General features: G+C 39.8%; 5 protein-coding genes across 7 annotated transcripts; 3 read left to right on the top strand and 2 right to left on the bottom strand.

Annotated features, from left to right (window-relative positions):
- Positions 1-6,039: 6,039 nt before the first annotated feature.
- Positions 6,040-9,458, top strand: lrit1b (leucine-rich repeat, immunoglobulin-like and transmembrane domains 1b). The gene is made up of 4 exons (XM_033610949.2): positions 6,040-6,281; positions 6,639-7,099; positions 7,368-7,673; positions 7,793-9,458. Exons 1-4 carry the CDS (start codon positions 6,160-6,162, stop codon positions 8,854-8,856), a joined length of 1,953 nt encoding a protein of 650 aa, XP_033466840.2. The 5' UTR covers positions 6,040-6,159; the 3' UTR covers positions 8,857-9,458.
- Positions 9,459-11,672: 2,214 nt separating this feature from the next.
- On the top strand, positions 11,673-14,913 carry LOC117247402 (leucine-rich repeat, immunoglobulin-like domain and transmembrane domain-containing protein 2). Its single transcript, XM_033611946.1, has 3 exons — positions 11,673-11,783; positions 11,991-12,772; positions 12,966-14,913. The coding sequence occupies exons 1-3, from the start codon at positions 11,674-11,676 to the stop codon at positions 13,751-13,753; spliced, it is 1,680 nt and encodes a 559-aa protein (XP_033467837.1). The 5' UTR covers position 11,673; the 3' UTR covers positions 13,754-14,913.
- Positions 14,914-19,486: 4,573 nt separating this feature from the next.
- LOC117247686 (cadherin-related family member 1a) lies at positions 19,487-39,161 on the bottom strand. 3 transcript variants are annotated; one of them, XM_078163431.1, is made up of 17 exons: positions 38,910-39,161; positions 38,451-38,546; positions 37,969-38,114; positions 37,834-37,884; positions 37,053-37,142; positions 36,832-36,918; positions 35,210-35,326; positions 31,619-31,762; positions 31,446-31,524; positions 31,250-31,350; positions 30,944-31,147; positions 30,594-30,746; positions 28,058-28,222; positions 27,349-27,416; positions 25,878-26,106; positions 23,780-24,034; positions 19,487-21,208 (listed from the first exon to the last, which is right to left on the bottom strand). In XM_078163431.1, the coding sequence occupies exons 1-17, from the start codon at positions 38,968-38,970 to the stop codon at positions 20,654-20,656; spliced, it is 2,601 nt and encodes an 866-aa protein (XP_078019557.1). In that variant the 5' UTR covers positions 38,971-39,161; the 3' UTR covers positions 19,487-20,653. The 3 variants fall into 3 exon arrangements, with proteins under 3 accessions (XP_078019557.1, XP_078019556.1, XP_033468188.2); XM_078163430.1 differs by lacking the exon at positions 38,910-39,161 and having other exon boundaries at positions 38,451-38,548; XM_033612297.2 differs by lacking the exon at positions 38,910-39,161 and having other exon boundaries at positions 21,075-22,029; positions 38,451-38,548.
- Positions 39,162-45,747: 6,586 nt separating this feature from the next.
- On the bottom strand, positions 45,748-54,269 carry ghitm (growth hormone inducible transmembrane protein). Its single transcript, XM_033610559.2, has 9 exons — positions 54,183-54,269; positions 53,635-53,793; positions 50,725-50,827; positions 50,376-50,487; positions 49,421-49,562; positions 49,161-49,269; positions 48,776-48,964; positions 46,536-46,707; positions 45,748-46,422 (listed from the first exon to the last, which is right to left on the bottom strand). The coding sequence occupies exons 2-9, from the start codon at positions 53,764-53,766 to the stop codon at positions 46,335-46,337; spliced, it is 1,047 nt and encodes a 348-aa protein (XP_033466450.2). The 5' UTR covers positions 53,767-53,793; positions 54,183-54,269; the 3' UTR covers positions 45,748-46,334.
- Positions 54,270-55,432: 1,163 nt separating this feature from the next.
- On the top strand, positions 55,433-66,622 carry chst3b (carbohydrate (chondroitin 6) sulfotransferase 3b). The gene is made up of 3 exons (XM_033611027.2): positions 55,433-55,830; positions 63,945-64,160; positions 64,365-66,622. Exons 2-3 carry the CDS (start codon positions 64,081-64,083, stop codon positions 65,590-65,592), a joined length of 1,308 nt encoding a protein of 435 aa, XP_033466918.1. The 5' UTR covers positions 55,433-55,830; positions 63,945-64,080; the 3' UTR covers positions 65,593-66,622.
- Positions 66,623-110,364: the final 43,742 nt, after the last annotated feature.

Below are 110,364 nucleotides of genomic sequence, written 5' to 3'. Positions count from 1 at the left end.
AATAATAATTAAAATAAGTACAACCCCTGGAAATGGCAAAAAAAAATGGGCACCAAAATTGCACAGTAAATTCAAAATGGCAGACTTCCTGTTGAGTTTAGAGTATGGCTCCAAGAGGCTTTTTTGTACGTCTTAGAGTGTCACATGTGTCTACCGAGTTTCTTACATGTAGGCTAGGTGAAACCAGCTTTAGGGGCTGGTCCGTAGAAAATGTGTAGCGGGTGCTACTGGGACATTTCTTGACAGTCATTTACCAAACCTATATCAGATGTAGATTTTCGCTAGTTAACGTATTCGTGCCAAAATTGGTGAGTTTTCGAGTATGTTTAGGACCTCAAAAATATGACTAATTTCCAAAATAATAATAATAATAATAATAGTACTAATAATAATAATTTGAATAGTGCATGCCTCTACTTCCTGGAAACAGTCTTCCTCCTCTCATGCTCTTCCTGATGTTTTCTCCATTTTCCCCCCTTCAGATGTTTTTTTTTGGGGGGGGGAGTTTTTCTCATTCAAATCAGAATCAGAATCAGAATCAGAGTCAGCTTTATTTGGCAAGTACGTATGTACACACAAGGAATAGGTGGCCCCTCTAACCATTTTCTGATTCACAATGAAAATAAGTTGATTCACTTGGGTTTCTTTTTTCACTTTTAATGTAAATAAAGTGCCAGGGTGCACAAAAAGCATCAAACTAGAGCTTGCTTATAAAAAAAATGCCAGAGGAGGGTCCCCCAGACAGAAGTCCTGGCTAAGCCCTGAATTTTCTCAAATCCAAGAAACACCCCTGTGTTCTCCTAAACTGCGCAGAGCTTTTACAACTGGCCCACGGCCACCTGTCATTTGGCCCCAGGGCAAAGCAAGCCGAGTGTCCCTGCTGCACAGATCGTAAAGCAAAAGGCAAATATATGATTTATTAAACTGACTTGACTTGATTTAAAAACACTGCTCAAGTTAGGAAATATTTTGTCGAATCATGTTATATTGTTGGACTGGCTCGTCCTGACTGAATCCATTAGTTAAAAATTTGACATTGAATTAAGTGGGTTTTTTTTTTTTTTTATGAATGCCTCTTTTTCAAATGTAAAAATTGTGCTAGAAGCCCCAGCTGTGCAAAACAAAAATAAGCCTGCATATTTTCTTCTTACCTGTAGTGCTATTTATCAGAAGATTTGTTTTGGTGTGAGTCGCTGAGTGTTGGAGGTATCGGCCGTAGAGATGTCCGCCTTCTCTCCAATATAATGAAACTAGATGGCACTCAGCTTGTGGTGCTCAAAGTGTCAAAAGAAAATATATTTGAAAAACTCAACAGCAATGTCTCTTTCCAGAAATCATGATCTGCTCACTCAAGATAATCCACAGACCTTGTTGTGAGCATTCATTCATTCATTTTCTGTAACTACTTATCCTGTTAGGGTTCACAGGGCTGCTGGAGCCTATCCCAGCTGACATTGGGTGAGAGGCAGGGTACACCCTGGACAGGTCGCCAGATTATCACAGGGCTGACACATAGAGACAGACAACCATTCACACTCACATTCACACCTATGAGTAATTTAAAGTCACCAATTAACCTGCATGTCTTTGGACTGTGGGAGGAAGCTGGAGTACCTGGAGAAAAGCCACGCAGTGAGCAGTTGCATTCGCCATATCACCATGCAGAGGGAACCGTGCATCCACTATTAGCTCACCTAGCACCACTGAGCTAGCTAACATTACAGCTTGGATTTTGGGTTGAACTGTCCCTTTAACCTCAAGGGCGACAGTTTTTCAACATTACATCCTTGTACAGCATTCCTTCTGTCAAAAACAAACCAAAAACTGATAAATGACTACATAATATCTTCTTTTATTTGACTCAAACTCAAACTGCTCCTCTCTTAGTAGCCACATTAAGTGTAAAAGGTCAAATAAAAACTTTGTGAAACCATCACAACCTAATTCATTTACTCATTTATATTCGTGGATCAAAATATCTCTAAAAATGGAGGGCAGCAGAAAGTGACCTTTGGCACTCGCAGCAGCATGAACATTTAAAAATGTAACATTTGGGCAGAGTCTGATTGCACCACTAATCTGCCCACAGATTACCACAAACTCATTAACTATGAAGTAATGATGTGTCCCAATAGACTTATAATACCCCTTTTCTCCAACAGCCCATATTGTCCTAACTGAGGGCTGCGTCCAGTTACAGACTCCCACACATTCAGCTGCAGTGTTGATGCTCATCATCTGCTGCTCCGACACAGCTTAGTGACACAAATGTGTTGATATCTCACAGACAAATTAGACAACGTGGAGAATGGAGACAGAATGTTTTTATTGCTGCTAAATCCATACAGGAGGCCAGGCAGGAACATAAAGCAGCAGAGGGCTGATTTCACAATGCAATAAAACAATCTGTTAATCTACCGCAGCTGAGTGTGAGGAAATAAGAGCCGGTCTGAGCCAACTGAGAACACGACTGTAGTGGATTGATCAACTGGTATAAATAGCAATCTTTGTTTAGCAGGTTTGTGTCGTGTTTTAATGAACTCTGCACCATCTGGTTTATTCACATATCATTGTCACAGTGTTTGTTTTAGCCTAACAGCATGTGCAAGTTAAAGCACCGTGCAACAGTCTCCCACTTTCTGTCTGTATATTGACAGACACTGGACAAAAATATCCTGTTGCTAACAAAAGTTAGCACAAAAGTTTAGGGATAAAGCCCATGACTGTAACTGACCTGAATACCCTGTCTGTGGTATTTTTTTTGTGCCAAAGTGCTTCCTTGCAGTGGTTACACATTAATGCATTAGCTAACAGTTAATTACACCGTCATAATCTGCTGGTTTTGCAATGAAACAAAGGTTTCACTGTAGAAATTGCTTTCGTACCAACACACTCTGAAGCTCAGGAGCGAGATAAATGTTTTCATTTTGAAAGTATCAAGTGATACCATCAGAAATGAGAAGTACTTAAGTAGCTTTATATCTTTTCACAAACATGACAGTAGCAGAGGACTTTAATTTTGACAAAATATTGTACATTTATACCATAAATTGATGCAGAAAAGGCACAAGTTGGTGCATAAAAATCCACCAAATTTGCAGGAAATGAAATGTTTGATGCTCAGAATTTCCTGGCAGATGTCAAGGCTATTCAAAGAAGGCTGGGTCACACTCTTTGACCCCATTGGAGCTACAGGGTATGACACATGCACAATGTAACTGGAGCTGCAGTGCTGTCGAGTTACAGGAGACAGCGCTAAAAAATAAAGGGACACTACCTGCTCAGGTGCTCTTCAGATGCTCTTTTGAGCCTCCTTGGGTGCACTCAGCCTGACAGAACTTCTGGGTACACTCAAATGGATTGCGGCTGATATGTAATAGAAGGTTTGGATATAGAGAGCAGTTGTTTACGGTCTTTTATTACAGAACTTTTCAATAATTACAGAATTGTAATTCTTACTCACATCTTTATTTTAGGTACAAAAACATTCCAACCCAAGACCGACTGCAGACTTTTTAACCTCCTTGGTAGCTGTTCCCCAAACCTGCCCATTACGTATGAGTCCCCCCCCAAATCTGTAATGTAATATTCGCACCTGCTAAAGTATTTCTATTTGATGCTACTTCATTCTCGCTACATTTCAAATGGAATAGTATTGTACTTTTTACTCTACGACATTTATCTGAAGTGTATAAAGTACATAAAATTGGCTTACATTGACTAATTGCAGCATTAAAGGTTCTGTATGTGACCCTCAGAGCACACTTGCTATGTAAAGATACAGTGGGGTAATGGCTAACTGAGCCTTTGCCTTTGTTAGCGCTGTTCTTTAGTAAGCACCGTTAGCTGCTAGGTGCCAGCTTAGCTTCCATGTTGACAGCCGTGTACAGACAATCCTGCCCCTGACTCTGAGTCATATATCATCTTAATATCATATACAGCTCCTTTAAGTAATAATATTCAATGATGCAGTAAATTATTACAAAAATAACAGTACAGGCAGTGTGGTTGCACTGGGGCCCATGGGGTGGGGGATCGACCTCTCAAGAGCAGAGAACGGACTCTTGTGAGTGATTCAACTTGCCACCTCAGAAATATGTCTGTGTTCAAATAAGAACACACATTAAAATACAAATGCTGCCATCTGCTATATATACACCCTTGAGAAAGCAAACCATCTTGTCAATGTTTCTTTTTTTTTCTTTTGGCACTGGGGCCCATCCTAACTACCATACGCCACTGATTTTGCTGATTATACTTTTTTATTTTTGCATTTGCTTTGCTACATTTGCTACATGTAAAGAATTATATATTTTTTGTTTTTCTACCTTTACTTAGGATGTGAGTACTTCTTACTCCACTGCAGAAACTGTTAAGCATTTTTGACATAACACAAAGTGTTCAACAGATGACAATGTCTTCGATTAGAAATGCACATTTTGGTAGTTCATTTTTTTTTCATTCCAGGTTTGTCACATTACATCTCCCCTCCTTCAAACAGCAATACTCGTACACAGACAGGGGCCATTCTTTTTTAATCGAACATTTATTCTTGCAACTGCATTTTTTTTCTGCTTGGGGACAACCCTTCTGAAGAAAATAGACCAAACATGTATTAATAAGAGACAGCGAGATGACTGGATTAAAGGATTTGAAATCCCGCTGGATAGCTGTGTCTTTAAACCTCTGCACCTGTGAAAAAATCCCAGAGATGGTGACATCACGTCTGTCATCCACAAAGTGTGTCACACACACAGAAGGTGAACGTGCTCTGCAGTATACTACTGAAAATTATACATAATACAGTGTACAGTAGCAACAGCACCAAAAAATAGAGATTATTCTTACACTATTATATGACTTATTTTTAGTAGTGTAAAAATGATCCTTTATTTGATATTCAAACTACATGATCAGCTGCATGCGTTAACTCAGTGTTGTCATTTATGTGGTTTGAAGTTTGATCTAATAACAAGAAGCTGTGTGATACCATACAGTTAATACATGTGGTAACTCTCCACTGCCATCTAGTGGTCATGTGTTGCAACCTTTTTAGCCAGCATGTAAACTACAGCCTATTTAACACTTATAGACTTTAAAGTAATACATAATTTTCGGGCAGGTTAACACAATGAGAGCAGATTGATTGATTTTTGTTTGTGTCATGCACACTTACATGTACCCAAACCTCGTGGGTTTACAAGACACTTTTACAATGGCATTGCAGTAACAATCCGAAGAAATTAAAAAAAAAAAAGAAATTCAGCCACAAAAAACGTTCCCAACCTGAAACAAAACTCAAATTTTTCCTGATCATCCAGCCAAAAGAAATCAACATAGACAGAGGTCATCTTACTTAAAAGTACACTCCTTATGTCTTCATACACAGGACAGTGAAACAAGAAGTGAAACTCATTCTCAATTTCACCTAAATTATACAGCAAACAAATTCTGTCCTCCTCTGGGGTGGCGTTAAACCTTCCAGTCTCTAAGGCCGATGGCAACAAGAGCAGGTATTTATGAAAATGTTCTGAAACTGTAGCTCATCGCTGAGTCTTCATATCAAGCTTTGTCATCTTTTTTTTTTGGTGAATAAATGTCTGTATAATGTAAGATAGGAGGGCCATCACTCTTACAGTGTTTACTCCAGTATCTGACAGTGTGTATATATGACTGGAGAGAAAAATATTAAGACAGTGAAAAAAAAAATCCTCATTTTAAAAATAATTCTACATGTAAAAAGTTTAATGTTTTAGTTTTTCATGATGATTCATGATACATGAACTACATGTATTGTTGATAGATTTTGTTTACCTGCAGCCTCCACTTCATTTAGGCGCTTGGTTGTGTCCATAATTAACCATCCAATCAACTACTGGAAAGTGTTTCCCTGAGAATAAAAGTAAAAACGATGCAGCCTATCAGCTTCCAGGAAGCAATAGCCTAATCGTGTGAATGAAAATAACCCAAGTCCTTCACTAATCCCTGCCTATCCTTTTTATCTCAGGATTCAGACCAGTCGGTGCAGTATGGAGCTGTGAGCCTGCACACCACCACCATGCATCCGAAGCCTCAGTAACAAGAGCTGTAGCACCTATTTTTTTTTTTTTTTTAATTGTAGTTTAGCTGCATAGCATCTAGTAGCTTGCAGGAGGAAAAATGAGTCGACATTTTGCTGCTGCTTTTTGTTTGGCTTTAGTTTTTCTTCCTCTGCTGAGCAGCTCGTGTCCTGCACAATGCAGCTGCTTCTTCCACAAGCTGAGCGACGGATCAAAAGCAAGGTAAATATTGTGATACATTAAATGTCATGGTTTGAATTTTATTCTCAGTACATGTGTTGTATTTGTTCTTGCGTGCAGAAGTGATTTTCACTGCAGCTTTCTTCTGTTCAGTCACTCTGTATAGTGAAGGATTAACTTGGAGTTGCCCTTTAATCTCCTTTGCTTGTTACTGAACAATAGGTTACTACGTTTTTCCTCAAATAAATGCTTAACTAGATTATTTTTTGTGTAAAATAGAGGCAGAACATACAAGTTGTTTGCTACTGAATCAACTCCACCAACCTCCTACAATTTGAAAGTAGCTTTAGTCTTGTTCCTTTAACTGTCACATTATAAATGTTGGCATTTTTCTTGCAGGAGCGTGCTTTGCAACGATCCAGAGATCACTGTGGTACCTCCAAATTTTCCCATCGACACCTCGAAGCTGCGCATCGAGAAGACAGCGATCACACGGATCGCAAGCGACAACTTCCACTACCTCAACAACCTGGAGTTCCTGTGGATGTCTTTCAATTCGCTGAATTCACTGAGCGTCGACAGTTTCCGAGGTCTTTACAACCTGGACGAGCTCCGGCTGGATGGCAACTCCCTCACCTCCTTTCCCTGGGACTCTCTGACAGACATGCCAAACCTGAGGCTCCTCGACTTACACAACAACAAGATCTCCACCATCCCTGCGGACGCCACCATGTACATAAAGAATCTCACCTATCTGGATTTATCCAGCAACACTCTGACGACCGTCCCTGCTGATGTTCTCACAGTGTGGCTGAGTGTGAAGCCATCTCAGGACGCAGATTCTTCCAAACTAATTCTGGGTGAGGATCAAGCTGTGATGTATTTATTCTTTGTAAGCTGCCTTGCATGATAACCACTTCTTTGACACCAGAAGTATTTAAAGCTGAGTTGGGGATTAGTCTAATTATAGATAATGTGTGCAGTGTGTCAAGTTGTCAGACTAGTTCTATTTATTTTAACTACCTTACAACTCATTAAGGAAAATGTACTGGAAGGTGGTGACTGTGTGCAGATGCTGAGATTTTCATCTCACTGACAGCCCTTTGTCACACTTGATTTCCTCTGCAGGTCTCCATGACAACCCCTGGCTGTGTGACTGCCGATTGTACGATCTGGTCCAGTTTCAGAAATCCCCATCATCATCCGTGGCTCTCATCGACACCCGGCTGCGGTGTGCTGATCCGGAGAGCTTGTCAGGGGTTCTTTTCACTGAGGCGGAGCTGCAGAGGTGCCAGGGCCCTCGGGTGCACACGGCCGTGGCTCGTGTGCGCAGCTCGCTGGGCAACAACGTCTTGCTGCGCTGTGGCACAGTTGGAGTCCCCATCCCTGAGTTGTCCTGGAGCCGTGCTGATGGCAAGAAAATGAACGGCACAGGTGAGTTTGCCAAGATTAGAAGAGTATCTATTTCCGTCCAAGTCAACATGTCAGTGAGATTAAAGTTTTTCTTTTTGTGCTAATCTGTTTAACTAATCTCTAATTTTATTATTTTTCAGTTCAAGAAGAGATTTCAAAGGAGGGCATCATCTGGTCGATTCTGAGCGTGCCTGCAGTTGCTTACAAAGATTCCGGCAAATATATATGCAAAGCGACCAACTTTGTGGGCACTGCGGACGCCATCATCTCGTTGGTGATCACAGATTCCTTTCGGTCAGAGGAAGCAGGTGGTGGCGTGTCGAAGAGAAACAGAGGGAAGAAACCTGGCGGCATCGGAAGAGCAGCATACCAGGAGAAACTTATTGCCAGATATGTTCCTCCACCAACCAAAACGGCTGCCCAGCCCATCATTGAACCTCTCAATGGCAAAGGCGTGACTGGGAAGTACGAGATTGAGAGCTACAGCGTCTCTGATGGCGCTTCTGAGGGACGGGGCAAAGCACCAGAAGCTGAGAAGCCAGTGGAGCTGGATGCCTTGAGTAATTTAGCTGCCAATGCCTCGTCCTTACAGCAAGCTCCTGAGAAAAGGATAGTGCGTTCGGTGAAGGTGATTGGCGACACCGACCATACCGTCTCTCTGAACTGGCGAGCCCCCACAGCCACAAACACCACAGAGTTCAGTGTCCTATATGCTGTATTTGGTGAAAGGGACATGCGTCGGGTGAACGTAGGTGCTGGAAAGAACCGGATCACCATTGACGGCCTTGTGCCAAAGACAAAGTACATTGCTTGTGTTTGCGTCAAAGGCCTGATCCCGAAAAAGGAGCAGTGTGTAATCTTCTCAACAGATGAGGCGGCCAGTGCCAGTGGCACTCAGAAGCTCATTAATGTGGTGGTGATAACGGTGGCGTGCGTGATTGCTGTCCCCCTGACACTGATTGTGTGCTGCGGGGCGCTAAAGAAGCGTTGTCAAAAGCTGCTGGGACGGCAGTCCAAGGAAATTCAGGACTCGTATGTCACGTTTGAGACCCTGGGCCCCGGGGGCAAAGCTAAAGGGATGGAGGGTGAGTACCTGACCAGGCTGAATCCTGACGAATCAAACAGGCTGCTCTCAGCAAGGTCCAGTGTTGACTCAGAGGCCACAGCCAGGACTGAAGGGCCACCTAGCGAGTATTTCTGCTAAAACCAAACGAATGCCTCAACCTCCAGAGGATGCACTTTGTTTTTTTGTTTTTTTAAACAGCCTGGGATGTGAATAGATAAAACTGCTGTGCTCAGAGACTCAAAAGACTGAGAACACTGACGGCTCAGTCAGCTGTGGATACATGAAGTTGTTTTACAGCCTTGTGGGACTAAAACCCACCATTCATTTGGTGGACTGCAAAAAAGGGAAAATACACACAATGACATGGTTTCCATATTCACATATGGTGTACAGTAAATGTGTAAAAATAACTTTTTTTAAATACATCATGCATTTTTTAAGGTGATGTTTTGCAAAGGAAGATGTTGCCCTAAATGATCTAAAACCCAATCTTTTTCTTTCCCGAGATGTAACCTCTGCAATGTGTTAAAATCTTTATTTAAAACATATTTAGAGAGATCATGAACCAGCAGTTATTAGTCTATTTTGTATGTCAGTATGATGTTAACGTGCCAGGCTCACTGTTGGGCCAAGAACCCTAAATACAGTAGCCTACATTTTATAATGTGTAAATATCCATGACCTGAAATGTATGTGTATGTCTGAATGTACTGTATAAAAATAAATATTTTTTATATTTATCTACACGCTCAAGCTTTTTTCTTATGTCTCAGAATATTGGGTCTTTGAATAGATCAATATTCATCTTGACTGAAGCAGATTAAAAAGTACGCTATTAAAAAGTAGCATTTAAAGGGCTAACGTGCAGGATTTAGTGGCATTTGACGATGAGGTTACAAAACTTTTCCTACTACAACTACTGTGGCCGATGTGAAAACAAGACTGGCTCTATCTAGAGTCAAAGTTTAGTTTGTTCGTTCTGAGCTACTGTAGAAACAACATGGCTGACTCCGTGGATGAGGACCCCTCCATATGTATTTATAAACAGCTCTTCTAAGGTAACAAAAACACAAAAAAAATTTCAGGTGATTATAAACTAATAAAAATCTCGTCATTAATATCATACAACTGACCATTTCTGCCAATAGACACCCTTAAATCCTCCACACTGGACCTTTAATGAATGTAAACATCCGTGTATTATGCAGACTGCTAATTCACTGATGCAGGTAAACATGCAGCTAATCTCAGTCAGGTCACTTTGCATTCAAAACCAGGGCTGTAAATATAGACAGTGGAGGTAGTGCGGTTACACTGAGGCCTTTTTTCTTTAGTTGTAAAACAGTCAGTAGCATCTATATTCTAAAATGTTATGTTTATTCTATGAATATAAATCAACTATTCTATATATCAAATACTCCATAACTATAAATCAACTATTACTTTTGTTGTTTTGTTAAATTAATTAATTTCTTTCTTTTCTTTTTTGTTTTGTATTTTGTTGTTGATGTTATCCAATGTTCAGAAAAGCAGCAGATTTTTCTTTTCTCAGGTGAACGCATAACACTTCTTTAGATGTGTAATCTGGAATGAGATAAATTACATGTAAGCGTTTTTCCTTTAAATCACTAATTGGTTTTTATGCCTAAGTGGCAAATGTTAGCATGCTAACACACTAAACTAGGATGGTGAACATGGTAAACGTTATCCCTGCTAGATGTGCATGTTAGCATGCTAACGTTAGCATTTAGCTCAGAGTACCTTTGTTCTGAGCCAAAGTACAGCCTCACAAGAGCAGCTAGCATCTTGTCTTGCTCTTGTGAACACAATACTGTAAAGTGCTGCATTGACAAATACGGCGTTCTGTGATAAAAATTTTGATTTAATAAATTGAACTCGAGAGCTTAGAATGTACAGATGTGTGAACTAATTCATCCATAAATATTTTAGTTAATGAAATCACTAAATCAACTTCAGGGCAGTTTGTTTTGTCCCTTTAGTAAAACAAGTATCTAGATACACGAAACTTACCTTATTAAAAAGTATTTTTCAAAGAAATTTGGCGAACAAATATGCAAATATGTACTACCTTGCAGTGGTGTAGTTGATCAGGTGGATGTACATCTGGGTAGATGGGTAGGTTATTGAGGAGGAAGTGGGTATACTCTCCTTTATATTCCAATGGTGTTTTGGCTGATAGGTGGGTACACTAAACGTCCAGAGAAAGAGGTGGGTATGACTCGTATACCTGCATATACCCTCCACTGCATCATTACTACCATGCAAGCAAACTGACAATGAGGGATCATCGATATCTATATCTTTAACTTGCATGATGACTCTTTACCTGTTAAACTAGCATGTACGCTGATAAAAAGCTGGGACATTGAAGGAGAAATGTCTGTTACAGATTGAATATAAAGTATTGTAGATGTTGTCTGTTTTCACACTTGCTTTATATGCTGATTTAACAACCTGAGAGACAACCAGTGTTCAGATTATTGAGGTCAGATTACAGCCCTCTCCAGACATCTGTCTCTGTCTCTGTGCAGCCCTCCCTCTCTGCGCTGCTAAGCCCAATGGGCTCCGGCCCACTTAATACAGATGGCCCTCCTGTCATGTTGATGCCTGTGCTTTGGCGGGGGACAAATAAATGAAATTAGACTGATGTAAAGCAGTTTGGGGTCATACCTGAGAGCAGAACTATAATACAATCAAACACAACTCACTGAATTGGGATTGAATTTGAAATGAATTTGTGGGTATGAGTGTTTGAAGAGATCTGACGATGTTTTCTAGACAAAGTGGACCATTGCTATAAATACACCTTTCTTATGTGTCTCATGTCACTTGGTGTCTTAAGTGTTACGTCAAGGAGGATTAAGGTAATAGGCTTTCGTTCACGCAGTCCATGTCCTGCCCTCTCAGGCCTATTTCACATGCTCCTCCAGGAATATGGACGCCTTTCATGTCGCGTTACGTATCGCTTTGTTATTTTATCTAATCACCCCTGGATCATCAACTTGTGTGACCGGTTGCTCCTGTACAGATGACAACTTGGGCAGGTAAGTAACCACTCAAACTATACAAACTCTTAAATTAGTCAATGTTTAACCCTGTTTAAACAACACAGGTCTTTGTAACCTGCTGACCAAATTGTTTGAAAAACCTTCAAATACTATCCCATAAATGTGGGCAAATGGTGCACATGGGTAGCTGTGAAGATAAAATATACAAGTCTTGCATCTGAACATTTTGACTTCCCATTCTAGGACTTTACTATGTATGGAAACCACCATGGGACGAATCCCAGACGACATCCCACAGGATTTCACCAAAATCCGAATAGAAAACTGCCACCTGACCGAGTTACCGCGAGGGTCTTTCTCTAAAGTTAGTGCCTTGGAGTTCCTCTGGTTGAATTTTAACGAGATCACCCTGATGAACATCAAAAGCCTGGAAGGGCTGGCCAACCTGACTGAGCTCAGGCTGCAAGGGAACAAGCTGACTTCAGTAACATGGACGGCATTTCAGGACACGCCAAAACTGAAGATTTTGGACCTGAAACACAATCGACTGGATGTTCTGCCTGAACACGCTCTGAGATACTTACCTGCCCTGACCTACTTAGATTTATCCTTCAATCAGCTTACTGTCATATCAAAAGATGTCTTCACTAATTGGCCTCTTTATCAAATGGCAGCCAAAGCGTGGGGGAAAGAAGGGCTGGTGTCCAATGTGGTTCTTGCGCTGCACGACAACCCCTGGTTGTGCGATTGCCGCCTCAAAGGCTTTGTTGAATTCATCAGGGCGGTCAGCCCTCCCATCATTCTCATGAACTCTTATCTGATGTGTTCGGGCCCTGCCTCCAAAGCGGACAAGTTTTTCCATGAGGTTCAGTTAAAAACATGCATGAAGCCGGTGGCCTCTGCCCCAGAGACCAACATCACTTTACCTCTCAGAGCAAATGCAACACTCACATGCTTAGTAAAGGCCAGGCCAGGTCCGACCATCCGGTGGATGTACAGTCTGAAGATTATAAGAGGATTTGCTGGTAAGATTTTTTTTTTTCCATCACTATCATCCATTAAACTGTTGTAAACCTGCCCCAGGAGCACTTAGTGTGGTGTGTGTTGTACTTGTGCCTCATCTGTGTCATGAAAAGATGCAGGAACAGTGTCGTTTCTAGGGTTACGTTACTACATCTTTTTCAGACGTAAACAAGCCTCTCTAATATCTCCTCACAGCTACAGAGACTCACATAGACGAGGAGACCGTCACCTCCAAGCTGGTCATCCCCTCTCTTCACCTGGCAGACCGAGGACTCTACACCTGCATGGCCAACAACTTCATTGGCAACTCCTCTGTCAGCATCACAGTTAACATCAGCTCCTCAAATTCCTCTGCTCCTCTCCCTCCACCTGTTTCCATGTTGTCGTCCGATGAGAACGCCTACATCGACATCCGCATCGCCAAACAGACGGTCTACGGTATCACCCTGGAGTGGTACGCAGTAACGGACAACCCAGCAGAGACCTGGTTCACCATCCACTTTGGCAAATACGATTCACCCAAAAAGGAGATGATCTACATCGGCCCTGGCATCAACAGCTACACCGTCAGCGACCTGCTTCCTGTCACCAAATACGAGGTGTGCGTGAGCTTGAAGAACCATCCACCCAAGGAGGGCCAGTGCATCGTGTTTGTGACAGGAAGTGACATCAGTGAGCTGGAGCAAAGAGAGAGGCTCATCCACATCATCGTAATCGTGTGCGCCATGGTGCTGGCAGTGCCGGCTGGCATGTACGCCTGCACCACGGAGGCCCGGTTCAGCTGCGTGGATCGCTGTGTGAATCTGTGGAAGACGCGCAGGCTGCACGGAGAGGACATGCAGGGGACGGAGAGGCAGGGCACCTTCGATAGCCTGCAAGCGGGCAGCGAGGAAGGCCTGTGCAGGGACTCGAAGGAAAAGCCGAAAAAGAGGCGGAAGTCTGAGGACAGGTGCAAAGGAGGAAGTGCAGCTCACCTGTACTAGTTCAAAGTTTAAAAATGTACATACATGTGTATTTGTAAATAATGAGTGTAGCCCCAGTTTGCACTTTTACATTTGAATCATAGTGCCAAGCATCTGATTTTCAGAAAAATAATTACCTGTGATCTTTAAAAAGAACCTTTTCGCTGAAGGTATTTCCAGAATTCTCAAAGACTCTTCCATCCAAAAAGCTCTAAAAAATATTTCAATATTTCAACAGCTGCACAATTTTTAACCCATTTCCCAAGTTGTTTACCATCTAGGAAGCTAGACATGACATCTCCTTGCTCTTTTTGCATTAGAAGAAATGTCAACCTTTCATTTTGTTTGATGGAAGGTAGAGTCAGTACAGACAAATATAATTGATAGTAACCATTTTTAATTTTTGTTCTCATCAAGCAAGAACATTTGTCAATTCCGGCCGCCATCTTTGTTTGGATTAGGAAAGAGTTCAACTGAAGAGTCTGTCAGGATTCTGTAAATAATTTAAAGTACACTTTGTTAAATGACTTTCTAGGTTTTTCAAAGATTGCAGGGACTCATTTTTGGGGAAATTTCATGTTTATTGTATTGCTGTAACTTAAATGTAGGACTAATATGCGCAAGAAAAAAATGGAGGTTATTCCAAGTATATAGTCATCCTGTAAATATATTTTTCAAGCTGTCAGCTCAAAGTGGAGATGCCTTCCTTTCTTACTTTAAAGACAATTTGTTATTATCTTTGTTAATATACATCTACAAAAATAAGTTTGTAATAAAATGCTTTTGATGTGTGCTTGGTTTCAGCTATTTTTCGTAATGTTTTGATACTAAATGCAAAAAAAAATCCTGAACTTAAAAATGTAAATTATTAATACTTTGTATAAATGTTCACTGTAAACTTCAAACGAAATTGTAATCGTGCATGCTGGTTCAGGACATTTTAATCCACTTTATGTTGAAAATGTATTTTTTATTGTTTTTCTTTTCACGGACTAAAGATTTGCCGTCTAGTTATGGAATGACATGATGTTTGACATGGATTAAAGGGAAGTCAGAGACGAATGCTGAGACATACTCAGATTTTTTAGCACAATCACTCAGAGGATTTGTTACATAAGCTGTGTTTTCCCGTGCATTTATACATACACTGCTAAGCAGATTAAAGTGATTTTCTAGCTGAATCCTAGTCAGCAGGACATGATATTTCCATTTAATGACAGCTCCACGCTCTCTGTGTGTCCTTCTATCAATTGAAAGAAAATAGAGGGTATGTGTTCATTTCAGTTAGTTTTTTCAGTCTTATTATAAATACTAATTATCTTCTTTCTTTTTGAGATAAACCTTAAACAGATCTATCAAACTATGATAAGAAAAAGGGATTTTTAGTTACTTCACATCTACAGTGAAATCAGTGCATCAATTGAACACACACACAAATATGTATATATTGTGAGTTTTTTTCAACATACTATACTATGACTTTTTTTCAACATACACTACGATGAGTGTTTTTGGGCATACTATATTATGTTTTTGTTCGACGTACTATACTATGACTTTTTTTCACATACTGTGACTTATTTTGAAATACCATATGACTTTTTTGACATACTATACATGACTTTTTTCATCATGCTATACTATGACTGTTTTTTCAAAATACCATACTATGACCTTTTTTCAACATACCATAATATGACTGTTTTTCGACATAATATACTATGACTTGTTATGGCATACTTTACTATAAGTTTTCCAAGATACTATACTATGACTTTTTTGAAAAAATGTACCATGACTTTTTTCGATAAACTATATTGTTTTTTTGACATACTACACTTTGACTTTTATCAACATACTATACTATGACTTTTTTGAGATACTCTAGAAATACTGAGAATACTATACAGACCTTTTTGAAATATTATACAATGACTTTTTATGACATACCATACTACGACTTTTTTCGACATACTATACTGTGGCTTTTTTCAACATGCTATACTATGACTTTTTATTCAATTTTGAACGACATGCTATACTATGACTTTTTCATGACATTTTGAACGACATGCTATACTATGACTTTTTTTATGATATTTTGAACGACATGCTATACTATGACTTTTTTTAATGACATTTTGAACCACATGCCATGCTATGACTTTTTTATATTTTGAACAACATGCTATACTATAACTATTTTATGACATTTTGATCGACATACGATACTATGACTTTTTATAACATTTTGAACGACATACTATACTATGACTTTTTTATGATATTTTGATCGACATACTACACTATGACTTTTTTAAAATATTTTGAACAACATGCTATAGTATGAATTTTTAATGACATTTTGATCGACATGCTATACTATGACTATTTTATAATATTTTGAACAACATGCTATACTATGACTTTTTTATGACATTTTGATCGACATACTTTACTATGACTTTTTTATGATATTTTGATCCACATGCTATGCTATGACTTTTTTATGGTATTTTGAACAACATGCAATACTATGACTTTTTTTATGACATTTTGATCAACATACTATACTAAGAATTTTTTGTGATATTTTGAATGACATGCTATACTATGACTTTTTTTATGATATTTTTAACCACATGCTATACTACGAATTTTTTATGATATTTTGAACAACATGCTATGATATGATGTTTTTAAGGTATTTTGAATGACATGCAATACTATGACTTTTTTATGATATTTTGAATGACATGCTATACTATGACTTTTTTATATTTTGAACGACATGCTATACTATGACTTCTTTATGACATTTTGATCCACATACTATACTATGATTTTTTTATGATATTTTGAATGACATGCTATATTATGACTTTTTTTATGATATTTTGAATAACATACTATACTATGACTTTTTATGATATTTTGAATGACATGCTATACTATGACTTTTTTGTGTCATTTTGAACCACATATTATAGAATGATTTTTTTATGACATTTTGATCGACATACTATGCTATGAAGTTTTTTATGATATTTTGAACAACATGCTATACTACGACTTTTTTATGATATTTTGAACGACATGCTATACTATGACTTTTTTACGATATTTTGAACCACATACTATACTACGACTTTTTTTTATAACATTTTGAACAACATACTATACTATGACTGTTTTTTTAATATTTTGAACAACATGCTATACTATGACGTTTTTTTTATGATATTTTGGATGACATGCTATACTATGACTTTTTTATGATATTTTTAACCACATGCTATACTACGACTTTTTTATGATATTTTGGATGACATGCTATACTATGACTTTTTTTTATAATATTTTGAACCACATGCTATACTACGACTTTTTTATGATATTTTTAACCACATGCTATACTATGACTTTTTTATATTTTTAACCATGTGCTATACTACAACTTTTTTATAACATTTTGAACGACATGCTATACTATGACTTTTTTATGATATTTTTAACCACATGCTACACTACAACTTTTTTATATTTTGAACAACATACTATACCATGACTTTTTTTTAATAACATTTTGAACAACATGCTATACTATGACGTTTTTTTATGATATTTTGATCGACATGCTATACTATGACTTTTTTATGACATTTTGATCGACATACTATACTATGACTTTTTTTATAACATTTTGAGCAACATACTATACTATGACTATTTTATGATATTTTGAATGACATACTTTACTATGACTTTTTTATGATATTTTGAACGACATGCTATAGTATGACTTTTTTATGACATTTTGATCGACATGCTATACTATGACTTTTTTATAATATTTTGAACAACATGCTATACTATGACTATTTTATAACATTTTGATCGACATACTTTACTATGACTTTTTTATGATACTTTGATCGACGTACTTTACTATGACTTTTTTTTAGCATATTTTGAACGACATGCTATAGTATGACTTTTTTATGATATTTTGAACAACATGCTATACTATGACTATTTTATGACATTTTGATCCACATGCTATGCTATGACTTTTTTATGGTATTTTGAATGACATACAATGCTATGACTTTTTTTATGATATTCTGAATGACATGCTATACTATGACTATTTTATAACATTTTGATCGACATGCTATACTATGACTATTTATGATATTTTGAACAATATGCTATACTATGACTTTTTTATGATATTTTGAATGACATGCTATACTATGACTTTTTTATGACATTTTCATCGACATATTATACTATGACTTTTTTAGGATATTCTGAACAACATGCTATACTATGACTTTTTTATGACATTTTCATCGACATACTATACTATGACTTTTTTATGACATTTTCATCGACATATTATACTATGACTTTTTTTGTGATATTTTGAATAACATGCTATATTATGACTTTTTTTTATGACATTTTGATCGACATACTATACTATGACTTTTTTTATGATATTTTGAATAACACGCTATACTATGACTTTTTATGACATTTTGATCGACATACTATACTATGGCTTTTTATGATATTTTTAACCACATGCTATACTACGACTTTTTTATGATATTTTGGACGACATGCTATGCTATGACTTTTTTATGACATTTTGATCGACAGACTATGACTTTTTTATGATATTTTGAATAACGCGCTATACTATGACTTTTTTATGACATTTTGGTCGACATACTATAATATGACTTTTTATGATATTTTGGACAACATGCTATACTATGACTTTTTTATGACATTCTGAACCACATATTATACTATGACTTTTTTATATTTTGAACGACATGCTATACTATGACTCTTTTATGACATTTTGAACGACATATTATACTATGACTTTTTTATGACATTTTTAACCACATGCTATACTATGACTTTTTTATGACTTTTTTAACCACATTCTATACCATGACTTTTTTTATAATATTTTGAACAACATGCTATACCATGCCTTTTTTCGACACTTTGATCGACAGGCTATAGTATGACTTATGATATTTTGAACAACATGCTATATTATGACTGTCTTGACATTTTGAACGACATGGTATAGTATGACTTTATCACATCTTGAGCATCATAGTATAGTAAGTAAAAAGAAAAGTCATAGTACAGTATGTCAAAAAAGTAGTATAAAATGTTGAAATAGTCATCGTATAGTACGTTGAAAAAAGTCATAGTATATAGTATGTTGAAAAAACCTCACAGTAAAGTATGTCATAAAAGTCATAATATAGTATGACTAAAGAATCTCATTTTATAGTATGTTAAAAACGTTACAGTATGGTCTGTTGAAAAAAATTATAGTATAGTACGTCGAGAAAAACGTATAGTATAGTATTTTGAAAAAAAATTATCGTATAGTATGTCATAAAAAGTCACAGTATAGTATGTCGAGAAAAAATCATAGTATAGAATGTCGAAATATAGTCATAGTATAGTATGTTGGACAAAATCAGATACTAGAGTATTAATAAATGTTGGCTTTGACTTACCATGTTGTTTCCATCCATGGAATACATTGTACATCTTTCTGACTTTAGTGTGTCACTCATGTTTCAGATTGCTTCCTTGTCGTAAATTAATCAAAGTAAGCTAAGAAGGAAAAAAAAGAAAAACTAAAATGCTCTCGTCTGAAATAACCTAATCTAAAATCGCTCAGGGACAAAATGGCACACAGACCAAATTATTTTCAAATATTTATTCAAAATCAAGACAGTACAAAGACGGTACAAATATGTTACTTCAAAGGACCAGGCAAGTGTAATTTATAGTTAAGATATATAGTTTCTCTCGACTTATTTAAGATAAATGTAAGTTGAGATATAGTCAGATACAAGGGTTACAGCAATTAAATGAATTTTCTTTGCCTACATTTGAAGGCATTAAAGAGTAACATGGAAAGAAACTGTGAATGGAACCTAAATGTTCAACACAGACTTTATATATTCAATATCTATATCTATAAAGGAAATGTCTAAGCAGGTTATATACATTGTGATTTGTGCTTGAAAACCTTAAGTGGTGTCAGCTGATTTCATTTGTACCGTATGTTATTTACTGCTGCAAGATACAACTGGGAAACATTCACATCTTGCCATATATGCATATATATACATTTATAATGGACCCATGTTATTTATATAAAAGCATTTTTTCTAGAATTACACACTCAAATGAATAAAGCATCTCTGTTATAGCTTGTGTTGCTGTGAAAACCTACAGTGGCACATTGTAATTATACAAAACAGCAACTTCTCAGCTTTAAAGCGGCTGATGTAACACAGTAAAAATATCAACACACAGGTCCTTTAGCACTTTATAAGAAGCAGTGTCGTTTTGTATGACCATGTCATTCAGCTGCACACTCCAGAGAGCAAGAAGAAATGTTTTTCTTGTAGGATTAATTGGGTGAAATCCTAGTTCTGTGTCAAAAAAACATTACATTTACACTTTTCAGGAAGTTATGCAACTTATGTATACACAGTAAGTCTTGGTAATCCTCTCTCTGGGTAATTTACACTGGTGCTTCTTACTGTTAAGATGATGTAATCTTCCTCAAGATGGCAGTGTGGTGAATAATCTCCCACTGCAGTAAAGACAAACGCGAGTTCTCTCCTGTCTTAACCTAAGCCAGGTCAACTGAGGAAGCCCACTGGGTTATATCTTGTCTTCGGACTTAAGTATCTGTAAACCTTCCTGTTACACCCCTCTCATCATTTACTCATGACTAATCTACAGGTAGGCCCACCCTGCCAGATCACCACATGACGTTCAGGTGAAAACCCTCAGACAGTAGATGAGCTAATAGCAGTAGAGTCATCGAAGAACCTTAAACAAGATGTTTGTATGACAGAATTAATAATAACCTTGGTTGCTCTCAATGATTTTCTGCTCCAGCTTCTTTTTAAGCTCTGACACCAGAGCAGAGCTGACATTCCCCTCTTTGCGGCGATTGGATTTAGCTTTCTTTGAGCCTTTGGAAGCCAGCGCACCAGATATTGTTGGGACCAGGGTACCAGATATTGTTGGGACCGCCCGGGGCCTCTCATTAGCCCGGGTGTTTGAAGGAGGCGGAGGAGCGCTAGGGGGCGGAGGCTTCGGCCTGGGGCTGCTGGGGCGCTGCTGTTGGTTGCTCTCTTGGTCATCGATAAGGAACTTATCTGCCGGGTTGTTGTATTTGACGGCAGGCATCTTGAAGTTCCAGGGCTGCTGGTCCCTGGGTCGCCTCTTGATGATGCGACGTGCCGGCATGATCCTGTTTGACTTTGAGTTGCGCATGTACAGAGCCGTAGAGATCAAGACAGTCACCCCTACCAACAAGCTTATGATAACAGTGACCATGCCTAGAGCTTTCAAAGGATTGTCCCTACTTTTCATTAAAAAGGCCGCCATAGGCCCCTTGAGAGGAGTCTGTGAAAGAGCACAAATAAAATAGTTTAAATCAAGTCCAAGGGACTGAATCCAAGCGTTAACGCAACATTTGTCCGAAGCATGCAAGCATGAGATGGATGCGCAAAGCACTGACAGAGGAGGCCCAAACAACATGTCTAGAAACAAAGTGACACTCCCACACTCTCACTCAGTCATCCATCATTCTCTGTCCTACAGTACAGGACTGCAAAGCTATGAACTATGCACAACACTAGTTGTTAGGAATGCATCTGGCAGTGCGGTGCATGAGGACTTCTTTTTGGCATGTGACTGATGAGGGCTGAACAAGAACAATGACAGTTCATCACACCGAAATGGAGTGAAGAGCATGTTTGTGTCAGAGTCATGCTCTAGAAAAAAAAGTATTTTAGATTATCAAAGATGGGGTTTGTTGTTATGATAAAAATACCAAATTTTCCAATCAAAGATTTAAACAAATTTAAAAATAAGAAAAAAAGAAAATATAAAAAGATTCCTCTTTTATTGTTATATAAATATTCCTTCAAATGTGCGTCAGTACTCTTTTACAGACAGTAGCAAACCAGTAAAAAATAAATATCTTTTTAAAGGTTACAAATCAAGTTACAGGTGCCAAATGTCTCTCACTTGATCCTGCGCACCACTTTGATATAGTTACTCTCAGGGTTGATTCGGGACTTTTTCACTGCGTTACAGTACAGGATTGTGGATATGCAGATTGTTAGTAGGATGAGGGAACTGACAATGCTGAGACAAATTCCAAAAACAGTCAGCGGACGCTTGCTGAGGCCCATCAAGTATGAAATAATGCGACCTTTGATCTGAAAAAAGCACGAATCACAACAGAGAAACAACACCAAAGATACCGAGTCATCTCATCATGTAGTGAAGGAATGAAAACATAATGAAAACATGGTAGGTAAAATACGAGTTAATGTAAATGACTGAAAAACTTTAAAGGATAATGCCGCTGTTGTTTTAGATCTCAAATTTGTATCTTTAAATTTACTGAAGAAACAAAAAAACAGTATGAAGTGATGCTTCTAACTATTGTTATATTTGCAGCCATATAATTTATTTCCCTGTGCCATAAAATTATCCAAATCTTTTAAGAAAATGACAAAAAAATGGTAAAAATGAGTAATAACCAACATTAAGAAATGTTGAATTAATAGGAAATTTAATGTCAACAAAATGAAGATAATTATTAATGCTATTAGTAATGCTATTGTGCTGTTATTTAGTTTAGTGTTGCATACACTGCAACATTTTATATACTGTATTTAGTATTTGTTAATGGTTAATAACTGATTTGTAAAGCATCTATAAACATTATTTGGACGGCTATACCTTGATAAATGGCTAATAAAAACAGTGTAATACATAAACACTGCAACTTTGTTAAGACCACCCAAATATTTATAGATGGATTTATAAATGTTTATAGATGCACTTCACAGTACCTATCACCCATTTAAGAAGGTATTAATCAATAAAACTTTATAACAGACAAATCAAATCAAATATTGTTAATAGATGATTTACAAACAAATTATTAACCATTAATGAATAGTTAATATGGTATATAAATGTTACAATGTGTACAACATTAAACTGTTAGGGATAATTAATGGCATTACTAATAATTAGTAACATTATTAATTATAACTTCATTGTTTATTAACAGTTAAATAACTATTAACTAAAGTGTAACTAACTATCAAGTTACCATTTATTAATGATGGTTAATATTAGGGGTTACCAAAACCTTGATGAACATGGCCCCTACAATTATCCTGAATTTTGGGTTTTTCTTGCAAAATAAATAAATACTAATGAGGCATCCTCTATGAATAAGTTGTAAATTGTAACCTGTGGTTTTTAATAGAATTTACTAATATTTTATAAATCAGTCCTTCATAGGGACAACCTTTGGGTTACCAAAATGCGACAAATCCTTTTGAGTAGTGGCTTGGATCAAATTTCTGTTATTCACATTATGCACAGTTTCGACTTTATACATTAAAAACATTGTACACTTATTTAACATTTATAGCTGTGAACTTGGTAACGATTAGACAGTGCTACTTTATTATAACTACCTGTAATGGGAAATTGTGGCTTTTAGTAGGAAACCCAGAGAGAATTATCACCAGCTCTGCAGCTCAATGGAGCTTTTTAGCCTCTTTTAGCTCATTGTTTTTGGTTCTACATCACATTTAGTGTTTCCCACTACAGCACGCAGCTGTTTTTAATGAAAAAGCTCTGATAAATCAAATGTATCACAAAGTTAGCAACTGGCTAGTTGAAAAAGAAGAACATCTAACTTAAGAGTCACTGGTTTTGGTCTCTTCATGGGGCTTGTTGGTAAAGTTAGAAGCATTAAAATGAGCGGCATTATCCTTTAAAGAATATGAGCTCAATGAATTGTGACTGGCTGTAACAAGGATGCTGAATTAGCAGCTGCATAGCATGACAACAATGCCTATTATCATTAAAGCTTAAATCTGCTGCCTAGAGCTTGGAAAAGGAAGCGCTGTGAGCATGCTGCAAGATAGAACTACGTCTTACCGCCTCTGTGATATCGATGTTGACCACGGCGGTTGTGCTGAAGGATGGGGAGCCTCTGTCCCTGGCTTGGACCACAAGAGACCACTTGCAGTCCTTCTGCTTGGTGATGTTTCGCACAATCTCCATGGACTTGATGAACGGCTTCAGCTTGATCTCCCCGGTGTCTGAGTTGATGTCAAACGCGTTGTCAGGATCGGCCCTCATGATGGAGTACTCGATGACGTTGTTCGGAGACTCTGCATCATCGTCTACTGCCTGTAAAAAGTAGCAGAATACCATAAAATGGTTTATTCATTTTAAAGGGATAGTTCTGATTTTTTGATGTGGGGTTGTATGAGGTACTTATCCAACACATTCTCATTCTGACCTCGTCACATATCGACGTTTAGTCATGGGCTTCCCACGTCCAGATACGACGTGCAAAGTACCCTGGGTGCATTGGCTGTTGCCGTTCTAGGACGCTGTGTCAAGTTCTGCCTGTTACATGCATTGTCTTCTTTCAAAATACACCTTACCTTACATCATGCCTTTTTCACAGGAAATTTACTGTTTACATACAGTCTCTATTAAAAATAAATGCACTACGTCAGTACAACACTGCACCCTTTTTGCCAACAACATACAACAACAAAAACATATGGTTGGGTTTAGGAAAAAAGAGCAGGGTTTGGCTTTATAATCTTATGGGACGCAAACACCACTCTCTTGGGTGAAGGTCAGCGTTTGTTGGACCCATCCGCCACCAGTCCCACCCAACCTACTCGGACTTTCATCGCCTTGACTTTTGTTCTTGTCCCGCCACGTTTCCTCCTGATGCCACCAAGCGCCGATAACCTATAAAGGCGACCAGACGCTTATCATGCTGACATTAATGGATGGCTTTTTTTGTCAGCATCTGACACCGCAAGTCACTGCCCACTCCCCTGTTTTCAACGACTTATCCATAGTCAGTATATTACCTACAGTAGGTGGTGGTCAGCACGCGCCCAGTTTGGAGGAACAGGCATGAGTACCACCAAAGCAAAACGTATTTTAGCCATCTAAAAAAAATCAACATCAGCTTAGGTGTGCACTTTATTTAAATATTTTCATCACTTAACTTGGCTGTCAGACAGCCCTTTCCAATGCATGACTAAACTGAAACCAGCCAACTTCTCTTCAAAGCCAGGCTCCATTGACAAAATCAGATATTGGTGGTCTACTGCTGCCTCGGTCAGTTAGTTTCTGTTATTGTGTGACTTTGATTGATTCAAACTAACCCTTTAAAACACCAAAGTCACACAGTAACACAACCAAAATTACCCACAAAGCAGTGGTCGACCAACAACTCACATGTTCTGTGAAGTATAATTACTGGTTTTGTCAATAGAGTCTGGCTTTGAAGAGAGCATTGATAAGTTTTAGAGTTTGTTCAGTTCCTTGTCATGAAAGGAAGTCTGACAACAAGGTAATGCAATGAAAATATCCAGAATATAGCGCACTCTTAAACTGACAATGATTTTTTAAAGTTTTGCTGCTGCCCCCATCCACAGCAGTACATTACTTAGCTTGATGGTACTCCTGGCTGCTTCTCCAAAGTGGGAGCACACCAGCCTCATCTACTGTAGGTAACACACTGACTATAGATTAGTACCTCAAACCACCCCACTTAAAAAAAAATCTGAACTATTATTTTAATAAGCTGCATACTGGACTGCTAAAAATACACACAAATGCCCACATGGCAACCTTTGCTACACAGATATTTTAAAAATACAATTTTCACAAACAGCTGGGCACTGTATTTCAAATAAACACAAGCAAATACTGCATTTATTTGGGACTATTTTTTATCAATGGATTAATCGTATGTGGTAACAATGGAGCTCTATATCATGAAGGAAGTAGCCATATTAGGCTTTAAATATCACCAGCCTTATCCTCTAGTTTTGGCAGTAATGATTTGTTTTCAAACATTTTATTTTTTTAAACATTAATTTATTTTGATATTGGCCATCCTGGACTTCCATATAATGTCTCTAAATGTCAGTGTGATCACAAACAACTTGTGTTTTGATCATTTTATAGCACAAGGGGGAAATGATGTGACACTACATACCTCTACTTTGACAGGTGTACCAATGATCATGGTCTTCTCCAGGAAAGTTTCATCAAACGCTGGAGGGTGGTCGTTCATGTCGAGGACGGTGACAAAGACTTCAGACAAGCCGTACTTTCCCTCCGAATCTTCAGCCTTGACGTAGAAGTTGTACTTAGACCTGACCTCTGCGTCCAGGCTGGTCCAAGGCTGCGTGGAGATGACGCCTGACATCGGGTGGATGGTAAACCTGCAGGAGGTTCAGACAGTGTATGAGTCATAATAACCACAGCTGTCCATTCTGTGTCAAACACACACACCAGGTATTTCCAATAAAGGCATCCAAATTCACAGCACATCACACCCTGTGAACCTCGACGTGACTCACATCAATAGTTAGCTATATAAAGCAGATTTTATATTCGTCAAGATCAACAAGCTTATCTGATGCTGTTTTTCTGTCATTGTTTTTGCCAAATCCTTCCAGAAATACCCAAATTAATACAAACTGTCTTTGACAAATCTTCAAATTTCAACAGTTTCAAGGCAGGTGCACACTCTTCTTCCGACTCATCAGCACCATCATCCAATTTTGCATGTTTATCTGTCACTGTGTGTTTTCATGCAGATCTGGATCACCAACATTTCCTTATTTCAAAGATCTTATGTGTAGAGATATAAATCTGATTTTCCAGTAGCTGTGTTTAAAACAAGCACTATCTAACAGCAGTGCATGCTCATACCCTGCCTGCTATGTAATAAACCGCATCAGTTTCCTCCAAGACTTTGCAATTCTTCTACACACAAAAACTTTTGCCTTTAGAATAAAGTCAAACCTGTTATGATCACACAAGTATTTTACACATAGGAAATGAATTTACAGCATTGCCGTAGCTTTGTGCTGCTTTATGCTGTCTGAGTGCTTTCCAGTTCAACATCGGGCTCGCTACCATTTTATTCAGCCACCTTTTCTCTCGTTTTCCACTGTGAAAATTCACAAGTTGCCTCGAAACTGATAACTTTCACACAATTAACTCAGGTTGCTGCCGGAAGACGGGCATAAATTCTCACTTTTCCTTCGCTGCATGCTGCCTTGCTTCTCAAAGCTGCCGTTTCTGTGGCTCCAGCTGTCACATTGCATGTTAATTGGCTCTCCCTATGTGAGACAGGCCAGGCTGTCTATTTTTAACCCTCCAATCCAATTAGGAGATTAGCCAGCATCTTGCAGCCATTTTAGAGCGAGCTGTTTGTGCAGCAGAGGGGCCAATCAAAACCGGTTTCCTGCTTACCTCTTCCATCAAAGAGACAAAGATGAATCAAGACTGGGTGTCCTGCTGGCTGAGTTTACCAGACACCCTGAGTCCCTGAGTCATGAGTCATATACACATAAAAATAACTTTTTGGTCTGTGAAATTCACTTTACGGAAGCGCGAGAGTTAAGTATCTGATCAGAGCAAACCTAAACTGGCAGGAGTGAAAGGTTTTGACTCACAAATCTGATCCTGATCCATAAATCGTGTATTTGACTTCACCCCAGCGCCCTGAATCTGGATCATTTGCCTGGAGGAAAAAACAGGATGGAGATTAAACCCCAGATATTTATAGCAGACATAATAAAATATAAGAAATGTACATTTTGTCAGCATGATTATTTACCAATCTGATAAATCTTAATGAATATATAGTTACACGTGGGGGCAAAAACCCAACCAAGGTCACTGAAGGTGGTCCACGGTGTTTTTTTACTGGCGCTGACTGAGGATAACCAGCTAGGGTCTTAAGCTCATGTGGGTGGGGCAGGCTGTAAGTCTCTTCATGTGGTGAGTGGGGATGGAGGTATAGGTCAGCATGATTAACCTTGGAGCAAATTAAGCTTTTTACTCCACACTATGTAGCTTGGACACGCTGCCTGCTCTCAGGATACACGCAATATAATAGAAAAGGAAGAAGCAAACGTGCCCATATTTCTGTAAATAAAAGCCCTGCCTGAGGTAAAACATAAAGCAAACAGAGACATTAATTTCGTAACAAGGACCACCAGAAGCCAGGGAACACCAACCTTTTTTTTGTCTGGCAACAACCTGCTTTCATCTAATGAACTGCACAGAGTAATATGCATTTATTTGAGGATTGGTGGGTATTGGTGGATTATGTAATCACTTTGGATGGGTAAAAGCGGAGTTTAATCTTGATTGACTCACTGTTACAGTCACAACACTGGAGCCTCCAGGGGAGTTCTCTGGGACCCTGGCGATGTAATACTCTGAGGTGAATTTGGGGATGTTGTCGTTCGTGTCCAGCAGGTTGATCACAATGTCAGCTGTTGCACTGAATCTCTCGGGAGTGTCGATTTCCACCGCCAGCAGCTGCAGAGAGAAACATGGAAAGTGTGATCAAATCAGTTTGGAGTCAAGGCTAGCAGCTCTGTCAGGCTACAATGCTCATTGTAATTAAACTGTGGGTGTGTTGGGTGTTTACTTTGCACCAAATTTTTAAATAATCCATCCAGCAATTGTCAACCAAGTTGCCAGAATATAATGTCAGCATTGTGTGTTTCTGCAATGTGCTACATTTATACATTTCATACGTTTCATATCATCGTTTCTAAAGTGATGTATTTCTGATTACACATATACGAGCTGAGATCTCATCAGGAGGCAGAGTGGATGGTGTGAGATTGACGTGAGATGGCTGAGCAGCAGTGTTTGTGAAGACCAACCAGTTATTTTAAGCCAAAGCCTGATCATTTCCAAACCCCAACCAGGTGGGTTTTGTGCCTAAACCTAACCACACATCAACCACAGCACTGTTACAACATAGAATTAAAACGTAAAGAAACTACTACTACTACTACACACGAAATATACAAATTTAAAATACCTGTGGTTTGCAGAAATACAATGCCAACATTTATTTTCATGACTGGATTGACAATAGTTGCAACATTTCCCTCTGAACAACAAATATCAACCAATTGGTGGCGCTAAAGGGAAAATCAGGGGATCACTGAAGTCAATAGGAGTCATCCTCTGGGGACTATGAATATCTGTACCAAATTTCATGACAATCCACCCAAAAGTTGTTGAGAAATTTTAGACTGGACCAAAGTGGTGGACGGTACCATCCCTAGAGCCATGCTGATAGCGTGGCTTAAAATAAATCGGCAACAATTTTAATAAGCGATTAATAGTTTCTCATTTATGAAGTATTATGGCAAGTATTTGCTTAAGTTCCAGCATCTCAAATGTGGAAAGTTGATACTTATAAAACTCAGTTTTATATCACTGTGGACTAAATATCTTTGGGTCTGAAGCTGTTGGTCGGAGCATGGGTGCAGATCCCGGGGGGGACGGGGGGGACATGGCCCCCTCAAATTCTGAAAAACAAAAATTGTCCCCCCCAATTCTAAATAGCTTAAATGATTGAAATTGAACAAATGTATACAGTAGTCCTATATACTGGGAGAAAGGGAAGATGATGAGGAGAAATGGGAATCCGTGAGAGGCGAGATGAGAACGTGAGTGGACATAACATGCCTGAGACCCTGAAACTAGAAGCAGCTTTAACTAACAGCGAAGCAGTAAAAAGGAGGGTGATGGCTGGTTCCATGTACTACTGGCTGTTTAAGAGAAATAAAGAGTAAAGGTAAGCATATGATTCTCTTTGTAGTGCTTTTTGAATGACTTGGTGATGGTGATGAGCCTCTATGAAATCGTGAAATATGCTGGCAATCTCAAGTGCTCTGTGGGCATGATTTGCACGTGTGCAATTAAAAAAAAAATCATAACTGATTGTGTCCCCCCCAAACTTGTCATCAGATCTGCACCCATGGGTCGGAGAAGACGTCATCTTGGGCTTAAACTCTATAAACAGATATCTGCATATGTATGTAGAATCTGAAGGCAACGGCACAAGATTTGGGTATCGAAAGAATTCTGGTTTCCATTTGTAGTCTGAGAAGTATTGACCAACCACATTTATAGACGCAGGTTAAAAAAAAAAACCCAGCTCATAACCCATCAGCTATCGTCTGACGATGATTTAGCTCTATACTAGCTTTTTTAAAAATGTAGCTGCACTCATATGCAGGTACCTGTTTATAGAGATTAGGCAAAATGGCTGGTGCACGGAAGATGAAGTCTTGGCCCGGTTATCTGCTGGCTACACTGGATCTTCCAAAACTTTGGCTTTTCGTCATCAAATTGATATGTGGTGGGTTCTGGATAGTTTTGGGCTCGATCTAAAGTAGGGCTGCAACTAATGATTATTTTCATTGTCGACTAATCTGTCGATTATTTCTTCGATTAGTCGACTAATCATTTTATCGAACAATGTGTTAAAATGTTGAAAAATGTCGCTCTGTCTCTCCCAAACCCCAAAATTATGTCATCTAATGTCTTGTTTCGTACTCACGCCAAAGGGTTTTAGTTCACCATCATGGGAGAGTAAAGCTGTGTAAAGCTGCCAATATATGAATGTAAGAAGCTGCAATAAGAGTATTGTGGGGTACTTTTATGGTGCTTTTCTATGAAAAATGACTCAAACCGATTAGTCGACCACTAAAATAGTCGCCGATTAGTCATTCAATTAGTCGACTAATCGTTGCAGCCCTAATGCAAAGCAAATAATCGAATGATCAAAAAGATTTATACACCAAGAGACTAAGAAAGGACAGATTACATATTGTTATAATTTCAGTAACAATCAGTCATAATGGAGAGATGTATAAAGTCTAACCTTGAAAGAAAGTGTTGGTCCCTTTTCGTAGTCGATGCCAGATGTGTCTTCCACAATGATGGTCACCTGAGCTTCATTCAGGACTGTCTGGGGAACCACTCGCAGCACTCGACTCGGCCCCACGAGTCTCAGTTTAAATTTAGCATTTGCACCCTGCAAAGAAACACAAACAGCAAGAATGTAGAACCCTCAAATTAGTCGAATTACCTCGAGTGTAGCTGCCCAGAAAAACAAGAAAATGATCCTCGCGCTCAAGTTGACATCTGGCAGATGTCTTGATGAATGTATGCTACAGCACAGCAGGCACACACACTATAAGGAAGGGCTCAATGGATGAGTAAAGGAAATACCTGATCAGAGTCATTGACGGTGATCTTAAAGCCTCGGAGGATCTCCCCTGCAGGAGGATGCTCGTACATGGTGACCTCAAACTTGCTCTGTGGTCCATTCTCTCCGTAAAAGGTTGGAGGATGGTTGTTGAGATCCACCACCCGGACCGTCACCGTGGTAATGTCAAAGTCCTCCAGCTGATTGTCTGGTCCCACCTCAGACGCCTAGGGTTGAAAATAATAAATTCATTTAGTAGTAGTAATTACAGTAGGTTAAATGTATAAGAGTGTATTCCCAAGAAATGACTGAAACGAATAAAACATTACCTTGACTATGATTTCATATAACTCATTTCTCAGCAGAGTTGGAAGGGTTGTTAGAGTGATGCATCCACTGGTGCTATTTATGTCAAAGACACCATCACTGCCTGAAAGGTGATAAAGGATGTGTCCTAAATGTGTCAAATAAACAGTAAACAAGCTATGTAAGCTTTAAATGTATTCCCTGATGTTTTGTTCTTACCATTTATGATGGAATAATGTATTGGGTTAGGGTTGCCTTGATCTCCATCTTTAGCGTACACGGTGAATATTTCAGAACCCTGGAAGAAAATATAATTAATCTTACACATATTTACTGAAGGTTAACAAAAGCACCTTTACTGGTGTGTGAAGAAGAAGAAGAAGAGGACTTACAGGAACTGAGACTTCGTAGACGTAGCCAAAGTAAGGGGTTCCTATGAAGGATGGAGGCATGTCCTGGGCATCAAGTACATTGATTGTCATGGTGGCTGTAGCAGTCAGAACCTGGTGTTTGCCCTTGTACTTTCCACCTCCATCCTGGAAAAACAAATAGTGAGACAGAAGACAAATTGAGCACTTTTTTTAAAAAATGTCTGAAGTTATGATTGCATGATATGAGAAGAACAATATTACTTGAAATAAACAAAGAGATATTAAGGTGTCTTTGCTGCTTTTGGTATATTACAAAAATATAACAAACTGATTGTTGAATTAAAGAAAATGAAAGTAAAATATCTCTAACTTTTGTTTAATTAAACAAGATGAACATTGAACTGAATACAAAAGGCACCAATCTACTGATAGACTCTTTCAGGCCCGCCCACAGAAACGACTGGGCCAACCAGCTCTCAACCTGCGTCGTCAAATACCAACAAATCGTGCCCCTCAGCATCTCTAGGTGACACACACAGGTCACACAGAAATAAATATTGTAACATGTCATTAATGTAGTGAAATCACACAGGACACAAACGTGTCTCTGGAAAGGAAGTCTGATTATTCTACATGCTGCACATGGGTTTACATCGGAGTTAACTAAAAGCCTAGTATGCCAAAGGCTGCCTTCAATGTTGATATCACACGCAGAGGGCCGTGACAAAGCGTCGGTATGTGACAACTTGGGAATGAGAGTGGAATGGCTGGGCCCCTGAAAAGTTCCATTGACTGGCCCCTCACCAAATCGGCTTGCGCCATGTCATTTTCAGGTGAGGGAGGTTTTAATCATGAAACAAAAACACAGTAAATGCAATGCTTGTTTGTGTTGTTTAAATAAGTATTTGTGAATATTTTGGTCCAAAATAAAATGTGGTCATCATTTGCTTATATTTAGGATGAACATGATTCTGCCCAGAAGGTTTTTCACTTTTCCCCCTTATAGGCGGCCCTGCTCTCTTCTCTGTTAACTTTGACAATGTGTTCCACTTTTTACCCAGCTAAAATCAAACCATTAGAGGCCTCCCACTGGCTGAAAGTAACCTGATGTCTAACCTGAAATGGTTTAATGAGTTTCTTTCAACTTGCTTATCAGAATTACAAAATATAAAATTAAAAAAAACAAAACAAAAAAAAACAAAACAAAAAAAAACAAAACAAAAAAAAAAACAAGCACCACATAATTTGAAATTCACCATAGTTGTCTGTTTAAAACTGGGACGTGAACTTCATAATCTCTCTTAGCATGCCAAATTTAGTACGACTGGGGACAATGGAATCTGTAATTTCATGTTATTATGTTCAGTGACAGCGAAAGAAGCAGAGATCTCATATTTTTCTGTGGCAAAAATGCATGCTGCAGTGTTTTATCTTCATTTAACCATTAGTGAGTAAAACTGATTATATTAATGGAAGTGGTTGCATCAAAAATCGTATATATATATATATATATATATATATATATATATATATATATATATATATATATATATATATATATATATATATAAAGTCTGTTACTGCACAGACACACAGAAGAGCTGAGACTAGGAAAACAAACTCTCCATCACATTATTACTCACAGTGGAAACATTTCCTGTCAGGTTATTCACACTGGGAGCAACACTGTCAACACTTCACACACTGAGACTGTGGAAAATCAGCAAAGTGTTGGTGTCCAGAAAGCTTAGTCATGACTGAACTTTTCATGACCTTTGGCCACCAACAGATGGGCTGTGGAGCCTTCCTGCCAAATGTTTCATGTGCAAAGTGCTACAGAGGTAGAGCTCGGCCAATTAAAATCTTCTCTTTTTAGAATAAAGGTGTAAAAAGCAATGCTCCTGGAGAAAGGTTGCTGCTGCACGACATGGACGAATCTGTAACTTCATGTTAAGCTCCTGCTCATCTTACCACTGTGTGTATGTTAATGAATCAGAATCATTCTAAATTGACAGCTGCGTGCTCGCTATCTGCGATCAGCATACTGCCCCACCCCCGTTTCACTGTATAAAGAAATACATCTGCCTAGAGGTCTAACATGGAGGAAGTGTGCTGTCGACCCAAGTCTCTGCTGCTGCTTATCTTAGCTGCTGTTTTTAACACTGTGATTTTTCTAGGCTAATTTATGGTCATCATTGCCAGGGCTGGGTATTGTTTAGAAAATTACAATACCAGCACCAACACTAATAATACCAGTAGAGCAGTGGTTCCCAACTGGTCCACCCACGGGGTCTAGATTTCTCCTCAGTTATGAGTTCAAGGTCCACACACTTTAATATATTCAGCGTCATACTTGTATTTGGCCATGTTATCAAGCTAGTTTGCTGTCTCTGTCAAGCACCTGTCGCATAGTCACTCACTCAACAGCAGGAAACGGCACTTCAAAGTGAAAGCTCTGTGCTGGAAATGCACCCTACTTCAAAATAAAGTGGATTTTTTTTTACAAACTTGACATGTTTACAAGTCACTTGTGGTCCATTCAGAATGGACCCATGACCCACTTTTGGACCGTGATCCACCAGTTGGGAACCACAGCAGAAGAGTACTTCATCAGATACCCATCATGTGAATGGAGTGGTGTGTGGTAGAGCCATACTTCCGAACACATTAGTGGTATCTCGGCACGCTGAACTGCTAAGTCCGTTAAATACACCGTACTCAGTTTCACCACACCACAGACTGCAACATTATGGTTTGTAGCTGCTGCAGGAGTGTAAGCTCCACTCCAGGGACAAATATTAGAGTCTGCCGGGCTGTACACACACAGTGACAGAGCTAACTGTTAGCATCAAACAACTAATGTGTTTCAGTGTCAGTGTGAGTTTGTTAGGACCATTTGACAGCTTGGCGCTGGATGTTAGTGCTGCTGCTATGTAAGCTTGTGCTAACAGGGCAGACTTGCCAGGAGGAGAGCGGCTCCAGAGATAACAGCAACAGAAAGTATGCTGACCTGGCAGGTTGTCGAGACAATCCAGGATCAGACCCCTGGCACACAAAAGCATCCCATGCTGGTATCACTTCCCTGGAGACATTTGAATACTACTTGGTACTGGGATATTTTGGCAATACCTAATGTTATCGAGTACTGGTTCCCAGCGCTAGTCATTAGAGACGCCATCATCACCACTGCAAATGTTTGACTTCAAGCTTCTTGTGGGTGAAATCTCAAGGAACCACTGTGGTGCTCGAAATACAAGTTAAAGGTCTAAAGGGGCATCTTTTGTGCATCAAAATTGAGTAACAAATGAATCACTACCCAACTGTTCGACTGATAATAGCTTTAAGCTACATATGTTTCCTTTTTGCTTATCATTTTTATGTCTTTGTCATGTTGCAGATTAAATTGTGGTTAAATAGTTTAATTATGACAAATTCAAGTAAGAAATTGTTGTTGAATCCCCAATTTGTGTACACAATGTTAGTGTGCATGGTTTATGCAAAGATTTGTGCATATGCACTGTTTGTGAATGAGGCCCAATGTGAATGTGTGTTTTAGGGGCACCCAAGAAGACAAACCCAAGGGCAAAAGGGGCATCAGGTGTGATCGCTCACCTTTGCAACCACCGTCACAAAGTGTGTAGGCGTGGTCTCGTAGTCCAAAGTCTCACCAGGTTTGACTCTTAGGATCCCGCTGTGCCCATCGATGGTAAACTTGGCAAACGGTAAAGTCTGATAATGCACAGAGCCACACAGTTAGCAGTGTTTCAACAGTAAATACACATTTTTATCTCACAGTTGACACATGAACAGGAGCAACTACTGCGCTGTCAGCTGTTGGCCCAGACCAAACCTAAGCCCCTATTAAGCCTTCAGTGCCTTGCTCAAATGTAATTGAAATTTAATCCACTAAAGTAACACCATTCCCAGACTGCTCTCTGGTATGAGATTAATCTTTCCCTCCGCACACCGTCCCATCATTCGAATGCCCTTTTCCTCCCTCCACATGGCAGCACAGCTCTCATGATGTCACCTCGACCTCCGGTCTCAACCCCCGGGTGTTAGTGCCACACCAAGCCAGTTAACAGTATCACTATGTAAATAACAGCAGTGCAGTGGCAATAACACAAATAATATGATTTTTAAAATGGATTAAAGGAGGAAAATGGAATCAAACAATTGAAAAACATTGATAAAAACTAAGTGTGAAACTGTGAGAAGATAAAAATAAGTACAACAGTGTAATCAGAAATGCTTGCTCACACTTTCAAATAGGGATTTGGGAACTGAGAGGATAAACTTGTTGGCAGACTTGAGGGTGTATTCCAGCATGCAGGAGTTAAGAGATCTGGAGATGTAGGCTGATGCTCTACTGTACATGCGATTAGTAAAATCTTACAAATCAACTGGAGGCCATGTGCAAGGAGGCTAAAATAGGTCACTTTTCTGGGAACTTGTTACTGTAAAAGCCTGGCTGCCTCATTTTGGAGAGATTTTTCAGCCTTATACCAGAGTGAAGTTAGATGCAGGAAATATTTGGTTCTGGGTATATTAAAAATTTGAATAAATCTCCAGTTTCATGATTAACTGCGGGAAAATTCCCAAAAGGTTAGTATTGCAGTTTCAGATTTTAATTATCATTCATACCATGTTTGATTACCGTGCTTTGAAAAACTCACAATTAATACTGTTCAGCATCAAGCAGTTCGCAACAGTCTCCCAGGTGCAGGTGCAGCATGCAACATGTTTATTTTTAGCTGTTCCCTTGTTTACAGAGACAACCCGGTGATGCTACAGATCCCCCGTCTTCATCTACAGTGACACCGACACTCGGGCAAGCATGTCAAAGAAGGCTATCTTTAACGAGGCTTTCATATGTTTATATAAGATATTGACAATGTTATTGTTTTAATGTTCATGCAAACAAAAAGTGCTACAAATTTTATCTCTTGTTTTCAATATAAAATTCAGTGTGTATATCAATACTTTTTGGACATTTTCCCCATATTAATTTTGGTCACTGAAATCGTCAAAAGAAATGTTCATACCATTTTATCTCCACTTAAAATTCAACACAAAGCCTCCAGTGTGTTCCCAAAATTTAGTAGTAGACTTGGACCAACAAAATAGAACAGCCTAATATAGCACTCGAAATACAGCACTCAATTTCACTGTGACACAGCTTTACAGATCTCAGGGTCACAACTGTGCATCATCTGCATAACATCAAAGCTTACCTGTAGATAATATGAGACGCTTCCTCCTGATCCCATGTCTCTGTCTATTGCCTGGACTCTGTAGATGCTGCTTCCTGGAGCAGTGTCCTAATGAAGATACAAGACTTTAAAACTCACCTTATTCTCAATTATTTGTTTGACACAATGGGCAGATTTAGAGGTTGTTTGTGGCATAAACAAACCGATTGTATTTTTTTTATAATGTATTGGGTGTACTGTACCTCTGGGATGTCAATGATGAAAGGCAGGTTTTGAAATTCAGGTGGTTCATCATTGGCATCAGTGACAAACACTCTCACTGTCTCAACAACCTGAAAGCAAGAAGAAAACAAAATCTCATAAATAAAAACAACTCCTTAGAGAGAAATAATTGACTGAAGGTGATCAGAAAAATATAGTTTTGTATATTTAAAAACATTATTTTCTAAAGCACAACATGGTAAGTGTCCCATTTACCTCCTGTCACAGCACTTACTTTGTAGATATATCTTTTTCACAGATCAATCTTTGTATTCCTTTTTTGCCCTCTCCCACTATCCTTGCTTTACTTTCACATATATCACTTTAAAATCACAGATGTCCTTTACCGTCGATTTTCTTATAGCTGTAATTACTGTAATTTTGATAGTAGGCATGTATCAAGAGGTTGTTTTTCACTTCCTCTTCCAAAAACGAATACAAGGCTGTTATATTCAGAGGAATTGAAAAATACTGAATGCTGATGGCACCGAACACCTGCGCCTCTCCAAGTAGGACATGTTTTGTTAAATATTATGTTACTTTTGTTTGTAGTTTTCCTGTTTTCTTTTTTGTTCCCTTTTGCCTTGGATTTTTAATTGCGTATTTGTTTTACACTATGATGCAGTGTTTACATGTGTGGACCCCAGGAAGAGTAGATGCAACCTTGCTAGTGGCTAATGGGAATCCAAATAAATAATGATAACATACAAACTGTAGTGTCATAGCTGTGACTAATATGTCACAAAAAGAGCAAAAACTTACTTTATTGCGACCGTCCGTTATGCTCACGACCACCGAGATTTCATCTTGTTTCTACAACAAAAAGGTGGACGTCACTTTGAGCCACAGCGATGACAGATTCTTAGACGGTTTCTTCAAAACAAACGACAGCCTCACCTCTCTGTCGAGCTCCTGAATCAGAGTCACATTTCCTGACTTGGAGTCCACCCTAAAATATTCTTTGGAGCCCTTTTCAAAAGTCAGACCGTATCGCACGGGATCTCCCTCTGGATCTGTGCCATTCAGAATGTATATCTGCGTCCCTGTGTGGCAAAAATAACAAAGAAAAACAATAATGTCAAACAAAAAAAGAACATATTTTTATGTTCATTATGCAAACCCTTTTGTGTTAACTCTAATTTCTTATTCAGTGTAAATGCCCGTTTAATATTCAGGTCAGATGAGTCACCACCCATATTGTTTTCTCCCGTAAGTCTTGACGTACGTCACAATCCAAAAGGTATTACAGTGATTAGCTGACGCCTCGAGACCAGTGTGATAATTTCATCTTAACACCTATGCATGACACCTTTAAACTACTCTAAATGATATCTCACAATGAATTTAACCAGCACTGTGATTGCTAAAATAACACTTACCAACTGCTGTATCCTCAGAGATGCTGAACAAGGCCATATTCCCATGTGTACTGCTGGGTCCATTATCATAAAAATACGGAGCATAGTCTGATTGCCCTTCAAAGAAATAAACATGCTCCAAGTTATTTGAGCAGAAGCCACTCCAAGTAATGCATAAGACTGAAAAATGTCATGAATCATGTTTGATTCTTATGTGATTAAGAGATAACTGTTGCACTCACTTGCTAAAAAGGGCAGGAACCGAAAGCAGGAAGGAGAAGATGAATTATATTTGGAGTTGCCACCATCACAACACAAACATACTATCACACATTTAGAGTACAAGCAGCATGAGCAGTCTACGCTAAGATGGTCATGCCCTCTCTGTGTGTTAGAGGATTAACCAGATAAGAGCAAGCCAAGAAGTCTTAACCACACTCAAAGAACAAAACAAGAAAGGAAGGAAAAGCAGAGTCCTACCCAAGGTGAAGTGAAGCAGGAGGAGAAACAGTAAAGCATGCATTTTCTTTTCTTTCTTCATCCTGGTGGGGAGGCAAGGCTTGGCTGGCTCATGTGGAAGGCTTGGCGGAGGGAAAGCGAGCAGCGAGTGTCGTGCCCTTCTGGAGGCGTCTCAGCGAGCTCAGGAGGAAGAGGCTGGGACAGATTCTCAGGCACTAATCCAGTGACGCATCCGTTTCCTCCGAAGACATCTTCCAACCATACTGCTCTCTCTCCGACTTCTCCTGAAAAACTACGCGTCGAGGGAAATGAGTTCAGGTTTCACACAATATGGTGTGATCATCACACCTCTGCACACATGTGAAAACGAACTCATGAGACACTGCATCCATGATTACTGTTAAATCAAAGACTTAATGACATAATATACCCACTAAGACTCCCGCTTTACAGTATTTAGTATTACATTGAATTTACTCCAGCTTACACCAGTGGTGCCCCCAGAAATTTGTCATAGGTGTGGCCAGACAAGGTCACTGAAAATCTTGGGGTGGCACACCAAAACCAGAAACCATTACTGAATATCAGGAATTTGATTGTGCCGTTGAAGTATATAGGCTATAAGGGAGACTCTTGGGAACCCACTGAACCCATAGAGTGGTACAAGAAAGAGTCCTAAAACATTGTCCTCTTGTCTTGAAGTAAATGGGTTTTTGGTTATCGGCCTGAAATAAGGTCTGTGGTTAATACAAGCTTACGAAACATTTACATTTTGTTTTATGACATAAAATACATCTGTAATTACCCCACTCATGAATTTTGAAGCTTTAATGTGTTGAAAAAGGCGGTTGCTAACAAGAGGCTAAATGAGACTTCAGAATGTCATCATGTCGAACACAGCTTTACAGCCTTCTTGCAGTGGCAACATTAAAGTCATGCAGTTGTAGTGTAGCTTGTTTATGGGCTAACATTAGCTTTTTACCTCTGGCAATTGCATTTACACTTGCTGAACAAACAGTCTAAGTATCATGAAGTTTTTTTTGCCACAGAGCCTAATTTCTGCAATAATCCAAAATCAAATTGGAAAATCCCATTGGCTTTTTGACGAGGGAACTAGGGTGATGCCAACTTCCTGGCTGGCCTTCAGAAACACATCATCCCTACAGCACTCTGTTTCCATTCAGACATCTTGAGGTGAGAGTTCAAGGAACCCCTTTGAGAATGGCCATGCCATTTGTTCCCTCGCCAAAATGTAGCCTAAATTTCAAGCATTATTTAGCCCCCATCCCAAAATGCTATGCCTTACGTTATCTACTCTCACAAGATACCACTATCTTTGCGCTCCCTTAAAAAATGAGTGCCCCACAGCCTCTTGAGCCTCCTACAGATTTTAGCAACCTTATAAGTTTAGTACAGCTACACTGTGCAAAATGGATCCAATAAACTTGGGTAGGACATTAAGTTCGCAGACTGTACGATGACAGCATTTACTGAATTGCAGGCTACAACCTAAGATGCAATAGCTTCCCATACTAAGTGCGCAAGGATGCTGCACGAGTTATTACTTCTCAAACTGTGAAGCATAACATAGAGTGTCACATTATTAAATACCCTAAAGTTTTGTGGGCATAATATACCGTGGTCTGTCTGTGTTTGCTAGCTGCTAGGGTGCTAACCTGGCAGCTGTAACTCAGCCGCTACTTCCTGCCATGCTTCATCCGTCTTTACGCGATCATGGTAAGAGCTGGAGGACACATTATACAGGCAAGGCTTCTGCTGCCACAACTTGACAAGGTCTTCCTCTTTGCTGGAATCCCACACATTTCTTTCAGCGTGTTTTGCCTCCATGGAGAGCTGCTATCCGTCTGTTTGGGTTTAGCACCAATGCTAATGTCTATTGGTTGGTTAGTAGACGTAGGTGGTAACGGCAGTCACACAGTGAGATGGTCATCCAAAATTTCTGACACTGGCAATCCCAGGCTGTCTCTGATCATAAGACCATGACAACAGCCGTCCTTGAACCTCCCACTGTGTGACTGTGTGTAGGACCACCATTTTAGAGCCACAACCAAATATATCGTCACGTTTCTTTCACGTTGGTCATCTTTCATCTAGGACAGGCCAAACTCTCACAGTGTATACCAGGCTTTAAAGACAGTATTGTCAGTTTCCAATTACTTTCACCAGGGTAAGCCAATGGCGGGGGGCAGCCATTGTTTCATGGGGGTCATGCCCCCCCACATGGGAGCACCACTGGCTTACACACCAGGCACCTCAAACAAACATCATTTGTTCACATTTGTGTCTCTTTGTTAGTTGGTATGGACACATGGCACAATTGGCTCCTGTCGCTGGTGTCTTAAAAGGCTTCAACAAACTCATTAGTCACATGTAGCGAGTCCCACTGGCCTAAGCTTCCCCGTGGCTGCTCTCCTTGGCAGCTCCCTGATCAACACGAGCCTCAGCTGCACTTGTGAATCTGTGATGCACTTATAGCCAAGAAGCTTTGCAGTCCACTTTTCCCAAGAAGCCCAGTGACCTGTCAATCACTATGCCTGAGAACGCCTTTACAAATAGCCAATATTGTCAGTCAGGGTTGTTTGATTTTAAATTTTCAAGCAGCAAGCCCACTTCATATTTTTTTTGTTTGGCTTAATGTCATTTTACAAGAGATGTTTTCCACTAAGCACTGTCTAAAATTGTAAGAACTCCTGGTATGAATCACTTGCAGCTTAAGCAGGTCAACACCAAAACGCTGCTCTCAAATTCAGAGAGAGTCACAGACCAAAAATACACAGCTGAGCTGCTGACAGAAAAAAAGGGCCAAAGTGGAAAACTGAGTATGACGTTTCGGTCTTGCAACCTTTCCCTTATCTGATGATGGCCAAGAGCCCAAAACGTCATATTTTATTATTAGTGAACACAATTTCCACTTCAGGAGAGTTTTGCACCTTTAAAAAAAAATCAGATCTGCTTATAAACAGGTGTCATGCAAGTGCACGCTGCATTTGTTTCAGCGAGGTGTGTTAACTGTATTGACTTAGTCACTTAGAGGTGCAGACTTTGCACTTGCTACTTTCACAGGTATAAAAATAGCGTCTGACGTTCAGTGACATACTCATGCATCTTAGCGGTTGGGAGCCAGTGAAGGATCTGCTCTGTTCACTAAAATAAACACAGGATCCATGGACTGCTCTGTGTTTATAGTGACACAAGAAACCATCTGAGGCAGAAAATAAATATATGGAAAAATTAGGCAAATATAAACATGCTTAATGTCAGGTAGATGTCCTGAATTCAAAATATTTAAGTAAAGGTACAGAAGTATTGTTAGCAAAATGTGCTTTTAATAATCTATAATTTGTATATTATTACAGATTCATGAACTTATAAGCAACATTTTAATGTTGTAGTTGAGGTGCAGCTAATTTTAAGTACGTTCATATTGCTGGGTGCTTTAACCTACAATAATAAATGCAAGATGACCATCAGGTTTTCTCACAGAAAATCTGAATTCACAAAGTAACCATTAAATATAGCTGATGCCAGAAATATGTGGTGGAATTAAAAGTGTAATTTTCTACTAAAATGTAGTTGAGTGGTTGCAATATGTAGCTTTGTATGTTTATACAGTTTGAAGTAGCATTAATAAATACTCATATAATGAACAAGTTTACCTTAAAATACAAATGCGCTTAGTTGCTAAACCAACAATAATATTTAAAGATATAAGAAATTACTCAGAAGAACAACAGAGCCTTGCTAGCAGCTCTTTGAGGCTGTACTTGAGCTAAATGCTAAGTTTAGCATGCTTACAGCTAGCATGAATCGCATAATAGACTTGCTAGCAGCTCTTTGAGGGTGTACTTGAGCTAAATGCTAACTTTAGCATGATAACAGCTAGGGTGACTCTCAAAGGGGCCTTGCTAGCAGCTCTTTGAGGCTGTACTTGAGCTAAATGCTAACTTTAGCATGATAACAGCTAGCTTGACTCTCACAAGAGAGAGAGGCTGTACTTGAGCTAAATGCTAACTTTAGCATGATAACAGCTAGGGTGACTCTGAAGAGTCATGCCAGCAGTTCGAAGTTCTTCGAAATTTCATGGCAATCCACCTGACAGTTGCTGAAATATTTTAGCCTATTTAAGAAATTAACTAAAACATTGTTCTCTTTGTGATAATGTAAGACAATGTATTCGAGAGCTCAGAGTTCTTAAGGTGTAGTGGGTTTAAGTGGAGAAGGTATAATTAGACCGAGACATAATTCAATGTCCATTGAACTTGTCTAAAGTCTCTCTCACAAACACACACTCATACACACACCCAAGCACCACGTCAAGCCTGCATTAGGCAGTAAAAACCTTGGACCCCAACCAAATATTGGTCATCAATCTAAAAATGACTGCCAGAGAGCAACTTTTATCCCCAGTAATGCCAGATCTCCACATGCTGAAGCTTTCCCCAATCTCATCCATTATTGCCCTCTTTATCCCTCCCATCTGCAGGGCTCCCCCCGCCCCCAATACACAGTATATATGAATCATATGTGCCCTAAACGTGAACATGATCCGAGAGATTGAAACACCCCCCGGCAGCTGTGTGCTCCACGTGTACGTGCTCTAATGGAGCACCTGCATATTTACAGATGTTAGCATCTGCTGCAAGTGCCCTGGTTTGGAGGTTTAATTTTAGAGGAGCAGCCAGATGGTGGACAAGAGGATTACGACGCTAAGCCTTTGTCATCTGCTGCTGCTACACACTGACTGTTTATAGGCAAATACAAGGTGGACCCCCGCTGGTTCTTCACTGTGTGGTCAGAGCTGCTGAGAGGGTGGATGACTCATGAGAAAATATGTCAGTTTAGGCTTATTTAGTAGCAGTGATGACAGGTTGTGAACAAAACTTTAAACAAACACTTCCTTGCACTGACTTAAGACACTTCTCGCAATCAATCATTTGTGGTTGAGTGTCATGGAGCTTAACTTTAATGTTAGAGCAACATTTACTTCCAAAAAAATAATTTAAAAAATATGTCTGGAGCCGCAGGTTGCCTATCCATGTGTTGGAGCAAAGTCTAGCTAATATATTTCTTTTAATAGGCACCTAAAACACATTTGTCATTACAATTACAATTTTGTTTTTCAACAAATTAAAAGGATTATCCCATTGTTGGAACAATCCATTCTTTCCAATATTATCATATCAGTAACGTTATGGATGACAAGCAGAAACAAACCTCAGTGGGCAGAGATGGATGACGAAAGGCATCTTCTGATTGGCAAGTTCAGCTTCAAAGCCCTGCCACATCATTCTCTCTGCAAGACCAACGTTACTTGCATTTACTTTCGATGTGACTTGAGTTAGTGCTGGAGTATGTCCAGCTGCTTTAAAAACATGGGATGCTTAGTTAAGCTTTACAAGAGTAAAGTTGGACTCTACACTGTGGTAAAGCATATGTGTCCACTCCCGTGTTGATAAGAGTATTAAAATCTTGAAAAATATCCCTTTAAGGTAAATTTAGAACAGATAAAAAATTCATTTCCAATTAATCGCGATAAAATATTTCAATCGATTTAGACACTATTCGAATGCTATTGCCTTTGACTCCTTATTTGCTAGATGCCTCATGCTATATAGGGGTATAAACATGGACGACATGCAAGTGTTTGTATTTTGGTATTCAACTCTGGATGTATTACAGTTATGTTGTTGAAAACAAGGAAAATAAAATTAAAAAATAAGTATTTCAATTGATAGCAGCCCTAATTTTAACCAGAGTTTTAAAAATGTTTCCATGACTTTTTCATATTTTACTCCATTTCCATGACTTAATTAGATTAAGATAGGTAGGCCTATAGAGCGATACAGCCATACATTATTAAATTTTTTTAATTTTATTAATCCCCGAGGGGAAATTCAATTTTTCACTCTGTTTGTCAATTACACACAGGTCCGAACACACACATGCACAAACTGGACCTATACATGCACTAAGTGGAGAGATGTCAGAGTGGGCTGCCCATGACAGGCGCTCTGAGCGGTTGGGGGGGTTCAGTGCCTTGCTCAGGGGCACCTCGGCAGTGCCCAGGAGGTGAACTGGTACCTCTCCAGATACCAGTCCACGCTCCATATTTTGGTCCGGACGGGGACTTGAACAGGCGACCCTCCGGTTCCCAACCCAAGTCCCTATGGACTGAGCTACTGCTGCCTTCTGATGCACATCCCAGGGAATTTGCAAATAAACAAACTGCTAATGCTTGCTAACTTTACTTGCTTGTTAGATACTTCCACCGCCAACTTACTGCATAATTACCCCCAAAGCCAATAGACCAGATTGTCAAATATGGGTACTTCACATATGGTCAGGGCCACACCTCTCTTTGGGGGATACAGAAATCCAAGATCCTATAAATGTCAATTTGACATGGGATTTAATGACCATGGGAACCCTCTAATGCAAATATGCATTTCACATAAACATGGCAGAAAAGCCTCCTGTATTTATGTAAATGAAGACGTTGTTTTCATTTTTTATATTTCAATAATAGGTGTTTTTGGTGACTTGCCATGGAGGCGGAGGCAAAAGCACAGGTGTTACTAAAATAGATTAACTACGGCTTTGTTCTCTTTAAGTTACCCAGCGAGTGGTGACAGCGAGCTAACACACACAGTAACAGGACTAAAACTGAAGCAGCTAAATATAATTCAGCCATCATAATTGCAGTATTTAATAATAGAGCTTTTTCGACTGTGTAACGTGTCAAAGTGTCGCCTGTGAAAAAGGCTTTTATCTGCAATCATGCTAACTCAATCTCTGCTCAATTTTACGATCACATTTCAAAATAATCTGACAAAGAAACTTGACTTTTGACTTGTTTATTTTTGTTGATTCCATTGTTGAACTGTATATTTTCTGAGAAACATATGAACTAGTGCCAACCTCTTTAACCAATCACATAAGTGCAATATCAGTGTATACTGGAGCATAGAGTCATTTACTGTACTGTGAGTCTGGACCTGCTTATGGTTGACATGTGTGGCATCTGTGCTGCATATATCAGATAATCTTGAACTTTCATTCTCATTAGAAACACAAACCCGATCAAGTTGAAATAAATACAAAACACAAAGAAAACAAATGACATCTGAGGCGAGCGAAACGATGCTGACAGACAGAATTAGCCCATCTGTAACCCCCAGGATACACCACATACTTCCACAGTCAAGGTACGAGCTCTCACTGTGTTATCCCAATTTGTCTTCTTTGCACCAGAGAGTGCAATCCTCGCCTCCACACCCTCGCAAAGTATTCATGTACTGTATATTTATCAGTTAGGTAAGACTTGTCACTGAGAGATAACACCTGGCGTATGCTGCTAGTAATAAAATAGGATTTTATTCGGCTCTGTGGAAGATCAAAGCGGAGCTAAAGTCAGAATGCTGCTGTTTACTTCCTTCTGCCGCTGCCGCCGTTCGCCAGAATCATCACCAGTCTCATGAAGATGTTCAGAGTGTCCATGTAAATCCCCATACACCTATGGGATCAAAAACAACACGAGATCAATACACTGGTGTGAGTATATAACTAACATCAATGTGCTTAAAACCTCATTTCAAGTGTTTGTGAGTATTTCCTGTGGTGACTTACGCATTAATGGGGTCATATTTCTGTGCAGCATACAGTGGGTGTGTCTCTGCCCTCTTGATGACCTTCTGTGTGTCATAGAGGAGGAACATGCTGAACAGGACCAGGCCTCCGTAGACGGCCACGGAGTACAGGCCTGCTCCAAACGCTGAGGTGGGTGGCAGGAACATTGATCCTGAAGGAGACAGAAGATTCACTGTGAGACTTTACCATTTAAAAATGAACGCGATGCTTACAGGGTTCCTACAGCACAAGGCGAGACTTTTTGCTACCACCTGAAATAAAATTAAAGACCACAAAACTGAAGGAAACAAAAATTAAGCAACATCAACAGCACTGAGAAATACCTGTTAAGTTTTCTTGGCAATTCTGTGTTTCCCACTCTGCACATGGAATTCCACTGCCTTCTTTTCCATCATGTCGTGTTTTAAAAATGTTCTACTCCATGAAATACACAGAGCCTCGTATGCATTGCCTTGTAATGGTTTTAGCCATGCTGCAAAATCTTGGTAAACTAGCCAATTTTCATTGAATTTGCACTTCCCCACGTCGTCCAGGGTACAGTGACACTTAGCTAGCAGACAGTGGATCCTCTGCTCTGAGCATCCTGACCAGAAACAAAATAAGTGTTTTTGGTTTCGTTATCTCAATCTGCGTGACGTTTATGTGAAATGCATTCAGCAAATTAATTTTTAAAAAATAGATCTCAGCAATTATTTTGTCATTCTATGAAGCAACATAAAAAATTGTATTAACAAAAGATTTATAAAATCCTACTTCCCGTGGTATTTTTAAGACTTTTGAAATGTTTATTTTAGACATTTTAATACCAATTTAGGCGTCATTTTAGATGAATGACAGACTTATTATAGATCTGAAGGAACCCTGGTTTAGCAGTTTGTTTTTTAGGGCTGTATTGGTTTGTGTATTCACGCTGAACCATCACTGTACAAGGGTCATGATTTGGTGCATGCAGCCACACGCAGAATACACAGTATGCAGATTGATGCAGGTTACCAAAGTTCACAAATGTGTATTCTGCCCATAAACATTCAGCTGTATGACCTGAGCAATAGGTGCTGAGGTTAATGCAACAAGCTGACTGAAATGCCAGTCAGAGCACCAGGGGTCTCATTTATACAACAATATGTAGGATCCATACTAAAAATGTGCGTACCAAAAAAAGCCGAAAATCACATGCACCAATAAGGCTTCCACCTCACCATCTGCGTCGCCAATTTCCCGTCTCCAAAATGTCCGTAAGCAAGGGTCAAAGTTTCTCCCATCAGGTCTGTTGTCATAGATCACAACTTTTGCGTGGGAAGTGACGTACGCCTCTTTCAGGCCTTGTTTAGTGTGTATGCAATGTTTGTATATGAGACCCCAGTGCGTAAAGACCCGCCTGCAGGTTGCCAGTCAACTACAACACTAGAGAGAAAGTTGTGTATAAGATGAGAACGCCGTGTTGGCTTTGCACAGCCGTTTTAGGGGATGTAAATGAAAACACTTTTAACATGCTAACGCTCATCTGACTGCATCAACCAGATGTGCCGACAAAGAAAAGACCAAGCCCACGGAGCCCACTTCTTTATCACGCTGCTTTCAGGCACCCTTTTTATATGCAAGAGCAAAAGGGACTAAAACAAGTACTGAAATAATTGGCATTTACACTGGCATATAGCCACAGTGGAACTAACTGTAACACTCTTCTAACAAGAGAAAAACTTTTCTCATTTAACTTTCTGGTTATATTAACCACTTCACCTCATTCATATTATATATATGACATTCATCAGTAGAGATCAAACCTGTGCTTTCTGAATAGAATATGCCCGTACTGCTATGTATCATTTTACAGCAGCTAATTTCTGTAGTTCATGCAAATTAATTCACACAAAACACTGATATTCTCTTTTTGTGTGATGTCACCCAAATTAATTTGCATAAATAAACTGGTTTGACTGTGTGAAAACTAACACTTTGGGTGTGATTTACTCATCGGATTTGTAGATTATGGATTTTCATTACTTGAAGAAGTTTCTCACACGGCTCAACAGGGACTTAATCATGGGAAAACACATGATACTTGGCAGTTAATACTTGGCTATAGTCTGTAGTTAAGCGTTAAATGGAGTAATGTACACATCATGTCATTTAACTCATTAAAATTTTGCTAACATGGTCAGAGCTGCATGGAGTGCACCTGAGACTGGGTTTATGAGGTGAAACTGCTTTATACTAACCAATAGAAGAAGCGAAGACCACTCCAAAGCCGACAGCCAATGGGCCGCCCATGTTGAGGAACTTCTCACTTGGGGCGCACATGGCCACCGTGGAGAGACCTCCTACGATTCCTGCAGTGTACCAGGCTGCCCTGATCATCAGAGGCCCCCCCAGGAGAGTCAGAGGAGCAATGACAGCACCCATCACACCTAATTAAAAAAAAAAGTCAAATACAAAGACAACACACATAAGTCTAGATGTAGTGTGGAGGTTTCAGATACAACAGCAGCTGTTATTCTCTGAGCCTTTACATGACTGCCCTCTAGTGTCCAACTGAGGTAACTACATAACCGAAATTACAGGGCTGAATAGGACAACACAACAGTGATGACCTTCCTTACAAACCTGCATGAAGCATCCAGGCGAGGTGTTTGGGCATGGGGCTGTGCTCATATGAAATGGACCTGACCAGCATGCCGGCACCAATCATAGCAGCAAAAGTTGCTCCGATCGCCTGTTAGAACAAACATCAGGCATTCAAATTAACAACCTGTGCATACACCTAAAAATGTTATTAGCCTTCAATTTAATTTCAAAGTAAATGCAGTGAGGACCGAAAGAACACGTCCATCTCTGTCAGATCCACTTGGGTTATTAAAGCTTACCAGCCAGGATCCTCTCATCATCAGACCCATAAGTGCTGGTGTCCTGCTCACTGCCACAGCTGACAGAGCTGTCAGCCCAACACTGCCTGCGAAGTACATGTAGGTGGAGTGGATCCTGTCCTTCACATACTGGGGCCAGATCCTGCACGCACAGCAAAGAGTCAGGTGAACACAGAGCTTGGTTTATTCAATCCACGCTGTACGCTACACCGCAGCCTGACTGGACCTGCCCAGAAAACTGTCATTGGTCAAAATGGTAGCATCGCATGTCCTATTTAGCATTTTCGGCTGCTCCTGCCTCTCCGTGAGCATGGACCACATTAAGGAGAAGGATGCTTTTTTTCAAATCTTTCTCATCATCTTTCTAAACTAGACCATGGCTTTAAGGTTCATAATAAAATGTTCTGAAAGCAGATGTATTGGGTTACAAACAACAGGAGGTGAAATCATTAATTCACAGGAGGAATCGATAAGGGAATCGATAAAGAATCGGATCGATAAGCAGAATCGATAATAGCATTGATATCGATAAAATCCTATCAATTCCCATCCCTAGTCCTTACATATATATATTTCTGCGACTCATCTTTGCCAAATTACAAGTGCTGTGTGGCAGTAACTTCAGAGCAAATAACTGTTGTTCGACATGTATTATCTCCAATGCCAACATCATCCACTCAGTTTCATTTGCCATTGTTCAAAGTACACAAAGAAACTCAACACAGCGGCAGAGAAACTCCACCGCCGACTAGCACTTTGGTAATGTTATAGCAGAGCGATGCAAACACACCAGTGGTATGAATGTAGTATAAATGCTCACAATGGCGTAGGCCATTTGCCAAGGCTGCATGTGGGCTCTGCGTAGAGCCTAAGTACAACTGTCAATCAGCCTTTAGAAGATGAACACTTTAAACTGACCTGTGCCTCTAAACAAAATTAAAAAGCTGTTACTCACACTGCTTTCTCAATGGCACCGATTTCATTGGACATGCCGAGTCCATAGTAGCACAGAGCTCCAAGACCAACTGCTGCACCTCCAGCCAGGATCATTCGTCCCATGCTGTCAACTGTGGACACGACAGTTATTATTTAACACAAATTCTCCTAGGATGTCACAAACTTGAATACTCAAAACAGATGAACACAGAGGCATCTGGCATTAGCTGAAGGATCCAAACTATATGATCTCATCATAATTTAGCTTGTTAAGAGAGGGGATAGCATAGTACTCCAGTTATGTATCAGCACAGTGTATGTAACAGCATGCAACAGTATATTAAACTAGCGTATGTAATAGTGATTACTTTTAATGGCGGTATCTGTTGCTGGCTCAAACGCTGCTTCTTTGATCTGGTCTCTGGCTGTCTTCCCACGGCGGAAACCAAATCTGGTCTTTGTGGAGTAACCCTGGTGAGAGAAAAACAAAACTTTACACAAAACTCAAGCTGTTGATTTAGTGATACACCACATTACTGAAGTTCAACTATCATTTCACTGTCAGTGTGTTTTGCTTGCAATCTCACTGACAGAAACTTCAACAAGTATGTTTAAATTCACTCAACAGGGGCACTGATGGGACAAGAAGGCTGCTGCAGCAAATACAGGACTGTTTTGTCATGCCTTGTGTCAGACCTCTGAACTGCTGCCACCTTCTTTGACACTGGCATTCATTCTGAATATCAAGACTGCAGTTTCCTACCCACTCTATAACTAATCCTTTAGCTCCTACACCCTGCCTTGTTAGAGACTATTGGTAAAATGTGAGTCATCAGACTTGCTTTAAACAATAGCAAATATTCAGATTGTTTCTTTGCCAGTGTCTACATTACTTCTTGCCTTTACACACTATTCATCAACAGAAGTGTGCAAGAGAAACTGAAATGAGATTTCGTCACAAAAACACAGATTTGGATGGTGTTTGGTTTTTTTTAAACAGTCTATGGATTAGCAGCTTGGGCTGTGTCTGAAATTGCATACTAACTTGCTATTAAGTGAGCTAAAACGGTACGTGAGATTTTTTAATATGTCCCGAAATGTCAAACTATTTTGAGTGAATATTACAGAACGCAAACACTGGACACTGTGCCGGTATAAATGTCCGACAATGCCATATCGGACAGCGACCAAGACAGCTTTGTAATGTCAGTAATGCTTCATTTTGAATGTAGGTATGTAAGAACTGTAAGATTTCACTTTGCTAGGAGTAATATAGCTTTTTATATTGCCAGTAAGGCTGTTGTTGGCACAGGTTACTATGGTTATGCTTGTCCAACCAGCAAGGAGGCTCTGAGGAAGTGACATGGTAATTACAGCTCAGTGCGTCGAGAAAGATACTCTGCTGTTTATGTTGACAAAGGTATGTTGAACAATAGTACATACAGTATCTCACATAGGTGAGTACACCCCTCTCATTTTTGGAAATATTTTATTATATCTTTTCATGTGACAACACTATAGAAATGACACTTTGATATAACTTAAAGTAGTCAGTGTACAGCTTGTATAGTAGTATAGATTTACCTTCCTCTGAAAATTACTCAAAACACAGCCATCAACATCTAAACAGCTGGCAACATAAGTGAGTACACCCCACAGTGAACATGTCCACATTGTCAATATTTTGTGCGCCAACCATTATTATCTAGCACTGCCTTAACCCTTTTGGGCATGGAATTCACCAGAGCTCACAGGTTGCTTCAGGAATCCTCTCCCACTCCTCCATGATGACATCATGGAGCAGATGGATGTGAAGACACCTTGCGCTACCCCACCTTCAGCTTGAGGATGGCCCACAGGTGCACAGGTGAGTTTAGGGCTGGATACATACTTGGCCAGTCCATCACCTTCACCTTCAGCTTCCTGAGCAAGGCAGTTGTCATCTTCTAGGTGTGTTTTGGGTCATTACCATGCTGGAAAACTGCATTGCAGCCCAGTTTCTGAAGAGGGGCGATCATGCTCTGCTTGGAATTCATGTTTCCCTAAATGAACCGAGCTCCCCAGAGCCGGCAGCACTCATGCAGCCCCAAACCATGATGCTGCCACCGCTATACTTGACTGCAGGCAAGGGACAGTTGTCTTGGTGCTCTTCACCAATGTGCCACACATGCTGAAAGAGCACCAAGACAACTGTCCCATGCTTACAGTCAAGTATAGTGGTGGCAGCATCATGGTTTGGGGCAGCATGAGTCCTGCCGGCTCTGGGGAAACATGAATTCCAAGCAGAGCATGATCGCCCCTCTTCAGAAACTGGGCTGCAAGTTTTCATTATCAAGTTTTCCAACGTGATAATGACCCAAATATATATATATTTATACAAAATATGTTCACTGTGGGGTGTACTCACTTATGTTGCCAGCTGTTTAGATGTTGATGGCTGTGTTTTGAGTAATTTTCAGAGGAAGGTAAATCTATGCTACTATACAAGCTGTACACTGACTACTTTAAGTTATATCAAAGTGTCATTTCTGTAGTGTTGTCCCATGAAAAGATATAATAAAATATTTCCAAAAATGGGAGGGGTGTACTCACCTATGTGAGATACTGTATATTGGTTATGTAGTGCATGGTGCGCCATTTCAGATGCAGCCTTGATGTAGCGTATGTAATGTTCTCTTTACATTCAGTGCCTACTAGGGTTGCAATGGTATGAGATTTTCTCTGTACGATAACAGAAAATATCACGGTTTCATGGTATTGAAGAAGTTATCTTATTATCAGTCAGAAGAACCGTTAAAGGAATGAACATGGAAGAGTCACTGATGGTTGAACAAATGTTTTATTACTATAATTGACACTTAAAACCATTTTGTTGTTGCACGTATGTGTAAAAAAACTCTCCCCTGAGAAAATACCTAATATAAAGGGGAGAGTCAATGGCCAGCTGCATTTTCTTTTCTATATTGCAGATAACCAAATGTTCACAGTATGATAACCATCAACTTATATATCACAGTATAGCTTGAAACCGGTATATCACCGCAACCCTAGTGCCCACTATTCAATTTAATCTTATGTGCGCCTCAGTATCTGCTGTACTGACCCAAGCTAAATGAGAATTTCTTTTAACCTAGTCTACTGTTAGCAGAAGTGGTTAAAAGTAATAGCAGATGTATGTGTGTAGTACCGGTGTGCTCATAATGGAGACTGAACGCAGCAAACAGACAGACTGGACATATGTTATGAATGGCAGCCTGTTGGTGCTAACTCTACAGTACCTGCTGGGGCCTGAGCAGAGGTGGACAGGCCTTCAGGGTGGGTGCTCTCAGGGCTGAGGAGCCCTGTGACAGCACAGGACGGAGCCCGACGAGAGGAAGACTCCTCAGGCACGTCAGCCTCGCCACCAACATGGTCACGATGTATTATCCTGGATCAGACTGAAAGATAAACAGGGCGTCTGGTACAGTAGCTGACAGGACAGTCGTGCGACATCATGTTTTAACAGTTGTACACATATTGTAATGATTACAATCACACAGCCAGCAAGACAACACAGTTAAAGCACTGCAGCAATAACATAGGTCAGTTATAAACGCTTATATCGTAACAGTCCACTGAAGTTAAACGTTAAGCTAGCTAACGTTAGCTAACACGACACATGCTAGCTGCATAACGTTAAATACTTATTTCGCTACAATTTCTTTGGGACTTCCGGTGTTACAGTGTTCAGTCTGACCAAATTAAATATCTTTCGCGATTAACTACTGCGTTTCTGGTATAAAATACCTAATGTAAAGACAATTGAATGCACATGAACGTTACATACCGAGGGAGAAATGTTCGTCGTTCACCTTTCCAGAAACAACTGCGCAACTTTCTGACGCAATTGTTTTGCAACCTTCGTGAAAATTCCCTACGAGTGCGTCATCATTAAGCGACAGGGTTGATGGGAGTTGTTGTTCTAAGTCGGCCTGCGTGTTATAATCATAAAGCACTGTCATCACAGGTTAAAGAAGGATGTAGCTCCAAGCAAATAGCAGTGTCAACGTTTAAAAATACTGCTTTACAATAAATAAAGCATTTGTAGTTCACAATAAAAATAATAAATATATAGCTAAAAAAAGGTAAAAAAAAAAAAAAAAAAAGATAGCTAATTCAGAAAAAATAATATGAATTTATCATTTTAGATAATGATAATCATTAATTATTAATAATTCAGAGATTATTATCTCAGAATCCTGAGAAAAGTTTTAATGGGAAAAAAAATCTGCTTCAGAAAAATATATAATAATTATTAATTATTGATAATAATAATTATTATTATTAATTCAGAGATTATGTTTATTAATGGAAAAAAAATCTGATATTATTTTTCTGAATAACGAGAATTTACGAGGTTGTTCTCTCTTTAATTAAAAAAAAAAAACACGTGCAAGTTTTTTTTCCCAAGAAAATGTTTTCAGAATTCTGAGCTAATAAACTTGTTATTTCATAAAAATATAAAAACATGTTTTGTTTCTCCCAAGCGCAGGCACTATGCTCTGTAACAAAGCGTACTTAAAGTATCAAAATTAAAATAAAACAATGTCACTCATGATGCACAATGACCCCTTTCAGTGTTAAGGTAAGGCTCATTTCAACCACTTTACAAACCAAGTAAAACATATACACATACATACAATAATTTAAGAACTGATGGTGTTACATGCAAGACCTTCATCTCCATAGTGTAAAATTACAGCTGTAAAATAAATGTAGTAGAGTAAAAAAAAAAGTATATTTCGTTTTAAAAATGGAGAAGGCCTACAAGTACAGTACTTGATTGAATGACTTGCTTTTAATTTAAGTTGACATAAATGACGTTAAAGACAGAATCTGAGTGTTTTGTAATTGTTCCTTCAGATCCACATACAGGTCAGTGTAAAAGTTGAGACGCACTTTGTGTGTTTCTCCACTAGATGGCGTGCTTGCCTTTTCTTGTGTTGCGACTACGTCAAGAACTGCTAAAAAAAAATTAAAAGTGGCCTAAATATCAGCGGCACATAACAACAGAATCAGACCTCTAACATTGTTTATAATGTGTTTAAAGTTAGTTTGCCATCTACAGTTACCAGACTAGTTAACAGAGGGTCTGTGTGAAGGGTGGTGTCAGTGCGCCTCCAGCCTGAAGCTCCGCTCCTTTGGACCAAACTTTCCCATGTGATTCACTGAGGCGCAACTGTTGCACAGTCTTGCCATTCAGTCCAACGGGCAGCCTGACCTGCAGTCTCCTCAAACATGAGTCCACCTGACCCACAGGTTTCACTCACCAAGACTATTCCAGCTGCTGCTTCTTTTGGCTTGGATTGTTTTTTGTCACACAAGTGAAGTGTTCTTGGGAAGTTATGGAATTAATTTCTATCCGAAGTCTCTCTGTGAGGACAGGCTGATGACACGACGCGGGACGCCTTCAGACACCGCGGCTCATCATGATGGTGGGTATGGAGAGAGGACAAACTTTATATATTTGAATTCCACTTTATAAATAAAGGAGGACTGTTGATGGGAAATAAAAATAACTGCATAACTTTTGATAAAAGTTGAAGGAAAGGTTTTCTTTGAGGGTCTTCTCATTAACAAAGCATGACTTCAGTTTGGCCGCTTTGTCCTTATGACCTCTGAATGCAGCGCATGCTCTCTAGGGACCCTCACCACTGCTGCATTAAAGGAGTCCGGCTTTTCCTGCACTGACGTTTCAACCTGTTTATAAATGGACTGCAACGTTGCCTGCCAAGTCAGTGCTTTGGATTTATAATAATACCATCCATGCATACTTTTTCCTCTTCTTCTTTTTTAACTTGTGCTGCATGACCTCTACCATGTGCATAATCACCACATTGTCCCAAATATTCTATCAACAAGCATGACTCTCGCTTACACTCCCATCTTAACTAAACCTGTTTCCCTGCATGCCAAACTCCCTTTAAAATAATTTTAGGCGAGATTCCTTACCTACTAGTATTTATGGTCATCTGTAACAAAGACCTGACCAAAAGTTTAACCACCTGCAGTCTTTAAACTGTGGTAACCATAGAAACAATACATCCAGATAGCCTAATAAACTCTAACTGAAACGGACCTGTACTATCAAATTAAACTTTACAAACAAATGGATTGAACACAGCCCGCCTTGTTTTCCTTTGGTAAGTGGTCTACATGTTGCAATACACTTCATATTAGATATAAAATAATGCACTCTATCACAGTATATGTAAATTTGTATTGTTATAGTGATGTATCTACTATATAATGACTATAAATTGTATATATCTATGGAAAGTAAATTCAGAAACATTGTTGGAAATAAAGTAATGAGATGTGAATCATTGGCCCCCTCACGCCCCCTGGCGAAAAATAATTTGAGGCCGATATTACTGTCTTTAAGAGGCTGCGGTGCGCTAAGTTATTTTTTTAAGCTAGCTCAAAGGTAGTGGTATCTTGTGAAACAAGGGAACCTGAGGGGCCGTACACATGCTGCGTCTTAAACTGCCTAGAAAACACAAGGTCGGACTTCGGCTTTCATGAGCGCAGCAGCAGGTTGCGTCTGAAGTTAGTAAGCAACCTTAACAGTCACCAAATTCTAGCCTATTTACCTCAAATCCTGAGAGCAGAGCTGATCTTCTTCCAGGTGCTGTTTATAACTGTAGGCATATCGTCTGTGGGACAGGTGTAAAGCTCTGCACCAAAATGATCAACTTTTTCATGTTTATCACAGGCTGATATTTATGGAAGAAGGAAAAGGTATCTGTTGGCTGAGATGGGTTGTTCCTTGGCAGCGGTTAGTGTTAGTGTTAGTACCAACTAGGGATGTCAACCGTTAACCATAACCACAGATATTTTTTTTGACTGGTTACACATGTTGGTCCATAACTTAATTTTTAATTTACTGCACAGTGCACCACCTGGATCTGGTGGGAACTAGGTAGCATTAGCGCTGCTGTTCATTAGGCAATTATTGCAAGCAACACCACCATGACCCAACAGTGTTGCTATGGAAACATTGTGACCACCCTCCAGACTTCCCTCAGCTCGCCCCAGTGAGTAAGTGGCTCAGTTTTGAGCGGTAAAACCCTCTTTAGCAATGTGGACTATGTTATCACCATTAGCAGTGTAAGCTTGGCTAGTGGTGCTAACAAATAATGCTAAAAGGGTTTTGCAGCTAAAAATGAAGCTGCTTATTCCCTAAGGTGAGCTGAGGGGAGACTAGAGGGTGCACAATGTTTTCACAGCAACATTTCTGCCACCTGAAGGGTGTCACCACTTGTATTCGCTAGATGAGCAGCGGCGTCAGCTAGCTAATGTTAGCTCTCTCCCGAACTGGGTGTTGTGCAGTACTGAGCGGGCAGTGGGCATGTTTCTTCATGTTATTTTACTGCATATGTTGTGTTGTATTATTGTACTGAATTACTCCATGCTCAGTAATCTTACGCTTACCGTTTTAAGCCTAACCAGGGACAGGGGTTGCTAATTAGCTAGGCTAGAAACCTGTATGCATTGCATTCACTTTGTATTTTTACACATGGACCAATGTCCTATGCATTTGTCCTTGTCAAATAAACAAGTAAATAAATAAATAAAAGGCAACTGGCCGGTTGTCTGTCAGCAAAACCAAGAGAGAAGAAAAGGCAAGACATTCGAATCACAAAACTGGATAGCACTTTGAAATGCAGCGCTAAAGCTTATATTGAGTCAAAGGAGCACTGGACTAATTTCATGTCTCTTTTTTTTCCCTAAAAAATAACCAGTAGGTTACTGGTTAATGGGCGTCAGCCTTTCAAAATTAACTAGCATTGACATCCCTAGTAACAACCATGTTAACATAGCTTTTCGAGAAGGAGGCTAAACAGTGCTTCAAACAACTGGCATAGCCACTTTCAAAGGAGTGTCTTTAACGCTTACCTCAAGATATCTGAATGAAAATGGGTTCCATGGGTACCCACAGGTCTCCCCTAAACTTGTGGAGGCTTGTTCCCAGTAAATGCTTAGTTCCTTACAAATAATGTACTCCTTCAAATTAAAGCTGTATATTTATCTTTCTAAGAAATATGACAGCCATCCTATTTGAAGAACAATGAATCACCTAAAATGTATATAAAGATACATGACTCACTGTGGAACTCGAATGTTAAGTGTAATGGTATTAGTCAGATCAGGTAATTAGTAGTCTGAGTGGGTGGAAGTTCGCTGCAAAGATCAGCCTCTCATTGGGCGTAACGAGCCACCCGCTTAAGTCCCGCCCTACCACCTCCGGTTGCAGTTTTCAACACGTCCTTTACTAACTTTTGCGGTGTTTGATCTTGCGGGGATGTAGCCATTTTTCTGCCATGGTTCGCGTACTGTAGGCGATATTTTTGTGGGTGTGTTACACCAAAACCTGTTTCCCCCCGGCAATATTTTTGCAAGCACACCGTTGCTGTGACACTGCCAAGAATGATTGTGATTGGTTGAAAGAAATAAAAGCAGCCAGGGCGTTTTTTTCTCCAATCTTAAAGTGAGAGTCGGCCCAGCCAGACCTTTCCTCCTGAGAAAGGTCTGGTGAGCTAGACTAGGTAATTAGTAATATCAATTGTAAAATAAGAAACCAATCAGTATGCGATTCTTTAACTCTCAAAATTGGTTATGGTGTACCGGCCCAAGATTTTCAGTAGCCCCATCTGGTCACCCCTGTGAAAATTTTCTGGGGGAGCCATGTGAATGTCAGTGTTTGGCAAAGCCAGTGAATTAAATACCTGAGCTTTATCTTTATAGAGTTTAATCTATAACAAAGCATTTTGTACGTAAAAAAATAATCTGCTAAGTTAGTAAAATACAGCTATTGAATGAATGTAATGAGGTGTTATTATGTTATTATCCTAACTCGTCAAGTACCACCATTTTGTCAGTGGACATACAGGTCAAAATATGATGCACCAGGTACCCTCCTGTGTCTCTTTTGGATGCTTACAGATGGCATTTCAATTTACACTTGTTACATTCATTGTGTCTTTTCAAAATACACTTCTGTTTTCACAGGAAATGTACAGTTTCTGTACATCCATGCAGTCTTTTCAAAATAAACTTTACATGCATTTCCTCAGGTTAGGCAACAAAAAAACATTATAATTTGGCCTAAAATTCACACAGGAACCTGACAACGGGCTCCCAGGTGAAAGTCCAGAGTTTGTTTGACCCATCCACCTCCTCCCCCGCTCTATACGGACTTGTTGCTCATTATATTACAGTAGTTGCCGGCGATGTCTTAAACAGCCTTTGACCAGGTCGTATCATACAGCCACAGAGGGTGTCTTTGCGTCCGTGTCTGATGCCGACGTCCACTGACAAAGCAGCGATATTTGATGACTTGGGTTGTTGCTAGGTGCTTCTGAAACTGATACACCCAGTGTTTATCATACTGCCACAAAAGATGCCTCTGTAATCACAGACAAAGCCACAATATTTGACAGGTTGGGAGTGAAAACAGGCTGGATATCAAGATAAATCATCCTTTAATCATCAGGCCTACATACTGTCTTGCAGATAAAAATCCATTTACCTGTTGTAATGGGATATTCTGTGAATACAGGGCACATTTGTAACATCTCAGACAACGTGGGTTTGTCTGGGTGGTGTTTAATTTGTCTTCACATAAGATTTACATTAAATAAGAGGCAGCTATTAAAAGCATTTGTAGCGAGATGATAAATGGTGCAGTGGCGGTTTTGTTATGAGTAGATGATCAAAAGTGTCATATGCCTCAGTGGTTTGTGAATATTCAACAATGTCAGCTCATGTGTGCGTGTTGTTTTTTTTTAACTTTACACAGCAGATGCAATAAGCTGAGATAATTGGTGTACATCTAATTTACCATATAAATGACAAAACCTCAGACCACTTATTTTCTTGATGAATTGTTGATGTAGCTTTTTTTTTTATTATTTCAAATCCAATATAAAAACTGCTCAAATACATACTCTAGTACTCTAAATTTCTGTCAGACTTTTTCACTGAGGGGAGCAGTTGATCGTTCGCTCGTGTCTTATTCATTAGGCCAAATCATTTTTGGTGTTTGTCTAAATTTGTACAGGTGTAGTCACAGTAGATTTAGTCAGATCTTCTTTATAAGCTGTGGCTGTATTTGTACAATGTTAAATGACCACTGAAGACTTAAGGACTGAGTAATTTCCTGTGGTGCAACCATGAGAAGACATGTACCACGAGTTGTAACATCAGGGGGTTAGTCACTGACCCTGTGATGAGCGAGTGACCTGGGAGTTTATGTTCTGCGATCTCTGCCCAAAAGAAGGTTTAGAGTCACTCCTGTGTAAAGAGACCTTTGTGGTTGTGGCATGCGGCAGGGTGGTGCAAGACAGAGCTGATTTTCCCTCACGGTGAAAACGTGTCTCGGTACACAAGCTGTTCACCTTTTTCATTACACGCCGTTCCACGTCAACAGTGCTCTATTGGAGCTGTAAACTTCCCATTCCCTCACGGAGAATTTCTCGGGCAGCGTCCAACCATCCCCCTGTGTTTAGACTGCGAGCATTTGGACTGGCTTCTGTGCTCAAAACTGGCCTGGGACGGAGGTCGCAACAGGATGTGAGAACTGGACCTCCAGACGTGTTACACAGAAACTCAAAGAGGCACATCAGAATTCAGAAAGTGATGCGTGTGTATCGGGCTTTTCCCTTCCTACACGGCGCTGCTTGTTTGGTGTCAAACACACGACTACCTTGCTGTAGTGAGACGTGAAAAAGCTGGTCTGTTGGCTTGTGGCTCCGCTGATTAATAGCAGCAGTTTCACTAATGTGTCGGCCCTGAGGCTAGACCTGCAATCGTTTAACAGTGATCCATAAGAAATCACACACACTCAGGAGTCTGTGCAGAGCACCTGACGGATCCAATAAACAAATGTTTTCACAAACCCAGATGTCTGATTCAGGATTTAAAAAGACTGACTGTATGACCTCTGTGTGCTTACTTAAACGCTTCTAAATTTCTAACTTTGGCATTTTTGTGGGCACACATCAAACTGACGCATTGCCAATTTCCTCAGGGTGGAGACTGTCTCATTTACTCTTGCCGTGTTATTGACCCTTTCACTGGCAGACGAGGTAAGGCAGGATTATGCTAAAATCCGAAGATTAGTCAGGGATCTGAGCCAAGCTGCCATTACCTTAAAATATCAATCTTTCAGGAATGTGCAAGACATTCCCAAATACACATAGGCATCATTAAATCCACTCTTATCATCATTTGACTACCCACTCCCTGCCCTCCAAGAGTAACACAAATACGAAACGGCCTGCAGGCTCAGAGCACTACAATTTACGACTTCACGACGAGCAGGCTTTCCCCTCTAATTTCAGCACTGTGCAGTTAAACCTCTCAATGTTGTGACGTGTGCCTCTCAGCCTCAATCAGTGTTTTCGGCTACATCAACACAAATACGTTTTTATTTCAAAGTGTTTTCAGATGAAAACAACCTCCATACACGTGTGTGTTCCAATCTCTATATGTATTAACACACCTGAACATGACCATTCACATACACTGGGCATGTGTGTGCTGATGTAAATCAGATTTGCGGTTGGTTGCTTAGCTATAGAAGAGATTTCTTGGCTTGCCCCAACGTTGAGGTCAAACTGTTACTGAGAAGAACATGAACATGGTGGTCAAGGCGGCGGAATAAAGATTGGGAGTCACTGCAAAGCAAATACAGCATCATATTAGAGCGGTACCAGGAGTAGTATCCATCGCCGGAGAAAACCATGGCAATGGTAACGGAGAAACATTATTGTTGCCCATACGAGAAGGATGAAATCACATGGGTGGCATAGATAGTATAAAATAATGGGCGTAGCCACTATGACGTCACCTGTTGGTTTGTGGACTCCTGTTTTGAGGCCTTGAGTTTGGCAGTTTGGTCGTCGCCATCTTGGATTTTTGGAGACAGAAGTGATCATGTTTGGACGAGAGGGTGGAGCTAACCCTAATGCTAGCTGCTAGTTTGGTTTGCACGGTGCATTTACACCTATGGCTAACTGTCACAACGCTAATGCTAATTTTTTGCTAGCGAAAAACAGGCTTAAAACCATTTAAACAAAATGTACTACTGGAAAAACTGAACATCCAACATCCAAAGAGGGATGTTTAACCCAAATAAACGCTGAACAAGATTTTTAAGGCGACCAAAACATTGCAGTTAACTTTCATGAACACATAGTGACAGCTATGATGACGCCTATACTCTGTGTAATCTTGGGTTATGCCATTGTTACGTTACTTATCCAACATTGCTTTGATAACTAGTCAATGGACATCACCCACCTGTCACTCAGAACAAACACACCCTTAGTTATGCATGACTTTAAGCTTTAATGACATTTAAATGGATGACTTAATAAATATTTACCCACTGTAGATTTGTTAGGCGCAATGGGGATTGACTCGCTTCTGGTGCCAGCCTCGACTGGCCACAGAAGTTCTTCTGCACTCCTGTGTTGGCTTCATTTTTCAGCGCCGGAGGTTGCTGCTTGGTATGTGGGTCTAGATATACCATCTTGGCTTGACATGTTGTGACTGACTAGACCCAGTCAGGAGGTAAACATGGATGTTTGCGTCATCATTGTTTAAAAGTCTTTGTTTCCACCCCTCCACACTAAAGAGTTTTCAAACTAAAATATGGTCAGCAGCATATTTAAAGGTCTTCTTTTAAGGGGATCAAAAACACCAGTTGTGTGGACGTTAGGCATAAACACAAAGCTCTAAAACGACAGCGTATTAGTGTGTACGTAACCTCAGAAGCACAAAGGCATATTATGGGTGGACCAGCCACCAGATGGTCTACTGTACCAGTAGCCCAAGTCACTGAGGGCCTCTGTTGAAAAGATCCCCTCCCAGTGTTGACATGGAGCAGCAGCTGGCAGTTTGGACCACAGGCTGCTCTGCTACCCATCAGTGGGAGGTAGGATTATCACTCTAACCCAGACAACTTTTCAAGCAGTTGTAGAATTACAGTTTAATTGTGCTTGATTGCAGTCTCTTGCTCACATTTCCTTTGTGCTCTCATGGTTGTTTCTACAAAGCCCCACTCATAAATACAGCTTTTCTCTGTGCACCAGCCTTCAGTCTTGCAGGGTGGGTCGGCATGTTCCTGAAATGCACTGATGCACTTAAAGATAACAAGGACTTCCTCGTGGGAAGAACTGGCTTAGATTCCATTCTAACACACTCAGCTATTTTCTACTCTTACCTTCTTGAGATATGATATTTTTGTCTCTGAGTAAATGCCTCCATTGTTGGTTTTTGCAGAGCACAGTGCAGTGATGCTGTGCATGGCTGAGAAAAAAGAAAAAGAAGAGAGCGATGGGAAGAAGTGCTCTGACTCAGCATCACAGTGCAGTTTTACATATGCAACAACAGACTGTCAACTTCCCCATTTCCACGAATGCTTTAAACAGATACCTTGACGTGTTTCGACATAACGAATTGAGACCAAAGTAGTTACTCACCACTGTGCTCAAATGTGCAAAATGTGTAACTGACAGGTTGATGTTCATTTCATTTACAGGATGAAACATCGCCTACAACGGGGAATACAAATAACTAGAAGGCTCTTTAAGAAGGCGACTGGAGACTTGCGAGATTGGCAGAACCCATTAAGGAGCAGTCTGTAAAAGCATATCCAGGCACAGCTACATCCAAGAATGAGGATCAAATACACAATATCCATCGTCTTTTTTGTGGCACTTGTTATCATTGAGAAGGAAAACAACATTATCTCAAGGTAAGTCCATTTCAGTGATCAATGGAGTGCTTTTGTGATTCCCTGCAGGTTCGTGTGTGTTTATCACTTCTGAGCTTTCAACAGATATTTTACAAAAACTCCCGGAGCAACACAAAAGTGTGTCAGTTAAATAACAAGCTATGATTTCTCTCTGTGAAAGATAATATAACTTTGTGACTCTTCTTCTTCCTATCGCACTTTCAGGGTGTCAGATAAGCTCGCCTTAAAGCAGACCCCCCAGACCCCTCTACAGCCGAGTGGTTTCTCCCACATGCTGCTGAGGCGCAATGGTTCCATGACCTCACTCAGCAAGATGGACTCTGCCTTCACGCTGATGAAACGACGCCTGGAGAACTACAGCCAGCACCAGGAGGTGGTGGCGAGGGGCAGGAAGCACATCCTCCTTTTAGCCACCACCAGGACGGGCTCCTCGTTTGTGGGCGAGTTTTTTAACCAGCAGAGCGACAACATGTTTTACCTGTTCGAGCCGTTGTGGCACGTGGAGAAGATGTTGACGCTGGAGACTGGCGGCACCAATGCCACAGCGGCAGCCAAGGCGTACCGTGACGTGCTCCAGCAGCTCTTTCTGTGTGACTTCACCCTGCTGGAGAGCTTCATCGAGCCCCTCCCTGTGGACCACATCACCACCGCGCTCTTCCGCAGGGAGTCCAGCAGCTCTCTGTGCGAGGAGTCGGTCTGCAGCCCCATCATCAAAGGGGTCTTTGAGCGTTATCGCTGCAGGACCAGACGCTGTGGGCCCCTTAACCTCACCATGGCGTCTGAGTCCTGCCACCAAAAGGAGCACAGGGTCATCAAGTCAGTGAGGGTGCGCCAGCTGGAGAACCTCCGTCCCCTGGCTGAGGACCCGCGCCTTGACGTGAAGTTCATTCAGCTGGTTCGAGATCCTCGGGCTGTACTAGCCTCGCGCATGGTGGCCTTTGCCGCCAAATACAAGAACTGGAAGGAGTGGGCAATGGGTGGGGATGTGCCCATTGATGATGATGAAGTGAGAAAGCTGAAAGGGAACTGCGACAACATCAGGATGTCCGCTGAGATCGGCCTCAGGCAGCCGCCGTGGCTGCGCAGGCGTTACATGCTGGTGCGGTACGAGGACATCGCTCGGTTCCCCATGAGGAAGGCAACTGAGATGTACAGGTTCACTGGAATCCCGTTCACTCCACAAGTGAAATCCTGGATCCTGAGGAACACCCAGGCCTCCAAGGAGACCAGCGGTGTTTACTCCACACAGAAAAACTCTTCAGAACAAGTAGAGAAATGGAGGTTCAGTTTACCTTTCAAAATAGCTCAGGTTGTGCAGAGAGTCTGTGGGCCTACGCTGAAGCTCTTTGGGTATAGATTTGTAAGCAGTGAAAAAATGCTCACAGATAAGTCGATTAGTTTGATCGAGGACAAAGTGTTCAACTTTTTATAGACTTTGATGGACAAGAACCCTGATGCAGGAAACCTCTTGGAAAACTCTGGGATGACTGATATTTATTAGGGTTTTTATCCTGATACAGAGAGCGATATATTTTCTGATAGTGTGCTATTTAAAATTTTTTACTATTTAAAATAGTTTGATGAAGAAAATGTATGGTCGAGCGGAAATTTGATATAAAGCTTTTAACTCTTGAAGCAAGGGTGTATGTTGAGACTTTACATATGGGTATAGCATGGTGAAAATAGGAAGCTATGTTTGTTTTTGCACTCCGGACTATTTTCTCTGTCCAAACTGTATCTTTGGCTTGTCCTGCAAGCCTCTCCAAATTCAACTCCTTAGCAAATATAGGAAAGGCCCGAGGGAGATAGCTGTGGGTTTGTGAACAAGAGCGAACTGTTTCAGACACTTCCAGCAACCTCTGTTGGTTATTTTTGCTCAGCAACTTCTGAGTTAGCTACATACAGTAGGCTGCTTTTACACCAAAGAAACTTGAAATGTTTATGCATAGCCAAAAAGAATTGATTGCTTTGTATAGCAATGCTCATGGCAGGAAGTGGAAATACCAATGTTTTGCCAGGTAATTTCTACGCATGAGATTTAGAAGTAATGTCCCATGTTAAGTTATTTATGTCTTCTCTTTGCTAAAAGTCATAATGACTCTGAATGTGCTCCACAGGTTTTTTACCCCTCTGCAGGGGGGACTTATCTTGCACACGTATACTAAATTGCTGCACATGCATGTTTGTAATTGGCAAAAAGTTGTTTGAAGTTGTCCTCAGGATTGTAAGGACCCATTCTGTAAAAACAGATGTTTACACTGCCACTGTATGCAAACATTCCAACTGCAGCTGGTTTGCAGGATTGTGCGAGGTTTGTCAGCAGGTCTGTCTGTTGACACAAGTCTCTTGGCTGGTGATAAAAAAAGAGGCCCTGATACTCTGGCCTGCCAGACTGTTTGCTGATGTTCCAGTCTATTCCTTTTAGCATTTTGTTTGTTGCAATAAACCTTCTTTTACATGAACTGTCAAACATCTCACTTTTGGCATGAATATACTGCATCCGTCACTGTGGCAAAACTGATATTTTGGTTAACTTGTAGGAGTTTCACATTCAGCTGAAATGAGTACAACTTCCCTTTTCCAGTATCAGTTATCTCCTTAAATAATCAAAGAAGTGAAGCAAGGACCGCACGCAATGATGCAGATGAGTCAGATCAATGCAAACAACACCCATGTGGTGTAAAATTAGAGTTCACAGTAAACAGCTCACCTACAAGAAACACTTTTGTAAAGCTTCTAATAGAGTATCCCATTTCAATCAGTGTTAGTGGGGGTCTGCTTGTTACTACAGCCTGTCTGCCAATGTATTTACAACCAACACAAGAACAGCACTTTAGCAAAGATGAACAGTGGGCACAACTCACCAACATTTAAAGACCTTTCACAGATTCATTACATACAGCTGGGGTAGGCAGAAATCTGGCAAAGGCAACAAAAAAGGGCAGAATTTGATGACACATCCTCCTCCTCTATTTATCTAAGCTTATTTCAGCCCCTCTTTGCTCAGCTCTCCCTATCTCTGTCTATCAGACCACAAATGACATAAGAATTACCTAGCTAGCCACCTTACGCCTCGCTCCCCACCTCTGCGTACTGCTTCCCTGGGGAGCAAAGCGGGCAACAGCTTGGGAGACAGACCTTCGTTCAACGGCTGTAGCAGCTCGATTTTGACCAGCGCAAAGCCCAAGTGCCAGGTGTCACAGTTGGCTGGTGGCCAGCGACAGCACCAGTTCTGACCTGTCTAACAGCAGCTACATTAAGTTTGCGGATCTGGCGGGAAGTCTGGCTGTCTGGATTCAGGTTGCAGCAGCTGCTGACTGGGGGTCTGTCTTCAGAGCTGCTGCCTGTTCTCCTCCTGGCAAGGTGGTCTGTAGCAGCGGGGAGTGAGGCGAAGGCTGAACTGTGAATTGAAGTTCTAGCTAACATTAGCTACAGAAACATTTTCTCTCCATCTCTGAAACACTTCACTGATATTGACATGTGTTTTATTTCGTTTTTTACTGTCAGCTTCCTCTGCAGGATTCTTTGCCATTGAATCTGGCTTTCACCAAACGCACATTAGGAACGGCTTTTCTCTAAAATGACCTGTGATCGCCAAAGTCTCCTGACACAGGGTAGATTCTTTTTAAAGCCTGAAAACAAAGCCAAAAGGAGGTGCAATGACACCAAAATGACCCCAGCTACCCCAGCTTTAACAACAAAACAAACTCAGGTGTAATGAAAGACCTCACTTGAATCAACACTTTCCTGAGACAGTTTTAAATAAGACTAAAACTCTACAGCCATGCTAGCAGCTCTGTGAGGCTGTGCTTGGGCAAAAATAATACTTTGAGTCCAATGCTAAAGCATCAGCGTGCTAACATCTTCACAATGATAATGCTAGCATGCTGATCTTAAGCAGCTATAATGTTTAACCAAGTGTGTACCCACCATGACGTGGACCATTGGATTGTAGACTGCTGCCTTTAAGCCCCCATTTTTGCTGTTGACATCTTGTTGTTTTGAAACCAGAAGTGACTATATTTGGACAAGAAGGTGGCAAATAGTGGTTAGCTGCTATATTACAGTAATACTCTGAATGTCACACATGGAACTTTTAAGGCACTTTCACACTGACTTCAGTCTTCATAACCGGCGGCTAAGTCCACTTCTGTATACATCCTATGTGCTTAACATGTCCACCGTGGTTATTGGGTCATAATTAAAGAATTGGAATAATTGAAATTTTGACCTGATGTTGGCACTAAATCAAAAGTTTTTAATTATCCCAAGGGGGAAATTAATTAATTCATTCATTTTTCATAATCGCTTATACTGTTGCGGGTCGTGGGGGGGGCTGGAGTCTATCCCAGCTGACAGTGGGCGAGAGAAGCACAGACCAGACTATCACAAGGCTGACACATAGAGAAAGACAACCATTCACGCTCACATTCACACCTACATCGAATTTCACCAATTAACCTGCATGTCTTTGGACTGTGGGAGGAAGCTGGAGTACCCAGAGAAAACCCACGCTGACACAGGGAGAACGTGCAATCTCCGCACATAAGGGCTCCCTCTTGCTGTGAGGAGACAATGCTAACCACTGCACCATTGTGCCGACGGGGGAAATGAATGTGTGTACCAAACTTCCTGGGAATTCATCAAATGGATGTCGAAGACATTTGACTAAAAAACAAAAATGACAACCTCATGGTGGCGCTACAGGAAAATACAGGGGATCACCAAAGTCGGTAGCATTCATCCTCGAGGGACCATTGATGTATGCACCATATTTTATGGCAAATCCAATAGCTGTTGAGACGTTTCAGTCTGGACCAAGATGGTGGACCAACAGAATAACATTGCTATGTCTAGAGTTGCTCTGATAATGTTGCTAAGAAGCTCTGTTGCAGGGTCATTGTGTTGTTTTGGACTATAAGGACCAGGTTATGCTAGAAAAGAAAAGCTCCTCCAAATCCAGTGTTGGTAAGGTGTAGGTGTATCACCAGCTGATAAGCACCTCTAATTTATTATAGTGACACACAGTGACACAAGTTTTTCCTGTTATGTGTTCTCTTACCAGTAAGACGTATCACGGCTGGTTCACATTTGTGTGTATAAACGAGTTTGCTGAGCTGTTTTGTTCTTTGTGTCAAAAAAAGGAAACGAACCTTCACAGTTCATTTCATAGTTTTAGTTGTGAAACACAACCACTCTCTGATTTCCAAGCCTCCTAGCATTCTGTTTGAGTGGTTAATTGAAGGGTCTCTGGCTTTTTTTTGGTGCTATATAAACCAAACGTTTAAACTTTCTGCACACTGTCTAGTTTGTTTCTGAGGAGGCAAGAAGGAAGGATACTGTGGAGGCAGCTGCCTTGACTTCCAGTGTGTTTACCACTGTGGGCCCGGCTATTTAGGTCTCCAAACCTAGTAATTACCAACTTTACATACATAATGTGGTCCAAGTCATTTTGGTCCACCTGACCCCACCCGCTTCCAGAAACACAGGGAGCCAGTCGTTTACACAGCCTCTCTGCATAAGTCATTCTCTCTTACACCAAAAAAAAAAGTGACTTTCTTTGTTTAAATATTTGTTAATTCACTCGTGAGCTCTCACACGCTGCTGAGCAAAGCCACATCAGAGCACTCGAAGCACATTCACTCATATCAACAGATCATTATCTGGTTAGTTTGGGCTGGTTGCTCTACTTTAATAAGAAGTGTTCCCAGGTCTGCAGCTTCTAAAGAGTCTAAACCTAATGAGAAGAGGTTGAGCATTCATAAACTTATATTGGAGTGGCTTTATGTGGGACGTGCGGAGGGTGGAGTAAGTGTATGTTTGGAGCAAATATAGAATAACCACTTTCCACTGAGTTAAAGCCTTCTCACCCCCCCTCTGCAGTAAAACCAGGGCATTTAGGTAACCCCACCCTCCTGCTCTGTTATATGGTGCCCCACCACATCAACCATGAGGGGTTTCAAATATGCAAAACAGCCCGAGCAGAGGATCCAAATGATACCTTGCTGTAAGATCAGTGATAAACAGACACAAAATTGAGTTAATTCAGACGTGTCTCAGTGCTGCGCGTAAAACTCGTGCTGTTGCAGGCGATAATGATGGTTGAGGAGAATACATAAATCTAAATACGCAGTAAATTATGTCATACTGAGGAATGCAATTCATAAAACTCAGGTTGTTGCATGTGATAATGAGTGACTGTGCGAGGAGCGGGCGCAGAATTTAAATGCACGAAACTCACTGCACGCGACTGATGAGTGATGAGGACACAAATTAAGCAGTTTTCATCTGTCACATAAAACTAGCGTACTGAAAATGTCACTGCTATTGAGTTTTCTCTCATCTTCTACAATTTCCCAACTATACATAAAATCCATATGGGCAGTTTTCCAGTGGATCAGCAGAAGTTGCTTAAAGCTCTGTGGCAAACTTTGCATAGGAAGCACTTCTTGTCCAATATCACGCTGCTTCAAATAAAACGCAGCCAATAAAACCTGTTTTTCACAGGCATTTATTGACAGTGGATCAAATGTCACAGGAGCTGTCTTGCTGTTATTAAAGCCAGACATTTTTCTAATTCTGAGCTGAAACAGGAAACGGTAACCTGGGGATTTATGAGTGCTGTTATTTTTTTTTCTTTACATACAACCCATAGGCAGACATCAAAGATCTGAAGTGGTTTGGTTCCCTGCCACAGCTGCACTGATGTGTTTACCGTGTTTATAAAAGCAGTATAGAAATGGGTATGAACACCAGTTTCACTCATACACAAAGGACTGTGTGGGAAAAAAATTAGCAAAGATGTTTCAAAACTTTACATCCGCTGCCATATTTTTATCCTCATCTACAGTATGGCCTCTTTACCACTGCACTCTAACACCCGCTAACATCTGGCTTTTGTCTTTAATGGGAAAGGTTATGATCGGCATTCATTCCTGAGACAAATAACTCTGCAGTAGTCACAGGTATTTATCAGCTCCAGCTCCGATCAGCAACAATGGAAACATGACACTTGAGTGGACACACTAATTTCCACTGCTCTTCCGGTGCAGTACAATGACGCATGGCCCAAAATACCATCCATCCTTCTCTGTCCAAGCAGCCCTTGAAAATTGTTCAAAATCAGCATTGGCATCAATTAATAGGGACCAAATAAGTAACAGATATAAAGATAAAAGAATTAACATTTGTAACATTTTCACTGGCCTCCATGCTGCCTTTTAAACAGGATTTATACTTGTGCCTCAGCTCTATGCAGAGCCTACACTGTAGCCTACACACATGGCCTACGCTGTTGTGAGCATTTATACTTGTGTGGTGGTGCGTCTGTGTCACTCTGCAATTACACCTCCTAAACACTAGTTGGTGGCGGAGGTTTCTGTTAATTGCTGTAAAGATTAGTTGAACCAAAACACACATCAAACACACATTAAACATGGCTTAATAGAGACAATTTCAAACACAAGTACACAAATCGGCTTCACTATAACTCGCAGCATTCACAGACAAACACTTGTCTTTATCTGGACACATTTTCCCCACAAATACAACATGCTAACGTTATTAGCACAAGCCTATGGCATTATACATTGTATAAATTAGCCTAGAAGCTAGCAGACTTTTTCTCTTCTCATATGAAACCAGGGACAACAGCAACATTTAACAAAGGTAACATTACAAAATTCGCCTCCATTACAACTCACAAGGTTCACCAGCAAAACAACTGTCTTATACTAAACACGTTTTCCAAACAAATATAGCATGCTAACGTTATTAGCACAAGCCATTGGCATTTTACATTGTATAAATTAGCCTAGCGACGACCTGAGATTTCCTCTGCTCATATGAAGCCAGGATAAATCACACACAAGACTTAAAATGCTATTTTAGTGGTGGCTTTATTGTCTTCATGATTTACTGTTTCGCATTTGTGAAATTAAAGTAAAATAACACCATTGTTTCCACTAAGGGAAATGGTTTCAGCTTACAGACAGGTCTGCATCACCGCGATGTGTAGTTACAGGTGCATGTCAGGCTACAGTGTAGATAAGGCATCAATTCGACACATAAGTATAAATCCCGCATTACTGTTTACTGACCGTTTTTCTTGCATATCCATGACATTGAATGTGACACACTAGGGAAAAAAAACAACAGAAAGGCACACCTGTCTGCTGCAGAGTCATGTACACCACTCTGGTCTACTGGTGATAGGAAATTAGTATAGCATCTACTTTTGGCAGATTTTCCCAGGTTCAACCCTCTGAAAGCCAACCTCCCACAGGTGGAAGCAGGGGCTGTTGCTTTCATGATCCTGTTAAAAATCGATCTGAAATAGAAAACTATATGAGCTACAGCATTTAATCCTTTTGCGACAGAAAGCTAAGAATTACGTCTTTTGGGTCTTTACACTGTCCGCTTGCGACGTCATCATTATATTATGCTAGAAGTGGTCCATAAGATGGTAAAAACTGGCTGTGTATGGCACCAAAGGAGCAGAGAAGCAACTCAATAGGAATTTCTGTTGAATCTTTTTTCAATTTCAATTTCAATACTTTTATCAATTATCATGGTTTATTGACTTGCATACCTTATTTTTAGGTTATACAGATTTTAGGGATGTGAAATAGAAAAAATACCAATGTAGGTACTGGGAACTTTTCTACTACAAATTAAACTATCAAAACAGCTTTGCACTCTGCCCATAAAAAATGAGCATATCTCAAGAACTAAAAATGCACATAGTTCAAATAACTTCTGGAGTGTTAAGAAATATTTTGATTATGTTTCTACATCTAGAAATATTTTGGATCAATTTTTGATGAAAAAAAAGTCAAACTTTTGTATTTTTGTTTAAATTTATGACATAATTTCAATTGCTTAGGTTGTACAGATTTTAGGGGTATGAAGCATTTGAAGATACTCCAAGAAATGACATCACAATAAGGTACAAAAATACCAACATATGCACAGGTGGACCGTTTGTATGGCAGAGTTCAAAGGGGTAAAAAAAAACAGTATATACACACTAATTTTGTTGGACAAAGAATACATGTGTCCATTCATCTTACAGCAGCTGTTTCATTGTGCTGCGTCACAGAAGACCTTTGAAATCACCATTTGGCAACTCACTGAACTATTGAGTAGCATTTTTAAATTCCTTTCTCACATGAAACACCGCGTGCTCCGTTGTGGCTGACCGCGTCAAAACAGATTGTTTGCCAGAACGGAAATGAATGCCCATTTTCTCTGGATTTAGATTTAGAAAAACATGAGAAGTGCCCTCAGGATGTGGGCAGCGGCCCAAGCTGTCTGACCATTACGGCCACCAAAATGTATAAAGACACAGAATAACAATAATTGTGATGACTGTGGTGGCTTATAAAATGCAGTAACCAATTTCGTCCTCACAATAAAGTCTAGACGCTCTCTGTGAGGTGTTTGCCATAATGCCCGAAACAATCCTACTTCTAAAGAAAATGTCTCTCGCTAAGATAAAAGTGGAAATTCCCATTTATTGCAACGACTTTGTGTTTGAATTTTATTGATGCTTTAGGGTTGAATGTCACCTTGTCCCAAAAGGCCTGTTGGAGTACCAGAGGGCTTGTGGCATGTGATAAACACCAGGGATTTTCCACCCAGATGCGGCGTAATCTTTCACTTCCCTACTTGGGTTTCTCTTGGTTTGGATCTGTTTTCTCTGGAACACCCTTTATCATGTTGATTATGAGCTCAGTGTTTATGTACAGTGCTGCCAACCCCTCTACCCATTCCCACAAGAAAACAGTGAAGCATTACTCCCACTCTAATTTTAGATATATGTGCTGGTTTGAAATAGCATGGACATTTCATGGTTTTAGTCATCCAGCATGACTCTTAGTTGCAGTCAGCCCCCTGCAGTACAAACAATGGCTCTGTGGGTGAGGGGAGAGTTTAAGTAAATACTCGGGGTTAGGTAAGCAGGTGGTGCAGAGATAACAAGACAAAGTGCTGCTCTGATTCTCAGTGAAAAGGTGACATTTCCATGTTTACTGACCCTTCATAAAAGGATCCATGACCATTTACGAGACTTGCTCCATCTCAGTGCAGTAGAATTTAAAAGTAGCCTGCACAGCATAGGTACGGAAACTTTGGGATTCGGAATATTATTTCTCTCATTCAAACGTGAGCTGGCATACGTGACGAGACGGAACATGTGGAGAAAATAAAGAAACTTACTTGATGGTAAACAAAATGTCATATCAGTGCTTAGTAAAGCTACCAGCTATGGAAAATAAATTCGCTGTTATGTTACATTACAATGTGGGTTATCCACGGAAGACTACTTTAACAATTATTTAATTTAACACAACAAAATTCCATGACTTCTCCAGGCCTGGAAAACAACACTGTGGAATTCCATGACTGTTCCAGGTTTTTCATGACCGTAGAAACCCTGTTTTTTGTTTGTTTTATTTTAAATATATATATAGAAATACACTCATTTTGCTCATATTTTCAACCCAGACTAACATTCCTTAAAGAGACAATTCAAAAGCCACAGTAATTTCTGCCATGCCAGTAAAACCGGATTTACAATTTCCTACATTCTTGAGCTCTTTGTTTTTGTCTTTGTGTGTCCAGGCCTCAGAGAAGCTGACCCTGAGCTGAAGCTGAGGTTTGACCCTCATGCCCCTGTTAGACAACAGGAGTGTAGGAACATTTAGGGACTGTTTGTTACCTGTGAAGGGGGAGGAAGTGGTGCAAAACCAGGGAGGCATGTCAAGAATTTTTTACTAAGTACTGGGGAGGGACATACAGCTTTAAATGGTTGTGTTTTGCATTCATTTTAAATACCATCTGAAACCCCAGAGCCAGGCAGCAGGCTTGAAATGCTTGTTTTCTTTCATAATCGCCAAAATCACACCATTATCATCACTACCGGGTCAAATGACTCTGTAGTAGTGATGGTTATTTGGGAACTGCCCATTGGTTCAACAGCCCATTGTTCCGACCATATTAAACTCATTGTTCCGAAGTCCGTTCCGAAATCATCATGATGCCCTGTGGTTAAGGTCTGGTTAGGTTTAGGCACAAAAAACACTTGGGTAGGGTCAGGAAAAGATCATGGTGTGGGTTAAAATGAAAAAGAAAGTGACAAACACATAAGCCGTGAGCCTGCTCCGCCTCAAGCCGGTCGTGGTGCACCATACGCCTGCCGCGAGCTGTTCAGCACCGCGGACAGTCGGACTAATGGGATGTCGAACCAATGGGCTGTCGAACCAATGACATGGACCCGGTTATTTATTGGCTCAAGCTCTGATAGGCAGTGATGCAGGTAAGACGGTGGACGGGTGGTCATGCTAATTTTAGCCCCCATTTGTCTCCGTCCAAGCAGTGCTCGAACATCATTCCAAATAAGACTGAAAAAGTAATGGATATAAAAAAGAAGTAATCACCGTGACATTTTCACTGACCTCCATGCTGCTTTCCACTGATCACTAAGCTGTTTCCTGGCCCACAGCAAGAGGGTTCCTGGTTTGTGGGGAGCCCTTCAGTGCGGAGTTTGCATGTTCTCCCCGTGTCAGTGTGGATTTTCAGGGTTCTCCGGCTTCCTCCCACAGTCCAAAGACATGCAAGTTAATTGGTGACTCTAAATTGTCCGTAGGTGTGAATGTGAGTGTGAATGGTTGTCTGTCTCTATGTGTCAACCCTGTGATAGTCTGGTGACCTGTCCAGGGTGTACCCTGCCTCTCACCCAATGTCAGCTGGGAAAGGCTCCAGCTCCCCCATGACCCCCAACAGGATAAGCAGTTACAGAAAATGAATGAATGTGAACACCTCATGTGCGACATATGCTTTCATCAGGAAACAAATCCAAATCTAACCTTAAAATAGTGAAATTCATCAAAGTCTCATTTACAAATTCGCCAAAAATAAACCATTTTTCCTACATGCATGACAATGGTGAAAAACCAATGTTCGTTTTTAACTCCAGGATTTCATTTTTAACTTTTAACTTTCAAACATCGAAGTCAGTTTTTAAAATCTAATAACAGCCGCTGGGCCAAGCTACTGAAATAACTCTGACAGGCTGCTGCTGCCACTGTTGTGTACAGTTTATGTGGGAAAACAGTCATTATGCACTTGTAACTGTCTGCACACTGAGCTGCATGTGTGTGTGTGTGCATGCAGGAGTGTGTGTGATGTGTAGCCTTACTCAGTCGTGTTGGTTCTGTGTGTGGTTTGTTGGAGGATTTGCATTTTGCTGAAGAAATTAGCAGTTTGTTTCAGTGATAACTCCTGAGCTGTTTACTAGTTGCGGTTGCTCCAATACCTACATTTGGTGTGAATTTATAAAAGAATATATGAATATTTATGGTGGAGAGAGGGTCATGCATTTCCTCCTCGTCACTCAGGGAGGCTCAAGGAAAAAATATTTGTAGATTCAGGGGAGGGACAAGAAAAAAAAATGAAGTTAAACCCCAGCCATCCCCCTCCTCTGTTAAGTAAAGAACAGTCCCTGACATCACAGCATGCTGCACATACCAAACACAGACAGCCAACAACCAGATTTCAAAAGAAAAACAAGTAAAAATTTGTCTATTTAATCCTTCAAACTCTGCTTAAATGTCCGTGATGTGTGTCACTGCAGAGCTCAAATGAAAAAGGCCTACTGTAGGTTTCTCGAGTACAAGACGTGCCACCGTTTGCATTTTGAATTAAGGTTTGTGAAAGAGCTGTTTCCACAGCCAAATTCTGGTGGGCATAACACAAAGCTTCAGTCTTCCCTCACATCAATACCTCCTTTTGTGTCAGCACTGAGCCAGAGCGAAGAGGTCTTTAAAAAAATTTAGAACTACTGAATGGGTCGCTCCATTTGTCCCACTCTGCTGGCTTTGCTCCAAATACAGAGTAAGTGCCTTTCTAGTGCCACTATTACTCACAATAAAACAGGCGTTACAGTTTAGGGCTAGAACGAGGCAGAAGGAGCAGGGGTGGCTAATGAGAAACATTAAGCATCGTCTTCATTTCCCATAAGATGTGGTGCTGATGCATTTACCAATTATAGATTAATCTCCAGCCTCAACATCGTAATGACAGGCCTTTTCCTTTCTGACGCAACAGATGCCATGTGAGCAGCTGCCATGTGACGCTGCTGCATGGTCGCCACAAAAGATGTTTGTACAGCAAGCCAGGGTGACCACCGGAAGCAGACGGCAAGGATCCATTTTTACACGTAGGAAATGATGGTGCAGAAAATGAGCCACAGACGCTCGAAAAGCCAAAATTGCGGGCTTTAATTCCCACCTTTCTGCTCACTCTGAAGTCTTCTTCTTAAAGGGGAAGCTCCAGAAACAAAGCATCGTTTGTGTAGCTCAGAGCGCATCATGCACCACTAACCAACAGTTTATTTCAAGTACAAGTCGAACGATAATTACAGACTGTGGCGCCCCAGTGTGGGATCCAGCATTTGGAGTTGTCATAGCAAACATTAAATAGATATTTATTATACTGTGATAATTTTAATATGGGTCAGTGACAAAAATAGAGCCATGTGCTGCATGCTCGTGTCCACATTCACCACAAACCATGGTGCTAAAATAACTGAACGCACCCCTGTCCAGCGTGCCACGCCACAACAGGCGGCTAATAAAAGAACAAAATGAGGATCATATGGTTATTTGTCGAGTTTAATGTCACTAACATTCACTTAAAATGCTGTTTAAATAGTTATAAGTGATGATGGCAAGGAATCAAAACAGAGGCCTCAAAATCTGGGCAGGTATTTCCACGACATCCAATCAGACTCAATCAATGGATCTATATAAAGAGACATACAACAGACAGACAATAAACCCTTCATGGTTTTCTCCTCTCTTTAATCCTAGTTTATCTCTGCCTCCTCTAAATATACACCGTATAAAACTGTGAGTGGAGTCACACTCAGCAGAAAACAAGTCAGCCCTTTCCACACTCTCTCTGATTGCGGGCAGCAGGAAGGGAACATTTTCATACCTTTGCCCCAGCCATTTCTCATACACAAAGCTGCTCTATTTCCAGCGCACAAGGCTGTGGTTTTATTTGGTTGGTGGTGGGTGAAGATTAAGTACCAGTAAAATTCCCCCTGGAGAAAAACACGTTATATAAAGAGGCCAAAACAGGCTAACGTTTCATCTTCTCTGACTGCAAGATTCTTATCAAAGGAATGAAGTCCACTCCCAAAGGGGACCTACAATACCCACATCTTAACGTTACCAACCAGTTTGTCTTTGTGTAAATCAAGTTGGTTTTTAATAGCGCTGCAACTGATGTGAGACTTACACCAAACAGCTTTTCAAAGGGGTTCCACTGTTGCAGACACATTTCTAATACTAATATATTTTTGCCTCAGTTGGTGTGCACTCCCATGATCTCAAACGTTTGGCGTAAGGTGGTCATAAAACTCAGTACGAGCTGTTTTAAGTTGATGTCTTCTCGTCTTTGTTTTGACGAAATCAATCATGTTTAATATCTTAAGTTTTTAGTCATACAAAGTGAAGTTCAATGACAACTTATAGGTGCGTTCTCTCCTGGGTCCATGTCATTGGTCCGACATCCCATTAGTCTGATGGTCCGCGGTGCTGAACGGCTCACGGTGGGGCGTATTTCAACCTTGATGGTGTGCTGCGACTGGCTCTGGGTCAGCTGGGAAAGGCTTGAGGCGAGGCAGGCTCACGGCTTATGTGTTTGTCACTTTCTTTTTCATTTTAACCCACACTAGGGATGGGCAAACGATCAAAATTCATTATTCGATCATCAAAAAATTTAACGATCAATTATCGATTAATTGATAAGCGAGTATTTCAAAAGAGAGAAAACAAAAGAGTGCAGTGCAGACTGTCGCTGCAAGAGAGCGCAGTTTTGAGCTTCAACCCCCAAGGCCAAAGAGGAAGAATGGCGCGCATGCGCAGTTCACCCCTGGGTGTTTACAACCGTTGCCAGCCAGAGTTACGGGCTTCAGTTTTTAGCAAAACCTCCGTCTTTCAATGGCGTAGTGTTTTCAGAGGCCTCAAGGGAAGCCGCCAAGGCTTTGGAGAGCGATGAGAGCCTCCCTCTGTTTCTGATTTTTTGCCTGGCATAGGTCCGGCAGGGATCTCGTAGGCCCGTCGAGCTGCCGTGCTCGCCGGGCGGAAGGGTCTCGTTGGCCCGGGGACTCGCCGGGCAGGGGGTCTCGTTGGCGTGGCGACTCGCCGGGCGGGGGGTCTCGTTGGCACGGCGACTCGCCGGGCGGAAGGGTCTCGTTGGCACAGCGGCTCGCCGGACCTATGCCAGGCATTGTAGGGGAAACACTGCGACTATTGATCAAAATTATTTGTGATCGATCAAAAGCCTTAACAATCAATCATCGATAATCGAAAATTGATGCCCATCCCTAACCCACACCATGATCTTTTCCTGACCCTAACCAAGTGGTTTTTGTGCCTAAACCTAACCAGACCTTAACCACAGGGAATCATGATGATTTCGGAACGGACTTTGGAACAATGGGTTTAATATGGTCGGAACAATGGGATGTCGGACCAATGGGCAGTTCCCGTTCTCTCCAGCACCAAACAGGAAGCAGTAAACCAGGTAGACAGTAAAAATGGATGAGACTTCTGGGAGGCGCAAGAACGTCATTTATTGTCACTTATTTTAGTGAGAAATGTTTAATTTTGAAACGGTTCCCCTCATATTCCCACAGTCTTCTTCCACTAAAACACTGCAGCTAACCAAAAGAGGCTTGTGTCAAGTTGAAACGACAAATTCCAAAATGTTAAGTTGGTATGCAAATGCAGTTTATCTTTATGGATTCTTTTGATGCAGAATTGACAAGAATACTGTTGATATACATTATGGTGCCTTTTACAGTGTGTTGCTAGTTATGTTTTCTACAGACACATAAGAAAGTGTTAATATGTCATATTTCTTAAAGGGACTTTGGCGTAATGTTGTACACCACAAGCAGTGTGGGAAATAACCTCTCAAGTGACCCTGCAAGTTCCTTAGTCTATGCGAAAACTTTCAATGTGTGACTAAAAACTGTCTTTTAAAAGTGTTTTCAAAGTCTTCAGGTGCAGCGGTTCCCAACTGGTCCAGCCCCAGGTCCACACAGTTGAATATATTCAGCGTCATACTTGAGTTTGGCCATGTAGACGAGCTAGTTTGCTGTCTTTGGTAGGTAGCTGTCCATCATTCACTCACTCTAAAGCAGCATGCAACGCTTCAAAATAAAGGCTCTGTGCCCAATATTCATTGTACTTCAAAATAAAGTGTTTTATACAAACGCGACACATTTGTGAGTCACTTGCGGTCCATAAAGAATGGACCCGCGACCCATTTTTGGATCGTGACCCACCAGTTGGGAACCACTGTTCTAGTGTTTGGTAGACCTAATGAATATTTTCTTGTTTGAAAAATGTCCGAAAATGGTGAAAAAGTGTTTCAAAAAGCTGAAAGATGACGTCCTCAAATGTTCTGTTTTGTTCACATCCCAAAGATACTTAGTTTACCGTCATAGAGGAGTAAAGACACCAGAGAATATTCACATTACGAAGCTGGAATCAGAGAATTTTGACATTTTGATTATCAAATCAGCTGGTGATTAATTTAATAATTGACAACTTATTAATTGTTGCAGCTCTAGTTTACAATAACAGTACAGAATTTCTTAAACTATGATGCGACCTTAAAAACCCTTTAAGGCTCATTTATGATTGATGTTAGATATGTATAGAGACATAGATGGAGCCTTTTGTCTGTACTCTATGTTCATTTTGTCAGTATTTGTGTATGTTTCCTGAAAGCCTATGGATATAGACAAAATAGAACAGTACCAGCGGAAACTGTTGGGGAAGTGATGCATAGTTTCGGAGAGACACGACCAATGCAGACAATGAAGACAATTTAAAATGGACTGAATCGGTAATATAGTCAAAAGAATTCTCCTTCCACATATCGCGACGTATTTGATGTCTTCACAGACCACCGCCGTCTACAACTGTTAAACAATACACTGTTACGATTGCCTCCACCGTTGCCATATTTGTTCATTTGTTCTGCTCTTTGGTGCCATTTATTGACGCATGGGAGTATGAGGGCAGTGACTGTTAAGTCTGAAATGAACGTATCTATTTACATAAAGTGAGTATAATTGAGCTTCGACAATACTTACAGAATTTGTTATAGACATTGTTATATATAAAACAAAATATTAATAGGAGACAAAGATGCACCTTGTTGAAAGAGCATTCTGCTTTCTCCTGATGTGAGTTTAGAATTTGACCTTAAGTGCCCTGTGACCTGAGTTCATTTCATGTGTGTATGTGAAACTTGCTCTGCTGCGTGGGATGACAGGACAATTTTCTCTTCCCAGGACGTGTTATCAGCTCTAACTCACCGGCTGTACCTCCCTTTGCTTCTCCTGAAGCTGTGTGTCATGACAAATACATGTGACTGAATGTCTTTGATCTTCATCAGCCAGCTTGCACTCTCAGGTGTGGGAGCTCTCACCTTTCAGCTGTAATAGTTGACTCTGTTACTCTATTATTTTTCTCCTTATTAAGTAACACAAATGACAACTCACATGTCAACCACAACACACTGCTCTACAAAGGCCAAAGTCGAAAGCAGTATTTTGTTGCTTTGCACCTGCATGTCCTGGTGAGGACAGATTCAGGTGTGCATACTTTTAAACAAAGAACAGAGAAGACGTACATTATTATTACTACAGAGGTGGACGGGTGCTGCACATACCGCACGGGACAACAACCGCCGGCCTCAGAGTGACATCCCCCGCGGCTACGAAAACATCTGTATGGCACTGGAATATGCAGAGCAGGTGGTCACGCCAAGACCCTTCATTAATGTCCGATGACAGATGAGCACCAGTTGATTGGCCCGTGAGCGATTCTCTTCTTATGACTCACAATGTGCAGTTTTGTGTTCAGGTATGTGCTATAAATAGTTAAGGAAATTGGATTTGGATTCTGCCAGGCTGTTGGTTCATTTGGGGTTCTGCAAAAAAATAATTGAGGTTCAGTTTGTTGCTCAAGGACACTGTGGACAGACGAAGCAAGCATGACTACCACCTGAGCTACAGCTGCCTCTGCTCTCCTCTCCCCTCTTTCAACCACCTTGGTGCTTTTTTTGTTAGTTTGTCAGGAAGGAGGCCCCTCGGAGGGGGAGACACACCTCTCTTTACTTTTCCGAGGGCAGAAGTTTAACACCCAGTTTCTTGTATTTAGCTTGGAATTTGGTACAGTTAATCTTTGAAGGTATAAACACTGAGACTCACAAGCGAGATAACTTTTAAATGCACAGCGCATAATAGTCAAATAATAGTCCTCTGTTTCTAAAATTGTAATATAATTAGCTATGACATTAATAAATATAATTCCTCCATTTAGAAAATTGTGCTTGAACAGTCTAAAAAAAGTGCCAGCCAGTACCCACAGGCGACGTGGGCCTCTTGCATACCTCGTAAATGACCAGTTGCTCACAGGCAGATAAGTCCGTTCCCATGCTCACCCCTGACTTTTCTCTTTCACAGATGCCGCTAATCAAATCTCTGGCCGGCTGACGTGTAAAAGCAGCGGCCGATAATCCGATGGCAGCAGCTTGAAGCAGAGGGAGCAGTGGGTCACATAGCTGATGACTGGCTATAAAGACAGATAATATAACGTGGGATTGTAATGCAATCTTGCAACCTTAGTTGTGGTTTTACATCAGTGTACAGGTGCTGATCCAACAAACCACAAATGGTTTATGCTCTCTGATTAACAGGGTAATTAAGTGGTAAATATACTGTAATAAGGGAGTTACTGTCTTTAATCAATTGCACAGATTTTACTGGGTTGACATGACCAACTTTACACAACACAATGCCTCCTTTTTGTGTGGATTTAAGCATTTTAAATTAGATTTTCAATTTTAAAAATACATTACATAACTTCCCATCAGTTGTGTGTAAAAGTGTAAAAAAATAATACTAACATAGTGTTAGCTTGGATTATAGTTAGATATGGGTGTATTTAGGATTGTCCACTATGGGAGTTAGAGAGAGCATAAATGTAGAGGAGCACATAATATATAACCACAAAAACAAACAAGTATATATAAAGACAAAAGACAACAAAGAATCTGCCTGCTAATACATGACATAGTTAGAGCCTTGCCAAGCTCCAACTCCAGGTCAGGACTGACAGAGAGACACATCCACACACGGTGCAGATAAATAGGTTTCATACAAAATTAGGAAGGTCAAAATATTTAAAAATAAAGGACCACAGATCCTGGAGTGGATACAGAAGAAAATGCTGCATTACTCAGAAAGTACTATGGAGGGTTGATGAAGTAGGGCTTATAAAACTTTATTATTATCTTTATCATCACTTAAATACAACTTATACAACATATTTCTCAGTTATCCTTTTACCTGTAAGACAACTTTACCCTGTGTTATATAGGCCTGTCATGATAACAATATATAACCGATATATTGGACGATATATTGTCCTAGAAATAATTGCAATGAATGATATTATTGTCATTTCGACACCATTTTATGCGACTGATATAATGATAGTACAAGAGCATAATATAATAGCAAAGTATGCACTTTAAAAGAGCAATGAAATAATAAAAAATAATAAAAATCAATCAATATACATAAAATGAAATGTTATTCTTCTAATTGTTTGTACACTCAAAGGAAATATGAGGAATATGAGCTGTTTGGATATGACAACCAATAAACATCATTTAACAAACAGTGACCTTCATTTCTGTTCATTTCAGTTCCCTCCATGGTGATAACTGTCCTCCACCCACATACCCTCCTGTCACATGACTACTGGTGAGATCACCGAGACAACACTCCCTAAAACTCTCCCTGAATTTTCATTTTGTAGCCAGCAGTTCGGTGGGAATGACAGTAACCCCAAAGGACTGGTGCTCTTTTAATGAAAAACACATGCAATACCAATATCTCTTACAACACATGATACACTTCAATTAAATATTAATGAAAACCCCATGTCAAAAATCTTGGAGTGATATCTGACTCCGCCTTTGAGTTTGATGAACAAATAAAGGCAGTAGTAACAGCCAACTTTTATCAACTCAGACCTGGAGACAGTCACCCACGCTCTCATCTCCTCCTGTTACTGTATCTCTCTGTACACTAGTATGAGTCAGTCCTCTCTGTCCCGCCTCCAGCTGGTTCAGAACGCCACTGCTAGAATCCTCACGGGTACCCAGAGGAGAGACCATATCACACGAAGTTAAGAATTGACTTTAAGGTTCTCCTGTGTGTGTACAAAGCTCTTAATGGTCTGGCCCCATCCTATATTGCAGACCTTCTACCCTCCTATTCTACGCCCAGGTCCCTCAGGTCAGCGGACCAGGGGCTCCTGGCTGTCCCTCGCTACGGACTTAAGCTCAGGGGTGATCGTGCCTTTGCTGTGTCTGCGCCCAAAGTGTGGAACAGCATAACTTGTTTAAGTCCAGGCTCAAAACCTACTATTATTCATTAGTGTTTCAGTCACCCTGATGTGGTCTTTCCTGACGCGTGCCTGTCTGTGTTGTGTCTCTAAATGTGTGAGCTGTGTACCTGACAGTTATATCGCCTTTTATGTATACATTTTTCTTTAGCATTTTATTCCTTTTGGTCGATGTGAGCTGTTTTTAAATGTGCTTTATGAATAAATTTGGGTTGAGAGTTGAGTTAAATAGGGATTTATGTGTCATTTGTATTTGAAGTTAATGTTAAAACAAATTGAATTATAATTAAAGAACAACTGAATACTCAAAATCTGGCTGAGGGACGAAGGAAAAATAGCAAAAATTGTCCTCTTGGCGTCAGGTAAGTGTGGCCAACAAAAAAAAAAAAAAAAAAAAAAAAAAGAAGAAGTGTGTTTTTGTTTCTCATCTGTCTGACAGGACTCAAAAATCATGATAGTTGAAGAATGGATGCAATCATTTATGTATAAACACAGTACAGGGCGAATACATTACATGAAACAGCCTGGATATAATATATAGTTTGGCAATAGAGACAGACGACTTGTGCTGGTTTCTGTATGAAAGTTACCAAATAAAGTTACCAAAGTTGACAAATAAAACAGCTAATAAAACCCTGATCATGCTGTATGGTGTATAAACATTTAACTTTCTTTCTCTTGTTTGTTTTGCAAAGCGTCGTCGTGGCTACATCTCTTTCTGAGTAACTTTATTACAGTAGCATTAAGTTTTATTTTTTGGGACACACACATCTGAGAAACCACCAGAAAAAACAAAAAGTTATGGTCGATATTACAGTTTTACAGCTGATTTGACAAATCTAAATATTTATAAAATGGCATGATCAAAAAAAAAAAAAAAAAAAAAAGGAGGAATCATAATGTGAGCCAAGCGACTGCCTTTACAGACTCCTCACTGTGAGAAACCAAAGAGAACTCTGTAAAGGCAGAACTGCACCTCGTAAAAGAGATAATTCATACGTTTGTGTTTTGACGTCAAAGTGAACGGAGTAAACACCCAGTGCAAGCCCCACAGCACAACTGCAGCCCTTAAAACTGCCTCAAAACTCTCAGTTTATGTGCAAACTTTAAATACAAGTGAAATCTCCAACCTTCAATTTAGCTCTGCAAGTAAAACCGAGTGGTTTTTACAAAGTCAGTGATTTAAAGAAATACAGAAACAGCTCTGAAAGAGTGAACAAACCCCCAGTGCTATATACAACACTATGCACTTGGCTTGGACGACATGCTAACAATTTACCAGGGAGACCACCGGAGGAAAGCAAATGGAAACGTGTAAAACCTGCAGAGGACAGACAAACATCTTTAAAAGAATGAGAGGTGGAAGTAACAACAATTAGCCTGTAAAAATGGATGTGAAATAAAAAATAGAGGAGATAAATCAGCAAGTGATTTGATTTATTTTAAGCCCATTAGATTAAAAGAGTCACATTTGATGAAATAGAGCCATGTTTCATTATTCACAACTCAAAACTGCCATTTATCATTCAGAGAAAGTGGCCTCAAGGGTGGAAGTAACACAAAATACTTGAAGCAAAAATTAAGCAATGAAAATGCCTCCTAATTCATAATTGACTCTTTTCTAAATTCAACCCTTTGAACACAGACCGGCCGATCATAGCGTTGCATCTGCCAGCTCCAACAAAGGTCCAGCAGTTGTTTCAGATTTCCTTCATTTTCAGGCTGGTTTTGTGGATTTGGAGCTAAATGTTGTGCCTGGGGCACGTCGTGTATTAATGATACTCGTTACCTGGAGAGGTTGGAAAAAGATATACGTTTCTTCCCTGTTCCAAAACCAAAATCAGACCCTGAAAAGTGTAGGGTTAGCTAGCTAGCTACTGAAGATATAGCCTACTAATGTATACACATGCTGCTTTTGCTTTTTAATGATTGTAACAGTGAAACAAAGACCGACCCTGCTGTACAGGAACCAGTGAAGGAAAGCAGGGAAACTTTGCTGATATCCATTCAGCTCTGTGTCATCGCACTGTTTGAAGGCAGAGGTCCAGGTGCTGGCAGCCAAACACTGTCATCTGCACACACTGTGATGCCACACAGCTGGTTCAATATCAGCAAAGTTTCCCTTTCTATTCATTGTCTTGTGTGGCGATCAGCAGTGATGTGGTGGTTCACTTTTACACTGTGATCTGTAGCCTATAGTTCGGCTTTAGCTTCTAACTATCTTTGTCTTTTTAACCTGTTGTTGCTGCTGAGTCAGTTTGACATCCTGGATATATCCTTCAAACACAGACTGTAGACCCCTCTGTCTGCTTCTCTCTGGAATCACTGTTTCGTTTTTCCAAAAATATGATAACATTTCTTCAGGGAGTGCAGTTAGATACAGTGTGGGCTCCATCTCAAAGGAGCAGGGCTTAGCGAAGGGTCAATTTAGGTGATGAAATGTAACTGAATTGAAACGATAAATGTCAGTTATGTTTTGAGAATGATGAATGGTAGACAAATTAATCAAATCACTTGCTAATTCATCAATCTATTTTTTTATTTTACATACATTCTTACCCCTCTATTTTTCAACTCACATACGTTGTGTCACTTTAAATATCAATTAATAAGCATTTTCATCACTTAATTTAAAGAAACAACAACTTTTTTTTGATACTTTTATTCCTGAGCCACATTCTTTAAATGATAATTGTCAATTTTGTGCTGTGAATAATAAATGTTGAGGAGAAAACAGTGAAACATGCTTTCAGTTAATCACATTATAACAATTTAGCTCTATTTTCTATTTCACATCCACGTTTACAGCTCTATATTTTAATTCACATGCATTTTTATCACCTCCATTTTTATTAATTCACTTTTGTTACTTCCACTCTTCATATAAAAGTGTTTTAACTTGTGAGGAATCCTGTAAAATTAAAATATAATACACAGATGACTCCCTCTGTTTGGAAATGTCAGCAGACTCCCAGTGGAGGTATCTGTCTAGTAGCCGTTTGTCCCTGTAGAGGTCAGTGTGCTCCAACATTCAGCACTAATACTGTTCTCCTTTTTCCAGCTGCAGCACAATGATTCATGCCCAGTCATTGCTCTCACTAACATATATTCTTAACTCCTGTGAGCCTCTCTCTGTGACATCATGATGATTTCCCTTCCAGTAACTTTTATAGTCTGACAGCCTCGCACATGCTCGGATATATAGTGCTGACAGATATATGGGAGACTGAGAAGTGACTGTGCAGGGTTACACAAGCCTGTAAAACACTGTTTACAATCACACACAGAGAAAGAAACATTTGATCTTACTGTCACTCTTTCCCCCTTTCACTTTTAAGCACAACTGCGTGACGGACCGGGATCTACATCTGATGTCCCCTTCAATTTTCTGATGTGCTAAGTTTTCACAAAGCCAGCGCCCACTCCAAGTCTTAATTGTGACTGCAGAAAAATGGTCACGGGCCTCCCCTGTCTGGACCATCTGCATAGTTCCTTCAGTGATTGCTTCCTGATTTTCTATAGCAAGGAAGTGTGAGGAATTACCTCTTCAAAGGGATGTGTGCCCCACCAGCACTAATCCCCAGTTAATGGCCAGTAGGAGCAACAGACCCCAACAACCTCACATCCTGCAGAAGTTTCATGTACATAATTCCTCTGCCAGGTTAAAGAAAGACAAGAGTCTCAAATTGTGAAAATGCATCAACAATTATAATTGCAGGAAGGAAAAGATCAGAATCTGCATCCTCTCGTTAAGACGGCATGTTAGGGATAGTCACAACCTCATTTACGTTAATTTGAAAGCTGGATTCTTTCAACTCAAACATGATTGTTACAAAATACATCTCTTGCAATGATTATAAGGCAACAAAGCCACTACAAAAAAAGCGTGTAGTAGTAATTAGTGATAACGCGTCTTATGTCAGGGCAGAGGCTACTGGAGTGATTTGCTCCTGTGACTGTGAGAAACAAGCACAGCTCTCCCTGGTGGCCTCACGCTGAACCAACAGACCGTAATTGGACTCACAACCCTCCAATTTACAGAATTAAGGAGAGCCATCAGCCTGTCTTATTCTGCTGATTTGTGCTCCAGACAAGTCCCTTTTTTTTTTTTTTTAGAAAGAAGACTTCAAGGCTGAGAAAAAGGAAAACTGAGATTCTGAAATGTAGGCTACACACTCAAAATCACAGATATTAAATAAGAATTTTACATCATCTAAAGGATTTCCCATTAAATGACTCACATTCAATGTTGGAAGTAGTCAGATCCATAACTTACAAGTCGAGATGGGTTTTAAAATGCTTTTGTAACACATCCCAGGCTGTATTTGACACCTATTTAAAAGTATATGTCAAAAAAAATATCAGATTCTTCATTTTCTTTTATAAAAATAAAGTCATGCTTTCTTTAGAGTTGTTCTGATACCAACATCAGAATTCAAAATGCCTCTGATGCTGCCTGAAAAGCTGGATAGGGTAACGGGGAGTATATGAGTCTATGCACCGATCTGATACCACATAATTTAGTAATAAACCTTTAAAATTTTATAAATTTACACCTGGATAAAATGGCAGTTTTCCCAGAAATCAATTCTTCACTATTCTAAAGCAGTGGCCTACACAGGAAGTTGCGCTGTGTAGCCACAGTCAGCTACTGTTTTAGTGCGGCAAAGAATTGATTTGCAGGAAACAGTGTAATGTTAGCCGTTAGCAAAAGGCAATTTGTTGCTTGCATGTCTGTTTGTGCTAAAATGCTGTTTGTTGTTGTTGTGTTACTGTATTGTACTGATGCTCTGCTGTTGCCTGATGCTTTACATGGCTTCTGTTCTATCTTGATCATTTCTAATGGCTGTAGTTAACGCTGTCTTTGTCCTGTGAATTTATCCTTTTATTGGTTTCAAAACATGTCACCAAAGGACTGCAGTTGAAAATTATCCAGCTGGCCAACACAGGCACATTTACAGATATGGTTAGTAGTATGCAGCTGTTAGTGTATAGTATCAGATCGGTGCTCGGAATCAGCCGATACGCAAGTTCAGGTATTGGAATCGTATCATGAAGGAAAAAACGTTATCAGAACATCTCTAGTTTTCTTCTTGTAAAACAAAATACGATGAGGGATGCAACATAATATCGGCATGTCATCGGTTTTGGCCGATATTGGCTTTAAAATTAACTATCAGAATTGGCCAACACTCTTTTTCTTATTTTGCTCTAAAATAATTATTACACACATTAAAATGTATTGTATTTCATGTCTCCATCTGATGGTGGACCATCACGATAAGAGTATGCATAATATGAAGTTAAATCCACTAGAAAAGAAACTTGATGATCACCCAATTAGGTAGGGAGAAAAGTGGATATGTCAATATTGGTATCAGTTATCGGTCAAATGAGATGTTACATATCAGCATATTAGACAAAAAAAGCAATATTGTGCATCCCTAAATATGACATGTGCTCATATATGTAGTAATAACCAATTTTAACTGCTAATATCATGACATCCACCCATCAATCAACATGCAACTGTTAGCCACACAGAGCTAAGAATAACCTAGCTAGCTAGCAACAGCATGCTATGTCGGTTTGTCTGCGTTTTCCCAAAATACTGTGGTTACAGGCCCTCTGGCTAGAATGTTTTTACTTCGAGGAAAGTGGTATTTGTGGCAGCTCCAGATTATGCACAAAGTCTTGCTACTTATGTTACATGAAGCATAATGGACCTCTTCTCTCTCTCATAGATGTATAATAATAACCAGATACTAGACCCTAAGATGGCGCTCCATCCAATGGAGTTGCTTGCTTGGCACATAGACCAAAAAACGTTTCTAGCTTTAGGGTTTACTTCTACGGTATGCAGCCCACTAAATATGTACCGCCCGTGATTTCCTGCTTGGCTCATAGACTTTATGACAGATTTCCAGGTTGCTTTTCTCAGCTTGGGTAAAGTTTTACAAATATAAAACCTCCATCCATCCATTTTCAACCGCCAGGTCGTGGGGGCAGCAGGCCAAGCAAAGCACCCCAGACGTCCCTCTCCCCAGCAACACTCTCCAGCTCCTCCTGGGGGACCCCAAGGTGTTCCCAGGCCAGATGAGATATGTAATCCCTCCAGTGTGTTCTGGGTCTGCCCCGGGGCCTCCTACCAGTGGGATGTGCTCCAAACACCTCCAGTGGGAGGCGCCCTGATCAGATGCCCGAACCACCCCTTTTGACGTAAAGGAGCAGCGGCTCTACTCCGAGCTCCCTCCAGATGTCCGAGCTCCTCATCCTATCTCTAAGGCTGAGCCCAGCCACCCCACGGAGGAAACTCATTTTGGCTTTTTTTTTTTTTTTTTTAGTACTATAAAACCTCCATGGATGAAAAATTAATAATAAAAAGAGTCATAATTGAGCTTGTTTTCATTTCGATTTGTGCTGTCAACAGTTTTACTTGCGTCTCTTTTATAATGGTGGTCTAGGGGCAAAAGGAGAGGATATTTTTGCTGCAATACCACAAGTGGCCACTGGGAAAACTAGAAAAAAAAGGCTGAGCCGCTTTCCTGTGTGCCTGATCTCTTTCCCTGATGGATGCTACTATCCTGTCGATGGTACACCATTAGGGCCTAGCTGTCATAACACACCTACTTTTCAACGATTAAATCACATTCCTCACAACCTCACATCCCGCCTGTCTATCCTGTTTCACTTGGAAATACATCACAATACTGAAGCTAGATACTCTTGTGTGAAAATACTTCATAAGTAAAAGTCCTGCAGTCAAAATCTTGAATGAAATAAATAAAAATAGGGATTATCAGTCAAATGTGCTTAAAATATAAAAAATAATTGTACTCATTCTGCAGTAAAATATTTCCTGTCAATGTTTTACTATTATATCTGATATTTTGGATTGATACTACTGCTACATTCATGTGTATGCTGCATTTTACTTCTATAGATGTCGAAGGTTGTGCTCATTCTAACGTCTTTATAGACTGTTGGGTAGTTTAATCTACAGCATTACATCAGATTCCGTAAGATCGCCATATATTTGTAGCGTGGCTGTCCTGTTGGAACCACATATCTCTTAAAACTTTTCATGATGTCAGAAAAGCAGCTGTTTTCAGCTTTGTGGAGAGCTTATTTATCTTAAAAAGTAGAAGTTTCTCAGCACATAAAAGAAGACTTCATCCTTCAGTTTAGTTGGTTACATTCCATTCCTGCTCATGTTTTGCAGTGGAATATTAAAGGTTTCTTTGCAGAAAGAGACCCCCCCTCCCAATTAACGCTTTAGCGCTTCAAAGTAAAATATTTACTCTAATACAAGCACAATTAATTGGTGAAACATGGATGTTGCTGCTGCACACATGTAGAACAGATGCCACTGAGCCTTGGGGAAGCGCAAACACTTCACTTTCACGTCGCTGATCTCTCTGGCTGCTTTGCAATGATTTAGCATTTGTTCAAATTATTCAGACATCACAGTTTGTGCCATGTGACCTGTCAGCGCTCGTTACAGCGCGGGGGAGGCTGAGGAAGTGTGACACGCCGAGGCGACCGTAGGATGGTTTGAAAACACCAGTAGTTTTGTGCAAATTCAAGGTAATCTGTTGAGAAAATGCTTGGGTTACATGTTAAAACTGACAACTGATCAAATATTTCCACTTTAAAAAATATATTATCGCCATGATTCAGTGGTTTCCAATGTGTTATTCATTTATTAATGTATATAGCTGAAGATTGTGCTGTCGATATAATACTACAGTAGTAATTTCTCTCTGAGATTTGATTGGTAATTTCTGGATTATTTGTGCCCCTCTTCCAATATTTATGCCCTCAGTAATGGATATCAAGACAGTTTTCAGCTAATGGTTGAAGATATCACCACCCAAGCTCAACAACGGGATCGTCTATTGGTCGAACCGTAAAATGTTGAATCTTTAATCGCCTCACCTTTTGGCTAATTCATAATTTAGTGAACTGGGAGTGAAGCGTTTATCTTTTCCTGGCTATGGCCCGCTAAGTGAAATGGTGTGGAAAGTGTGAGGTCATTAACCTGTTACAGGTATGTTCTCTCCTAATATTGGGGATAATGTATTCCACCCAAGTGTGACAAAAAAGAGGGAGAGCTCGTTCACAGGCATTCGTTTTTAGAAAACTTCATTTGAGAACATTAGGTTATGAAAAGTTAATATGGTTTTTAATCAGGAGAGATATCCCTTCATATCTGGGTGAGATTTCCACTCTGCTGCGTGTGGAAGGAAGAGCAGCAGATAATTTCCCATCATCTTCCTGTGCACATCACACCGTGTTCATTTATAGCACTGAATTCTTAATCTGACCATTATTTCTTTATCACTTTAACGTTCAGCTAAAGACAAGGTTGCATTTAAGCACCGCTGTGAAACAGGATGAGGATCCATCTCATCTTTTTCCCCCCCTTTCATTTGGTCGATGCTTACGAAGTCAAAAAAGTCCAGTCAAAGTTTATCCCAATATCACAAAGTATGTCTAAAGTATGGATACGTAAAAAAAACTGAAATAATAAAATAATAACAAACAAATACATCAGAAAGTGATAAAAAAAAATATAGACAGAAAAAACTGTAAATTCATACCTAGATTAGTGTTTTCACAATCAAGAATTTCTACCTTTGATACAATACCTTGAAAAACATCGGATTTTGATACCACTGGGAAAACATTGACATTGAAGGCAATGAAAAAATATATAATATTAAAAGATAAATATAACAATGCCATAGCATAACAACAAGGATTTTTCTCTTCTTGGTTAGTGGCAGAGAACAGCACAATGACTGTAGCACTCACAGCTGGTAACGGTGCATCAATACTGCAGAAAATGAATGCTGAAACTGTTTTTAAAAATTCAGAACTGACATGTATCAACAAACAACACTAACATGGATATAAGTGAAACTCCCATATAAGAAAGTGTGTAATATATACGCATCCATACACATGTAAAGTGACAGATTAAATGAGGTTGAGAATAGACATGTTTTGAGTTAACTTCTGAATGAGTCAACCGAGCTAGCCTCTTGAATTTGGATACAAAGACAATTCCAGAAAAAAATGAATTAATATTTATTTAATACTAATTTGTAGAGTACATGTTTTGGGGGATTTGGGTGATAATAACATCAGTGCTTCTTGACTTTCATTGGAATTGTATCATAATGATATGATGGAAGTTACTGAAGTTTTAAATGTTCCAACAGTGGAACATGATAACTGTGTTAAACACCAGTTTGATTACTACCTCCACCAAGGGGGATATGTTTTCAGTTTGGTTTGTTTGCTTGTCAGCACAGCTTCAGGAAACTATGACCAAATTTTCATTAAAGTTGATAGACAGGTATAATATGGACCAAGGAAAACGCATTCAATTTTGTAGCAGATCCGAATCACAGGGTAGATACACAAATCATTTTTTACTTTCGTTGACAATACCAAATAGAACATTTGGCCTCGACGGAAAAAATGCTATAGATCCTAAAATCCAGTAGATGGTAGTAAAGTTCAAAATAGCCAGTTGTGCCAACACAATGACTCTATTTCACAATCCACATTCACAATTACCATTAGCTGCTGGTAGAGGTTGCTGACACTTAAAATAGACTGCACTATTGCGCCTTCCTAGTCTTCTGACTACTCAAAGTCACATTCACACACTGGTGGCAGAGGCTACCATACAAGGTGCCACCTGCTACTTGGTTACAGTCACACACTGATGGAACAGCCATCGGCACCAATTTGGGGTTCAGTATCTTGCTCAAGGGTGCTTCAACATGCAGACTGGAGGAGCCGGTCGAACCGCAATCCTCCAATTGGTGGACAACCCGCTCTATCTCCTGAGCCACAGCCGCTCCCTCTGTATTTCATACAGAAAGTAGTCATTATGGGGCGCTTGGGGACACTGGTTTTCATGGAAGATCCAGTACGACTGTCACACCAACACAACTGTAACAAAGCTTTTTTCTAAAAATACGGTGTGGCTGTGGAAATGATACGTGCTTATCATGCAACTTATACTCTTACTCACAAATGCGAATTGTCTGCAATAAGCTCCAGAGATAGTAAGGAAAATGTTCATACTTTACACTCCACAACAAGACATAATATTGACCGTGATGTTCACATTTGTCATTCTTACATTTTATCCTGTAGTTCTACTAGTTCTCAAAATATATGAATGTGCATATCATAGAAGACTGGACTACTGCGCTTGGCGGATATTATACTGATAGTGGGGAAAAAAATCTGTGTGCATGTCTATGCTACGTGGAAAGAATTGTAGGAAAATGTCCAGTTATTTATTTTTCTTTCATATGTATATAATTTATTTACTCTTATTCTTTTTACCCTTTTTATTCTACATGAAATAAATCAACACCTGAGCAGTGATTCTGTTCAAGGCTCAGCCCTGGGTGGTTAAAAATTAAATGTTCAAATACAGTAAAACACTGTAAATATCTTGGCACTATCATTGTACAGTGAATATTTGATGCATGTTGGTGTTAAGTCGTATTTTACTTCACTGCTTTCAGTTTTTTATGTATTCTATTTTCATTATTGTAGATTATTTGGCTTTTTGATTGTATTTTGGTTCTTACCCACCTCATTTGTTTCAGTAATTTATGTAACCTGGCTGCTACAACAATTTATTCATCCGTATCAATTATAGTTTGATATGTAGAACTGCAACTAATAATTATTAATTTTTTGGGTGGTATTTTTGAGTAGAGACAGAGTGGAAATGGGAGGAGAAAGAGGTTATGACATGGAACAAAGGTCCCAAGGCCTGGATCAGACCCTGGAAGCTGTGGAAATGTGGCATGTGCTTTCACCACTTGGCTACCAAAGCGATCACTTTCATTATCAATGAATACAATCTGCCCGCTATTTTTTCAATCAATCGATGAAGCGTTTTGTTAAATGAATGTTAGAAAACAGTGCAAAATGCCCTGTCTTATTCCCCGGAGCCCAAATGACACCTTTAAATGGTGTGTTTTATCTGACCAACAGTCCAAAAATCCAAAATTACTCAGTATATTGTGATGTATGAAAAAGAAAAGCATCAAATTCTCACGTTTAATTTTGAATATTTCGCTTTTTTGCTTGAAAAGAAATGATTATTCAGTTATCAAAAAAGTTGCAAATTAATTTGTCAATCAAGTAGTGGACTAATCGTTGCAGTTTTATTGATAAGTGGCAGAGAAGATGCAGGTGTTTGCATTTTATCACATATTTTCTGGCATCTGTTCCTTGACTCCACTCCCACATACATCTCAATGCACATAATGTTTCCTGACGCTGTGTTTGACTCGCTGCAGACGCCGCCATAACTCCTGATGTTTATCGATCCTTCAGCCTCCGTTGAATTTATTTCTTACAAGTCTATACAAATCTGTTTCTGTGCAGCCTATTGTACCAGAGGGGTTAATGTATTATACAAAGTGTTCAGATCAGGGATTAGATTTTCCCCCAATTCCATCAGTCAATTCTTGGTGCTCTCCGGGGCATTCATCATTTTGACAGTTGCAGATAAGGCAATTATTTTCCTAGAGCAACTACAAAATGTAGACAAGTGCTTCTGTGACAGTGTGTCTGTTTGAGGGGGGAACACAAATATTATTCCAGCAGTCACTGATGGCACATATTGCTCGCTACAAAGCGATATCCTCTGTAACACAAAGGAAACAGATGTTATGAGCATTTCTGCGTCCTAATGCACTTCAGCGTTTTCAGCTTTGTACAGTGAATTGGAGCTCCATGCTGCGATTCAATAAGAGGTCTTTACACATGGTTTGTCGTTGAGGCCTTGTGTTTTCTGCAGCTGGAGTGAATGTTTACTCAGTAATGTAGGCCTTGATTGTTTCTGATGGTGTTACACGGATGTTTTAATTGTCATTTAAATACCAATCTGATTTATTTTCATGAGTGTTTTCTGAAAATCTGCTTCAGAGCAGCCGCAAGAAAACACAATTAATGTTATTGCATTATGTGCATTATTTTTCATTGTAAAACAGAAAATAAAATATATTAAAATGTAATCTACATACTAACTGTGCAGGCCTAACAACTAGTGTAATAAAATCTGTATTTTCACAAACACTGAAAGAAAAAGCAGTTAGTTTTACATCATTTTGAGATGATAATTATATAAAATCACATTGAGTCCACCCGTCTGTCCTGAGATCTGAGTGTGCACATGTTTAAGCTGTCCCACCTCAAATGGGAGAGCTCCCAGCTTGCAGAACTGCCTGTGATCTCCTCCACAAGCCCCTGGGGGGCAGCAGAAGACCTTCATTTCTACGCCGGGTGCAGCTGCTTACGGCTGACTTACACCACTGTCACCCAACTTCTGAGGCTCAAGTCAGGACACGATTCAGGCTGCTGATAAATCCTCCCAAAACAAACAATGAAGTTTGGCCTCACAAACAAACAAGCAAAGGTTTTATAGAAACTTTTCCTTTCTTGCTCTGCCACTGTCTGTCTTTGTGAGACGTAAAAATGTACTCAATTTAGACGCAACTAAGGGCAAAAGACGAAAAACTATATCTTCATATAGCTCAAAACCCTATTAAAATCAGTTTAGTTAATTTATGCAAGCCTGAAAATAGGACCCTAAGAGATCACTGTGAGATCACCAGGTCTGTTGGCCTTCATTGCATACAAAGACGGTGATTGTTAGATGTTAAATACTAATAAAAGCATCTTAATTCATGACAACACCATTACAATCACAGAAAAACACTCAAATCTTCATATCTTGACTTTCTGTTTTGCTAATCTGACCCCAACTAATTTGTACGTGAAGCAAAACAAAGCCACACAGCTCTTAAGTGCACCCTTGGTGGATTATGCTCCTTATATGCCATAATACCTTTCATTTCAGTATCATAAGTGCCAGATTTTGAGTGGAAGGAGTTGTTGTCTCAACCTCAGAGTTAATAAATGCCAGAGAGCGGAGGCAGAGCAGGAGGATGACGTTAGGCTGAGCTCAGGTCTGTCGTCGGATCAAAGTGGGAACTTGTTCTCCCATCGCTGTCAGCACGTTTTAATGATTGTCGAGCCGGGGCCCGAGCTGTTCCTCCCTAAAACTTTCCCATACCGAGTGTCTGATGGATTCATGGCTTAATCATTAACTTGCACTTAATTCGTCTGGAGCAACATTAAGCTCAAATTACAAGGGGATTTTGGCAAAAGGTTGGTTTCATACGGCGGCTGACATTTCTGTCGCTAAAGATGAAGGAAAACAAAGTAAAGAGTGAATAACTGCAAAGAAAATGTAACTTAATAACATTTATATTGATTTGAATTAAATTATTAGTCAGCCGTTAATCCAATCATTCTGACAAGTGGAAAACAAACCTGCACTAATTATTTTCACCAGACAAGATCCAAGATTTGCCTTGGACGTAGAGGCTGCCACATAAAAGTACATAGATAGCACATAGCACAGACAAGTGCGGCCATAAAGTGCATTCAAATACACGCAACACTGACCCTTGTTTTATACCCGCCTTATGTCCTGGGTTTAGGAGATTCACTGACAGTCGGATAAAAGAGTTTTTGTACATTTTCAGGTGTCTCCTCCTGTATTTACTTGGAAACCTTCACAGTCTACCTACATGGGAGGCGTTAACGCTAATTTTCCTAGCTTTTTTAAATACAGCCTTTTCAAAAAATCATCTGGGCAAACTTATTTTACTGTAATGAAACATCATAATTTAAAAGCACAAAGAGCAGATGTTAAAAGCTAGAGGGATGTGACTACTGTACATAAAATACGATTGTCAGTAAAGCAACCCACAGCCTTTAAAGTGAGCCATTTACAATGTCGGGATAATTGTCAAAATAATCTCTTTAACATCACGGGCTAAATTATATCTGGCAGTATGTCTGACTAACAGTTTCATCTTGTTAAACTGAAGGTATGTACAGTTTAAAAATGTCACTGGCTCCAAAAAACGGTACTTTAATCTTTAGTTATTTCTTTATAGTAAGAGAGCTAAAACCGTCTTCAGCAGAACAACTCACTTTGTAATTTAAATAATCATAAAATACAGCAAGCTAAGCGTTAACGCACTTTACCTGAATACGCTGCTATTTCTTCTCAACCTTTAGTTTAAAAAATGTTGTACACAGAAGTAGAAACTGTGACTCTTTAGGTTCAGGAACATGAAGAGAGAAACAGTTAAAGAATGGCCAAAATGATTCAAACAACAAAAACAGTGTCATTAGTGCACTGACAAAAGGTTTCATGAGGCCGTCTGAGCTGAGCTGCTGTGACAATAAATCACACACAGAAAGAAGGCCGAGGCCTTTATGGGGAGTGCCACCCATATATTGACTGCACATCATGGCAGCCCTCCTGTTGTAGGCTGGATTATAAATCCCATTTCTAAGAGATATATGGGACTTTTGATGCGTCAGAGCTGCCTTTTCTTCGGCCTAACCACATGTTTGATTTTTTTCCCCTCCATTTGCACTCACATTATCCCCAAAACTGTTTCAAAGTCAACAAAGTCACTGCAAAGTACTTTACGTGTACAGTAACCATGCATTTTAATCCAATTTAACCAAACAAAGCCACTGCTAATATTTGGATATGCACAGTGTTAGTAACACTTCTACTGGACCTGTGAAATCTTGGTACTTTAAATGAGCTTACCCCTTTTTGTCTGAAAGTGTCCGGCCTGCCTGTATGTCTGACTGGACGCATGGTGCATGTAATGAATGAGATGGCCGGCCTCTATAGGGCGAAAAAAGTTGTTTCAAGGAGAGAGAGAGAGAGAGGAAAAAGATCAGCCAACAGTTGATGAGAGGAGAAACCAAGCTGAACCGAGGATCTGCCCCTTCAAACTGTCCCAAAAACCTCTGTCCCAGCAGAAAGTCTCATCTCTCGCCTGACAGGGATGTATGTCCAACACGTTAGGGGGTTTTCTGAGTGCAGACGTAATGCATCTATGGCGGCAGGTATCAATAACTGGAGACTGTCAAGTGCTGAAAGCTGCTGTCAAATACTTTGTCAGATTCTTAGTTCTGTATACTTGCTACAACAGAAACTTATCAAGAACTTACTTTGCTAAAAGAAAATAGTATTTTGTTTTACAAATAAAAGTGGAGGAAAGAACATTCACACATGTCACACATCATAAAGTATGGTATATGTATATGTTTTGTTTTGCTGTTTTGTCTTGTTCTGTTTGGCTTTGGTTTGTGTAGTGCAGTTTTAAGTCCTTTATTTGCTCTTTTGCTTGCTTGTCTGTCTATTCTGTTAATTACAGTATATGGGGATGAAGGGGAGAGATGAGGGTACACAACAAAAAATTAAATGAAAGTACTCATATTTAAGATTCAAGAACTTTGTCATTATGGGAGCGTGATGAAATTGTTAGGTGTCATCCTCAAATGGTGCTTACTACTAAAACTTCACACATATTTACATACAGAATAAGATACCAATGTAAGAGATGACCTAACCTGATCTATGGCAATGACTGCTTTTGCAAGTGCTGTACATTGGATGATAAATGACTTTGACCTTTAATAAATACTCAATGAAAAAAAAACTAACCAATGTAAGTACAAAATGTAAGCAAAGTGAAGTATAAAAATATACATAAATATATAAATGTACGACAAACAAGTGTGCAAACAACATCTTATTGAGCGATGGTACTGAAAATTTCAAACAACACTGAGCCCTGAGGACACAAGGTCAGGTTTTGTCTTGGCGTCTTAGTTTAGTTTATTTTGGTCATTTTTCAACTTGTAAAACACATGTACTGGTAGATAGACAATACATAAACATTAAGTTAAGGCTTTTTAGCATTATTAAACAAAACAAACCAAAATAAAGCTTGACTGAAACATTGTAGGCACCTACCCTTTTAGCATTCATTGTTTTTATCAGCTCCTTTTAAATTATACAGAGCAATAGGAAATTGGTATTTCTTCCTGGAAATTCAACTTTTTTGTCTATTGAGCCCATGACTATTGACTATGTTCGGGCTATGAACAAGAAGTAAAATCAGAGGAGTGAAGTAAAATGTCAGACAGAATTTTAATTCCTGATGACCACATTTTGTCTTGGTCGTGACTTTAATTATTACTTTTAATATTTAAAACTAAAACTGCACGAACACGTGGATGACAAAATACCTAATGAAGGATATTTTGACGTTTATGTTAGTGAGTAAGTGCACTCACACGCAGCCAAAACAGTTCAGTGTTAAGTCTTTTGGTTACTGATTTAACTTAGGATTGGTTTAGAGTACCTGTTTTCGCTGTATAAAGAGCTTTTCATGTGATATATACAACTCCCTAGCGCCCAAAATGTCTCTTATGCCACTCTGGTTCTCTCCCCTCGATTTGGACCATCAATAGTTGTTCAGCGTAGAGAAAATACAACTGAATAATCAATTTATAAATTGGAGAAAAATCAAAATTAATATGCTGTTTTGCCTAAATGTTCTACTCTTTGTGGTAGATGACCTCAGCAGCCTGCATTTCTTCCTCTAACTTCTCACCACTGAACTCTTGTGCAGCAGCACATATTCATTCTCTCAGACAGGAATACTTTGTGACACTTAACGCCTCGACATTGTCTTTGCGTGAGGACAAATATTTACATTTCCACTGCATGGATTTTGCTGAAACTATTACCGTGTCTGGAGTGACTTATGGTAAGTTTGCAGTCAGCGTTTTAGAGCACAAACAGATGTACACACATACATACAGAGGGAGCTAAACACAAACACATGCGCGCACACACAAACACACCATCCTTCAGAGCCATTGATTCTGTTTTGAATAGTGTATTTTCTCCTCAGTCTAGATAGTGTTGCTACTGCCCATGCTGTTAGTGCGCCAGGCGTTTTCAAACTCTTTACATCCATTACATTCCACTAGGTAAATACCTAATGCTGGAAACATTTGTCAATGTGTGCGCCTGGCTGAACAGAATAGATTATTGGGGGCTGAGTAAAATACACTGCATTTCCAAACAGCACTACGCCTGTGACATATTAAAAACTTCACACAGGACCCCCTTGCTGCAGTTTCCCCCCTGCACCAGGCCGAGGATGTGTAATATTTCAAGGAAATAAAGCTTGCAAACAAAAGTAAACATTCATAGTAAAGAATAGGAATGTCAGTATTTCAAATAACAAGAGGAGCCAGGCTGTTTCTGCACCTTTAGCGACAATATACCACTGTTAAACTCTATTCTGTTTACTGTAAAGGAGACAGATAATTAACTATACCCAATTTAATTAAATGGGGAGCACTGTTTACCGTGAGATCATTCCTGAACTGAACTACACCTGTGATTCGCAACTATTGATCCCAAGTACAGTATAATAGAGTTGCAACAATTAACCGATTAATTGATTAGTTGTCAACTTTTATATTAATCGTCAACTAATTTGATAACTGAACAAACGTTTGAGTAATTTTTTGAAGAAAGTATGTCAAAATTCTCTGATTCCAGCGTCTTACATGTGAATATTTTCTGGTTTCTTTCCTCCTCTATGACTATTAACTGAATATCTTTGAGTTGCGGACCAAACAAAACATTGAGGACGTCATTTTTGGCATTTTTCACCATTTTGTGTCACTTTGTAGACCAAACAACTAATCAATAATTGAAAAATAACTGGCAGATTGACAATGAAAATAATCATTCGTAGCCGCCAGGCAGCGTATTGGGACTCCATGATTTTAAGGCGTAAGACTTTTCTGTTTGCCACTGCCTTCTATTAAACCACATTTGGGACTTTTCATTCAGATCACTGTAGCTGTGCTGAAATATTTGTTCTCCTGTTTAATCTGTCTTATTCTTAAGATATTTTATTGTACCCTTTTTTATATCCTGTTCATGTGTCTTTTTAATTTGCTCTGTGTTTCTTTGATATCTTGTCTTAATGCCTTTTATGTCCCATGTAATGCACTTGGAATGCCTTGTTGTTGAAGGGTGCTATACAAATAAATTTGCCTTGCCTTATTGGGTCAGGTCAGGTAAACTTCATTATCCCACTGGAGGAAATTCATGTGCAGGGTTCCCATGATCATGGAAAACTTGTAAAAGTCATAGAAATTCATAATCGCATTCTCCAGGCCTGAAAGTCATGGAATTTTGTTGTGTGTAATGAAATAATTGTTGCAGTAGATAACCTTTCTAAGGCTTAAAAGCATATGCCTACATTCTTATGTTGCCGCGTTGTTTTTCACAGCTTAATCCAGAAACCAGTTTATAATCAAATGCATTAATAATACAATGTAAGAATTCAGTAAAATCAGTTCCGATTTCTCTCATGCTTGAAAGGCAGTGTCAGACTCATATACTCTAAGTCAGGGGTGTCAAACATACAAGCCGAGGGCCAGAACTGGCCCGCCCAAGTTTCCAATCCGATTACTTTGCACACCTAATATTAAAGCAGTTATGCAGGCCAAGACGTGCGGCTTTCAGGAGCAAAAAAAAACAAAAACCAATAAATACTTATTGTGCTTATATTTAAAGATATTGAATATTGTGCAAAATATTTAGTACAAAAGAATCTGTATCAGACTTGGTGGAACCCTACAGCGAAGGTACCGCCAAAACTTTAGATATGTAAATGGTTTGTAAGGTGCGGATAAGTTAACCTGCTTCTTCAATAGATTCCATTTGTGGAAATGTATGGAAAAATGTAATGACAGCGATTAGTAGACTGACTGAACGTGGAAAAACTGAGACATGTTGCTGAAACTGAACTTTTATTCTTAAGATATCTCAGGCTGTTCGTCATCTGTTATGTAAATAGATAACTGTTTTTAAAATGTAGGCCTACTTCTTTACACTAAAAGAAAATGAAAAACTGTGAAGGTTGTTATTATTTCTAGGTTGTTCTACAGTGGTTTCACTGGTCCAACCCACTTGAAATCGAATACAGCTAAATAAGACGCATGACCTAAAATGAGTTTGACACCCCTGCTGTAAGTGCTTGTATGACTATGTCCGTAGTTTGAACATAACCAACTATTAGAGATTGAAAAAAGGTACGATGATGACAATTTTCACACAATCATTAACATTTGGAGTAAGGTATACTGTACAGTTTGTTTTATTTATTGTAAACGGTATTGGATTTTTTTTCATAGGTCCTTGAAAACTCATGGAAAAGTTTTGAAACTTTGTCAGTGAAAATGTGTATGAACCAGAGCCCAGCTCAGGTCGCATTTTCCTGACAGAACCCGACCCGAGTCCACGACAGTTATAACTGAGCCCAGCCCGACCCAAACAGACTTTCTGATTTTTAAGTCCAAACCCGACCCAAGCCCGACACAGTTTGTTACCTGGCATAGTTATTGTTGCCATGGTTACAGCTTGTCTGTTTACTGTGATCATACATGGACAGGGTGTAAATGACCATCAAAAGGCTGCTGTAACACACAGCACACACATTTAATTGGAGCGGAACCTGTGTTGCGTTCAGGTCACGTAAATAACAAATTCCAGTACTTGAATAGGCCATAGCACAACACAGCAGCATATCAATTGGTCCGAACCCGAACTGAGCCCAAGTAAAACTTCCGATTTGTTATCTGAACCCGGCCTGACTCGGGTCGGCACAGGTATGAACCCTGCATATGGTCATACATGTCCCTTTAAAAACACAAAGGTACACTTGTATGTGCACCTTCAAACACACGTCCTGTGCAATGCTGGCGATGTAAAACGTCCATCGTGTCGGTTACATATCTAAAAATACATTTTACACAAAAACACATCTATCCCTCATTTGGTAGTCTAACTGCTGGATTAATGTCTCAAAACAACATGTCTCACTGTCTGTCGGTACTTATTGTTTCTATTTTGGGGTAAAAATGACCTCAAACACTGGATTGCATCAGAAGCAGAAGAATTTCTCTGACTGAAACCAGGTCAGAGCAGCAATAAACCATCCTGTAGAGGAAAACATTGCATCCTATCATCTATTTTGATGGAACCTGTTGCAGAGACATTTCGCGATCATTCCTTCAATTACCACGACGTTCAAAACGGAGATAAGTGACTCACATTTTGGCGCCTGAACACACCTAAACAGTAATGGGGTAAAGACCAGTTTGAGTTTCATTAATTGGATTAACATGTCTCTAAAATGGCTGGTAATAATATGCATGGAGCTGTGGGACGTCTCCGAAATGTGAGTTACGAAAAACAATGTTGAGGGTGGTTTTTTTTAACTCGAGTAATTAGAATCAGTTACACTGTCGCGGCTAAACATGGAAAAGTGTTCATTAAAGTGACGAAAGAAAGTTTCGTCTCTTGTTGGGTTGAAACTCATCAGTTATACGGCACCCTTTAATATAATATTCACCGATTGGATTCTGTTTTACAGTTCCTCTTTGTTTGCTTGGTGTTAGTTATTGCTTGTGCCTCTCCTCTTAATTACTGGGATATCTCAAAAACCCTGTGACAGATTGCAGCGGTGTGAGGTCAGGCAAAGGGCCAAGGAACAATTTGTTTTTGGTGCAGGTCCAGACAAAGTTTAAAGTAGTTTTAAGAGTGTTAGAAGCAACATTTCTGACTATTTTCTCACGTTCTACTAGTTAACAGACTGCTTAAGATCTTCCATGTGTCCAAATGCAAGATATAGATTCAAAGAAAAAGTTCTTACTTATGTGTAACTAAACATTTTTACAGAATAGTAGTCTCGGATGATATAAAACTAATTTCTTTACGTCAGCATGCCTCTACTCTGCCTCTTTGATCCTCAGTAATTAATAAAGAATGGGACTCCTGTGGCAGACCCTCTTCAACAGAGATAAACAATAAGGAGCAGCAGCTGAGAGTGGACAGGGGTGATGTCGGGTCTCTTATTTGGGTGCGTTTCCATTCATTCCTCCGATATTCCATTCTCGGTTCTGCTTCACGGGTTTGTCTATTGTGGGGTGCTGAATGGGAGAGCGCAGGAGCGTCTCTGCTTCCGTTAATTAGAGCTTTTTTTGCAGCTTCCGCTCCTTGAGGAGTCAAAGTTTAAGCAGCGGAGAAGAGGAAAAAAAAGAAACCCTCTGTGCTGCTCCAACCTCAGTCCTCTATTGTGGCTACAAAGACGTGAAAAGGTGTAGCTTACCACTGGTTGGGTGTTGGTGTGGCTGCAGTGTTGGAGTGGCTGAGGGTAGGACAAACAGTGAAAAGTGAGATTTTTTTAGACGCATGTTAGCAAGTGCTTTTACCTATACTTAAACTTTAAACTCTTAACACAGCAACACAACTGCATCACACAGTTGACCTAATAGGTCATTTTATGCCCCCAAACCACCAAATTTTGTCCATTAAATACCAACTCTACATTTCAAAATGCAAAAAAAATTCTTCTCTACAGACACTGTCTCTATAAAACACAGCAAACCCAACACAACATTAAATGAGTCTTTCAAAACACAGCATGTTTTCTATGTAAGGGAAACAAACAGTCAATCATAGCACAACTTTCAAAATACTGTTGATGACATTACAAAAACTGCATTACTTCCATTACTTTCCAATAGACAATATGAAATCCATTGTTTCTTTTACTGTAAACTACTCTACATTTTTGGGGGTTGAGTGTTAAATGTTTAAATTTTTGGCAACACACTATCTAAAAGTGAATGAGTCATTTTTACTTTATAGCAGTGGTTCCCAAACTTTATCCTTAAGGGACTGCCTTTTATTGTCACAGATTAAACCAATTCTAGGGATATTTTATAATATATTTAATGCATTGCAGTACAGAACAACTGAAAATGTACAATTGCCCCAAACACTGAATGACATAATTGCAGGATGTTTGTATAAATTGAAAGTTCTGGGTGAATTTTGAGCAGATTTTCCTGTGAATTCCTGTTATTTTTAGGATCTTTTTTACAATTATTGTCTATATTATGTATATATTTTTCTATTTTTAACAATCATACAAACTTAAGAGACTTCTTTTTGACAAATTCAGTGTTTTCTGCTCCCTCTTATCTCTTATCCTGTGATTTTTTTTTTAGTCTGTCTTGAATAATAAAATCTAAATAACAAATTTTATTTAGTTTTCCTCATAGAAATGAATACAACTCTGAGATATAAGTCCACTGAATATATTTTTATGTTTTTTGAGCTTTCTTACACCCCTTAAAATCAAGAAGCCCTAAGGGGTTAATGCAATGAGCATCTCGGAATATGAGCCTACATAATCATGAACCTGCTCTGTGATTACGTGACCCTGTAGAGTGATGTATGAGGACACGTGTTACATGTTATTGTTTGTTAGTTTGTTTCCTTCCATTCCTTTCAGACTTATTGTTTTTTTTATGTACTGTAGTCCACCTCCATATTATAAAAATATGTGCCTTGTGGATATATGTGATGTATGCCCAGAAAACAATATGTGTGCCATTTACTAAGCTTTCAAAACAGATAAAAACAAAAATCAAGAAGGCCTCGTGACCCCCTGTGAAGCTTTAGCGACCCCAGTGGGGTTCAGGATATCCAGGTTAGAAACCACTGCTTTATAGAATGTACGTCACAAAAAAATAGTAAGTGACAAAATCGCTGCAGTAAAAGCTTTAGTATTGACATTATTGCCAGTGATCAACAAAAAAATCCAACATACAAGTCCTGTGTCTCCAAATGTGTAAAAATAAAATGCGCAAATACAGTAAAAAGGCTCAGACAGGGGAAAACTGAAAGTTTCAGACAGTCTTGGTACAGCTATTCCTCTACCTTTTCTAGACATTGTTTTTTCTCTGCTCCACATTGAACAAAATCCATCCTAAAGTCTCTTTTTTTACTCTACATGCCCTCGTAATTGAATAAATGTCAACACCTGGCTTCGTCTCAGATTGAGACATTGAGGAGTGGAATCACCTGTGGTGGGCTTGGTCCATTTACACTATTTAAATCCTCTGTTTCTCAATGTGTCAATAATCTACTCATCAGTGCTTATCAGCTGTTTCAGTCAACCTCTTATCTGCGGTTGTTGCAAGAATAGAGGCTTTATACTATACTTAAGTTTTTAGCATTTGTATATAAGACAAGACAGATCTGTAGTCTTGGTACTGGGTAAGATTGTACATAAAGACACTTTAAGCATTTTAGGAGGGTGTTAACTGACTGCATATACTGTTAAAGCAACGTGGATTGAGTAATGGTACATGTGCTAACTGTGTTTAGTGATTGTAAAAAGCTGTAGGTGTCGCAGCTTGAGTTTTGAGTATTCCATAAAGAGCTGTAGTGACAGTGAAGTGCTGTACGTCTGCTTATGAAGTTCATATGGAGTTAAAAGAGATGAGACATTCCAAGGACTATTATATGCATACTGATTGTGCAGGAACCCCTACTTGTCTTTACACATGAAATGACCAATTGTTCATGCAGGCTTAAGTGATGCACGAGGAGAAAAAAAAAAAAGTCCTGGGGTCTGTAATGACATGTGGCTATGGGTGTCCTTTTATACCTTGAGAATCCCTTTGCCTCATTAGTTAACACACTTTCTTAGTTTTGAACAATACCTTAGCTTGAGTTCTCCCAGCAGAAATCCCCCCGCTCAGTCGATATTTCCAGGGCCTGCAGCAGAGTTTCAGAGAGAGGGCCCTTTCCCCCCTGTCCTAACAGCTTTAATACTTGTAATTATCTCTTGCTGGGGGAGGCTGGAAATTGGATTAGGGTGGTGAGTCTCAGCTGAATGAATTACCTCCATCTCCCCACTTGGTGGGCCACACACTGATAAAGTGCGGAAAAACGGATTTGGATTCAGCCTTAGCATTCATGGCTTCCTTGTGGAAAAATGAAATTTTCCAACAGAAGGGGCCAGTGTGCCAGCAGTATCTGTCCACAGCATGTTTCATCTGCTCCTGCTCTTCTGGAAATGCAATTACCTGCGTTATCGGGGCCTAAATGGTGACAGTTTGGCAGGGGAGCAGTTCCACCTGCCAAAGGCGTCATTCGACAGTGTTTTTGTTGCATTCAGTATTCTTTCAGTTTGAAATTATTCCTGCTTATTTCCACCTGTCAGGAGTGAAACAATCTGCTGATTTGTTTACAGGTTGGATGATATTGTTGGGGTAGAAAGTGAAAGAAAAATTAGATGTACTGTATAACATTAAAGGGACAGTTCACCTTAAAATCAAAATTGTACATTTTGTGTCTTACCTGTAGTGCTATTTATGAATCTAGATTGATTTGGTGTGAGTTGCTGTGTGTTTGAGTTATCGGCCGTAGAGATGTCTGCCTTCTCTCCTAGATGGTACTCAGCTTGTGGTGCTCAAAGCGCCAAAAAATACATTTGAAAAACTCAACAGCAATGTCTCTGTGCAGAAATCATGACCCAGTTACTTAAGATAATCCACAGACCTTGTTGTGAGCAGTTTCATGTTAGGAACTATTTTCTGTCTACGTAACTGCCTTGGGTCTGACCCCCCAAAAAAGGTGATTCACGAGTGGTATTTTGTCTTAACTTTATTTCCAGGTTTGGTTCTGAATGAAAAAAAGAATGTGGGTTGGACGAGAGCTACTTCAATCAGGTGTGTTACTAACAGGCACCTTAACTGTGGAGATGTGCTGCTCAATATTAAGAGACTAAGAAAAAAATCTAATTTAAATTCTATTTCCTGGATTACCTTTGTTTTAAAAATATTATATCTTTGTTGCACATGTGTGAAATGTCCCAGGATGATCACTTTAAATGTGCTGCCCAACCAAATAACTTAAACAGCATATGGTTATAATAGGATCTGCAGTTTGGGCTTGGGTTTACTTGCCAAACTAATTTGCCATATGTGTGGATATGACACAGGTACGGAATTGTTGTTGCATGTCGTTGAATCGTTGCTCTTCCAGTACAGGAGCAGGTCTTGAAAATCAGACCCATGCATGACTCTGATCCACTTGTTGTGAGCAGTTTCATGTAAGAACTATTTTCTACCTACTGAACCCGCCCGTCATATCACCACACAGAAGGAAGAGTGCATCTACTGCTAGCTCACCTAGCTACACAGAGCTAGCTAACGTTACAGCTCAGATTGGAGGATGCCATTAATGTTTACATCTCAAACTGCCGTGAGCATGAGCGTCTTTTCCATGAGCAGATGTAGCTTCCTTCTGCGCAGTGATATGGCTGGCGGATGTGGACATCGCTACGGCCGATATCTCAAACACTCGGCAACAACCCAAACAATGTAGACTGATAAACAGCACTACAGGTAAGAGGATAAATATGTAAAGTTTGTGGTTGAACTTTTCCTTTAACTTTCGTATTTGACTGTTATATGACCGAGTTTGTTCAACTCACATACACCTGTCAATCTTAGAAATTTTTGTAAATGTTTAATGAAGTACAAACATAATAAAAACTCAGGTGTTGCCAAATATTTTGGATGCTGCAATATTTTCCAAAGCTGAGAGCAGCAGAAGTACAGCACAACGAAGCAGAGAGGAGAAACAAATGGAACAGCCAATAACGATGTTTTATTTCTGTACTGTACCCCAGCCTTCACTTGAATGACTGCACATACAGTATAGGTTGATGCTAAATTATTTAACAACACCAATTCGGCTGATGTTCTACATGTGTTGTTTCTCTCAAAGGAGAGAGGCAAAGCTCCTTCAGAAGGTCTGTTAAATCAATACATGGGACGGCTCGCCTCTGTGGAGAACTCACCTCCAATACATC

The sequence above is a fragment of the Epinephelus lanceolatus genome, chromosome 21 (assembly GCF_041903045.1).
Source record: "Epinephelus lanceolatus isolate andai-2023 chromosome 21, ASM4190304v1, whole genome shotgun sequence".
NCBI classification, from domain to species: Eukaryota; Metazoa; Chordata; class Actinopteri; order Perciformes; family Serranidae; genus Epinephelus; species Epinephelus lanceolatus.
Note: the sequence above shows the minus strand (reverse complement) of the source record. Positions and strands in the feature narration are given on the sequence as shown.

What these genes read in the sequence shown, in the direction of transcription:
- LOC117247686 (XM_078163431.1), bottom strand. Translation starts at nt 38,970, where the DNA reads ATGAAGAAAGAAAAGAAAATGCATGCTTTACTGTTTCTCCTCCTGCTT. An exon ending in TTCAGGAGCTCGACAGAGAG is followed by an intron (nt 37,885 to 37,968) that starts GTGAGGCTGTCG and finishes TTTTTGTTGTAG; the next exon opens with AAACAAGATGAAATCTCGGT. An exon ending in TCTACGAAGTCTCAGTTCCT is followed by an intron (nt 31,525 to 31,618) that starts GTAAGTCCTCTT and finishes ATTTTCTTCCAG; the next exon opens with GGTTCTGAAATATTCACCGT.
- ghitm (XM_033610559.2), bottom strand. Translation starts at nt 53,766, where the DNA reads ATGTTGGTGGCGAGGCTGACGTGCCTGAGGAGTCTTCCTCTCGTCGGG. An exon ending in CTCTGCTCAGGCCCCAGCAG is followed by an intron (nt 50,828 to 53,634) that starts GTACTGTAGAGT and finishes TTCTCTCACCAG; the next exon opens with GGTTACTCCACAAAGACCAG. An exon ending in CGCCTGGATGCTTCATGCAG is followed by an intron (nt 48,965 to 49,160) that starts GTTTGTAAGGAA and finishes TTTTTTAATTAG; the next exon opens with GTGTGATGGGTGCTGTCATT.
- lrit1b (XM_033610949.2), top strand. Translation starts at nt 6,160, where the DNA reads ATGAGTCGACATTTTGCTGCTGCTTTTTGTTTGGCTTTAGTTTTTCTT. An exon ending in AGCGACGGATCAAAAGCAAG is followed by an intron (nt 6,282 to 6,638) that starts GTAAATATTGTG and finishes TTTTTCTTGCAG; the next exon opens with GAGCGTGCTTTGCAACGATC. An exon ending in TTCTTCCAAACTAATTCTGG is followed by an intron (nt 7,100 to 7,367) that starts GTGAGGATCAAG and finishes TTTCCTCTGCAG; the next exon opens with GTCTCCATGACAACCCCTGG.
- LOC117247402 (XM_033611946.1), top strand. Translation starts at nt 11,674, where the DNA reads ATGGACGCCTTTCATGTCGCGTTACGTATCGCTTTGTTATTTTATCTA. An exon ending in ACAGATGACAACTTGGGCAG is followed by an intron (nt 11,784 to 11,990) that starts GTAAGTAACCAC and finishes TTCCCATTCTAG; the next exon opens with GACTTTACTATGTATGGAAA. An exon ending in GATTATAAGAGGATTTGCTG is followed by an intron (nt 12,773 to 12,965) that starts GTAAGATTTTTT and finishes ATCTCCTCACAG; the next exon opens with CTACAGAGACTCACATAGAC.
- chst3b (XM_033611027.2), top strand. Translation starts at nt 64,081, where the DNA reads ATGAGGATCAAATACACAATATCCATCGTCTTTTTTGTGGCACTTGTT. An exon ending in GAAAACAACATTATCTCAAG is followed by an intron (nt 64,161 to 64,364) that starts GTAAGTCCATTT and finishes TCGCACTTTCAG; the next exon opens with GGTGTCAGATAAGCTCGCCT.